Here is a 144,179-nt window from a genome sequence, read left to right on the forward strand (position 1 = left end):
GACATATACTACAAACCGAATTATATTCTAATACACAAAATCATGTTGAACTTTAAACGGTATTATCAAGAATATACTAGAATTTTTCTAACAACTTTTACAGTTTTACTGGATCATTAATTTATAATGACAAGATCAGGAGTATACCATTTGCAGGTAGGTACCAACCCAGTGGCGTACAAATGGGGGGAGGTAGAAAAAAATCCCCCTCCCCAGAACAAAAAATTCCAATTTTGAAATGGTTAAAATGGTTAAAATGAAAAATATACACTTCATGAAGATGTCATCATATGTATAAAATTAAGTATTTGTAAATTATGATGGAATCACAAAAATATTAATTTTTCGTCCGAGGAGGTAAAGATACAAATAAATGTTTACTATATTTACATAAAAACTATTTTTGAATAGATATTAAATATTGTTTATCATTATTAGTGAATTGTCTCTGTCTGTGACCTGTTGTCCACGAGTGTGAGTCTATTTTTGTAATGGCATACCCACATACGGCGTCATCGAAATATTATTTTAATTTATAGGTTTTAGACAGTAAGTGTTACCGCTGGGTGATTATTTAATCATGTCAACCATGCCAATATGTTATATAAATCATCATACATGCTTATTGTAAAATTTATTTATAGATTGTATGTTTTAAAAATAAAAGTTAAAAAAAAAATGTATAGCTATACCCCTTATCTCTTGTTTATTAAATTATTTATAATAATATACAACAATGACAAATGATATGATTGCACCTAGACCACTCTAAATTATAATGCCATAATTTGTATAAATAAATAATATGAATCGAATTTGTAATTAATTCTTTTTTTATTGAATAAATGTTTGAAGAACGTTGTAAAATCTGTACAGTGCATAATAAGTAAATATTATTAATAATAATATTCAAACAAAAGCGGGGTAAGTGGGTAACACTCTGCTGTACAGAGTAGAGAGTCGCTGTAGGTAGTTGCTATGTTAAATTTGAATTTAATGATGTTACATATAATTCAATATTATTGTTTAACATGAAAAACTATTCTGAGCGAAATCAGTCTATATCGGTAAAGCACGATTCTGTACGTTTCATCTCTTTGGGAACAAGATTCCGTACGATTTTGATCAGACAATGGTTTGTCAAAATGACCCCAAAAATAATACGATAGGTACGTACGATTTTCTGTGCAATGTTACCAATTGTTATTTACCATTGTAAATTCGTTTAATTTTCTTGAAAAGAGTTAAAAAGTTAAGATTTACCAATTAAATTGTATAAATTATTTAAAAAAATATTTACCTATAAAATTGTTTAAAAATAATTATAATAGGTTTGATACCTTGGTACTTGTTACAAATACTTGTCAAATAGTTTTATCATATTATTAAGAAACAAATATTCGTTTTATTCGTTTATTGTGTGATCTGCCATGTGAATCGGCCAGTTCACTCTGTACAACAGGTGCCGGCTCCGGCGTTCTGAGCTTGGGGGACCAGCCGGCAAAATCCGATCGTCTCTTTGGACCCTCACTAATAGTTATCGTTACGTATACGCGGAAAACGACCAAAACGTATGTCAAACGTTATAACTAAATCAAATAGTCAAATACCTAGATACCTATAAATCTGGCAACATTGCATTAAAATCTTGGATATAAAACGTTCGGAATCTTGTGCCTTAAAATGTTCACGATTCCGTAAGCTGATAAGGTCATAAGGACCGTAGGGAATCGTGTTTACCCGCCTATATTATTAGGTAGGTAAATTGTATGATATTATTGCGATTAAAGTAATTTATTTTAATATTAGCCATTAGTACTTACTACAATAGGTGAAATTAATTGTTGTTCAAAAAATTGCATTTGAAAATGTTAATGTGTGTATAAAATATAATAACTTACCTACTTTAAAAGTTTCAAGTATACCCATGAATAATATTTTTAAATTACAACCAGATAACCAGAATCGTTATTCTTGGTTTAAAATGTTTTAATATTATGTAATTTCATCAAAATTTGAACATAACTTACTATGACAAAAAATTGTTTATATATTTTTATATTTTTTGGTTACAGAATAGACTACCTATGTGGTGTACTTATTAACTATTACCTTGTTATAAACTATGAATGTTTAGCTACAAATTAATTCATAAATTTTCTATTTTGATAAATGCTATCAAAATTTGAACTCTAAATGCTTATAAAAAAAATGTTGCATACTTATTTTGAATACCTACTATTAAACTGATATTGTAACATTTGTAATAATATGTGAGGCGCCTTGTATTCATTTTTTAAGCTTTTTGACCTAGATATTAAAATTTTTATGATATTTAAAGAAAAAAAAAATTTTTTAAGTGGAAATATTCATAAACAGCTCAAATAACAAGTCAAAATATTTTTAAAAGTATTTTTATCAAGTACAGAAAATAATAAAAATAAATATAAACTGAAAATGTATTTGTTTTTGTTTTATAATGACAACTAAATAAGAAAAATCACTTCATTCTTATAAATAGTTCAACAGGAGTCAATATATGTTATGGTGAATAAAAAATGCAAATATAAACATTCTGTGAAAATGTCATGTATCTATACGGCGATAATTTTTTAGAGTTCACCAAAAACCGAAATCGATTTAGTCAAAAACCAATTTTGAGTAAGAATCTCAGTTTTTCTTTAATTTTTTGTTTGTTTATCCTGACGCTTTTGAAACGATTGGGAATTTTTTTTCTTCTGACTAGTACTAATTAGATTTACATTCCTATCAAAAACAACGCTGTTAAAGAAAATCTTTCTGTCTTTCTTTGTCCTAAAAGGTGATGACAGACACAAAAAAACACACACATTGTTTTAGAATTAATACATTCATCACTTAAACCGTAGGTACTTAAATATATATTATATACAAATGGCTTGAAGGGTGTAAACTGTGTTATCGTTCACAATCAGCGCCTACTGTTATTTTCATAACATTTATTCATATTTATAATTTTAAAATAAATTATATATTTGTTTTTATTGTAATTATTAAATAAGTAAGTCAAACATTATTTAATTATAAGTAAATATGATATAATACAAGATGGGTACCATCTATAGTAGTACCACTAATAACAATAACTTAATGAGTTTAGCTGAGTATACAACAACTAAAATACAATAAGTTATTATCTTTTAATTTCTTTTAATTTATTATTAATAACAATATAATATAATAAAGTATATTATAGCCTGTAGGTAATGCAATATAATTAAAGGTAGGTACTTGGAAACGAAGAGCACTATATTATAGAGTACCCATATACCATAGGTTGTAGCAGAAATACCTACCTATTACCTAAAGTAGGTCAATTAGTAATTACTAATTACTAATGTACATTCTACTCGGTGGGAATATTGATGAAAATTTGAAAATTGAATGAAGTACCTATTATACCTGTGTATGATTGCAGTACCTACCTGACTCGACTCGACGAAGTTTATATTATTTTTATAATTGTATGCACCATTTAATGAAATATAATAGGTACCTACGTCTGAGCAAAGACTGAGTATTTGTCTGTATTTATTATTTATTATGTATTGTTATTTGTTTTTTATATCAATTAGCAATAATATTAACTATTAAGTTATCAACTAGTTATTTATTTAATAAAACTATATTATATCGTTCGGACACTTTTAATACCGAATAATACGTCGAGTTTAATACGTACACATATTTTATCCTCTTTGTAAATATTTAAAAAATGTAAACGCGTAGATAATTTATTGTACATATAAATATTAAGTATGATTATATGAAATTTGACGTGTGTGGGAGTGTCTAAGTGTTATTAATATTATTTAGTAATATTATTACATAAGTAATTATCTACGTAGCTAGATATATTATATAATATATAGCATATATACCTTTATAAATTATAATATTATTTACTATGAGATGTAAACCATTTTTAGGTGTCAGTGATATATTTAATAATCAATTACAAATTACACACCAATCACAAAAGTACATCCATGAATTGCGTATTGTGGCTATTTGTTAGATACTCTTTACAAAAAACATTCGCTTGTGCTGCTCCGAAATCATAATAGCATGTAAGTAATTCTTCTACAAACCTACGAATGTATCTCAAACAGTTACTTTCAACTTACGTAACTATATTAAATCTTCTGAAACGATGTTTGAAATCAGATACTTATTTTGACGTTTGACTTGTTTGAGTGGCCGATATTTTTCCATGATTTTGGGCTTATTAAAGAAATAATAGGTACTTAATATTATTTTATTTTGTTAAAAATTGAAATTTATAAGTTGATGACTGACATCCCAATCGTACCTACCTATAACATTATGCTTAATGAGCTTTGACATTATGCAATTATATAATCGAATAGCTCAAAAATTATGAATACAAACTGCCGTGCTCAAACGGCTGCTACGCCAACAGTCAACAAGCTAGTAAGACAGTAGTTCTCAACCGGGCGACATGGACCTAGCTTAGGGATGACGCAGAATTTTAACAGGAAAATAAAATAAAAATTTTAAAAATTAATCTCGCTCTTTCCACCATCAACCCTAGGATTCCCCAACTTTGTATAAAACACCAGGGTCAAATTTTACATTAAATTTATATAAATCATTATTTTTGTTTTAACTTTTACTTTTTTTATTTGCTAATTTAAAGTTTATGTGTTTAAATTTAAAGTGTCAACGTTTTGAACATGCTTTTTTTGTGTACTGTAATTTTTTTTTTAATAAAAGAATAATTTTAAAATATACAGCTAAGATTGTTTATTATTTTGATGTTAGGGTGACGCAGTGTTTGATTCTAGTGGCTAAAGGTGACATGAATCAAAAAAGGTTGAGAACTACTGCAGTAACACGTTAGTGAGTTAGGTACATCACGTACATCATGTGTAGTCATGCAACAATGAACTTACTGTCTTGTCACACCAATACATCATGTTATGATAACTAAAGAAGGATACCTGACTGACATCGTGTGCATTCATATCAGTAGTACAATGACAGTATTAAACCGCCTTTCTTTGTGTGAGCCTTTAAGACCTAGATGAATGCGACGAGAACCAAGATGTTTGCGACGTGGGATTTTACTTGAACTAAGTCAGCAAATACTATTACGATTATGAAACATTTTGCTACCCAACCATAAGTTAAATTTGGGGGAGGGGCTAAGCACCCTCCAAGACCAACTGTAGCAATTCCAAAATGATGTTTGTATTTAAAAAAGTTTATTTTGACAAAATTCGTAAAAATTATGAAAAAATGGAAATTATTTGAAGTAGCAATTCATAAAAATTGTTCTTTTTATATCTAAGAACTGAAATTTTAGTACAAGATCCCTCATAAATTTGTCTACTTTTATCGAAAAAAATTGTTGTCTGGTCAATGAAATATTTATGACTGTCGAAGTTCAAATTTTTACAACATTATGGATATTCACTTGATTTCTTATGGAGTGATTTTCTTATTTTGTTGTAATTAAAAATGAATAAATGTAGATACTTAAAATTTTCGTCATATGTTTATTTTCTTGTTTTCTATACTTGATAAAATTTTCAAACAATTTTGACTCGTTTTGAGCTATTTATGTACATTTTAGTTTTATAGTTTTTTTTTTCTATATATTTCTATAAAATATTATTCATTATTTCAAAAACCTTTAAAATGTAAAACAATGGTCCTGATAATATATTGTTACAATATAACAGTTGAAAAGCATTAGAAATATACAGGCTTAATTTTTTTTATAAGCATTTAAATTTAAAATTTTGAAAAACTATCAAATTGAAAATGGATAAATTATTTTATAGCTAAAAATGTATAAAATGTTAAATTTTTATAGCTTAAGATTGAAAATTTACAACAAGATCCCACATAAGTAGTTAGTTGTGTAACCATAAAATATAAAAATATACATAAACCCAGCTATTTTATAATTATTTTAAGTTAAAATTTAGACGAAATTACATATAATTACCAAGAATAACGATTTTGGTTAAATTGTTTGACGATGTCTCTAAATTGCCTATCTAACGCGCCGTTATAAATATTATAAAACTATTGCAGAACTTCTTTTAATCTTTAGAAAATATATAATAATATGGTATATTATGTAGCTTATAAAAAAATTATTATTTCTCTTAATTGTTATTTTTCTAATGTCTTAAATATATTTTTTTTTGTTTTTGATTCATTTGTAGTATTAATGTATTTTCTTGGTATAGGTATACCTGTATTGTAACTGTGCCGGCCACTATCAAACAATATTTCAATAAGCAATCTGTGTTTGGGAATACACTGTTGCAGAATAAGAAATTCACATAATTATTTATTTTAAACTCTGATACTATTGTACTTTTGTACAAACCACCTCATTAATAATAATTATAATAAGTTGTACATTTAATAGCATACTTACATTAATTTGTTTGTTATTATAGTCAATATTTGATATTGAATTCCAATAACCATAGTGCAATTAAAACTTAATGATTTTACCCACAAATGCTTGATACACTTGGACTGTTTTGTAATCCAAAAATTTGCTGGCATATTTTTTTCACTCACAACTCTGGTCTCTTGTGTTGGTGTTCAAGTGGAGTATAAGCTACGAAGTGCTTTTATAATATGATGTGCATGGTTGGCCTTACAAATTTATTATACCTATATTAATTGTGATTTGTGAATAAATATATTCTTTCAATCAGTGGTTAACAATATTATGCTCGAACTCTGCACATAGTTTTTATAATGTAAGCAAGTACATTAAGTACGCACAATATTTATGTAGAATTTAAAAATAAAAAAATTGAAAGCCACTTTTAATTTACCGAAAGTCGTTAACACAAAACTAATGAAAACTAATGAAGAAGTGTTAAGTACTCCATATACTCGTAAAAATATAATAAGTTCCTAAGTTGTTAAATGTGTGAACATTTTTTTTTTTAAAGTGACCATAAAATATTAACTGAGTGTACTTAAATTGGACAACATCAAAAAACAGTGAATTTCACATTTTTTTTAATCAAAATATTCATTATCTTAACAAAATTATTATAAACGATCGTTCACTGCGTAGAGTGGAGTCGAAATATTATTAGTGAATACTGACGAGTTATCGACAACCTGTCTTCGTATCCGGTATATAATATACATACTTATATTTAATAACGATAATGTTGCCTAGTAAACTATAAACCAAAATAATTTTATAAAAAAACTTCATTTCAAGCTCATCTAATTTCACTAGAGTTTTTATATTATTATAATCTGTTAGTAACAGTATAATGTCGACTTTTAGTGAACCCGGTACTATTTGGTATTTCACGGGTGATGAACAGGAACCATTTTTGGTATCACCCTTAAGAGGTAAAATAAAAACATAAAAATTATTTAAAGCTGCCAAAAATCACTTAAGACTTTTTGAACAGATTTTATTTATAAAATATAATTTTGTATAACTCACATGGTAAACTTAATTTATAAGACCAAATAAAGTATTATATGATATTTTCTGTATCTATGCTTATTCGAAATTAAATAAACGATAAATATGTAGTTGTAGTATAATAATGATTTATACTTACAAGTTACAACTAAATATCACGCTGAACCACTTCGTTTATATCTATTCAGACCCTTTATTATAGAATAATATCATATTATTATTCCTTAATATGTATCTAAATAAGATTTAAGATGTAATGACTTATAATCTAGCACCGTTATTTGTACAGTTGTAACTAAAATTTATTTTAATACATTTTTCTTAGAGTGTACACCAGATCAAATAAGAGCGAAGTTGGAATTTTTAGAAAAAAATATTTTGTTACTTAGATGCGAATGCGAAGTGTTAGAACTGAATTTGGTAAAAGCACAACCCGACCTTGCAATTACAAGTAAAATACTGATTTCATCAATGTATACAATATTATATTACAGTTATATTAATATATTAATTATAGTAATAATAATATTATACATTTTAATGTTTTGGTACTCAGACACAATTGACGTATCGTGGATGCCCTATGATTTCAAAGCCGAAGAACATAGTTTATCTACAGCTTCTCCTAAAGTTCCAAAATTATCAAGAGAAAAGCTTCGCCAGTCTATGATTTTATCGAAATCGAATAAGTCTGTTCTTGGTAGCATATATAGTGTTGTTAATACTGCGATTAAAATGAATAAGTACGTTAAGTTTAAGAAACTTGGTTCGTATTAAGAAATATTCTATTCACTTAACTTTTTACAATTTTTCATTTATTTGCAAATTATGAACATTTTGTATAATTCAATATTCATGAACAAGATTGAATAAGGTAGAAACTTGAAAAAAAAGTATCTGGATACATATTATAATTATTGTACATGGTAATATACAGAGTTAAAAATGAGCCAAATTCACACGCCAAATAATAATAAATAACTAAGATGATTTAAAAACTATTATTGTCATTCATGAAATATCTACACGAATTAACGTGCTTAAACCTATGAGTCTTAAGTTGTTACGAGCATTTTCTGCCACTTTTTAATCAAATGTTAAGAACATTATTAATTCAGTTGACTGAATATGTTAAATACTCTTAATCATTGTACGTAGTACGTACAAGATAAATAACAAATACAACGTACATGGCACATGCAAATTAAATCTTTTAACTATAATTCGATAATATGACAACTACCTGTAGTTTATTCGTTTGAAGATTTATATATTTCCTATTTGTATGGATTGTACGGTTTCTTAAAAGGATATCAATACACCAAGTGATTGCCGAGGTAGAGAAAGCATTAATAACTCTGGATGAATATTTCGATAAAATAAACAATAAGATGATTAAAAATCTCGATAAAATTGAAAACGAAACTGAAAACATTGAGACCGAAATTAATAGACAACTTCAATACATTGAAACCTATAGGTGTGTATTATTTATAATATTCTTATTTTATTTTAATTCGATTAAACGTATAGGTATTATTATATATCCCTCAAAAAATACCATTCTCATTTTAATTATAATATAATGGTTCATTTTATTCTAAGTTTATTCAAAAATTAAAAAAAAAAGATTTCTTTAATGAACCGAGAACTGTAGACTGAACTATTTTTGCATTACTTCGGCCCCGGGCCAAAAAGATTCTGCGTAAATTTGTATTTTGTCTATGTAGCGCGTGGGTCAGAGTGCGCTTACATATTTTTAAAATTTATCTGAATATTTTAAGAATGTCATTTGGTATGTAATAACATTTATAATATACGTAAAAGCTTAAAATTTAAATTCTCCATGAATTATTTTTTTTTAATTACAACAAAATAACTAACATCGATATATTTTTTGTTCAAATATGTAATTCAGTCAAGATTTGAACTTCAAATGCTTATAAAAAAAATCATACATTTATATCTTTAATCTTTTTAAATGACTATAATAAACTTATAAGAAAGGACGTGGAAATATGATCGAATTGGGTGGTCCATAGGACTGAACTGTAAAATACATACCGAGTTCTGCGTGTGATACATGTATTTATATGTCTACATTATATAACTATATATTTAAATATTATACGTATAGGGAGAACGTCTTGGTGGCTGGCGTCAACAGATTAACCAAACGCATACCAGCCGATAAATATCAGAAATTCATAAAAAAAAAATTGATGTCGTCGACGATATACCTGAACGACCTTCAATTCAAAATAACTGATGCCATCACCGAGGAGCAAACTTTGCACGAAAGATACGTGACTTCAAAACATATTCGGGATACGGTATTCGAAACGGACATGCATAACGTCAGGATGATGAACAAAAAACTACTAAAAGAACAAATCGAAATGACCACAAAGAATAAAGAACTTAAACAGCACCTAAGTATGTATATTATATTGTAGGCCGAGAACAGTGCTAAAATTAGTAACAAAAATAACTAGAAACATTCTCAAAATTTTTTAATTAATCAAAGAATAACATTGGGGGATATTCCATTTAATACATACAAACAAACATAATAATAACATAATACCTATAATATACGAGTATAATATAATAATAGGTATTAGGTAGGTACGTAAATGCGTTTATTTTGTCTAACCTTATAATAACTAATTAATAACCATATAATAATATAATAATAATATTTATTTTTGCAAATATATGTACACATAATAAAATTGACAAATAAACAATATGCAACACTGCCTGTAACTTATAGGCTATAAGCATATAGCTTGTATAGGAAGAAATGAGTTCAGTTTATAAGTTAGGAATAATTTAATCAAATATAAATATTTGTTTAAATATTGCCAAAGTCTGGAGAATCATATAACAGTAGCTAGGTCATAGGTATTCAATTTTCTGATTCCTAAGTTTGACTTAAGTCAAATTCAGCAAATTCCTCGGTAATAATTATTAACGAGGAATTTGCTAATATTATTACAGCGATTTTCCCCTAGCAGTCGATAAACTCGAGTAATACCAATAGATGCCGCTCTCTTTTACACCTGTTGAACTAAGTAAGTTTATATGTACATTTTTCCTGTCGCTTTTGAAAACTATTCGGAATTTCAAATTTTTACCTCCCGAATGCACCAACATCATTCACTTTCCTACCAGAAAATTTGCTGTTGAAGAAAATCGATGCACCTTTACTGCGCAAACCTTTATGATGGACACAAAAATAAAACAAAAATAAAAAAACACACATCATAGTAAAATTCATCTCTCCACTCACAATCTAAAAATACAAACCTTTAACATTTACAATATAACATTTTAATACTGTAAGTCCCCCCCCCCCACACCAATTTACGCCTATGCTGATATTATAACAACGCATGAGGAACCCTTCATTAAATTTCTAAATTTTTTTTACCTAACTCGAAAAGAGTCGAAATATTTTTTAAATTGTATCGTATACAGAAAATGGTAAAATAAATATTATTTGTTGACAATTTCAACAATTACGACAAAATAAAAAAAACATTTAAGTTGAAAAAAATTTGAATTTCAAACGCTCATAAAAAAAAATAATTTGACTTACCGGTAATTTTTCAAACAATCTCCCTCTAAAATTACTTTAGTTTCAAGTTCATCAAAACTTAGAATATTACTCCTTAGACTGGTTTAAAGAAAAAGTAAAAAAAAAACAGTTAAAAAATTAAGTTAAATTAAAAGTAAGTGTTTTTAGTTACATTAAAAAAAAAACAGTTTGTTAGAATTGGTTCAAAATAACTTTATACGATTCATCTCGTTCAAATGTAATGTCATGGACCCATTGTTCATAGAGCAGAGTTTTAAATTTTCTTAATATTATAGTTATTAATTTACTACTGTACTCAAAATATTTGCACAATTTATTACCCAACTGATACTAATGACTGCCTAGGAATGTTATCTCGGATTTTTTTTAGAATAAATACCATTCATAGTAGAACTCCCTAAGAACCATTTTATCTAATTTCTACAAACACAAATTATAATTTGAATCCCCCAGCTCCCAGCTAACCTTTTAATGAGAGCAGGAAACACCTACATTTTTAATTATATTTAATATTGTTACCTAACACATTGTTATATTTAAATTAAGTTAAAACTGTTATTTTTAACGGTTTATTATTGTTAACTTATGTTTTAATTCAATTTAAAAATTCTATAATTTCGTTATCTATATAATACTGTAAACCATATTTCGTAAATTGTAAGTTATAACACAACATAACTTATGTAATAGAAAACTAGTCTATATAGATTAATTAAAATAAAATAAAACAAAAACCACAACATTTAAAAAAATTGTATGTACTAAGATTTATAATACTTTTAATATTGTAATTGCATCATCAAAGTTGAAAATCATATTTTGCATTTTAAACTTAACACATAATAATATCAACCAGAAAAAATTTGTGAATGTGTGAAAGTCCTCCTCAGTCTCTATTTTCTAATTATAATTTATAGTGCCTACTTATAAATCTACCAAAATACTAAAATATCATGGTTAATAATGATTTGTAGTTTTTTTTAAAATTATCTTTAGTAGTTTTTAAATGTTTGAATAGGTGTTGTTCGTCAAGATTATTTGAAGAAAAAATATGATTCGGAAAAATTCGAGCTTAGTTTAGACTTACCATCGTTGGACGCAGAAATCAAACGTTATAGGAATAAATTACTAAAAGTAACACCAAAGGTGGGCAAGTTAATGAAAATAATTAACTCAAATTAAGTTAAGTTAAGAAAACACAAGACCGATAAGTTAGAAGTTAACAGTTAATAAATAATCTCGATAGATTTATAGTAAAAAAAATATAATATTAATATTAATTTAACTCAGTTTAGAAAAGTTAAGCTACTTTTTTATAGTAAATTCTTTTTGATTTTATAAATTATAAAAACATTTATTAAAACAATTTTAATGAACTTTTATCATAATGTACAGTGTATATACCGAAATATTTTATTTAACATGATTATTTAATATTTCAACTGTATACACATATCAATAAATAATTTAACAAATAAAAAAAATTATTTTAAACGATTTGAAACTTGATAGATTATTTTATTTTTCAGAAAAGCTAAGTTATTTCAACCGTCAATTAAACAATATAAGTTAATAAATTAATTAGAATCTCAACTAATTATACTCTGTTCAAAATAAGATCATTACCAGGCTGCCGAGTTGTGGTTTTGTCGCAAAGCACAGGTCTCGCTCCTCAACTTAGTAAGGGAAGCAATGCGTCTAACCGCTGCAGGACAAAAACTGGTCGCCGATGGATAATGATCCTAATTTGAACACAGAAAACTTAAGTTCAAAAATTATCTTTTTAACTATTTAATGCCAACCGTTGACTAACACCTTTACTCACAATCACAAAGTAAAAATTGTTCATCTTTGATATTAATTTCATAATAAAAATATATATTTTCATGTTTCTATATTAGGCATAATTATAGAACTAATGATATTTAGTAGGTTCATCCAGATATGGATATCTAATGTAAACATTTTACGTATGAGTCTAAAAGTGAAAATTAATAGGTATGTAATATTATTAGTGATTTATTCTACAATTTAGTTACTTGCAGTGGCAGAGAGTCATGATAATTATAGGAATGATATAGATAATGACGACGATGGTAATTATAAATATGGACAACACCAAATCGAGATAATACCCAGTGAAACTCTAGTAAGTGTATTTTGTATGGAGTTTTAAAATATGAGTAATTTTAAAATTAAAATATTATTTAGATTGACATTTTAAAATAAAAAGCTGACATTGTTTTGAAATACAAGAACACAAATTTTTAACTATTAAAATGTATAGAGTATTAAATTATATTGCATAGCCGCATAGGTATAGTATTATATGAATATTATACACATAATATAATATAAGTTATAAGTTTATAACTATAATTATTATTTATATAGGTTTATTAACTTAAAAAATAATAATTTACATAGAGATCATGCAATTCGCGCTTTTAAAATCATATAATTCTGATGTGTTCTATAATAGTACTATATTAATTTATAGTAAATGATATTACAATACTATATAATACAAAGAGAAAAATATATTATTTTTTAGGACCAACGAATTAATCACTATCTTGAAGTTAAAAGGTCTATCGAAAAGACAGAGAAAGATATTAAATCAGCGAAATTGAAATTAGATCGACAAAAAAAACTTATACGGATGTATTTTTTTAAGTTGAAAAACAAAAAAATGTTATAACCTAATCCTAAGTTATTAAGTTGAATGTATCTTATTCATTATTATTATAATCGCTAAATAGATAAAAAAAAATATCGCATATAATATTATGATACTTGTTCTCCTTCTGTGTGAAGTATGTGTAGTGTATGTCAACTCAGTCAATACGGTAAACCCTCCGGATTCCCATCAATCACTACTAAACTCTCCACTAGTGATCGCGGAACTAGAAGACCCTATTTATAACTGTAAAAGTAAATCCACTGGCCTCGACGGGATGAATTATTCTTGCATCAGAAACTACCCAAAAATTTGCATAAGCCACATCTTAGCCATTAATAACACGATATGGGATAGCAACATCTTTCCTAACTTCTGGAAACTCAGATATGTTATTCCCATATACTCAAGCCTAACAAAAATAAATTCCAAGCAGAAAGGTACCGTTCTATTTGTCTACTTTCCACCTGTCTACCGTTCTATTTCGTTCTATTTGTCTCCTTAATACTTTGTGTAATATACTAGAAAAAATGATCAATCGCCGATCTACGTATATGGTTTATTGAAAACATCTACATTCTTACCCCTGTACAAATGGACTCCGACATAATAGTAGCACTATGAACAACCTTATTCTAACCATAAAATATGAAGTTCACAATTACTTATTTAACAAACAAAGCCTGCGGATGATAACCTTTGACATTGTTAAAGCGTGAAACGGCGGAGAGACTCAGAATATTAGATAAATTCAACAAAATAATTGCCAAAAGAAACATGCTAGATTTTATCTCGAATTTCTTTACGTACCGCACCATTCAAATAAAAACCCCCAATATGGTTTCAGACACCATTCTCCAATAAAATGGAGTCCCACAAGGGTCTACCATTTTCGTGACTTTTTTCCTGGTCGCTATCAACGATATATCTGAAGAAATAACACTCCCAACCATGGTTCCATGTGATTTGGTCGCAGTAAGTTGGGCGCGATAAATTGAGAGCGGGAATTTAGGCGCAGTAAATTGGTCGCGGTGTAATATTATCGCGCGTCATATAGTCGTTTTGTATTAGATCGCGTCAATTTAATGATATCGTCGGATATCTAAATTATGATGGTTTTAAATTATCGTTGTCTATATTGCGGTACCTATCTAAATTATAGGTAAAATGATAGGCTCGTGACTCGATGATTTGTGATTATAAATCCTATAATGTGTTATATGGGATAGCTGTTAATTTCCAGTTGCAATTATAATTTAGAACTTTATTTGTATACATTTTTGTTTTTATTATTATTAGCTATCTGTGGAACAATTTAATTTATATTTTTAAAATTTAAAACTATTTTGACTTATTTGACTTAAATTATATTTTATACTTGCCAATAAATTATGCATATTGTCTTTAAACTAGGTATTTATAATAAAGTATAAAATATTGTACATAAGGCATGTATCGTAACTCGCCGAAATTACGTGCGACGATATTACACCGGCGCCCAACTTGCCGCGCCTAATTTACCACGACAAATTTACCGCGATGTATTTACGTGACACCCCCAACCATACCTCTGCTGTGCCAAGACGACTTCACTTTTCTCTGTCGCAGTACAAATATTAATTCTATCCAACAAATACCACAAGATTCTTTGAACACACTCATCTCCTGGTCAAAAATTTATGGCTTCCGTTTTTCCTCAGAAAAAAAAACAGACTTATAGTTTTCAACCAAAAGAGGACTAGGAAGAAAATTCATACTAACATCGGAAACCACGTTGTAGAAAAGCAACCCGAAGTTAAAATACTGAGCGTTATTTTTGACTATAAAGCTTCATGGATCCCTTAACACATATCTTAAATTTAAAGAATGCTACCTCTTCAAGACTGAACATTATAAAAACTTTCGCTCACACCTCGTGGAGAGCCCAATCTCAAACCCTTCTTAAAATACACAAACCCTTTAAACTATCAAAACTAGATTACGGTGCTCCAATGATTTCTGAATAACTTTTTAGAAAACTTTTTAAAAACATTATTAAAATATGATACATCACATAAATACATAATTTATAAACCAAGTATCAACAACTTAAATGATATCATACCTATTTGGAACTATTGACTTATATACGTCGCTAATTTCAAGTTTTCCCGAAGAAAAGTACCATTTGTTTAATACGAGGTTTAATATAATAATATTTAAAACTAAAACTAAAACTAAAAAGCATTTTAAAAGTATTCGGAATACTTTTAAAGTGTTTTAAATATTTTATTCGGAGTATTTTAAACATGTTCTTAATATTACTTCTGTCTAGCAAGTTGTGCATGCTCACAACTTGACTAATTTCCGTGTTCATATTTTAATTTTAAATGTTATACTTATTGGTTCAAATTCATTTTCTATGACTACATTTTTGTTGAAGCCGAGAACTAATGTGACACTCCTCACACACACACACGCACATCACCGTTTATTTGTATTATTTTATTTTTATTTAATTGTACCTCCGCTGGGAGGCCTCTACATTCGGGATAATCCGTCATTTATTTTTATTTATTTTTTTATTTTATTTACTTCATCTCTTATTCTTATTGTTCATGTATTGAAACAGATTGAATAAAAAATACTTTAATAACACATAAAGAAAATTTTTTTTATATAATTGTATTTTTGTTTATTTTTGTTATAATTGTGTCGTGTGTGAATTATATAATATGTACATTACGCCGCCGACGAATCAGTTCGTATATGTTTAACACGGCCGCCGTGACTTTTTGTCTTTTTTTTTATTAATAAAAGCCTCGGCATCTAGGGCCATTGGCTACAACAAATTTATGGGATTACATTGGAAGGTAATTGCTTAATATTAATATACAAATTATTTTACAGATGGTTGATTAAATTAGAATTGATAATAAGTGATATCGTGTTTTGAATGTTGGCTGGCTGAAGGGCTTCGGCGAAAATGTGCGGTACTCCTGCTTCCCGTTTCTCTCTCTCAAACTGGCGGCATTCTGTAATGATATGCTTGATGGTGAGCTGTGTGCCACAGCTTATACAAATAGGGGGGTCTTCCCTCTTCGTCAGATGTTGATGTGTTAACGATGAGTGTTTTTGTCTTGTATCGCATGTTGTCACGTCAACACTGGCGTGTGCCGAAATATTATATTATATTATTTTTTCAAAACAGAAGAAATATTGATTTTTATTCTAATCGCAATTAGAACTTTTTGACGCTCAGATCCTTCGGCGGGCATGTGAGTAGGGGTAAGGTGTAGTAATAATAAAAGTAGCTTAGCAATATAATGATACGGCTAAGCAAGTGACTCATTGCGAGGACTTGAACCAAATCTGGATTTTTGAGATCAATGTTGTGTATATCATGTATGCACCAGTTCCAACACCTCCGTACCCGCGAGTGGCGAGTGTAGTGTTTTTCGTGTGTGGCCTTTTTTCGTTTGCGGCCGTCAGAACTTTCAAGGGTCGTTTTATTGGTTTCTACGTAATCTTACGTACGGTCACTTATTGGGCTTTCAAATATCTCTAAAATATTAATAAATATATTATTTTTTAACAATTTAATCATTACAATTATTATTGATAAGCAGCTCTTATGGTGATTAAGTGCTCGGTGATTGCTGATTTGTATTTGATCAAATATACTATATGACAATACGGGACAGTCAATGATAACAAACGTCAAACGTCGACATAGCCTCCTGAAATCGTAGTGGTTGCCTATCCGACTACCGAAATATATTATATAGGTATATTGGGCTATGTGTAAATAAGTTGCCTACATAACTCTTATTTCTACTCAAAAATCCGTCCTTTATTCAAAATACTGTTTTGTTTAAATATTAAATAATCTAAATAATTAACTAAATATTTATACAAAAAATAAAAAAAATATGCATGATTTTGTGTTTTTTCTTTTAATTATGGCAGGGAGGATGGTATTATATAAATCTTTCGATATTTTGTTATTAATATCTCTTTATGATTATTTTTCTCCAAAAATTTTATATTTGAAGGGTTTTCTTTTCTTTTATTTATTTAAGCTTCGACATCTGAGGCCATTAGCTGTAGGTTGTGGTACTGTAGGGTTTGGAACTAGGGTTTTTGGAACTGTAGGGTTACGGAACACGTGTGTGTTTGTTTGGCAGAATATCTAGTGGGCACCCGTAGGTTTCTGCCATGCTCGGTTGGGGGATGGCGGCCTCTCTCTCCGGACCGGACACCGTGACTGCCCGGAGAGAAGTGCCGCCCGTGGGCCGTGACCGAGGTTCGAACCGGCGACGGTGCGCGTTGCAACCGAGGCGTTATCCACTCGGCCCCTCCGTCCCCTTAAAGGGTTTTGTCTTATATACCAACCACTATAAAATAACTTCACACGAGAGTTGTTCTTTTTGGAAATGTAAAAACAACTGCAGGAAAAATCCGGAATTAACATTTCATAAATGTCGTCCTACACTCTACAGGCTACAAATGATAAATCGAGTTAAATTTTTAGGTAGTTAAGTTTTGAATCCATTAAAATATAATTGTGACTTATCATCAATGACATTACCAATGTCACGAAGACGTAGAGTAACTTACCTTAAGTTTAAAAGTTAATACAACAAAATTACTTTATAAGTATTAAGTAGTTTATAGTAATTGAATTAACTTTTATTGAAAGTAACTTATAAATAATGATAGTTGTTAAGGCACTAATTGTTAACCTGAGTATTTTCAAAACTCCCGCCGTTTATAATGGTCATACTGTTTGCTCACCACAGATGACATACCGTTGGTAACTGTTCATGACCACGGTTGTTATCTATCTGAGAATTCGTTACATACGTTTGTATTTTGTATTTCGTTTTTCTTCGTTCTTTTTCGTTCTGCTCTTGGTTGCAGTAACATCGTTGTTTGTCGTCCATCAAGTTCAAGTTATAACTTGTAACCTTATATTTTCAGTTCTGTTGCTGTAATCTGTAATGCTGTTTTAATAATTTGTTTATTTCGTTGAGATCTCAATTATCTATTATTGTCGTCACGCTCCAATCATTTTAGCCTCTGATTTCATATAATTATTGTGGTATGTATCGTTCCTTCATTTATTTAATTGTACATTCATATATGTTTTCAACTTTAGGGTGATTCTTATGGTGTGCGTTCCACGTGTGACTTAATTCTTAACCTCGTGTACTAACTTTGGCATAAGATTACATCTCTATATCATAAGTAGGGTAAGTTGGTGCACCAAATTATTATTGTATTTGTACATTGCAAATTATATTATTATTACCCAAATTATTATTGTATTTGTACATTGCAAATTATATTATTATTACCCAAATTATTATTGTATTTGTACATTGCAAATTATATTATTATTACCCAAATTATTATTGTATTTGTACATTGCAAATTGTATTGTTATTACCCTAGGAATTATTGTATTTGTGCATTGCAAGTCATTGTATTGTTATTACCCTAGGAATTATTGTATCATTGCATTGCAAATCATTATATTATTATTATCACAAGAATTATTATATTATTATATTGTTACCATTGCAAATATTACTGTGTAACTTGTTATAAATTCTGTATCTGGTATATTGTTATTATTATTTACTACTATTATTAAATTGTAATATAAACATACAGTCCACTACCTAGTCTCTTTTTATTACTTTCATTATCCATAATTATATTTGTATGAACCAGGTATGCTTGCTATTGCTGCAAGTCCCCTGAAGTAATAACAATAGTAGTTATCTTACTCTACTTTTTTCCCCAATACATTTAACTATTTAAGAATTAATTGTATTTATCGTGATTTTGGGTATATCATAATTTCTAAAGATCATAGTTTTATTTTAAAAAAAAATACTAATTATTGTAAGAAAGTAACATTTATAAGTTTATAACATAAAAATTGGGTAAGGTTAGGTGTATACAGTAGTAGTGTTGAATGTGTATCTGCATTAGCTAGAGCAGCGGTTCTCAACCTGTGGTACGCATACCACTAGTGGTACGCGGAGAGCTAATAGGTGGTGCGCGAAGAAAATATTAAAAAAAATTGCTACGAATTATTATTAACATTAAATATTATTTGGTTTATTTAATGTTTATTTGATGGTGTGGAGGTCGTTTGTAATAGTATAGTTTGTAAGGTATTTTGGCAAAAGAATTATTTATTGACTTAACCAGTGACTCTACCCTAAAAAGCACTTTTAAAACCAAAAATATCACTAATTTTTGGCTGGACGTGAAACAAGAATACTCGGCATTGTCCACACAAGCTTTACAGTTTCTAATCCCTTTTGTATCAACATATCTGTACAAAAATACATTTTCTCACTTATTGTACACAAAAAATAAATTTAGAAGTAGATTAAACGTAGAAAATAATTTAAGACTTAAAGTTAGCAATTTGGAGCCCGATATTGACGTCATCGTCCGTTCAAAACAACACCAATCGTCTCATTGAAATAAAAAGTAAACCATAATAATTATAATAATTTTACATATTTAATTTTTTTCTTTCTGTGCATTAAATACTTTATTTTTTATTTTTTATTATGTATTTATATATTTTATATTATCTCATTTTGTAATTCCTAATGAAATAAAATTCTATGCATACATATAACATAAACGTATACATTATTAATGAGCAAAAAAAAAAAAATGGTTAGTTGGTACGTAAAAATTTTCAAATTGTGTAAGTAGTACGTGACTATAAAAAGGTTGAGAACCGCTGAGCTAGAGTATTGTAAATATTAATAAACGATGCCACGATGGCAACAGAGGGATAGTATTGTTCACAAAGCCTCCTCTGCTATCGGCTTAAACAGAAAAGGAAAGGTGTATACAGTAGGTGTCAAGTGTACTTCATCATTGAGTAAGTCACTGTAATGGATATGTTAATTATGAATTCAATGATAAACCGTAGAAGATAGTTACAAATAATTTCCCAAACTATGGATTTGAAGATTATTAATACCCTATTGTTAAACAAGTAAGTATTGATACATTTGAAATGCTATTACTGTAATTTGTATAGAGATTTTCATGTGATAAAATCAAATGATCTATTAAATTAGTATTAATTAATAATTTCAGTTGTAAATGATGGGTTGATCTGAGTAGAAATCAAAGGATCACAAACAACTGTATTAATTATGACTTTCAAAAAATAAAATGTTGTACAGTATTTTAATATAATATAGGTACTAAGTATAATAGTATAATATCTATTTACCTGTAAAGTAATACTGATAGGCTAAAAACCTTTGTTGTTGAAGTCTTAATACATTTAAAAAATAATAATTATTATTATTATAATACCTACCCCATAACATAAATAATAAGTACATATTCTGTTATGTTTACTGCCTAGTACCTATAGTATAACAACTGTACAAGTGGTAAGCGTCTGGCAGAATATGTATAGGCAAGCACTACGATTATGTGGGGCATATTTATGTCGTGTTTCTAATCATAGACTGTCCCGTATTGTCATATAGAGTATTTGATTTGATTTTCATAAATTTGGTATTTAATTTTATACTATGCAGGTAGTTAGGTACTATCATTGTACCCAATTAGTTTGATATTTGACGATGTTGAATGTAGGCCAAATGAGATCTATTGTGGTACACCCTGACATTGATGCTATTTAGATGAGAACAGAGAATTTATTACATGACATTATGCAGTAGGTATTCTAATTTCTAATGGCCTTTCTTACAATACCCGGATAAGTGTCCGTTAACTTTAACCAAAGATGGTAAAAACCACCCTAAAGCTGTTAAATAAGTCTCTTTAATATAAGTGTACAAAAATATAAATAAAGAATTGTTGCAAAACTGTATTTTCCGAACAAATTGACAAAAAGAAAAAACATTCTTTCTTCAATTTTACTTTAGTATAGTTTACTTATTTGAGTGAAAAGTGAACAGTTAAAATAATTTTAAATATTATTATTTATTTGATTTGATTTGATTTTCCTGAGTGTATCTATTTAATTTTATAAATATGAATTTGACCAATGTTGTACAGCTATTAATATTATGAAGAGAATAGGTAATAGGTATGTTCTATGAACTTGTTTACAAACAGATTGCTAGAAGACTTCTTGTGACAGATGGGTATTAATGTTTTTAGCACAAACCAAGACAAATACGATTGTAAACAAATCCTCCCCAAACAAAGACCGATATTTATATCAAAAAAGGCTTGACTGTCAGTATTCGTCTAAACATAGACGTACTAATAATAAAACAACTCATGTGAGGGATAAAATGTGTACTGCCTCTCTCTATAAAAATAATCATTAAGACATTAAGATAAACACATTCAATACAAGAATGAAGGATTAATATAAACTTGATAGATTGAATTCTGAAATGAAGGTACCAAATCAATTATTATATTTTATTAAACTATTGTTGAATAATGTTGTAAAATACAAAATAGTTGTGTTCTACATGAATTAGTAAAAATGTGTGTCGTTAAACTTAATTGATCTAGTAAATTTTGAACATAGTAACAAAATTAACACAGCTGAAGCATACAGTTAGTTATCTCAGGCTAATGACCACTGATGTCGAAGCCTTATTCTTAATAAAAAAAAAAAAAAAAAAGTTAGTTACCTATCTTAGAGTATCGAAATCAGTACTAGATGAATTTATTAAATACTTTCCAAAGGGAATGGTTCGTTGAAATGTCCATGAAGTTAGGCTATAGCTACAGTTAAAACTGCCTATAAGGGACACCCACGGGATCATAAAAAATGTCCGTTATAGACAGGTGTACGTTGTAGAAAGGTTTCACTGTCTGTACTAACAATAATGAAGAAAATTTAGATCTAATTAAATTATTAGCTGATGCTCAAATAAACCCTACTTATGGAGCCAGAAGTAATTCAAATATTTGGCAATTGAAGGTAAATAAATTTTACTTAATAAATAATAAAATCTCCAAAAGGTACATATCATTAAACAATTATAAATAAACAATAATAAATAAGAATTTTATATTTATTTATTTAATATACAGTTATCATATATATTATTTCTGATATCAATATCCCTTTTTCTCAACAAATACTGCACCATATTCAATAATCCGTTCACCAAACGATGCATTATTGTTTCCGTTACACAATCACTTTGTATGAAAATGCTATATTTTATTAAAAATTAATTTCAAATGAAACAAAAATTCACCATTAACTAACATCTCTTATGGATATGCAATGCACAAACACATTTTTGCTAACATAACAACTGAAAACGACTGTAAGATGTAGAAAGTTAGACTTTCTTCAAATTAATTTTCATAATATTGTACTCATTACTACTCCTGTGTCAACTGATATATATATGTGTATATGTATATAAATGGAGCCAAAAATGTATAACAATTCATCAATTGAGAACGGTTGGGCCGATTCGTCTCAATTTTTTTTTAATTGTTGGTAATTGCCAGGATAAGGTTTTTACGAAAAAAATGTTATTGATGATTTATTTTTTGAGTTCCGGAATGTTTTTTTCGAATTGAAAAAGCTACAACAATTTTTAGCTTATAAAATTGTCCATAAGATATAATTAATAGTAAAATTTTTAAAGTGGGTTTACTACATGGGCTTAACAACCTTATTTAGCTGCCATAATTCCAACAGCCGTGGTTGCCGAATGGATTAAGGTGTCATTTAAGAGAAATTTAAGCAAATGATCAACAATTTAATTCAACTGCCAAAATCAAATGCCAAGTTAAACACAAAGTGGGCTCATTGAAGGCAACCTAACCAATGCCAAACGAACTACATACATTTTTACAAATTTTTTACAAATTTACTTTATAGCGGAGGACTAGGAAAAAAAAGAAAATTTGGTTATTTTGTTATTTTTATAGGCCGTCGTCGTTCATAGTACTCCATTTTTCTTTCAATCATATGCAAGTATACCACATCCCTACACACTCACAATAATTTTGTATTTGTAAGTTATTTTACAAAAATATTCATTCGAAATAATTTATATGGCAAAACAACGTTTACCGCAGGTAGATTGCCTACCTGATAATATACTGCTCGCATTATCACAATCAAGTCTCTTAAATCTAAGTTGAACAAAAAAAGGCAGTTCAATAAAAAATTCTAATTGAATGAAAAATGATAATTTGAATAAAAAAATGCAAACTAAAAAGGCAAGGTTGAATAATAATTCTAAAATCTAATTTTTAGATTATTTTTTTATTACTTGGGAGTTAGGATATGATTAAACTTTTTTTTATCAAGCTGTAGTTTTGTTATTTAACTAGGAATTTGTTTTTTTTTTAATAATTTGCAACAATTGGATTTTTTTTTATTCAACTCAAATTTGTTTACTTAATTTTGATTTTTTTAGTCAATTTATATTTATTTATTAAATTGATGATAAACATTATTCTTTGTGTTAATATGCAATGTTGTCCAAATTTGAACTTAAAATGTCTGTACAAAATAACTGTATTTATATATTTTTTAGATTTTTAGTTACGGAAAAACCTGCTTAAGTGAAACCTTGTTTTAAATTTTCAATCCTTAGGTATAAAAATTGAACATTTTATACATTTTTAACTACAAAATCATTTTCAATTTTCAATTCGATAAATATTGTCAAAATATGAACTTAAATACTCTTAAAAAAAACCTGTGACTATGTATTTTTAATATTTTTCAATTGCTATTGTAACAAGTTTTTAAAAGTCTTCTACTAATTTTCATGCTTTTTGACCCAACTAATAAAGTTGTATTGACATTTATAAAAAAAAAAACAAAATGAAAATTTAAAATGTCCGTCAACAGCTTAAAACGAGTAAAAATATTTTGAAAAATGTATCAAGTATATGAATTGCAATCCGTAAACCTATGGTGTAAATTTCAAATGTCTACAGTAATTCGTTTCTGAATTTCAACAAAATAAAAAAATCGCCATTTTTTATAAAAACAGACAAACTTATAACTTATAAGAAATCTTGTATTAAATTTTTAAATCTTAGATATTAATAGAAAGTTTTTAATGAATTTCTTACTAAATATAATTTGCTAATTTTCGTGATTTTTACGAATTTTGTCAAAATTCTATGTTTAAAGTTTTAAACGCTCATAAAAAATTATTATGGATTTACGCTCAATTTCTTTTAAATTTCCATCAACAACAACTTACAAAGAACCTTGTATTATATTTTCAAGGTTTTGGCAGAAGCAAAAATTTTTTTATCAACTTGGGTTTAAAAAAAACAAATAATAATCGAACATTTCATATGCCTGTTATAATAATAGGCATGACTTATACCTATAACTGAGTTGAACTATTTATATACAAATAGTTCAACTCAAGTCAAAAGATTTTGAAAACTGTAGGTGTATAGGAAACGCTAACACAAATATTCAGTGAAAATTCTATATACCTTTTGTTAGAGTTACACTAAAACCAAAATCGATTTGTTCAAAAACTGATTTCGCTTAAAAATTCCCGTTTTTCCTTTATTTTTTGTTTGTTTTTCCTGTTGCTTTTGAAAACTATAAGGAATTTTAAATTTTGATCTCCCAAATGCACCAACTAGTTCACTGTCCTACCAGAAAAGTTGATGTCGAAGAAAATAGAAGCACGTTTACTGCAAGAAATCGTGATAACGGACACACAAAACAAAAACAAATAAATAAATAAATATAAAAACACATATCATTGTAAAATCAATACATTCATCACTCTGCTCAAAATTTAAAATAAAAAATTCATTCAAAAAGCTCTATAGACGAAAATATAGATGTGTAGTTGTTAATTTTGTGAGGTGAACGGGTAGTCTAGTTACACGTTCATAATTCCCATACTTTGGGTCGTCTTGTGTTATAGCGTTTCTGTGGTTGCGGATCACGATGTGTCGTTTATTCTGTATTGTGATTGGCTGTGACGGTTGCTTCGTTACAAGTCATACTCTCCATCATGTGCGTTTTGTTTTTATATTTGTTTAATTTATTATTGTATTTAAACCTTTAAGCAAGAGCATCTTAAAATCAATTACTCTGGGCTTAGTGTTTTAAGTTAAATAGGTCTGAACTTCAGGTCACCAGATTTACCATTTCATCGGGGCCTAGAAATCTTCTTTGTGCCACTGATTAAACTATGAAATTTCTTGGATAACTTGCTAATTGAAATTCAAAAATTGATAGTAGATCTCCAACAAATATCGATAAGAGTAAAACAATGTCAATATTATACAATTTTAGAAAAGCATATAGGTACTTATCTAAAGTTAAAAAAAATTCAACCTTTTTAAATCATCAATGTTTTTGATAAAAGTATATACCACACTGTAGAGAATCGTTTATATATTTTTATAAAATGGTATCCTAGTACCTACTAATAAAATGTTTTCTGTTGAGTTTTTTTTTATATATAATATTATGTTTATATTTTTTTCTTACTCAATTATACAACGTAAAATAAACCATGTACTTTGGTATGCTTTTAATGTTATGGAATTTTTCACATACACTAGCAACTCCAATATCGGGTTCGAATAATGAAAATAAATATTATAATCCAAATCACGAATATAATATATCATGGGACTATGATCAACTAGTAAGTCACTTATTTAATATTAAAATCATTTTGTTGATTAAGTTATCATGAAACCATACTATTTATTAATACAATAATATCCAAATTATATTAAATTATACAGGGTAAAAGGAACCCGAATCTATAAAAGAAAATACCCACCAACTTATCAATTAAAATCTACAATTTATTACATTATAGTGGTACCTGATAAATTAAATTGAGTATTCTCGAACATTTTACAATTTTAAAAATGTGTTGGCTGTCTACTTTGAGTGGGTATCATATTTGATAAGCACAGTCTATTCATATGCAACATTTTAGTGGGGCTAGGCAGCATCGGTAACGATGATAAACCTTACGCTGGTTATTGACGAATTCATAAGTTTAAGTTAAGTTACATAGTTTAAGACTTTAAGTTACACAATATTCAATCTGGCAGTATTACACAATAACTATGAACGAAAATAAAAACGTACTTACAATCAAAATGATACCTATGGCGTGGTCTGTAATGACTTCCAGCAATTATTGGTCTTTAATCGATTATTAATATTCGGTGTAAAGTAATGGTGTATTGTGGACATTGGATATAAATAATTATCCTATTAGCAAGATAGCAACTTTCGACGTCTATATCGATTTTGGAAAAATCAAATATTAGTATGAAACAACTATACTTATATTATTTTGTAATATTAATTCCAATTATTTCTAATCTTTATTTCTATAATACACCATTCCTCAAATACTGATCAAATTTTAACTTTAAAAATCATTTCTTATTATTTTTTTTATAAGTTATTAATTAATTGAATCTAGATACACTAAAGTGTTTTCGGAGGAAAACAAATTGCGAGAGTCTTGCAGTGTTGGTCTTTTTTGAATATTTTTAATAAGGAGGTTAATAAACTTATCGGTTAGTTTTATTTAGTTCTTTCCTAGTTTTTTCTTTAGAATGACTGTTGCTATCTTCCAGTTGAGTAAAAAGTGTCCAACTAGTATCAAAAAATTAAATAATGAGGTCATAAAGACGAGTTCTTTAGCAAGAAGTTTTTCTAAACATAAATTGGTTAATGTGGTAGTGACCTGGAGCTTTTTTATTATGTAATGTTTTGACAATAAACTTAATTTAATTTGATGTAATATAAATTATAATTCATACGTTAAAAACATTTTTTTTTTATTTAAGCTTATCAATGGTTTTATTAATTTCCCTGTATTTTAGGTTCTCTCAATTGCAGTGCCCCCCAATGAAGAACTTAGAAATTATGCTTTAGTTTCTTCTATAGTTAAGTTAATGATCATAGTTAATGAAACAAAAATTAAATTGCTTAACTTTAATTCCATTGAAGCATATTTTAATAATTATGTAAACAGAATTTTGTATTTAAATATATGGGTTATTTTATTATTATTGTAAAATGATTGATTTTTAGATCAATTATTGTAGAAGTATTGATTATTTATTTTATTATTATTATGTTTGTTCTTTGTATTGTGTTTTTAAATATTTTAATGTAATGTGAATGTTGAGCTATAATTGTAAACGCAATTGCTAATTAAAAAAAAAAAATTGTTTATTTGAATGTTCAATGTTTAATAATGGATTAAAAATTATTGTACATTTTGTAACTGTATCTAAATATCCTTCAAAATATAAATAAATAAATAGTATAATAGCATAAGACCAAAATCGTAGGTAGTAGGTACCCTACCCTTTTCGGCTGATTCACTTGTCGGTCAAAACAAAATGTTTAATATTAACTTCATTATAAGTGGGAGGTATAGAGAATTTCAAAAAAATAACTTGTATAAGATGTGTGTACCTAATATATAGGTACAAAAATAATAAGTGTATAATTTTTTGTCAATAATTATCAAATGTAATATAAAGGATTATAAAACATAATAATATATATAAACATTATTAATATGTTAATATGTCATAAACCTTCTCTGCTACTCATATACATTAAATTTATAATATAGGTATATTACATAATAAAAAAAAATTATACTAAGTAAATATTGTGTTCGGCAGTTGTCTGATTTTTGTTAGCTCGGTTCATAATATTTTAAAGTAATTATTTGAAACTCACTTAACCAACCATACTTTTCTATATGAATAACATAAAGTGAATAATATAATTTTTGGTTTGGCCGAAAAGGGAAAGGTACAATTTTGGTCAAAAATGGTGTCGCACGTTAGTAAGAAACTATGCGTGATTCAATGACAGCATTATATATTTTTATCTAATTATTATTTGTGGGTATGTATGTTACAGAATAAACCAGTTATGACATTACAAAATTTATATGATTTCAAGATGACGTCCATATGGGCTTTTCTAATAGGCATGTTGACGGCATTTGGATTTTTGTTTATTTTTTGGATTTTACTTAAAGGAATTTCTAAGGATACAACTGAAGAGTCTGAAGACATACAACCACAAGACAAACCCGCAACAATTTGTTCTTGCATCAATCGGTATTGTTGTAAGGAAAAACCAATTAATAAATCATGTCCTGCCGAACGACACAAATATCCATTATTTTCCTATAAACGATCACCAAAACTGATAGCATTGTAAAACTTAATGTAACATTAATATATTGTACTTTAGTGTGTTTAATATTTCACGACCCTTCGCTAAACTATTAGTTTCGTTGCGTTGCGTGTAATCAAAAAAAATATGTTATTGAAAAATATTTGTTTATTTTATACATTATTTAAGTATTAATCAAAAATAAAATGAATAATATGTAACAAGCTGTATAATTTATAATTGATAAATATTTTAATAAACAATCATAAGCTGTTCACTGGTTTATAATTTTCACCCAACCAATCAAATGTCTTAAGTACCTATAGCTGTAAGTAAATAGCTAAGTATTTGATGGTTTTGAAAACAACTGGCGTTTGGGTAAGGTATTATAATATAATACCTCATACATTACCATGTATTATATTATGTTATGTATTTAATGTATGAATTATCAATTAAAACTATAAGCTCAACTTTACTACATAGTCATCGCATTTTTAAAGTTACGATAGACAGTAATGTCTTGTATAAAATGCTTTTTCAACACTTCTTTCTAATTGGCTTAAATGTGGTATCGAAATTATCAACTTGTCTACCAACAATTTACAACAGCTACTAGGCACATATTTATTGTTTTTATTAACTTTTGTAAAATTAATCAAAAAAGTTATAACTCAACTCTAGAATCGAATAGATCATATAATATTATATGTATACTATATAATACATATAGACTTCATGCTATAGAAAACCGTGAAAAACGCATACGTCATGCCATATTATGCTCTATTAATATGCAAAAATTCTCTTATAAATATTTTATTTCGTCATAAAAAATCAAAAAATTATAAAGTTAAAATTAAGATAGGTGTATCAATTTTTCTTTCTTAATACTTTTACTTATTAAGCTTGTCTTTAATCAAAACAAACATTTCAATAAATTATTAATGATAATTGATTTAATAATTAGGTACCTTTTAAACTGTTGCTCAAATCAACAATATATTGTGGCTGAAATGTTTCGAATAGGTATTTTTTATGTAAGTGTAAAATGAATGACGGTTGTAAATACCAATCCATTTTGATTTTGTGATGAACTATCAAATAATATTTTTTTTCCAATTTCTTCAAAATTCATATTAAATCTTGTTTAGGTGGTATGTAAAAATCTACTTAATAAAAAATAAAAATAAATACACATTCTATGGAAAAAAGAGGTAAATATACAAAATAACAATGATTGCCTTAAACTTCTATAGTACTAAGATACAAATTTATCTATAATTTGTCTATGTTTATCGGTTATATTGTATACAATTTTAAGGGGAGGCATTATTTTGGACATTCCCCGGATGGAAAATGTAAATTATAAAAAGTGGAGGGATGCCATCCCAAGGGAACCCTCCTCCCCCCACTACAACCACTGGGTAAACCGTTTACGTATACCATATATCTCACTATAATCGAGGCTATAATTTAAAAGTATAAATGTATAATCGTATAAAGCTGAGGTGGCAAATAATTTTATTATACGTGACAAAAATTACCAATTTTTTTTCGAGCCTGCTATGAAAAGAGGTGGGTCGTGGGTAGGTACTAGGTATACAAAAACTGAGATTCATACTATGAGCACACGGCTATTATCGTTCAATAACGATTTTTCAATTTTATCTGTAAAAAATAATGCATTTGTGATGTTATTTATTTTGAAAATGAAAATAATATTTATATACAATATAAATATTTTAATTTTCAGTGTGACATCAACAATCGTGATAGTATAATACTTTAATAGTAATTAACACGTCAAATAAATAGATTGTTGTGAATGAACATGAATTATTATAATATGTGTTTAGAAAATGTGCCATTATAGTGCCTTTCCCATTTTAAATAGACATTTAGAACTGTCGATACGTGAAATAAAATCGTAATTGAAATTCCTATTTATCGCCCTGCGTCAAAAGCTAAATATAAACAGCGTCAGTGCGAAGAACCAAATTGAAAATATACGGTCGTGTCCCGAACCCAGATTCTTATCGTCGTTTATTATAATATTATCGTGTATGGTCGTGCACTCGTGCGAGTGGTTTTTCGTATTTCGTAAATATCGTAATCGTAGTCACTATATTCATAGATTAAATATACAATATATTATATATATATTTAATCTATGCTATGTTATAGTTCGGCATAATACCAAAATACCATAGTCGTATTTATAAACAATTACACTATATTATTATTCAATAACAAACATTGGGTTGTTGCGTAATAACTTGAACCGGACGCCTGGCGGAGGTAATACAAACTTGTACAAACGCGCAAATGACGACGACGAATCAAACGCGACACGGTTTCCCCTCCGCCTAGCCACCGTCCTGCCGAGCCACGCTAGGCCCGCGTTCGTTGTGAGTTGTGAGTTTGTGACTGTCGTGCCAGTGTCGTCCTTCTTCCCAGCGGTGGGTTGCTGGTTGCAAGTCTCAGCTGCCTTGTCTGCGGTATTGTACTTCCGTTACTAGTTACTTCTTAGTAATTACTACTATTTATTAGTTCTGAGTTTCGCACGTCTTATTACTCACAACTTACTAGTTGCTGCTGCAGTTAGCCCGTCGAGACCGATTACTGATTGACTGACCGGAGATTTCGTAGTTTTTGGTGAGTATACAAGCATATCTACGCTTAAATGGTTTTGATAGCTGGGCGTTGGGGGTTCCTGTGGTTTATACATAAGTTACTAATGATTAGTATGTTACAGTTAATTCAAATTATAAATTAATGTGTCGTCTTAAATAATATTCAAAAATTAAGTTAGTCCTAACTTTATATTTAAATTTTGAATTAAATAACCATATACTTAATGAATAATAATAATAATAATATTTTTATAATAAGTATTTAGTAACATTGTCTTCGTAGTTTTCCAATGACTCAAATATGGCGTCGGCCATGCGGTAAGCATTGTTAAATAATGTGCGATCGATTTCGTTAACACGTTTTCCAATACACTTGTAATAGAAATTATGAAATACAACTCTTCGTGTTTATGTACCGTTTCGAAGTGTTGCTGACTGCGGTCCTACTAGTTGTCCGACATGGCCGTCTTTTAAGGAGATTTTTCTTACTTTTTTAATCTCAAATTTTCAAGTTCTAAACAGTTGTGAGTCACACCTCACACGTCTTCTGGATGTCAAGTTTTGTATGATTATTAACTAATAAATTATAATGTATAGGTTTTGTTTCAAATTGTGAATAATTTCGATTTCGCAATCGTGACTGAGAGGTATAAATGTGTGATTTATTTTCCTATAGATATGTGTGATGTAAACTTAATTTGTACGTACACGTCATGTATGAATTATAACATACTATCTATAAATACACAAACATAAGTATTACGCTGGTTACACACGGAGCGGATCGTCCGCGCGGTCACGGTTTTTGTCCACCGCGGATTTTCCTTTAAAATTAAATACCTATATTTAAATGGGTATATTTAAACGAAGTAAAATAGCTAGCGGACGTCCGCCTGAAATCGCGCTTGTTCAATTTTCGGGCGGTCGACCGCATCCGCTAGCTAAAATTAAACTGGATTTCCAATAGCCATATTCATACGATGCTGATCGTCCGCTGACCGCAGCGGTTTTTTCCAGCTAATTTGTCATTCATAATCCGCTTCGTGTGTAAGCAAGACGTGATAGCGGTCGAAATCCGCGGGCGATCCGCTGCGTAACCAGCTTCAACCAGGAGCGTCATTTCAACTTTTCATTAGGGATGCAAACATTTGAATCAGGCCAATTGTTCCCTCCACCAGGCCATTTATATATCCTGTTTATTTAGCGGAACTAAAAAAATTTCCGATCGCTTCGCTCACTCATATCCCCAAATTTTAATATTCAAATACTCATAAATACTTTTTTTTTCAAACATAGTTAAACAATTTCATATAAATAAAAAAACATATATTTAATAATATTTGTATTAAACAAAAACATAAAAAGAAATACAAAAACTAATTATGTACTTAAACTAAGTAAATAGGTATAACAGTAAAAGTACTAAAAGTTATTAAAAAAGTGGATATCTCATATTCTTCATTTTCCCAAAATCATCCACAGCTTTATTTAAATCTATTTTATTGACCTCGTCCTTTTCAACGTTTATTATCATGAGATCACTGAATCGCTCGTCACCCATAGAAGTACGTATATAAGATTTTACATTTTTCATAGAAGAAAAAAAGCGTTCAATTAGATGCTGTAGATATTGGAAGAGTTTTAATGATATGCATTAGTTTTAAAGTTTCTGAAAATGAGCTAGGAAGTTCAATAAGAACATCTACAATCATTTCTAAGTCCGGTCTTAAAATATGTTTATGTTCAAACAAAGCTTTAGCAGATGAAAATTCTGATTTGACTTTTATTTTATTAATTTCAAAATATTTATAATGATCTATGAAGAACTCTAAAGATGGACACTTTGGATTAAAATAATATAAGCTTGTATAGTCGAAAATCTGAAATATCTTAAATAATTCTTGGTTTTTCTCAGAGAAGCGAGTTTCTAATTGTTGTACAAATCTGAAATTGTTAACAAGCGTACAATTAAAGCCATACATTCAAAGCTTATAGACTAGTTATTACAAAATATATGAATATTAAAAAAATATATGAACTACCTACCTAATTATTAAATAAATAAAAGAAATATATATAATTTAAAGAATTATCAACTTGGAAATTTCAATGAATAATAATACCTAATATGACAATGCATAAATACCTGTCAATAATGGAATATAAAACTTCAGCTTTAAGTGTTGGAACTGCTCTCATACATTTTGAATTAGACTTTCCAATTGTTGAAGTTACAAAATAATCTTTAAAATTTTTGTTGAATGATATATTTCTTTTTAAGCGATTATTTCTTTCCTCATATTCTTCTACACGTACCTTGTTTTGATTGATCGTAAATATTTTTATAAGTTTCATCATTGGCGAAGATTCTGAAGACTTTCTTTAGTTGAATTAACTAGGTTCATTACCGATGGTAATAATATTGACTTTGACTAGAGCTCACATGATGGCCTTTGCAGTTTGGTCTCCTTCTGTTGTTAATATAGTAAGTACCTCTCTTATTTCTGTATACCTTAGTTTAACTTTTTCTAAAAAAGTAAACCAGTATGACCATCTGGTTTCAACCAATCACTCCAAATGTAAGACTTTAAGATTTTTTTTTTTGAATACTTATAAATAGTTCATACCTTGTATGACCATTTATCAAATATTTGTACAATCCTTGAACAGTATCAAAAACATCTGTAATCAATTTGATGTCTTTTATTGAATTCATTAAACATAGGTTGAGGCGGTGAGCTTAGCAATGAATATAAACAGCATGTGGTACTAATTCAGTTATTCGTTTTTGAACCCCAGAAAACGGACCGCTCATGACAGATGCACCGTCATAACATTGTGCTACACAGTTATTTATATCTAGTTTATTTTCTCCAACCATCTGAATAATAGCATCACTTAATGATTTTGCATCACACTTGGTCATATGATAACAACCCAGTGTTTTTTCATGAATATTCAAATATTTATCTGTAAATCTTATTATAAAACTTAACTGTTCTTTCTTGCTAGAGTCTTTGGTTTCATCAACTAATACAGCAAATGCACCAAATGTTGAAATATTTTTTAAAATGATTTCTTTGGTACAAGAGGCAATTACATGTATCAACTGATTTTGTATAACAGGAGAAGTATAATGACCATAAGTTGTTTTGGATAATAATCTAATTTTCATACTTTCATCACAGAACATTTCAATTAATTCTTTTAAATTTCCTTTATTTGATGAATTTTGTTCTTCATTTTTACCTCTAAAAGCAAGTCCTTGCTTTCCTAAAAATAATGTTGTTTTTAAACAAAAATTTAACGTGTTCACGATTTTCAGTAATTGCTTGAGATCTAGAATGAAACAATGCATTGGCCACTGAATTATTTTTATTTTTTACACTTAAGTACATCGTCCATTTTTCAATGTTTGATAAATGTCTTTCACTTAGTTCATGTTTTATAAATGACTGTTTCTGTGTCTTCCAAAGATTAAAGCCTTGTTGCACAATTATAATATTATTTTCAATTTGACCACAAACATTATTATTATTAAGAAAATGCCTGCAGGAAAAGCAAAAAATCTGCATCTCTTGAAATTGAATATTCCAACCAGTTATGTACTTCATAATACCTTCTTTCAGAGTTCATAGGAAATGATTTTAAAATTGGTTGAATTGGACTTTGATCTTTTGAATTGGAAATAAATCTAAAAACAATAAAATATTAAAGTTTATAAATAGATTCTATGAAATTGTATTGTAAATTAATTTTAAAGTACAATATTGGTTTAGGTCGTTTAGGAAATATGTTATGTGTTAAAACTATTGAAAATGAATTAGAAATATTTTAGTGGAAAAAATATGTATTCATAAGAAATAAAAATGTTTTTATTATAATTGTTAAAACATTAATTTTCTACCTTATTGGTGTTAACCTTTTTTAAAAAATAAAAATATAATATTACTTAAATATAATAGGTACATTCTATAAAATAATTAGTATCCATTATTAAATTTATAAAAATATGACTCATTAATTAATTATTACAATACAAAATATTTGAAAATTAAATAAAAAATGGTGATTGTCGGGTATATTATTTATATAACTGATACAAAATTATAAGATTATATAATAAATATTATTATACTATAACAAATATAATATAAAAATGAATAATAATATGTAAATGTTTTTTGGGTAGTATCATAATAGTTATGATTTATGAACTATATTGCCACAGTTTGTAAAGTTTGTGATTGCTAATCTAAATCCTAAATGAGTTTAATATTGGGAAATAAATTGATACAGGTACATACCTCTAGATTAATCAGATTAATGTTGGCATTTTTAACTTCTACACTTGTAGATCTGTTGTTCTCCTTCAATATTGTCTTGAATAGATGCATCAGATGTAAGAGACTTTGCTGTGATCTAAATACCAATGAAAAATATTCTAAAATAAACAGTACCTAATTTTTTGTTATAATAAATTCACAATTTTAACTTACAATAGTGTTCAAGTTTTCAGATATATCTAATTTCAACTTATTATCACCATTTACAATGTCTAGTTCATTTCTAACATCGTCCTAAAAAATAAAAATAGCATAAAAATATAATGTTAATATTTGACACATTGGTATTTGGTCTGAGTATTGTTTATAAATACTATTATTTATAATCAATGGTCTTAGACATTTTAAAATTCAACATGATGTTATTTTATTTTCTAGTCAAAATATTCATTAACTTACTGTAGTTTTAAGCTGAGTTTTTGAAAACATTGTGCCTATAATATTATGGTATGTAGCTGCTGCGGCCAATAACAGTTTTTTCTTTTTATCTCTTTCACGAGCAGCACCGCCTGTTCTCTTATTTTTATTTTCCATAATAAATTACTATATAATATAATATTAATTATTACTGTTCACTACTTGCTCATCGCAAAAAGAACAAAATATAAATAGTCAACTCGTCAAGTTACTACAAAAGTACAAACTTGAAACTACAACTACCATGTACAGCAACGGCCGTTAGGCGTTAATTATATACATAGATTAGTATATTATTATATATCATCAACCATAGAGCTTGTCTACGTTGTCATCATTCAGTACCTAAAAATTGTCACCAACATAAAAATAAAAATAATAGATAATATTATTAACTATTAAGTATGCACCAGATTAAACAATGTTAATAAAACCGATCGTCGACGGTCTATGTAGTGGGAGAAATGAGACCACGAAACAACGGAGAGTTGCAAGCGACTTGCGATCTCTCACACCGGCGCGGCGGAGGCACATTTTTGTCTATAAATAGAATGGTTACGCAACGAGTTTTGATTAGATGTAATACTGTAATAGATGTACTCAATACTTCAATAGGACAATTATAGGTTCTTATGAAAAACTCGCAACATTAAAGCGCGTTTGCATCTTACATTTTATCGACGGCGCAATTATAACATTTTATACGGGCCAACCAAACATTTAAAAAAATAGGGCTGTCAATGTATAGTCTGAATCCCCCAAATGACGCCCCTGGCTTCAACATCGTGAAAATACGCGAATACGATTTAATAACAATAAAAACGATAACAGGGCCACACGGATTCCCCGAAACCAGTAACATGCGTTATCCCACATAGTAACACGTTACTCTATGCGTTATCCAGTCAAGTTCTAAAACGCGCTCACAGCATGATGGAAAAACGCGATAATTGGCATAGTCAGGACGTGTAAGCGTGAATAAGTAGATAGGTGCTGTGCTATTGATAGTATGATAGTGACTATCGTAGAGTTCATTTCGTGCAGTGACGAGTGACGGTAGTAAGTTGCTGCTGTTACGAAAGCAACTACCTATCGTGTTATTCTATCATCGTGTTATAATTAGTAACACAATATAATGATGTACATTTTTGTTCTCTGGCTATTCTCTATTAAATTGTATGCTTGAAGGCTTGAACATTGGTCCACGACATTTTATACGGAGTTGGGTTTTTTCATATTATAAATTTGTATTATAAATATTATAAATATGCGATTCCCTACCTGTGATTCCAACGAATTGGTCGTTTATTGTTAATTACGAACACGACAATACACAATTTGTGCATTATTCGTAATTCGTTATTCTCAGTTTTTTTTATCTTTGTGTGGAGATTAGTAGATATTTGAAAGAGTGTGCAAGGTAAATAATTGTTTACCTAGTTTTTAACTAGAACACTAAGTAAAGTTAAGTTAAAAGTTAATTTTCTGTTTAATGTATTGCTGATGAATTTAGGACTCGGATTGAGTGCACTTCAAAAGTACTAGATATGCATGTAGGTTCTTATGCGCTTAGAAGTACAATATGGCTTAAAAATATAGGTACACTTAAATTCTATGTCAACTGGGGATTAGAAAAACGTGACTCAACAATACCTAGTAAAAAATTTAATTTAAATATGTATTTTAAAGTATTTTTTTTTTGAAATTTTAAAATTTAAAAAAAATTGTATTTTAAAGATATCATCATCATCAAATATTTTCTAAAAAATGATAAAATTTAAAATTATGCTCTTAAAACAGCAAAATCACCAAATATACTCTATACATTTTTAATATTTTTATTTATTTAAGAATAAATTTGTCACTCCTTGGTTTTAATCCCATATTTAGGTACTTTTGTCCCTCTGTACATAAGATCACTTATGTCTATGTGCCCATGGTAAGATCTACTAAAAACTCAGAATGATTTACTGTTTCATGATAATAACATTAATAACCTATTTCCTTGCTGTTGATCTATTTAAATGGTTGTTCCTAATTCTATTTCATTCTATATAATTGGTATTAAAGTTCAAATTAATTGCTCTATCTCTTTTTACTCTTAAAAAAATCATTGTTCTAAAATTACATCACTAGTCTTACAACACATACCAAAAATCCATGGCCCTTGAATGTGAGTTCTGTAATTTTGTTGAGTTGAATGATCATAAATTTTGACTGTATCACGAGATTTAATATCTTAATCTATGCTGGAAATTATATCTCCATTTTTCAATATTATAATTACGTTTGCCCTGTAATAGTGACTTCTACATTTGAATGATTTCACCTGGACCGTCCATTTCTATGTTTATCTAACATTGCAACTACTACATTTCTATAAAGACTATTCAAGTCTACAATCTTGTGACAAGTTTTTGTTTTACATTTGTTTGCGATTGAATTTTATAATTGGTATTTGAATGCATTCAGTACCGAGCTAATTCTACAGTTTAATGTTAGCTACTTTTACTTTACCTGGGGTTTTTCTATTTTTATTGTAGTTTATAAAAAAATGATTTTTTCTCCCCAAAGATAGATAGGTTTGGCAACATTTTTTTACATCTTCAATAAGAGTCACAACTAGAAAATAATGCTGGGAGTGAAGGGTTACATCGTTACAATATATATACATGATAACATGTTTCCATGTACCTTACTTAAGTTTGAAGGGCAGGGGGTTGTTATACCTCCCTATGGTTACGCCACAGGTATCCTTCTAATAAATCACCAGCATTGTCTCATTTACAATTATTTCTTTAATATTCTTTCAACGTGCTCCTGCACACAACACGAGACTAAAAATAATATAGGGTCTAAAAGTAAAATGTTTGGTTAATTATGTACCTATTTTAAATTTTCTCCTACAATATTTTATAAAATATTAAAATTATGTAGGTATACCCAGAGGTATTATGTATACCTATCTAACAAATCCCAGAACAAAAGTCCAATAAGTAAAAAATATTTTGACTCTTTTTGAGCTTTTTATACCATTGAGCAACTTTTCAAATGCTCTAGATTTTTTATATTTAAAAGTTTACCAGAAAGTTACACTGTTTATAGCCGAGAGATGTTTTCGATTTTTGATGATTTATATAAATATGCTAGGATAACACAATGTCTCCTCTTAGAATTGTTTTTTTTTATATCTAATGATTTATCATTTAACTCAAATATAACATTCATTGCAATGGCATGTTTGATATTTATACTGTTTAGCCAAACGGTACTCATTTGTCCACCTTTTTTATTTTTAAATTGATTTTAAATTACATGTTTAGTAAAGTTATTTTTGGTGCATAATTTCATATTTTCAGTAATATTTTTTATATTTATTGTACTTTTTATTCTATTTTTACTGTGCACTTGATGTGTAATATAAGTCTAAATTTTTACCAGACTTTTAGGTAGAATACCATACCAACATTTATTAAGAATAGTATCTGTATATAGAGTACTATATTAATAGGATGCAATGAATTAATGTTATTTTATAAATGAACTTGAATTCTTAGTACAAATGTTGTAGGTATCTGAGTTAATTTCATTATCTAACGAAAACATAATATAATTTATTTTTTAATCTGTGTATAAGGCAATATATAGTTGCTATGTATGTGACTCATGAACTGTAATTGTAAAAAAATATAAAAATTATAAAAATATATAAAGTATTATGAATGGATTGTTAATAACTAGGTGTACATTTTTTTAGTTGAAAAAATTTATTAAAATTGGTACATGGAAAATTCAAACATATTTAAATAACTAATTTTTGTGTTTAGAATAAAAAAATTGGCATTATATAGTGTAAAATAAATAAAACAATCATCATATGTTATAGGCAAGGAAGAAATCCCAGAAAAAATGGATGAAACAAGTGGAATGGATTCTTCTGGTGAGAATTTTTATTTCTATTTAAAAAAAATAATTTCTAGTTGACCATTTTAACATGCATAATATTATAATTGTGATCTTTCTATACATTTGAAAAAATAATATTTAATTTTTTTATCAAATGTATATTTTTTATCAAATGTATTCAATATTCTTGTTTTTATTTACAATTCCATATTTCATTTAGTTTGAGAATAAAAAATTATTACATCTAAATATTCAATTGAGTACATGATGAATCTAGTCAAGAGTTCATATTCATCATTAATGAGCATACAATATTTCGTTCTTTTTCGGCCATTCTGCAGTTTGGCACTAAAATTTAAGATCTTGTATTTACTTTGTTAATTACATTTTTTCAGATGAAATAGATATTCTAATGGAGGAATCACCTACAGACACAGAAGACTCTATACAAAAAAACAATAACTCTTCGGTAAATTTTTCATTCTTGATTTACATGTCTATAAGTAACCATAGGTTAATTTAGTGATAGTTTTTTTAAACATTAAGTATTTTTTTTTTTTTAACTGCCTACAAATATTATGTTTTATATAAGTACCTAATACATGGTGCATAGTATGAATTTTATGTTTGAATTGTTTGTTCGGTATGAAGTGTAATTGTACACCATAAGAATTTTCTCCAATTTCTGTGTTCTTAATAATATTTAGTAAAAGCCTATGCTCAATATTATAAAGTATAATGTATAAGTTAGACTTGCAAATAGCTAGTGCTGACAACTGTTATTAGGTAGTGATTAACTACCTCAATTGTCACTTTTTTAAATGTTTGAATGTATGTCATTTAAAATTATAAGCTTTCTATAATTAGTATACTTAATATTTGCAGAATGAATCAAAGATAGATGGTTGTAACCTAAACTAACTTTACATTTCTATTTATAAAAAAAATTTGATTTTTAATAAAATATTGAATGTTGCTTATATTTTATTTTAAAAATTTACTAGTTACACAATATGGATAATGAAGAAAGGGAGAAAAGATACAACAATTTACTTAGACTTTTAGAAAATAGTACTAAATTATCTAATGCATTTGAAACCAGATTAAAAAATTGTAAACTTCAAATTATTAAGTAAGTTATTTGTTTCAGCCAACTAACTATTTTTATTATATTTTGACTATTCTGTATTCCAAATGAGATCATAACCGGGTGCTTAAGTCGTGCACATGGCATGACTTCTTTCCAACGTAACCTTGCATGTTGAATCGATGGGGGGTATGTCTGACTGTTGCGGACAAAAATTGGTTGCCACTTGGTACTTGTCTCATTTGGAATAGAGTAAAGAAATTAAAATTAAATCGGAAAACAATATTTCTTACAACAATTATTAACAATCACATAAAAACTTTGTATATACAGTTAAATGTTTAGATTATATACTTTGGACGTGACTAACATACCCCCCCTCACTTGCTGTCATTATTTCAGGTTACACTCTTTAAAGCATATGCTACAGTAGTCGGTACATCATTTTGTTGACCTATGTACATGTGCTGTAGTGAGTGTAACCCAAAATGATGAGAGTAAGTTGTGTACTTGTGTGTTATTTTTGGCACAGTTGAGTATATAGAATGTAACACATGTTGCCACATACAATTCCAAGAAAAGTATATTTTAATTTACTGGCTGATTCATTGACTAGTGTCTAGAACACTAATTATACCTTGTCTAATAGGTCTAACGGTTAAATTTATAATAAAACGAGACATTTATTATCACTTAATTAATTGATACCTTTAGTAAAATGTAAGTAACATATTCATTGTATTGAAATATTAATATATATTATTGTATAAAAAATAATTCATTATTATAAATACGATTACAACATATAGAAATGAACTAGAAAAAGCTAATCAAGTTCATGAAAATGTACCGAGTAATGTTGAAGTTGATCCAAGTACAGTTTCAAATAATAAACCAATTGAAGTAAGTGTTTGTTTAAATTTGAATGCATTTTGATTTATGGTTGTTTTATAGTAATGAAATATGTTGGAAATTGGCAATATCGACATGTCTAAGAACCATAACTAAAAATTTTAGCATTTATGATCATTAATTTATTTGACCATCTATACCTAGTAGGTAGGCCTGTCTGAAATTAATTAATTTTTTTTTGGTTTATTCTAATTTAAAAATTGATTCCAGCAATTTATTTCAAAATTAATAAGCTGACATTACTTATATGCTCTAAAAATCTACGAATAGTTCTCATATTTAGTTCAAATTTTTCTTTGAAATATTATTGTGTAGTTGATTGAGTAATATATGTAGTCAGTGGTATTAGCAATCATCAAATATTTTACCTATATGTTAATTTGTTTACCTATATGTTATTTGTTTTTACTACCTTCAGAAAGCTGGTAATTTATTTTATGATCTTTACTTTATAATACATATGTAACTGAATAGTTCAGGATTTTAAACTAGATTTTTATTAGCTATAATTTCTATTATGATTTTCTTGTTCACCGCACTCGCAAATAGTAAAATTAGTATAGCACACATTGTAGGGGTGTATTAATGAATACCGAATAATCACTTTCCCTTGTTTCTGTTTTTATAAAGTTATAAATCTTTGCCCTGTCTTCTATTTTTGTTATTATAATTGTATCTAATTAGCTATACATTGGAAGATTGTAAGTCCTCAATTAATAATTTTTACTGTTATCTAGAATGAAGAATATGAAGACTATTATTTAAAGTTATTTCAACAACCAAAACTATTTAATGGAACACTTACAAAATACCAGAAAGAAGGTCTTTTGTGGATAAGAGTATGTATTTTAATTTATTTACTAGTTTAGTTTTTGATAGGAATAAAATAAGTAATGAATTTTATTGTCGAAACTAGAATTCAAAACATTCTGTTGAATTTTTAAAATTTAAAATATTTTATTTATTTTAAAAATTCTAGTATTAAAATTTCAAATAAGGAATAAGCTTTCTAAAAATAATTAAATTTATAATTTTGATATTCTTTATTAGACGTTGTTTGAAAATGGTTTAAATGGTATCTTAGCCGATGATATGGGGCTTGGTAAAACTATTCAAGCCATAGCTTTCTATTGTTTCCTTTTGGAAATGGGAATAAAAGGACCATTACTTGTAATTGCTCCACTGTCTACAATTCCAAATTGGTTATCTGAATTCTCTAAATTTTCTCCTCAAGTAAATATTTTAATAAAATTTGAAATAATGAATTTTATGATAGATGCTTATCTGATTATTATTGTCTTAGCTAAAGACTTTGTTATACCATGGTTCAGATACTGAACGCAATGCAATTCGATCAAAATTCAATGTAATTCATAAAGTGGGAAATTTAAAATGTAATTCTATTGTGATTACAACTTATGAAATTTTGCGTATGGACACAAAATTCTTAAAAAATTATGATTGGAAATATATTACGATTGATGAAGGGCATAAGCTGAAGAACTCCCTTACCTTAACAACCAGGTATGTACAATATATTTTGGTATGATAAATAATGAATAAAACAACATTTCATACCCAGATGTCTGCGTGAATTTGCTTGTGCAAATAAACTTATACTTACTGGGACACCCATTCAGAATAACATGGATGAACTATGGACTCTATTAAATTTATTGATGCCAAAATTATTTAATGATATAAAAGATTTTAGCTCATGGTTTGTGATAAATGACTTTTATGGTACAAATGACCGGATTATTAATATAGCTACAAAAGATGAAATATTGGATATCATAGTAAAAGTAAATCATATTAATTTAATTTATTTTTTAAACTTTATATCATGCAATATTAATATATGAAGTATAATGCATATAATACACACTTAATATACCTTTTAAATTTACATTCCATATTCCTACTCCTCCTAATACAGTTTTTGCTATTTTTAAAGATTAAGAAAAAATAATAACGTCATCAAACTTAACTACAAATTAAGTTTAAATTGTCCAATGTCCATGTTCTCTTGATTTTTTTTTTAGATAGCTTAATTTTATAGAGAGTCTTAACTAGCAAGAGAAGGTAAAATATATTAATTCATAATTACTTATTACTTGTTAAAAAAAAGTAAATTTTAACCCACGAGAAAATAACTATATTAACATCTTAGTTTGGTAATAGGTTAATTCGTAAATTAACTCTAATATTCAAAACTACAAAGTTTTTTTGGAAGTTTATTTAGTATGTTATCTGTGTATCCAAGAAACACACAGTATAGCAAATAAAAACTAACTATAGAGATTGTATGTTATACTTATGTTTATAGATACTAAAACCTTTTATTTTGAGAAGGCAAAAATCGGAAACTGATCTAAACTTACCACCAAAGAAGGAAATTGTTATTTATGCTCCAGTTACAGAACTTCAACACAAATTGTACATGGCTACATTGTCCAAGGAAATGGATACATTGTTAAATAAACAACCGGTAATTTTATTTTAGCTATGTTCCAAAAAAATATTACACATTAATTTATGAATTAATTTATATTCCAAGTTTATCTAAGAATAAAAATGTTTGCTAGTCGGTAACAATATTTGTATTTTAAAATTAACCTTATTATCTTGACAAAAAATAAATTTATGTGGTATTTGTGAATTAAATGTAAATATAGTTGTGTCTAATAATACAATACAATTTTTACATTACATGCTACATTGTTAAAGCTAACAAAATATTTTAAATGTTGTATACCTAATCAATTAAGTAGATTTTTTCCTTAAATACCTGAAATTTAGTTCTGTGAATCAATTTTAATTTTTTTCTGCTTATAAAAGCACCTCATTCAATCCTATTAAGCCAATTACTTTTTTGCCTTAAATATTAATAAAACAGTTGTTTTATTGATTACAATTTGAGGTTATAGAGTTTATTTTCAGGTAATTCAGAGCGAACTTGGTGTAAGGGCCAAAAGGAAATGTGTGGAATCTATTCAAATGTATAGTGAATGTAACCCTGCAAAAAAAATTAAACCAAAACCAATGTAAGTACTCAGTATATTTAAATTTGAAACAAAGTATAAACTATTGAAATATGGTTCTATTACATTTTAGTCAAAATAGTTAATCTTAAAAAAATGTATTAAAATAGTTTTATTTTATATTATAAAAATTGCACTAACCAAATTTTAATCGAACCTAATTATACAATATAAAAGTGAATAATTTTTTTTATGAATTTTAGAGTTGAGTCAAAAGATGATAAGGCTGTCTCATTAGTTTTACTAAATCCATTTATTCAATTAAAGAAAATATCTAATCATCCATATCTTGTTCATATGCCTTTAATTCCGGGGCAAAAAAGAATACTTGTTGATGAAAACATTGTTAAAGCTAGTGGAAAATTTCTGATATTGGATGCTATGTTATCAAAATTAAAATTGCTTGGTCATAAGGTAATGCACAAAGAATAGATAGTGTCAGTTCATCAATTTTAAATTTCAATTAATGATTTTAATTTATATTCATTTTTAATTCATGATTTTTACTTAACATTTAATTTAAGATATATTTAATGTTCTGTTATAGTCTTACTGTGCAATAAGACATTTATAAATATTATGTATGTATATCATTCATACTATAATTATCAATCTTAATTAATAGATTTTAACTGATGCTACTCACTACCGCCCTCCCTTCTTTGCCATGAATATAAATAGTTATGCCTGCACCAAAATAGTATACTATGGGGAAAGGGCAGATAGGAAGAGAGTTATTTTAGTTTGGAGCAATGCTTTAATTGACAATTTGCTCAAGACTGAAATTGTCTTCTCATACGAGCAACACAATTTATTTTTTTTTTGTCACATCTGCCGCTTCCAAAAATATTTATCGAAGATGTTATGGTAATCCATAATAAACCGTTTTTAGTATCTAAATTCACCAAGCAGGTTTCATGTGGAATAGCTCAGAAATCAGAACAAAAACTACTACTGTAGGCTAGAATAAAATTAATTTTGCATTATTGCAGCCAGAATCAAACAGAACTTGGTGCAGGAATGACAAAAAAAATTAATTTTTATAATATAGATATTGGTGAACTATTTTTATGTCTGAAATGCATGTATCTGAATTCAGATTAAATTTACATTGAATATTTGACATACCAACAATTATGAACTTATAGTATAATGTATCATGATTTACAGGTTTTGCTGTTTTCTACAATGACACAGTTATTAGATCTAATTGAAGAATTTTTGATTTTTCGTTCCTATGAATATACTAGATTAGATGGTTCAATGAAAATTGCAACTAGAGTGGAAGCAATTAATACATTTACCAACGATCCCGATTGTTTTTTAATGTTGATATCAACGCGTGCTGGTGGACTTGGTTTGAATTTGACTGCAGCAGATACTGTTATCATATTTGACAGTGACTGGGTATAGTTAATTTCTAAAAATATATGAATTCATAAATAGTTATGTAAAATTTATTCTTATGTTTTAAAACTACCTTATGATAAAAATTTCCCTTTAACTTTTATTCATTAGTGAATTCGCTGTTAACAAAATATTCTATCCTTTTTTAATTTTATCAAACCTTAGTCCCAAAATTGTGTGTGTATTAGTTATTAAAATCTTTCATATTATCCAACTTAAGTGCAATTTTCTTTGGTGGATGATCATTAATATCTTTTTATTATGTAGACTACCATATATTATTATGCGTTTGAAAAATATTTTATTATTATATTATATTTGTGTTGTTTCAGAACCCACAATGTGATTTGCAAGCCCAAGATCGATGTCATAGAATTGGCCAAGTAAAACCAGTTGTTGTGTACCGTTTATGTACTAAAAGCACTGTTGATGAAAAAATATTAGCACACGCTGCGGCTAAGAGAAAACTGGAAAAAATTGTCATTGGGAATGGTAAATTTATGATAACTAATATAACTAATATAATATAACTCAATTAACAATTTTTTTCTGTGTGTGCACATCTTAAATTATACTAATTAGTTCTACAGCTCAACTGCATTTGTTAACAAATTGATTTAATTCATGTTTAATGTAATTTAAAATTGTTCAAATCGTAGGTACTTTTAATAGAAGCACAAAAATTAACTTATCGAATATAAAGGATCTGAAGAATTTGTTAGAATCGTCTGATTATGACAAACAAATACAGTCAAATGGATTTAGTAAGTAGTTTATTTATTAGTTTGCCAATTTTTTTCTAATCATGTTTAATATGTTTGTAGTATTATCAGATGAAGAATTAAACTCACTTTTAGACCGATCTGATATGGTTAAGTCAACACCTAAGACGAAGCCTACTCAGTCTGCCAAACATTTTGAAGTATTGACCTAAATGTTTATTATTTTGTTTTTCTCAAAGTAGTACATAGTTGTTTATTTTAATTCATGCATAGAAAAAGGATTTAAGTTTGCATATGTTATAGGGTGAATTTTTTGTTTTAATTTTTTTATTGTCAAATTATATTATGTATTTTTTAAAATTTTTACTAAAATATTTCAAGTTTACCTACTATTATACATTTCAATTTTTTTCGTTAATATTTAATTTTATTGAGTTATTACTTATAGGCTTTAGCTAAGAGTTTTTTTATGACAATACACAACAAATTTTATACAATTCAACAAAAATGTTAATAATAAAAAATGTCTTTTTTTTATAAGAATTCCACATTTCTTTATTTACTGTTAATTGTATTATGTGAATGTTATATTAAAAATTGATAAAATATTGATATATTATTCATATAGGACAGATTAAAATGCTTTAAAGATATCAATTTTTAATATATCCCAGGGTAGCGAAGATAAAAATATCATGTGCAAAAATGTATTATTTTTTATTGTAATTTGTCTTATCAACATAATTATCAGGAGATAAAATATCTCTGAAGCCTTAACCAACCCCTTCTTGCCGTTTCCATAGCGTTGCGTTATGATTTTACAGTAAATTTCATTTTAAAAATAAAGTAGCTTATTATATTAGACGATTGATGTCAACTCAGTGATAAAAGCTGTATAATAGTTATATTTATTGAAATATAATTTATTATAAGTACAAAAAAAAAACAGTTATTTGATTTAATTCAGACTAGACAATTTAGAGTTAGTAGTATTTTTCATTAAGAGGAAGTCGCATCTTTATGTTTTGTCTCCATCTTACAAACATAATAGTACATACCAAATTTTCATTTACCAGTTTTAATAGTGTGCTGTTAGTTTTATATAATAGTGTATTGACCTATTATAGAATTAAAGGTGAGATTATTATCTAGGGCACCATGTATTCTTTTATTGGTATTATTTAAAAAATAATAAGTTAAGACCTTTCTGAAACTACATTTTAAAATGATCATAACTTCATTAAAAGTTATTACATCAATAAAAGGCTATGCAAGGCCTTATTTAATAATCCTACCTTTAAATTTTGTAATAGGCCAATTCACTATATTATTAAAACTAACAGCACACCATTGAAACTGGTGAATGAAAATTTGCTGTAACATGTGTGTGTAAGATAGAGATAACACATGCGGGTACGAGCATTCTCTTAAGAGATATAGAAACATACGTAATACCTATTATAATATCACTTTAAATCATTAAATGTTAGTTTGTAAACACAGTCTTATTAGAAATATTACTGCAAGTTTGGTTTTTCCATGCATTTTTAAAATTGGCTTGATTATATTTTTGATATTTTATTAACTTCATTGGGTACTCAGCTATTTCAATTGAATTTGACCAGACAAAAGTGGAAAAAATTACTCAAGTTGTATGGTTGAACAAAATATTGTAAATATAACTTTTTATAGGTAAGCAACTGAAATGATTTAATTGTTATGACTTAAGAGTGGTTTAAACATTTAGTCAATAAGTTTGAAGGTGAGTATTTTGACTTTTTAATTAAAAGTCAAATAATAAATACAGTTATACATACAATACAATTTTAAATAAACACATTTTTTGTTTATTAACCCTATGATGTAATTGATTTAATGATTCAATACTGTAATAAAGTATTAATATTATTTGTTATAATTAAATAGCCATAAGAGAAAAATCAATTCAACTTTGATATGGATAAAATATTTGAATAGGTGCACTTTTTCAAAAGAGTTTCATTAACATACTCGTGGTCTGGCCTCAAGTTGAGGACGTTGATGCATTTTCTCTGTCTTATATACAGTACTTTAATCTATGTATCATATTCTTACTGCAGTTTATTCATAGTTATTATTGTATCGATTTATATTTATTGTATCTGTAGTCATAAACTACTCGAGCAAAGAGTTGTTTTTATATGATTATATTTTAAAACAAGTTATATGTATTTGAAATTTGAAATAATTCAAGTTCTTATATAATAGGTACATTAAAAAATAAAAATATGGAAAGAAAACTATTAGCTCAAACACATTATTTTTCTCTAGAAATTCGGTAATAGGCACCTATAACTACGTCAATTTCTTCTGTTATTAACCATTAACAAACCGGAGTTACAATGCGGTACGTAGATTCGTTGTGTTACGACTGACGAATGTGTAAGACACGCGAATGATAAGTATTTCATATAGTAATACTTAATAGTTATTTCCAGGGTTCTGGACTTCTAGCACTTATACTCATCACATAACCTCTGAAAAAAGCCCTTAAATTATATTCATTATAAGCACTCAAAAAACACGACAAAAACTAATAATAAACTAATACACAATTTTTTAAAAATTTTTTTGTTTAATTTTTATACTTATTAACATAAAAAAATCGGCTTTAAAAACATCAAAATTGTTTAGCTTTTGGAAACATATTAAGTTAAAATTTTCAAATAATTGAAAAAAAATGATTAATTTGGCCCATTTGAGAGAGCGTTTACGAGTTCTGGTGTTTATTTCTAGGAAATATGATTTAAAGGAGAAAAAACAGCATGGAAAACAAAAAAAAAGAAATTGAAATAAACTAAAATGTCTTGGTTTTTGTCAGTGGCATGTGTCATCATAAATCATAATTAAGCAGATGCAAAACATTATTAATATAATACAACTATAATTATATTTCAGATCATAATTGACTACCTATTGAGTATATCATACCTTTAACATTTACTAGGGGACCCACCAGCTACCACTCACCCCTCTATTTCAGAAGCAATTACCTCTGAAATTACCGTTCACCACGCCACTGTGTGTTATTAAAGATTGCATTCTCTATAGTCTATACCCATAAGTTCTACTTAGTGAGAATAATCGTTTTTACGAGTATGTATGAGAAGAATAAACCTACATTAGATCGACTACGACTCAAAATAGATTTAGAGATCTGGCTATAAAAAATATAGAAGGAGAACTATCTATCATGATAAATGAAAATTATATTTTAAAAATGTTTGCATCAAAATGTAGACATATTCTTCTTCTTTTGTGTTAATCGGCCGCTAGGACCATCCCGTCTCAACCAATTCTCCAGCCATCTATTCATAGCCAAATCCTTCCAGTTTGCTCCACCTCTTAAGTCTACTACATCCCTCTCAACTTTATCTTCCCAGCTCAATTTTGGTCTTCCTACTAGATTCTGTTCCAGCACCATTCTTAGTAGAGAATTTTGGCTCCGCATTGCATGTCCTGTCCATCGCAACCTTCATTTCTTGATCGTCTATACTATGTTATTTTCTCTAAACATTTCTTGTGGCTCTATTTTTCCTTCTTCTCCACTCTCCTGAGATGTCAACTTTTATTGGACCGAAGATCTTCCGTAATATTTTCCTCTCTAGTATTATTGTATTAAGAACTTATTTTTCATCTGATTTCCTTAGTGGCCAGGTTTCCGATCCATACAATATCACTGGCCTTATTAGGCTGGTATACAAACATATTTTCATCTCTTTTGATAATAATCTAGGACTTAATAGTTTCACCAAACCATAATACCTTCTATTTTTATAACTGTAATATATTTGGTGCCTCAGCTCCCAGCTAGAATAAAGTAGTCATTAGCTATAGTAGGTAGAGGCGTTTGAAAATGTGTGTTAACTCTAATAAATAAGGTAAACAATATATGCCCTTCCACGTATCCTATACGCTATATCCCTACCCCTACGTATATAACCATTTACAGAATTTGTTTAGTAGTTTGGTGTGCAGCTCTAATTTTTATCATGATATGTTTCTTTGCAAACTGCTTGTTTTTGTCCTGGATGTATGATATCTTCTAATCTCAATGGATGACTTCATTCCTGTTGAACTGGTATACAGCATACTGGTTCAACAGGAACAATGGTTCGCAGCGACAATGGTATGAAGGAAAGTATCTTGAAAACGTTAAATGACTGATGTTAGATTTGCTGACACAATCCCCCGTGATTGTAAATCAATTATATGCTCAAATTGGTTTAATAATAGCTTGAAATAAAATCCGGCTGTTTAACAGTCTTAGTGAGGAATATCGAACGTTTTCCAGCTGGCCAGTACAACTTACACATTTTTCTTTGATTTGCGAATTTCCTGCCGAACACGATGTTTCAAATTCTGGCGAAATTTAAGATTCATACCTAAGTATTTAGCTGAATTTTTGTAGGATTGTCATGTGAAGCAGCAACACACAGGAATTTTTTGTTTTAGCTTAAGAATAATTCATGGTGCACTGACTTATCAGTTATCACAATAAATTTTAATTTCAAAACACCTAGTACAATTAATAAGTTCATCAATATTATTTTTTATTTAACCGTCCAAGGAAGAGAGGACTGAGACTTCTCAATCAAACCAAGATTAGAAAACTTAAATATACGCAAGTAAATTCATTTTTCATACATTTTTAAGTGTAGCAAAATCATTATGATATTCTCAATTACATGTATAACATTATATTCAGTCATAACTGAAAACAATAATAATCATTAGGATTCAGCAATTGTAGGAATTGCATATTTTTCTATAATATCCTTTAGATTCTTAAGTATCAATAATTTTTTTAATCTTGGAATAACATCTATATAACTATCCAAATTATAACAACATTAGTATATTATTTTAACTAGGTGCTTTTATAGTTACAGGTTTACAGCAATTTAATATTAAATAGTAGGTATTCTCTATTAGATATTAGTAATATATTATACATAGCCTGTTGGTTAGATCGTTTATTCAGGTTCAAAGTTCGTAAATAATATTTCATGTATCGTAGGATTGATGGTGTGTCTGTTTATATATTTGCTGTGGGACTTAATAACAACTAATATCTTCCTACCAACGAGAGAAGAAAATAAATAAAAAAATTGTTATGTATTTTATTATTATTTGAGTACTTATTTTTTCTGATTGATTTCAAATGTCAAGTGACAATGAGTTTAGCGAGATCGGTGACGAACCACTGGATGAACATTGGTTTGAGAGAGAACAGGAAGAACTGCAGTTGGTAGTAGAATCTGACGAGCCCCGGGTTCCTCCTGAATCTGAGTCGTATGAAACTATTGCCGAAGAGCAAATTGATTATGCTAATGATGAAAAACAAATCAAGTTAGCAATCGAACGACTAAAAAACCTGAGGTTGGAATTGCAAGACCTTAGACACCGCAAAACTAGAGTGTTTAACATTCTGACCGAACACATCGAAAAGGGATTGGTGAGTTTTTATCAGGTTTGGGTTTGCCGAGTGACAGTAATTGTACATTTTATTAAGAAGACACAACACGTTTATAATTTGTTTATTAAAAACTGTTTCATGAGATTACGTGAATATAAGAGAACTCATTTTACACCAAGAAAAAAAAGAAATTAGACTGTGTGGAACCTATAAGCAGTTGTTGTTTTCTTGATAAAATTTTAATACCAATAAAAGTTACCATTTTCCTAAATTTTCAAGAAAATTACTGGAAAGAATTTCCCATATTTAAATTATATACTAATTATTTGTGAAATTAAAGATTTTATTATATTAAAATAATGAGAAATAAACGTCACCCATTTACAAAGTTATATTTCTATTCGCGCTATGGACATTCGACTTCCGTAAAAAAAAACAGTTCACATATAAGTTATAACTGAAGTTATTATTGTAAATTTATTTAGTATAGATAATATTAGATACTTCTTGTAATAATAATTATAGCACTTATGTTGTTAATAGTGCGAGTCTGATGTACCGATAAAAAATGGAACAAAAGAGGAAGTTGAACATCACTATGAAAAGCTATTGGTGAAATTCAAAAATAAAAAAGAAGCGGCACTTAAACAAAAACATGATTTAAACGAAAAGTTAATTATAAATACTGAATACTTGAAATCGAAACGCAAAGAATGTGCAGAACTCACCGAAAACCAGTATAACTTAGAATTAAAAACCGCCGTTGGCATGATATATGACAAGACACAGGAAAAACTCACTCACTACGTAACTCCAATGATTTTAATTTTTTTTCAATTTACAGCATATAATTAAATCACAGCATCTTAGTATCTTACCTTTCTTGTATGGAGATCTGTGTCAAAACTGGAAAGTTAAAATAAATGAAAGTAAATCTTGCTACATCATTTTTACTCATAAACATCAAAATTGTCCCCAAATTACATTTAACAATATCATAGTTATTATTCCTACTTCAATAACCACAAAATACATTGGAAGGCATTTCGACAAAAAACTGACATGCAACCTCTATTATACTTAATACTCATGTATCCAAAAACAAGTTAGACTCTCGATTTTGTATTCTTGATTTTTTTCTTAATGTGAAATCAAAACATTCACTCCATACTAAACTAAATCTTTACAAAATCCATCTGAAACCAATTTAGATTTACGGCTCACAAAATCCAAATATGGCTTTTCCCCCAAAAAAATCAAACCTAAACCAAATACGAAAAAACCAAAACAAAATATTTCGTTTAATAACAAAGGCCCCCTTCAAAGTTTTTAATCAAATACTACAATCAGAACAATTTTTTGTATTTATATATGAAATATTCAATCTATAAAATTATGTACAGTAGGTAAGTATATACGAGGTAGAGAATAAAAACATTATCAGGGTTTAAGAGATTAAGGAGTCCCCATTATATTTAGGTTGAGATAGGCGTTAAAGGATTACGTTACATATCTTTACACCATTTTTTAAGCTTTGACCTGGATTTCCTTAGAGTGATGAGATATGAATACTTACTTTTTATTAGTGGATTTTAGTGGTTTTTTAATTGGGTTAAGAAACGTTTATAGAAATGTTAAACTTCTTCATCTATTGTTCTAATTCCAAGGTCTGTATGTAAGGTCAGGTTAGAAATAAATCGTGGAGCATTCGTAATTTTGTGGAGAGTAATATTTTGAAATACTTAGATTTTGTTTAAATTTGATTTTAGCTGATTCCCATATTTGAATTCTATACATCCATATGGGCTTTAAAAACGATTTATGTATTAATAATTTAATTTTTAATTTAGTATATTTATTTTTGAGAGTAATATTTCTAGAGATTGAAAACGTGCATTAAGAATGTACTCGTCTTTTCCTATTATGACTTTGCGAACTCTTTTATCGAGGTTTAGAGCTAAAAAATTGTATTATCTAAAACGACAGAAGTGTAATAAAGCTTATTTTCAAGTGATTTCTGTTTTTTCTGTTTTTATTGTGCTTGGATATAAAACCAAATTAGGAAGCTTTTTTTTTTTTTTTTTTTCCATGGTATCGAGAAATTAGGAAGCTGTGAGTGAATCGTTTGATATTATGAATGGATAAATGCGTTAGATGGTTATTCTTTTGAACATTTTTGTAATGTACGAGTATTTTTTTAAAGTATGGTAAAAGGCTTGAAGGTATATACGATATAGTGATACACCTAGTGGCTTATTTGGCTTGCCAAACATCGTTATTTGTGAGAATTTCTAGAAAATTGTAAAAAAAAGAATGATAATAATAGACAATAGCTTTGAAAATTTACTTAAGGAGTATTATCGCCTTGTTTGGTAAGCAAATAGAAACATTAACCGTTATCAGATATCGGGGATATTATACGAGAATATTGTATGATCATATTTTGTATTTCATTAGGAGCGAAATGTTTTTTCGGGATGAACATTTGGTAAGTCAGAATCTAAGTTATTTTCGACAGTATTAATATGTGACGAGTTATACATATCCTTATGGTGTTGGAATGTTTTGAAGGGATATACTATAAATACTTCTGTCTTTTTAGCATTTGAAATGGCTAACGTAATGTAAACATTTAACAATGGAGGCGGAATAGGTGACATTTCAGCAATCACTTAGTTTTGCTTCTTAGACTACTGTCGATAGCTAAATTAGAGTGTAATTTCTGTGTGACGCTGAATGGTTTAAATGTTGAGTATCTTTTTCAGTGAATTAGCGAAGTTATTATAATTTGATTTTTAAGACGGAAATATAGAAGATTGGTATTTAACTCTAGCTTTACATTTTTTGATTATTCAAAACAGCGTATTTATTGTTTTGTTTGAAAATTTGAATTATAAGATCTAGCCAAGGTTGGTAGCTGACCAAGCATGTTTCTTGCATGATTATAGTCAGATAATTTAACACTTTATCGATGTAAAGGTTTAATTTAATCTTTACTATCCGATTAACTTGTTAATTCTGTGTATTCAAAAATTCAAGACAGTCAGTAAAAGTTAAAAAAAAGTCTAGATGGTTTAATATGGGTAATAGTGGAAGCGGAAAAATTGAGTATAACATATTAATAATGAAAATATAAATCTAAAATAATATAAGTTGAGTCGGATATATTTCTTTTTATTTTGGTGATAAATATATCTTAACTATGTATATTTTGCAGAGGTCTGTAGGTTGGGGAGGTGGTGCTAGTACATTAAAATTATTTGTGTTAGCAAAATTGTATAAAACGATACCATGGAAGTTATTCGAACGACAGCCCCAAGAATTCTGCTTCGCGTTAGTCACCAACAATAATCAAATAATTTTTTATTGTATTGAAGTAATCAATAAAGTAGCGTTTGAAATATTATGTCCATGGAGAAAAATAAAAAGCACCTATAGTTATTGGTAGGTATATTATTGAGCTTAATTATAATTATAGTACAGGATTGTAAAAATACTTGAAAATGTACAATTTGTATGTGGTTTTAAGTAGATTGAATTTTTAATAAGGATTTTAACTCCATCATGCGCTGTATTAGTGTATTATCCGGGAGATTAACTTTTAATAGGCAACTTATAACTGGGTATGAATATGTGAATATTTGGTGGTGTGTTTCTGTGATAAAGGCAATGTTGATACGTCTATTATATAATACTTCTTGAAATTCAGTTATACTATTCTTCAGACCATTAGTATTAAATTGTAAAACTAGAAGAGACTAATTTTTAGTAGAATTATTCATTTTTTTTAATAAGCATGAAATTTCTCGGGGGAGTAATGAGATAAGTGAATTGATAGAGACTTTAGTTAGCTTATAAAATATAACAATGATAAATGAAGATCTTGAGTTCAATAAGAAGTAGCGGACTGTGGAGATTGGGTTAAAGTTGCCTGACCAAATGTTTGAAATTGAGAAGCTGGAAGATTGAAGTAAGTGGTATTTTGTAGGTAACTCTCTTGTACATTGTTGGACATCAAACTAGAGATAACAGGTACTTAAGGTTTACCCATCTTGTTGATCTTTGTAGTTTGCAAGATAAATACCAGAGTATACTACGTTTAAATTTAATCTTGGTTTGAGTTTGGGAAAGTAGATCGAGTACTATATCCGCAATAGGCTTTAATATGATCTTACACTTGGCAATTTTGATATTGACTTATTATCTTGGGTTGGTCATTTACTGTATTTATTCGGTGATATAATCATCGGTAGGATCGGTTTAAGTCCGTAATTCAAATAGATTTTTGGATGAGAACAATTTATTTTTATTTTTATGTTGAATCATTCTAGGAGATGAAGGTTCAGGGATAAACGTCCCTAAGTGGTTACCTATGATTGCGCGAACCAAATAAATTAGTGTGTGGTAGACCTTATATTGATGGATGAAACATCCAGGTGGGATGTGGGTGGGTGTTATGGTCTTTCCTAGCTGCAGTTGTTTGTTATTCGCGGTTAGTATACTCACAATACAACAATATTTGTATTGCATAGATCTATTAACTTTTAAAATAATGTATAATATTATTATATTGTGAAAATGATTGATGGATTTAGTGGAAACAGTAGGAGACCTAACAACTAAATAGGAAAATAACGCTCACTTTAAAATTTAAAATTATTGTAGAATCCCATAGTTGTTCTTCGCATTTGTGGTGTACTATATACTACCTTGATCAGCACAGAACCTGAAATAAATACTTTGTTCCGTATATAAGTAAAAGTTTATATTGTAGTGGCGTGATTTAATCACGTGGCAAAATGTCAAGATCACTGCGGTGTCTTGTAATGAGATATTATAATATAATCATGCTCTATGAAACTTAAATTTTCTTTTCCAAAAAAAGGTTGGAAGACAGCTAGTAGACACTGTGATCTAGAACGGCTTTAGAAATTGTGTCAATTGATATGAGATATTTATTATGTATTCAAAATTAGTGCAGTTCAGCTACCCTCGCTCGACAACACACAGACCTTAAAAATAAATACAGTGCTATAAATTGTCATTCTGCTTGTGTTACCATAATTCAACCTTCGATCTATCTAGTAATAAATCCAACGAAACCTATGCCCTGTAATTCACCTAAAAGATTAAAAAGATATTGATGTCATGGCCTACTTCTTTAACTTTAACTTTAAGTCGTCAGTTGTTGCTTCTCCTATATAGCCTTTCTATTAACCATTTGCTTTTTCATTTTCATTTAAGCTTATTGTACAAAATGTGTATACACGATGTATTCACAGATGTTGTCACATCTAATGATGTAACTTTTATGAAAATATGCAATAAGATGTTTAAATACATTTTAACAGTATTCATAATAAAAAAATACATTTTATTTACAATAATAATATATTAATTTAATTGTGTAATACTACCAAAATAATTATATTTACTTGAACATTAAATATAACTATGTGATATAAGTATATTATAATTTAACTCTTTATTCACTTAATTCGTGTTTTATAATTACAGGATGTAGAAGAAATGATTGAAACCTGTAAAAGACAGGATATCAAACTAAACAAAACTCGCTTAGAATTTATTGTACAGAAACAAAAATGTAAAAAGATAAAAAAAGGTATTGAATATTTAGCACCAAGCACATTTAGCATAATTGAATACCAGGAATTATCAAAGAAAAATAAAAAGCTTGAAAATAGTATAGAATCTATGTGAGTAATTTTCTTATGTATTGCTTTATTCTCAGTAACGGACTTACTGGAGCAAATATAAACATTCGCTGTCTGATCCTCCACTCACGAGTGCCCCTGAACTTAACCCTTCCCTTTTCTTATTTTGGTATTTCAAAAACTGAATGGAAAATGATTCTATCTAGTAATTTAAGAAATTATGATCAGTGGCATTTTTACAATAAAGAAGATTGGGGGAAGATCTCTTTTTTGTATTTAAGTTTTCTTAATTTCTTAATATAAACATAATATATCACTTTAAGTACCTTAATCTATTTTTCAAAAAGTCCAACTGCAATACTAAGTTACCTAATCATTTCGCTAGGAAAATATCTGGCTCTTCCTATTTTAATCGTTGTTCAAGTACTCTACTAAATAGTATACGACTACCTATATGTGTAATTTGTGTTCTCTGTAGAATTATTATTATTAATTATTTTTCATGCTGAAATGGTTATAACTAATAAAAAACACAACAATAAGCAGCCAACATGATTTAAGGTATATTTATGTATTATCTTCAACTGTGGTTGACAATAGAAAAAAAATCACGAAAATTAAATCCATATTTTTATTTTTGGAAAATTTGTCATTAGTACCTGTACAATAAGTTTATTTTAAATTGAACCTAGGGGTTGATTATTATTTAAAGCTATTGTTGAAATCATTTGGCGTTTAACAGTATCAGCCGCCAACATAAAGAACTAAAATTTATAGCAGTGAGCTATCTATAATATTTAAAACCAATATTTATATTTTATCCAAAAATGTTAGGCTTTCACAGTTCTAATATTCGCCAGCATTTTTCCGTGTTCAACATTGTTAATTGGTTAATTGACATTGTTAGTATTTTAGGTTTATAAGTTTTAAGTTTTTTTTCGTTTATTTTTTTTCAAGGACAAATATCAAAACCGAAACTCTAAAAGTTCTTAAATCTGAGTTATCTAAAATTCCTGATATTCACAGAAAACTAATCAATTTAAAAGACGAAAAGGATAAAAACGAGTCTGAGTTAAAACAAATTAAGGATGTAAGTTTTTAAAAAAATATTTAGTATATTAGTTAAATATTTAATAAAATAAACTTGAAGAGAATAAACAAGTGGGTGCCCTGGAATTTGGCCACTATTCACCTTTAAAAAAAAGATAATTGGGCCACTATCATTTTACATTTATAATAGGTAGACCGGAAGATTGGGCTACCATTAAATTAAAAATTGTATAGTAATGATTTTGTAATATTCCATAATATTATTTTTTCTGTTATAATGTATTCTTAATAAAATGAAAAAAAAGCGGTCAAGTGGATATCGCTGTACATTAGGTGTCTAAGAGATCACTGTAATGGATGGTATTAAAGTGGAATTCAATGATTTCAAATCATTGCAAACAAAAGACGATTCTGAACTGAGATGGTAATAATGGTATATCAATTTAGGATATTTTGTAATGTTCTTACTTATTATTAATATAGTAGCTGGAAAGTTGAATGAATATTATTCTTAAATTATCAGTGATGCTGGAAAAATATTAAATATACCTATGTAAAATTGGGATGTTTTAGAACCGAATTAAATGATAAACGTTATTCTTTGTGTTAATACGCAAATTTGTCCAAATCTGAACTTAAAATGTTTGTAAAAAAAACTGTACTCATAATTTTTTAGATTTATTAGTTACGGAGGGAACTGCTTAAGTGGAACCTTGTTTTAAATATTCAATCCTTAACTATAAAAATTGAAAATTTTATACAATTTTAATTACAAAATTATCTTCTAGTTTCAATTTGAAAAATGTTGTCAACATTTGAACTTTAAACACTAAAAGTCAAATCTTTCTGGTAGACATTTGACAAACTTGTTACTAATCTTGTATCAAATTTTTAAATGTTAGATATAAATAAAAACATTTTTATGAATTCCTAACTAAATATAATTTGTTAATTTCATGATTTTTAAGAATTTTGTCAAAATTCTTTGTTAAAATGGTCATAAAAAATTATTGTGGATTCACGCTCAACTTTTTTTTTAATTTCCATTAACAAAAACAACAAATAAATAAATATAAAAACACACATCAATCTAAAATCAATACATTCATCAGTCATCACTCTGTTCAGAATCTAAAATATGAAAGAGGAGAAAAAACGGATTTGAATATGTACAATCTATGTATGATCCTATTTAAAAAAATAATTATATTTTTATGTACTAGAAAATTTTTTTTTCATATTATTTATTATTTGACTAATTTTATGGACTTTGTTTTATATGAAATTTGTTGAATCTGTATATAAGTATTTGAAAAAAAAATATATTATTTGATGAATTGTATTTATATTTGTATTAAATAAATGGAAAGAAATGTAAACTAAGTAATACAAACAGTTGCTTCTTTTTATTCATTAATCATTTTGCTTTTTAATTGAACACATATCATTAACATCATTAGGTTATGCGTCACACTCATGAACGACTAGACTAGTAACTAGACTAAAGACTAGGACATTCCCGCTCAGCGCTTGTCCAGCTAGAGCAGTCTGGCCAACTCATATTTAACATTTGTAAGAGACAAAATAATAATTAGTTAATAAACGTTATTTATATGTATTAATAGTATATTCGTGAGTTATACTTTTATGACTTAATCTTCGCGTACAATTTAAAAATACAGATTTAATTTGTGGCCCAATCTTCGGGTAGTAAAATTTAAACAAATATTTTATACGAAGCAGGTAGTTAAAATGTGGCCCAATTCCCGGGCGCCCAAACAAGTATAGGTAGTGTTAAATTTAAAAACCCTTGTCCAAATTAAATTTTTTTTAATAAAGAAATAAAGGATGAAAATGTAATATAATATTATTTATATTATGTTGTGTAATTTGGATTTGAAATTAAAATATAAAAATTCCATATTTTGAAACATAATGATTGATACAATTTTTGATGTATGGTGTATTTAATCGTATTTTTAAAATTATGTAATTTAAATATTTTATATTATACTATTTTATAATTATTTGTAACAAATCGATGGGGCAACGTGGCACGAAGTTGGCAGGTAAAAAGTTCGAAATCGTGTTTTTCAAAAAGGTGTGGCAGATAAGGATCGTCCGAATCGTGTTCTACCTTCCTATATACTTTTTACCAGATCTTAAAAATCTTAAAAAATTTAGCACTATAAAATGACTACTAACCTAACCTACCTTCAACTATTAAGAAAAACATTTTTCTATTTTGACTATATAATTCAATCTAGTTACCGTAGATTTGAATGACATTGATAATGACTTACCTAAATGTTTGCCTATGACCTTTGTTGATCTTAAGTGCAAAAGAAACGATAACAGGAAATTGAAGCCGTTGGAAAGATAACGGAAAGTTAGTGGGAATCATGGGAATTCTTAGAATAAAAGTAATTTCTCCTTTTGCTGGCCTAGTAAGAATTGCGACTTCTATAATATTATTTTATTTGTAGTATTGTACAGTTACATAAGTTCAGTGGTTGGAGGTAAGTAATAATGTAATTGGAGCACCAACTTTAAATTTTAGCTTATGAGGAGGAAATCCCTGAGGAGAAAGAGAATTGAGAAATTCTTGTGGATAATGAATAGCATCATCTGTTGATGTAACTGTATCAATAGTTAGATATTCGTAAAAGTCTCCATCGAATTTTAGAAGGATGATTTTTTTGATTTCTTCTGATGTTCCATTTCTCAGAGACATAATAGCTCTTTCACATAACCACTGATAAGATTTATTGGATGGATTAAAAATGTCACTATAAACTGCAGAAATCAACTCTTCCACATTATTTACTACCCATTCAATCTCGTGATTGAAAAAAAAATGTAACTATTTTCATTTTCTAAAGTTAAATTTCCAATTTTCAACTTCTCTGTGGGAACAGTTCAGAAATGATTTTTATGAAGATATTCTTCATGCAGAGTGCACTCGATCAAATGACTCGCAATTAACTTTTTCTGATGATTTGAAGAGTCTTTATTATTACAAAGCTAAGATTGGTGTTTTCCATACAACTCTTATGATATTAAAACGATTATATTAATTTGTAGTTAATAATTTCCGCAATTGTTTATTTACGAAAGAGAGTGTAAACGATTGTCACTATAGTAACTGATTGTTACTGTAACTGTATAAAATTCAATTGTGAATAATAGATCACTTGTCTGAGTATTTGGTATAACTTTATACTTATTTATGTTTTTACAAAAGAGGTACTATAACCTTCAGCAGTCTGTCAGGTATAACAGTAAACAATTTCAGCCAAATTGGTTCAGTAGTTTTATCGGTTAGCGTTGTCATAAAAAACCCATTACAATTTTATTCAGCAATAGAGATGGAAATAGAGATAGAGTTTGTAAGTAATGTAGTTTTTAGAGAGTGGTTTATTTTTAAATTTTATTATGAGCTTTTCAAAACTGTTGCCCATCTCTCAAAATCTGAAATTACGTCACTGATTAGCTGCGGAAGGTAAATATAAAAGTTATTTAATAGGCTGTACCATATTATATACATATCATTATGATTCAGATCGTACTGTATTATGTGATTTTCGTTCAATATGTTGTTAGCAATAAAAAGTTTTTAATCACTGTGGATTTCTAATATTTACCAAGCATTATTTTTCAAAAATTAAATTTCATCATTTTATAGAAAAAAGTTACTGACTGACCTATCTCTGTGAAAGTTATGTTATATTATGTAATATTTACATATTATATAATTTTTTATTTTTATTTATTTTCAAGAATTGAATATATACTCTGCAACGATAATGTAACATGTTACTATGTCAGTATGGGGCTATGGGAACCCATAATTATAATTAGGGTTCGGGACTTCTTGTATTTGAATGTTTTTTTGTAGTGGTCGTAGTATATTCTTAGTGAGTTATAAATGTGTTTTATGAAATGACGAAATTAAATACTAAGTTTGAATTTGCATATTTTTGCATATTTCGTCATATTTTAAGAAAAGCACATATTTGAGAAATTTTTAACATATTTGGGCATATTTCACATTTTTATATTTTTATAAACGTAAAATTTTCGGGAAAAATCATAATTGGATGGTGTAGTTTTTCGTATCTAACACGTACGTCTCTTTGCGATGATAGTCTCTTTATCGCATAATAATCAACCTTTTTATCGACAATATCGACAATTGTATAGTTGTGGTAAAACCTAATGAATCCTAGGTTGACAACCCGAGTAACCCGTGTAAAAAACCTTTTTATTATATTAAGTACCTCCCTAATTTTTATTTTATTTTTTATAATAATAATTTACAATATACCTTATTGTGCGTTTTTTAAAAACAAAATAAAAAATCAGCTACATATTTTAAAGTATATTTTGACGATTTTGACTGCATATTTGGATGCACATTTCGATAATTTTAAGTGCAAGAAGTCCCGAACCCTAATTATAATATATTATAGAAGTATATAATACTTTATAGGATATAGATATAGAGACATTCATATTAAATACACTTTAAGTGACACTTAATATTATTCTATAAATATCAAAAAACAGGAATGGAGACAGCATGTCAAAGCAAAGGCTCGTGACCAGAAATATGAACAACGACTAAAAAAGGGACGTATATCAGATTGTTTTACTGAAAATCCTTTACTTTTTAATGATTATCTCGAAAGTATAAAAAAAGATAAAATAATCCAAAAGACTGTCACCGACTTACGTCAGGAGTTGTCCGAAGTTGAGTCAATAAAATATCAATTAACTACATGTATTCAATAATGTAGGAAGACCAAGTTGAATATCTAAAACAAATAAATATTTATATTCATATAGAAATATTGTTATTATATGTATAAGTGAATTTATCTTAATGTATTAATAATTTAATTAAAAAGGTAGTACAAACAATTTTAAATTAATACAACTGATATTGAATATTTTTTAATATTATAAACAGCGAAGTTTCTTAGTCAAGCAAGTTGCTAGCCTTGTACTCATTTATAATTTAAATTTAAGTATTTTTCTTCTGCGTTTTGTGTACTTACCTAAACATTGAGTTTGAAAACCACGATAGAGGTAGGAACTTAGTTTGATTACCACCCATATGGATATGGTGATGTATGGTGACATATTTAAATTAATTTTTAGAGTATTCTAGAGAGCAAGGGGGGGGGGAACCTTTTACGGGTCAAATACCAAAACTTAAATACAATTTTTTTTTAAACATAACAGAGTACCCTCCACTCCCAAAAGTTTTTTTTACTGATAATAAAAAAAAGTAGGCAATAATTACTATACACATTTTATTACTCATTTATTTGTTAACTTATATTTTATATACCTAATACAGACAAAACATTATGAAACATGTTTTGAAAAATATTTTAATTAGTTTTGACGTGCCATTGAATTTTTGTTTTGTCTGTAATTTTATCTTGTTTACGCATAGTGGTTAATAAACACTACCACTTCAATTGGTTAGTAAACACATCAACCTTTTGATTTATAAATAGTTGTATTTACCCAACTGTTTATATTTTGTATCACAGCATACAATACAAGGTATTGCAAATGTTTATCTTTATCGTCCCCGTTATATAAATTAAAAACGCAATTTTTGTTTGTAACATCTTTGGTATATGTATTGATAAGTATATTTTTCATTCATATCAGTTTCTATCACATAGCAACAATCACTGACATAAAAATTAATACTTCGTAGTGGTTAACAGCCGTAACCACCAATCAAAATATGCACATTATTCTTAACCGATAAGCATTTATAAATGTTTAAAAATTATTTTTTTCACTTTGAAAATTTGAAATTTGAATTATATTCTAAAAGTTTCAAAGATGTCACGTCGTACAAGATTGTAGCAAAAAGGTGTGGTTCAATACCTTGAAGAAGATTTTCCTTCAGGTTCTGAACTGGAATTAGATGACGATGACACTGACGGGGATCCGGATTATGAAAAAGAGTTTGTTTTGGATTGTTCGGACAGCGAATCTGACGAATCAAATAATTTGAATGATATTGTTTTACCAACAAACTCATTAGAAACTTGTATATTTTCATCTTCAACGTAAGTTTGCGAAATATAATATTATAAATGGTACTGAAATCTTATTTCTTTAGGACACCATCTATACCAAATACTCGTAACTCAGTTACACCTGTCCATTATCAACAGCTTCAAGAAAGTTTGGAATTTGTGTCTCTAACTCATTCGTAAGTTTATATAATATATATACAATATTACAAATTTATAGTGTTATTTCATATTAAAATTATTTGTATTATTATTTTGTTAATATTTTTATTTATTTTCACAGAAATGTATCAAGCCAAGTAACAATTGCTTCACCATTAAATTTAAATATAATCCCACCATCACCATCAACTTCAACGGTTCAGAACAATATACAGAATATAGTAATTCCTAACCAACCTCTACAAGTGCCTACTTGGTCTAAAACTGTTTCTATGTTTGAAGAAGATGCATTTAATGAAAATAATATTGGAGTTACAGAATATATAATAAGTATGTCAGATGTTACTCCAATAAATATATTTTTAAAACTTTTTCCTGATACTCTTATTGAACATATTTCATTTCATACAAATTTGTATGCAACTCAAGCTGGAAAACCATACACACCTACTACACCAAATGAAATAAAAAATTTTTTTGCTATCAATATGCTTATGTCGTTGAAAAAACTATCAAGCTACAGAGACTATTGACCAAGTGCCACTGATTTCCATGATATCTTTATTTCTAAAATAATGTCGGTGAATAGATTTGGATGGATTCTTTCAAATTTACATTTTAATGACAACTCTTTAATACCAAAAAGAGGAGAAATAGACTATGAAAAATTATATAAAATTAGGCCACTTTTAAATTGTTTGAGTGAAACATTAAACAAATCATATTCTCTAAACAACTCATTGACATTGGTAATGGCAAATTTCCTATAGACATGTTGACTAGCTTCATTAACTTTCCTCAAAGTTTTTGTCAGTTAACTCGACCAAAAGATGAACTTATTCAGAAGGTGTTTCCAGATTTTGCTCGAAATTACAGAAACCATGATTGGTTGAGCAAACGAGCTATATTGGCTGCAAAAAACATATATGTAAATGAATTTAATTTCAAAATTCAAAAACAAATTATAGGTGAATCGAGGATATATAAATCAGTTGATTCGGCAACTAACCAAGATGATGTAGTCAACTATCCACCTTAATTTTTAAACTCACTGGATTTACCAGGATTGCCATCTCACAATCTTCAATTAAAGGTTGGATTGGTAGTTATAATGTTGCAAAATATCAACCAACCTAACCTAACCTTTGCAACGGCACACGGTTAGCGATAAAAGAAATTACTAAACAACGTGATAGAAGCAACTATACTGAAAGGAAAGTATAAAGGAGAAGATGTTCTCATATCGTGCATCCCAATGATTCCGACTGATGTGCCATTTGAGTTTAAACGACTACAGTTTCCAGTGTGGCTTGCTTTTGCTATGACCATAAACAAGTCCCAGGGGCAATCATTAAGTGTTTGTGGTATAAATCTGAAAAACCCATGTTTCTCACATGGTCAACTGTATGTTGCCAGTTCCCGTGTTGGCAAACCATCAGATTTGTTTGTCTATGCGCCAGGTAATCAAACAAAAAACATCGTATATCACAAAACACTACAATGAAAATAAAACTGATTTTTGTTAATAATTATGATTGAAATGATTAACAATAAAGCGATTTCTTACTTTTAAATGCTTATATATGTTTTATTTAATTATTTTTTAATTCACACCGCCCTATCAACAGGGTGACGGTTTTGTTCAGGAGAATTTTTGCCCTGACAGGACAAGTACGGTGGCGGGAAGGTGATACACAAATATGTTTCACTCGGGCGAAGCCGGGTAATTCAGCTAATATAGTGCTACGAATCAGAATTTTTATTCTGGGCAACGGAAAAGTTTAGATAAGTTCTGAATACCATACACCGAATATTAAAGAACAAATTGAACAAAGTTTGAGGTCATATAGAGTTGGTACATTTAACGGGCAACGAAGTGCACGGGATCAGCTAGTAATAATATAATAACATAATCCGAGTCTGGCATTTAGTATACTTGGATAAACCAATTTCTTCAACAGTCGGCTTAGAAAAATTCAAGTTTGTTGATTCCACAATAATATTGTTCGAATAATTGAAAACAATATTCGAACATTTAAATTTTCTAACATATAAAATTTTAACACTTTTAATTCAGACAATCATATTATTCGAACATATTTTTAATTTTCTAGAGTTTCTAACATTTAAAATTCAAATACTTTTTATTCGTATGCATTATTTTCGAACAAACGACCCCTCTTTGAAACAATCACATTTTACGTTTGGAGTAAAACTGAGATTGGCTAGATAATTTTGTCGTCAGTTGGTCGGGACTTAAGATCAGATATTGTGCTTTTTTTACATGCAGCTTGTGTAGTACCCAAAAAGAGTAGTATACTACGGACTATTATTTCATAATGCTTATTAGAATATATTACTTATAATTATAAATTATACACAAATTATCATAGATAAAGGTATTTATAAATATGGAATAGGCATAAAAGTTTAAATAGAGATTATAGGTGAAAACAACAGGTTGTTTTTACCTATTGTACATAATAATGCAAATCAGCAATATTGGGGTGTAGAATAAGAATATTAGAATATCACGCCATTGTGAGAACCCGCATAAATACGGGTAGAGCACCTACCATTATATAAAAGATAGTCAGCATGGATCGATAGTGTATTACGCGCTTACGACAGTGTGCTAAGGATTTTTATGTTAAAATTATAATTAATAAACGGTTTTACTTTATTCAAGTTTATTGTTACAAAACAAGTGTAAGTAGTAAGTGTTTAATTAATTTCAATACCTATGTACCTTTCTCAACACACATCTCAAGACTGACGACTACTTGCTAAGTCGTTAAATAAGTGAAGTGGTATAGATTGTAGTGTCCTGCACAGCGCTCACCACACTTGGTAGTAATTGAGTTGAATGTTGAAGAAGCTTTTGAAGAGTTTGAAGAAGAATTCAAAATGAAGGGGTGGTAGCTTCAGAGGTAGTATGTCGAATAAATGAAGCAGATAAAGGTTGATGAATAGCAAGGTTAAATTATTTAATAGCAAGTTGCCCAAAATATGGATTTATATCGAAGAACATCCCTCAAAGTATGTGATTGTAACCAAACGTATAATGAGCGAACAAACAAGTAAATAGCAATGATACCTTTTAATTTCCTGGGAGATAGCTCACGGCGATTCACTAGACTTAGTCGAGGTGATACAAACTTAGCGAAAACTACGTGTTGAAAAATAGACAAAAACTGGAGCTTTCAATTTGTATTCAAATACAACGAATAGTTATAGGTAAGTTATAGAGCAGGGGTGGCCACTAACCTTAACTTTGGGAGCCGCAAATGTATTAAGTTAATTCTAAGAAAAAGAAAAAGCTTAAAGAACGAGAGCGTTCATTGGTATCTATCACAATCACTTAATATCAGTTAACTATAAATTCATATTGATTGGTAAATTTTTATAAATGGTTTATTGAAGATAAATACCTAAGAATTTACAATAGTTGTAACTATTGGTAATGTGGTAAACTTTTTGATAATATGTATTGAAATTTATTTTTTAACATAAAAAGTTGTTACCTAAGTTAAAAATTAGGTAGGTGATAAAATGTATGCACTAATATTTTAACATCCAAATGATCAGACTTCCACATTTTCTGGATTACTCAACAAATTTTTGCTTTCCAAAAAACGTTTAGCTCCATCAATTGCCTCTTGCGTAAACATGTCTTTGTGTTCATTCATATAATTGTACGACCACAAGTCTATCTCGGTAATTATAAATACCAAACCTTTTACATATAATTCAGCACCTAAAACAGATATAATTATAATTCATAATAGTATATAATTGGCAGAATTTGATAGGTTTGATAGAATTTTATATTCAAGTATTAGACAAAAATTAGGCTATATCAATTTTATGATTATTTAAAAGGTTCGTAATTTTATTCTGAAACGTAATCAATTTTATGATTATATTAAGGATATTATGTATATATTACCAATAGCAAAGTCTTTGGGTCCATAGAACTGATTTTCATCTACACTAGTCCCAGGTTTCCGTAATCGTGTAGATGACATGAACCGCCCTTTAGTGAATCCGCTATTCCTACTAGCTAATTCAACTATACACATTTGATCGTTGCCGATGCAAAATTCCATGATGAAATCACGAAAGTTATCTATTTCATTCACAGGAACCATCTTTAATTTATATCTGAGTTTTTTGGTTGCGTTAAGCACAAAATTTACAAAATCTAAAGTTTTCGGTGGTTTAGGTACAAGTGATAAACAATTCTGACGCGTGTCGTCTGGATCACCAATACCGGTGTGAGGTGGTATCGCCTAGTAATTTATAACCATCATTAAAAGAACAAAAATACTAAAAATACTTTAGACGATTATTTTTCTATATAATAATTAGTTAGGTACCAGTTGAGTCACAGCTAAATAATTGTTTTCTAGTTTTATTGGTTGGATGGGTTCAGGTTGATTGATTTTCAAAACGTCTTTGAAGTAATCTCTAGTGAACGGATCACAGTCATATAGTATAAATCTGTAAATGGAATAAAAGTTTAAATATTCAAGACCTTTGACTGAGTAGCTTAGCTTACGCACCTACGACCCAACACACTTATTGTTTTTCCTATTATGAAATCTTTCAGTTCATAATATTCTTGATATTCATTAACTCCTGCTTCTAAATAAATAGATGGAAAATTTGCTGGAAATTGAAAAAAATTGAGAAAATAAAATTATCCATCAATGTCAGCTAATATATTAATACCTATTGTATTTTATTTAAATACTAAATACATTAAAAATTAATAATATTTGGAATATAGTATAATAAATATATATATATAAATATAAAGTATTCCAGGTAGGTACTAAGGTAATGGAAAAGTGTCTTTACTTACATGGTAAATTTGACCAGCTTTTGGGTAGTTTAATTTTGCTTAAAAACACATTAGATTGATTCAGCTTACATTTATTACCCATAGTTGTTGATTCGTTGATTTCTATCCGATCGTCAGTTAAGTAATAAACAATAACGAAATACTTACCCTCTGTAGGATCCGAGACGTCACTATTCCAGGTCGCGTAAAACCTGTAAAATGTTTTAAAAAGCGAATTATTATAGGAACATATTATGATATCAAAATAAACTCCATAAATGTAGTAAGTTATTGTTGGAAACATCCAACGCTTCAGAACACCAAAAACACGAGTGTTTAATGGTGTGAATAATATCGAGTAATCGGTAATGGTGAAAGTACAAATGTACATAATATCATTGAGTTGTCTTCATAATAATTCCAAACACAAGCTAGGCCGTAAGCATACCTAAGTACCATCGGGTCGTATTCCAAAAACTTTCTGAGCTTCTCCTCGGCAAATCTACCGTCGGACGCCAAACTTGGAATTTTCGATTTTTCGATTTCCCGCTGCAGATTCATCTGCCTAATTGCGATATAAGGGTCCTCCATCACTGGTTCATTGTCAGCCACCACCACGCCCATGCTCGTCAAATATTTTCTGGTGAACTGATCGCAGCCGCACAACTTGTACGTAGTTCCGTAGAAACTAATTTCATCGCCGATGTTGAAGTCGGACCAATGCCAATACCTGCCTTCACGGTGTGGATTGGGTATATGGCCGCGTTTAAGTACACATCCTTGGACATAACCCGCGTTCTGCAGGATGAAAAAAAAATGTTTTATTTACTACACTATACAGTGGTGATTATAATAGAGTATCATATTACTATACAATTGCTAATAATCGTTTTCTTCTATATTATTACCTTTCGAGAACATACTTAGATTCTGAAAATAATATCTTGTGACATGCATCTTAATTGAATTAAAAGATTATAGGTGCCTGATAAATTTCATATCTATACATTATATATCGATAACAACTTAATTTTCTTGTTACACTTATTAAAAGTATTAGCTTAATACCATAGTATATTATTTTTATCAACTAATCGATATCGTAAAATTATTTATACACCAGACATACGTTTGGTGCGTAACTGGTAAGTAGGTAATGCAATAGTCATAAACATTTTTATTTTTGGGATAGTGTTCAAACAGTTTCAAATCAACTACTTCCATTTTTTTAAATGAGAATACCAATACCTCCTTGTGAAACAGGATATGGATTTAGGGGTAAGGTATGGGTAAATCTTCATTTTTTTCCTCTTGAAAAAATTAGCTCCTATCCACCTTTTAGAATATTGAACTTAACAAACTTTTCTAAGCCAAACGACTTTAACTTATACGACCCCTAAACATCTATGTTTTTAATTTAAGTATTCCTAAATAACTTTTTCTTTTTACTTTCTTTAAAAATCTTGTTTTTCCACATTTCAGCTGCATGGTTAGTTAAAATATTGTAATCAGTTGGGTGAAATGAATGGCATTTTCTTTTATTAAATTTTAATAAACATAACATCAAGCCCTGCCAACTTTCTAATGACCGCGGTTTAATAATTTGTATTTGACTATGATTATTAGTGCGAAACTGCAACCACGTGAGTTAAAACAAGAAGTTAATTATGTTTATGATGTACTAGATATAGGCTTTGTTTTAAAATCAAAAACTATTATTACAGATTTAGTAAAAAAAGAATAAATAGAAAATCATTGGAAACCACCAAGTAGTTATAACTATCCTTTTTCTACACATAAAAAAATGGTTAAATTGAAAACAAATATGTGAAAAAAGAGCATTTAGATAAATATGAATGGCTTGTTTTATCAAAATCAGAAGGAGGTTTATTTTGTATTTACTGTGCAATTTTTAATCACACGAAAACTGGCACTGGGTCAAATAACGTAATGCCCTTAAAATGTCTTGTATCTAATCCTTTAATCAAATTTACAAAATTACTAGGGAAAGATGAGTACCTCGAAACACATAATAAAAATATTTATCAAAAGAACTCCATTCAAGATGGAAAAGCATTTTTAAATAATTATTACAATCCTAAAAATGAAGTAATTAATAAACTTAATAGTGCACGTCATCAACAAGTTCTAGAAAATAGGGCTAGATTAAAACCTATTATTGAAACCATAGCATTTCTTGGTCGACAGAATATTGCTATTAGGGGGCATCGTGATGATGGTAGTTTATTTGACGATTCTGATACTCCGTCGGAAAATAAAGGAAATTTCAGAGAGTTGTTAAATTTCAGAATATCAGCTGGAGACGAAACTTTAAAAAATCATCTTTTAACTACTCAATCTAGAGCTACATATATAAGTAAAACTACACAAAATGAACTAATATTTATCATGGGAAATTTGATTTTGAAAAAAGTTTTAGACAGATTGAAACAATCTAAGTGTTAAGCGTTATTTTCGATGAAACAACCGATTTGTCAAAAATTTCTCAACTTGTTACAGTTATTCGGTATGTTTATGAAAATGAAGTATTTGAGGATTTTATTGGATTTTTAGATTGCCACCAGGATAATTAAAGAAATACTGGAAGAGAAGTTGAACCAAAAATCACCGGTGAATTAATTAGTAAATCAGTTATAAACATTTTAGATAAATTTGGTTTACCTCTTGATAAATCTGTTGGGATAGCAACAGATGGCTGTTTTGTCATACTATCAGAAAAATGTGGAGCTGTAAAATATGTTAAGAGTAAAAATGAAAAACGCAATAAAATGTTCATGTTATAGCCATGCGCTAAATTTATCGATTATGAAATTATGTAAAATCAAATTCATAAGAAACACTTTTGGTTTGATAAAAGAAGTTACACATTTTTTAAGTTCTTCAGCTAAAAAACATTTTGTTTTGGAAAAAACTTTGAATACCTCGTTGCACTCTTTATATGAAACTAGGTGGGCAGAAAAACACGATTGTATAGTACAGTTCTTTTCTCTTCAAGACTAGGTTCAATAATTGATGTTTTAGATGAAATATTAGACTGGGATGATATTAGCACCGCATCTAAGGCATCTTGTTTATCTATGTCAGTAACTACTCCCGAGATTCTTTTAACGCTAAATATTGTTTCTGAAATGTTTATAATAACATCACCAATAACTAAATTGTTACAATCTAAACGTCAAGATAAATTATCAGCTACGACATTAATTAAATCTGTAATTTCAGTTTTGAAAAAGAAGCGTTTGAACAGTGATGAATGTTTCAATAAAATATTTGAAAACACAAAACATAAGCTAGTCAATTTAGGACTATCAGACATAAATATTATGCCAAGATTAACAAGCTCGATGAAAAATAGAGAAAATCCTCAAGTTGAAACACCTGAAAAATACTATAAAATTGTCTTTTTTATTCCTTTTTTGGATGAATTATTAGCTGATTTAGAATCAAGATTTGACGAAGCTTCAAAATCGGTATACGATTTTGATGTAGTCCTTCCTAATATAATTGAGAAAAAAGATATTTTTAACGATAAGACTAAAATAGAAAATAAGATTTTAAACGTGGTTAATCAATTTATTGATGTAGTATCAAATTATTTAAATGTATCTCATGATATATTTGAAAAACGCATAACTGGAGAATTAACCCTCTGGCACGAATATTGGCTCAACGAAAAGCAACTACCTGTGACTCATATTGATGCTTTAAAACGTTGTGACTACGACTGTTTTCTTGAAATCAATATTCTATTAAATATACTTGTGACCAGCGACCACTGCATCAGCAGAACGCAATTTTTCATCTCTGAGGCGGATAAAGATATGGATGAGAACAAGAATTTCGGGAGATTGATTGAATGGACTGGCTTCACTACATGCTCATCGTGATATAACAATAAACTCTGAGGATGTCATCGATGTATTTGCAAAATCTAATAGAAGACTAGATTTTATAATTTAAATTTAATGACTATGTACGTTTTTTATCATTTTAATATTTCTATTCATGACTCATGTTTTAGTTTTAAGTTTACTATTTGGAATTTATCAATTGATTACAAAGTTGTATTTAACATAACTGTTTCGTGTAACTTATTTTTGAACACTAATATGTGCATTTGCCCACATATCATATTTTATTTTGTATAAAGTGATTAAAATTGTTGCGGCTTGTATTGCATTTGTCTGAAGGTTTGGTAAAGATTGGCATTTAATTTTGGTTGAGATTACGATAGCAGATCCACCGTGAGCAGTTCCATCGGGATGGTCAGATCTGTTCATACTATAGCCAGGAAAAAAATGTTTAGAATTTGTATTGCTGTGGGTTTCAAAGATTAAAGCGATGTCTATCTGTTTTTCAATAAATAAGTTTAATAGCACGGGTTCGTGTTGTTTTAGTCCGTTTGTATTCCAGAAAATGTATTGAGAAAGTTAGTGTTTGTTTGTCTATTTATCATCTATTAATATTAATTTATTTATGACTGTCGTAAGGAGTTGAATTAGTGGATTAATTATTAGTTTTAATTCTGATAAGAAGGCACATTGAATTGTTAATACGTTTTCTGGAGGGATATTGGTTGTATTTGAGTTTGTGTTTGGGTTTGATCTAAGGTTTTGAGAGTAATTGCGAGAATTGTTTTTAGAAAGATTTGGGAACGCTTTAGTGTCGTTAATATTAAAATTTGGTAGGTCTGAAGAATGTTTATCGTCACATACTTCTCACTTATTTACAGAATTATTTGGGTATACATTTTTTTTATTGTAGTTTTTAAACTACTGTGAAATTTTTGTAAGTCTTTGTGGACCATACATCCATAATAGTTGGCCAGATGATTTCTCCACAAAAAGTACATGTTGGTGGTTGATCAACACGGATTTGGTACAAGATGAAGACGTGTGGAATTCAGCACAGCAGACGCAGCGAGGTGGGTGAGAACAGTAGGATTTTGAGTTACCATATTTCTGGCAGTTTTGGCACTGGATTATTTCCCGACGTTTATACGGTTCTTCAATTCAAATTTTGGTAACATGAAATATATCTTTGTTGATTTTGGCAGGTTTAAGATCAATAAAAAAAGCTACAAATTTTTTTTGTTATTTTGTGACGGACATTAGCAACGAGACGCACAGTGAAGCCAATTCTGAATGACGATTCCAATCTCATTTAATTTGTGGAAGTATGAATATTACGTACAACAACGCGAAAAGCGTTGTTCTTAAGTTGATGATATGGGTGATATTCAGCTTTTTTTTGTTTAGATATCTTATCACAGCTCTGTAAGAGTCGGAATTCTTAGTGAAGATTTTTAAATCATTTGTTGATGATTTAAATAAGAAATTATCTGCACCAAGCAGTTTGAGAAAATCGTTGCGAAGTGCAACGAAATCAAGTACCCCTTGAACTGTGATTGGTGGTGGATATGGTGGGGGTTTAGCAGGTTCACTAATATCGTCTGATGCTTCGTTTGATGGATTCTGAGGTGGGTGCGCTGTATCGAGTTTGTCCTCAGCAGCAAGGCAGGAGTATCTATTTGTTGTTAAAAATATAATTTTTGCATCGTTTTAGCTATTTTATTTGTGAAAGGTTCGCCGGATGATGAAAGATCCCTACCGGGTTTTCTCGAATTGTTAACGGTATCGTATATATCCATGTCAGAACTTTCGAACACATCATTTTATACACTCTGTATACGACTGGACGAAGCGAAATTCGCTTTATTTTTATTTGAGATTTTATTTTTCTCGTTGGTACTATTTATATTATTGTTGCGGTTCATTGTGTGTATTGTCGTTATCGCGACTTGGGTTGGATTAGATAAATAGATGCAACGCCGGGGAGCGCGGACGACAATAATTACGTAAACGTAGATGCCGTATAGACGTATAATAATTATAATTACCGATTTTTGGATGATTTGTTCTTGAGAGGTTGGAATCCCTTGGTGATGGCGGTAGGAGGATAAACAGGCCGGTACCCGGATTTTTTTGACACCATTCACGGTTAGACTTGAGAAACAAAAGAAACTGCGTGCATGGTAACAGATACGTGTGTTGCGGACAACAGTCACGGAGAGAGTGAAATTTGGAATTTTACATTGTAAATATTGAAAAGACCTCATAGTATAAAATTAAAAGTACCTGTGTAATGTTATATAACAACTAGTAACTAGTAAGAGCAACTAATAATAGAAAAATCGAAAACATCTATCCTACTATCCCTGCCAACCGTTGGACGATGGTCGTTTTCATTACTTGATGGCTGTTTTCATAGAATTGTGTATAAAATGTAATTTGGGTGAGATCATTTCAAAACCAACATTAACAACCAAATTGTGGTGACCATTTTATAAAAAAAATTAAATCTATATGTAACACCGAATTATTCATACCTAAATAATATAATAAATTTAAATAGTGTTAGCTACTCGTTATTGAAAAATAGAAATTGAGGAAATATTAATATTTTAGGATTAGTAAAGAAAAAATAACCTTAATAACGGATTCCTCGACGGTAATAGTGTCATCAACCAAGAAGTATGTAATTTTAACTTTGCGCACTCGAAACGTCACTATTGGTGAATTATCTACAGTATCTTTGGTGTATCCAATGAAGGACAGACATTTTCTATCGAACTTTACAAAATTTGGTAGAGCAATTGGTTTCGGATCGTCTTTGGCTTTTCCATACGTCAATGTTGGATCGTAACTATAAAGTGTAAATTCAACATACAAATGTTTGCATAAAACTGGTACTGTTACAAACTATTCAGTCTTTAAATCAAATCAAATACTAACAGTTAGTCTTAGATCAGTTGAAAAACCGAACCAACCAAATCAAAATCCAACACAATAAAATAAACAAAATAAACAAAAACACCAAATAATAAATTAAAAAATATTGTTGTTATGATGAAAGTTTGACTTAATATTTTTTTCATATTTGTTATCATTGTTGTATTGACATGAAATTTTTTTAAATTTTTATAAGTTCAGTTGAAGTTGATATAATTTAGATAAGTTTGAATAGTTAAGTTTAATCCAGCTCGAGTCGTTTAGAAACCACTTATGCATTTATTCAATTATTGGGAAGACAGATTACCACCGTGAGCACTGTCTTGCTGATGGTTCGTCGGTTTCTCCCCTACCTGTAGTTGGGATACTACTATCAGATTGTATGTATTCCCCCGACATTTCGTATTTGTTTGACTTTAAGTAAAGTTCATTTGAATGTATTTAATAATATCAGTAGAAATTGTACTAAACCGAGCATACTGTCGGCTAAACTAACTATAAAGTTTCAATAACAAAATGAATTTATTAGAAAAAGTAAAATAACCAATATAAAATCTTCTGTATTTACCATCCCAAATCGGTAGAAACTGTTTCCACCAGGATTTATTTTGGTAATCTGTTTTCCCAGACTCTATTCCTCAAATGTAAAAAATATGAAACTGACAAAATGGCCGGAATTCTCTTATCTAAGAGGTGAATGCTTACAAAATATGTATTATGATGAAAATATGAAATGATAAGTCATGATAACTTACGCCGGGAATCCAACATTATTTAAGACATTTAAATGCATAATACCTACCTATAGTTGGTACACTATACACATTTACATTAAAGTTAAAAGTATAATATTACAATCACAAATTATATTATTCTTTTAGTTAATTTAATAATAATTACATAATTTATTGCAACAAACGAGAAATACAATATAATGAAACATAGGTACTTAATAAACAAGTTTCAAACAATTCAAACTCCTGCAATACGCGCATGCTTAAATTTGGATGAGCTGAGTTAATATTAATACCTATTATATTTAAGTAATAAAAACACTCCTCTAATCATTGGTCTTTGAGCTAACAAGTAAGTACTATTAAATGTTACAATTAAATCACTGTTATATTAAATTCTTGTATGTATTATTACAATGTGGGGGCAGGAATTACAAGACAAAACATTTTTACGAACCAACCAATGCTCAATAGTAGGTAACCTATTTACCAAATGCCTATTGTTGTTACCTATGTAATATAACAGTTCTATTTTATTTGTTTTAAATATTTTTATTTTTATTGTTATTAAACCAAAATAGCTATAATAACGGTATAACGGTTTTATTTTAAATATTTTTATTACCTACTAGACTAGGATCCCTAGCCACATTTATGATTATCATTTTATCAATATCGTTTTATTTGTTCAAAATTATTTTGTGTTATTTATATACTTATTATTTACAAATATTAGTATTTAATCAATATATTATACTTAATTGATTGCTTGAATATTTGTTTTTGTTTATCTATACTTAAATATTAAAAAATATTTTATTTTAATGTTTAAATGTTTGAATATTTAAATTAATTGATTTATTTAAACACAATTTCATAAATGTAATATTATTCACCTGACAAATCTGTACTTGATTAAGTAGGTACTTATTGCATAATTTATATCACTGTTGATAAGTTTAAAGTTAATAATATACATTTAAGATTTCAGTAAGTTAAGTTATAAAATTATAAAATCAGGAACTTATACTAATTATTTTATATGATAACAATAATATCTTTATCAATGTTATGAAAATGTAAATATTCATCTCTTGAATAAGAACATTTGGCCAATTTTGTCAGCTATTTAATATTTTTATTTTTTTGATTAATATCTGTGATTTAGGTTCTTAAACCTAACCTAACCTACCCAACCTAGAATAGATTAGGGTTATCAGTGTTTTGCTTACACGATTTTTATTTGGAATTTATTATTTATTGATTATATTTGATTAATATAATGTTCGTACCAAGTACCTACCAATAATAAGATTCTATTAACTCAAATACTTTTATTTAAATACTTCACAACACTCGCTTAAGGCATACTAATAAACTGTTCATTTTTATGTTCACGTAGACTAACATATATGCAATTATTATACGTACAAATGCAAGGCTGGGCATTTCAAGTTAATTTAACTTTTTAACTTAATTATTCAATTTTTTTATGATTATTAACTTAATTATTAACTTTAGGAGCTTTTGAAATAACTTTTTATCAACTTGTGTTAATGTTATGTTTAAGAAAGTTAAGTTAATTTCAATTTTAATTATTATGTAATATGCTTTCAAATTCGTATAAAATATAAATACTTACTTATATTATGAAATTACGAATATTAACAATGCCCGTTATTTTTCGGCTTCATCACCGTTATTTGATTTATCATTTTTTTTTTTTTTTATTTAATTACCTACCTATATTGTGTCTACAAGGGAGTTTCAGACTTTTAGCTATATAAAATATATTTATTATATTTATTATATTTATACAATTAAATTGTATAACTTAAAGTAAAGTTTATAATGTTATTTTATTATTATAAAATTGAAAATAATGAACAATTAGTACTTAGATTAGGAATCTTTGCGGAAACACAATAAATACAATTTCAAATGTGTATACATATGAATTTTTTTTATTTATTAAAAGTATACATTTTTTTTTTTGAAATGATGTAAACTATTGTAGGAATACAAATTGCTGGTATACACATTTTTTAAGTTATAAGTAAAGACCGGATTTTGTATAAAATGCATGTTGCTATTTTCAACATCGTAGACATGCAGTCAATAAGTCTGCATAAATCAATACTTGATAAATAATTATTACTGCAAAATTAAAATCAATTATAGCATTTAATAAAAACTGAAATTTAATTTTGTATATTTTGCATCTTTTTCTTGCATATTTTGCCTTTTTTAGTGCATGTTTGCATGCATATTTAAATTTTAAATGCATATAAATCCGGTCTTTAGTTATAATACTAAAAAAATGTGTACTGTTACCTTTTAAAACACATGAAATAATAATAAATCTTTGGTCTAATAACATGAACAATTTTCGGTACCGATCGTTTTTATTTTACCTATATGAAAACAAGAAACTTTTTTTTTAACTAGTTAACTTAACTTGAGTTAAAAAGTTAATATTAAATGTTGGTTAACTTTTAACTTAGTTCAATTGATAGACAATATTGGATTAACTTTTAACTATTAAATTGATTTAGATTTTAATTTAACTTAACTAAGTTAAAAATATCATTAACTTGCCCAGCCTTGTACAAATGTAGGTATCTAGTGTATTTATGTATATGTACCGATTATAATTACCCAGTTATGTCAAATTTTTCACCGTACAAAACTGTGTCAACATCTAGCGCACTCTTTCCAATACCTGTTGCCTTAACTTTGGGAACGGCATATCCGTTTTTCCATCGGAATTGAGCACTCAAATTGAAATCTTGTTTCTACATCAAACATTATCAAATATGAAAAAATGATAACTCACGTAAATATTATTTTCATATTAAATATTATGGGTTGGTCAATTAAATGTACCTACCTATAATGAACTCAATATTATATGATATGGTTACTTACTGTTATGTCATTAAAACGAAATCCCGGTATAAAAGGCAAACCGTCCATATTTGTTAGATATTTTATCAATGTTATGTTACATTTAAAACAATGTTACATTGTTATCAATCGTATTAATGTTTGTTTAATAAATTCAATTTGGTTACTTGGCAAGCAAAATAGCCATATATCGAAACCACAGTTGTAAATAGTATTGTAAATCCAATCGACACTAGGTGTTTACACAGAATAAATGTATAATATATGAATTAATATGATATATAAATTATTTGCATGAAGTCGCTTTTTTATCCGCTTATATAAAAACTATTAAGACAATAAAATTAAGATCGAAAATTGTGACAGTCAAATATACGATAAAAACACATAAATCTGCATATCTACCCACCAACGGAAGTTTTCACAAAAAAATTTATCTCTTGAATTTATCTAAATAAGGCAAAAATGAAATAGGTACTATAAATCATTTTATTATTCCGAAATTGTCCATGTAATTTGGATTAAATTATATAAAATAGTTAATTCTTAAAGTTAAGGAATTAACACCTCAAACAATATGTTTGCACAAAAAAATATGTGTATGATATAATGGTAATACGTTCTAATAATAACTTTTGAGCTTACATAAATTAGTTAAATCCAAGGGATGGATTATTACATTTGATCGACAGCTGTCTGTATTTCATATAGCACTACATTGTCTACATTTTATGATGTACAGTTATCATTAATTTTGCGTGCATATTATAATTGTTTACCATCGAACATTTCGTTATCGCTTTTCCTTACAAGTACTTAAAGTACTGACTAGGTTCCTTGACCTTTAAAATTAATTAATATTTTAAAACTGTAAAATCAACAAAGTATTAAGTACGAATATGAAGTAAATTATATGATATATTATACATCGTAATCCGTTGGTAGTTGGTACCATAGGTACCATAGGATATAAGTAGTTTATATAGGTAAGTGTAGACGTATATTTACATAATATTAAAATATTACTATATCTCATACATAATATATTAATTGTATACTTGTAAATTTATTTAAATTGTATGTTAAGCATTTTATTTATTTTAAATAAAAGTATATTAGTGGATAAGTAGCTATATGGACTAGACGTCTAGACAGTAGACACACTAATTATGGGTTTACATAGAAATTAATTTTAAATTGTTGCTTATTTTTGTAAAAATATGCTCAAGTAATCATTGATTATGTGTGTGGCATATTCAGCATGTACATTGTTTACTAATACGTATACTTTATACGTTATGTTTATATCAACAACAATAATAAGTATCATAATATTATGATCCGTACGGACTGTCCATAGGTTATTAACGAGTAGACAATTTGAATGTACATTATGATTTACTGCACAGTTGATAATAAATGACTATAAGCTACATTTGTGTTATTATTATTCAGTTTAAGGTTTCAACTACTAAGACCATTAGCTTGGTACTGGGAGAGGGGGAGATTAGTTGGATCACGTTTTTGTATGTGTGGCAAGGATTTGTTGCTAAAAACCCAGGTGATCACCCATCCGAGAACTAACAACGCCGACCGATACGTACAACTCGGAGCTTTTATCCAGATTGAGCGTACGGCTGCGCCTTACCAAGCCACATTTCAGATGATTAATCTAATAATATAAAAAAAAACTCTTTAAGATTCACTTGATAATGTTCTTACTTATAAATTTTTTAATAGATCAATTCGCTCCAATATTAATCATAACAAAGTTTAATAGATTATTCAGAACGTATACAATTTGCTATGTTATGCGTTTCCAAAACAGACATAGGCAACGCATAGGGTGTAGCGCTCTCTTAAAGATATTTGGTTTGATCCTTAATTTATTGAAACTGGAACAATATAACGAGATAAGTTGTACCTGTGACGATCGCCTGGTAAATGAAAAAAACAGAATAAATTAGAACTTATATTAAAATTGAGATAGAAAAGACAGACACAATTCAATAAAATTAGTTTAGGACTTCTTATTATACTATTATATATTACCTACGTCGGTTTTTAAAGGCGTATTAGGTATTTGTATTAACGTATAAATCCCAATTTAGGAATACCTTTGTCTAGTTGTACGCAGTTACTCATTTCCGTAATTCCTATATTAAAGTCTTGAAAATTCAAATTAAGATACTGAATTGACATTGAAAACAAAGAAAGTCGATTACATGTCGTCATTGTTATAACAAACGTAAGCATACTAATAAATCGGACACGAGTTCAATGTTAATCACGCGAGATTTGCATTTATCTACTGACGTTTTCTAACATGGTGAAAACGGCATTAGGTAACAATTTAATCTACGAGTACCTATATCACCGTGTAGCCGTGTTGGGTACTTATTGACATTTAAGGCTTTTTCAGTCATTTTAGTTCTGTGATAGAAGAGTAGATAATAGGTACACAGGAATTTTCAACATGTTTGTAGTAATTAATAGGGTGTAATTAATCATAGTTATTTATTATTGTAATTTTTAGCAGTTATTTTTTTTTGTCTGAAAGTTTCAAAAATGTATAAAAGTACCTATGAATAAAAATATATTGTACCGAAAGTAAATTGATGATTGCGTCCGATAAACATTAAAAAAATACATACCATATATTTTATAATAATTAAAATAGTATCACAATGCAATCAATTGATCTGTTACCTACTATTGTAGTTCCAAATTACAGAATGATAAATTCATAATTGGCCAGTGATTTTGTGCAAAGATTTTAAGTAAATTTGATTTTGGATATTTTAGTGATAATAGTAACCATCTATTTATTCAAATTTAGATTTTTAGAACTTTTAAGTTTATCGTAAGATCATATTTTCAACTACAAATGTAATACAAACTTCTATTTTTCAAATAAAAACCACCCTTTTTTATTGCAAATTATTTAATGGATTATTTTCTTGAAAATTTGTATGTTCCTATCTAAATCAAAGTTCTGATGAGTAGTATCTGAGTTATTAAAATGTTTATAGACTTATTAGTCTAAAGTACTTAGTACACAAAGTTATATATCTCAAAAACTACTCCTTTGAATTTTGATTAAGATACAATAAAATCCTCAAAAAGTATCTACTTAATAATTAAAAACGAAAAAGAAGAGTTCCTATTTGGAAAATAGAAGTTTATTGTCATAGGATTATGCTTAAGTGGTACAAAAAATCTTAAGAAATCAAAAATATCTTCTTCAAGTACCTATGTATAAAAATTCCAAAAATCATAATAAATGCATCGATGAGGTGAGCATGCTTAAAAAATCACCCTCTATACCTATTATTATTAAGTCTTTAAAAATTGTTATTGGTTTCCTTAAGGTTTAGATATATTATTATTAAGTCTTTAAAAATTGTTATTGGTTTCCTTAAGGTTAAGATAGGCTGATACCGAGTTGAGGTCATGATTAAATTAGGTAAAAAAAATCCTAGTTGCGGTCGGAATCAAACCAGGTAAAAAACAAATTTCTAGTTGATGTCGGGAAAAATGATAAATAATTATTATTAATAGAACTTGTTATTATGGTAAGGTAATAGCATAATACCTTCAATATTATTACGACCGAAATTAGTCTATTGCGTCCGCCACTCAGACTTTACCCTTAGATAATTATAATATAATCACCTCTTATTTTAAGCAGGTTTTGTTTATCGTAATTTTGTTCTCAACGCGTCTATTGCATCAAAAAATAAGAGATTGTTCTCTTTTGAGACAGAGTACAGGTAGGTACCTAATATTATACTGCATATCACTACGATACTCGCGTAAACATATATGAATTATTATTTTTATCAAGGCCAATGCCAGTTACATGATTATATTTAAAATAACACTAACTTAAATAAATTAAGAGGGAGCTGAATCTACACATTTAATATTAGTCAACTAAACTAATTACTTAGAACAATAACTAAAATGTATTATACATTTTTGAAAAATAAAAATAAAAATAAAGATATTTTTTAAATTTCATGTTGTGTAAGGAAAATCCCCCCCCCACCCCGACAACAAGCACACGTTCGACGCAAGTGTTAAAAACTTCAAACAAATACACTGTAATTATAGCATGCATGTCGTGTATCATTTTATTGGTGATAACTAATCACTGGTGAATATGTGAAATTAAATTATGATAATTCTGACAAGGCTTAACTTACAGAAGTTATTAGACGTGTATTAATAATAAACATATCTAAGGTTGTGAACTCCACCGAACGGCTGGATAATTCATCCAAAAACAGCAGTAGCTAAAATCAACAGGAAAGTTTATATAATTATTATTTTAACACTGATATACTAAATTTATAAATATGCAGCATAACGTTACCTCTTCTTTTGTGTTGCTATTCGTAAGACGGGTATTGATATCAGTTAAGCATATTTTCGATTTGAGTGCCTAAAAAATATTTTTGATTACTTTTTGACGGAGAATCAAGTACCTTACTAAACTCAAGTCTCAAAGATGAAATATTTTGTAATTCCAAAGTTTATATTATTAAGCGTATATTTTAGTTCATTAAAAAGGATCATGATGCTGTACTCAGTAGTTACTTTCATGAATATTTTATAATTAAATAATTTGCATTATTTGCATTGTAAAATCATTAATAATTCACAACGAAAATATTAAATTTTCATCGATATTATACAGGGGCGATTCACCAAGTATTACAAGTCCTGTGGCTATATGAACTTATTTATTCAAATGATAACTACTCTTTTTTACTATAAATTGTTAAAGAGATAATAACTTTGATGTGGGTATAAGAATTGGGATAAATTTGAAAAATTAGTTTCTAAGTTAGTATGGGTACCTAAGGATAATTATTAAAAATCCATGATAATAAGCTTGGACATAATATAATTAATTTGTATTAATTAATTTAAACATAATATAATTTGTAAAAATTGAGGTTAGTTTAGGTTAATTTCAGTTGCTAAAATGTAGTCTTTATGAAAGTAAATGGAACGTAGTTACTTTTCTGGTTGAAAAGAAAAGTAATTACAATTTTATCTCAAAGTAATTTTACTTAGACTACTCCGAGTTGTTTAACTTACAAAACACTGATTGAAAGATAAAACTATAAAAGTGTGAGTAAAATATTGATGCACCACCAGTGGCGTACTCGTATATAGGGAGGGGGCCCTCTTGGACCGGGCCCATAATCAAATTTCAAATGCAATTAAAGCATTTTATGTATATTGCTTTATAATCATGTATATATAAATGACCGTCAACCATGGCACCCGTATCTACGTTGTTTAACTGTTTTGTGTACGATTTGACGTTACTGACTGATATCATGATTGCAATGGCCAATCAAAATATGATAAAATCTGTGATAAAATTATAAAAGGCACAGGACACAACAGATGTGAACAAGTATTTTAGTTTACATTGTACTGGTACATTTTATTTTTAGAAATGGATATCCGTTTACTGTTGTACCTATTTACATTGTTATAAAATGTTAACAATTTATCTTGACTTACTAGACATTGTTTTGGTAATCGTTGTACATTCGTACCATCGTTGTTTTTTTCACGTTAGCAGTATTGACACGTTTAACTGATGATCCAAATTATTTCAACATGAATTAAAACGAAAGAAACACAAAGAAAAATTGAAAACATTTTTGTTTGTTCCTCATCAATCAAGTACCTATTTACTATCTATTGGCTATTATATTATTATATATTTATATTACAATTATTAGCTTATAGCTACCTACCTATTTGATGCAAATATTGAGTGTTATTTATTAGGTACTTAATAAGTATTCAAATTTAAAATAGCAGGTACCTACATATTATGCTTACAATAATGATGTACTGTTATTTAATGTATTTTATAGTTCATAAATATTATTTTTAGTCATTTTAAGGTTAAACAATATACAGGACTAGCCACTAGGATTTTGAGAACATAATTTTACAATTCAACTGGTTTTCAGACTTGAGTATCTTCCATGTACAGTCGTGAAGATACTTAAGTCTTAAATAAGGTGACAGACACATGGGATGTTATATTAGAAGTATAGCCTTTATTTTTGTGTAAACTTCAACACTAATGCCGAGTTGCATGCAAAATTGTTAGTTTAATGATTCATTAAAATTTAATGGATTAATCATGAGTCACTAAACCATGTTTAACTGACCATTAGCTCACCGTTGATTCACTAAATGTTTACTGATTCCTCATGCAACCCAGTATAAGTCTACATATAATACGAAGTTGAATCTGTGTATTAATACTTTAAATTTAAAAAAATTAGTTATTAATATGGTGATTTTGAGCTGAAACCTACTAAATACTAGACTATTGTATACATTTACAAATTAATGTTTAGAAAAACATTTTAAAAGAAGATGCTGGTGTAATCATTTCTTTTTGATAGGAGTATTGTTATTTTTATTTAATTTACCTAATTTATTTGTTTATTTTTAGAGGTTTCCTTCAACCACATTTTCTAATAGTGAATTGGCGAATATAGACGATAAAATAGAGAGGTCTTTAGGTCAGTTCGGTATCACAAATAATATAGTTAATGACAATATGAATCAATACATAAATATATATTTTTTAGCTATGAGTAAAATAGTTAGTTTGTTGTAATACATTTTTATTGTATTGATAATCAACTTGTGGAAATACTTTGTGAACAGATGGACTTTTACTAGACTATATGGTATTGACATTAGTGTATATGTGAAAAAAAGGAATTGGACTTTTACCATAGGTGGTGTACCTAAAGAAAACCTTTAGAGGAAAACTTGGAATTCAAATTTTTTACTGAATTATATAAGTAGGTTACAAAAAATAAGATGCTGCGTTTAGGAATATCTTGTTTGGATGATTTTAAATGGTTAGTATACTCAAAATGTTTCAATAAAGCTTTTTGTAAAAACTATATTTTATTTGGTCTAGTAAGTACTGTTGGTAAAAGGATCAAATCAACAAGCAGGACAACTTGTATTGAAACGATTTCAAAAATTTATTTTAACATTTGATGGTAAAAATTACGCTATTGGTTTTCAAGTACATAAGCAAATGAAAACATTGAAAATAAACAAAATTTGTATTCAATTGCTGAAACATTAATATTTAGCGGCAGACAAGAACTTTCACATTGAGATCATAAAGATTATGGAGGTTTAAATATAAACTAACCCGAAAATAATGATGGAAATTGTAAAGCAGTATAACGTTTTAGAGCACGATGTGGAGATGATATTCTCAAGTCTCATATCTTAAGTTCGGGTACTAAAGAAATGTATACTCGTCCATTGATTCAAAATGAAATTTTAAAACTTATTGAATCAACTATTCAAAATAATATAATTGGTAAATCTATTATTTTTTTTACTGTTCCGGCTAACGAAACCTCAGATGTACAAGGTATGAACCAGTTTTGTTTATGTCTCCAGTATGTGGACTAAGGGAAGATAGGGAAAAAATGTTTTAATGTGTGATTATAAAGGATCTATCTGGAAAAGGTTTAGCTGATACAGTAGAAAGTAAGTCTAGTCTTTTGTACTCAATTTAAAGTACTGATTTAAGAATTTAAATCTGCGTTTTATGTAGCCATTAACCTCGGTGTTACAACATTAATGCCAAGAATTGTCGGTACACAAAAGCATAGACAAAACCACTCTACTGATTCTCCAGAAGTATATTTTGGAATGAGTTTATTTATTCCATATCTTGATGAGCTATCTATGTTATTATCAAACAGATTTACCATACATACAAGATTCCTTTAAGTTTTCGACATTTTGTACCATTTTATCCAATTAATTCCAATTATACTAATGTATCAAATACCTTTATCTGAATTTAAGATAGATAATCCATCAATTGTTGAAAGTGAATGGAGACTATGGAGAAGTAAATGGAAACTATTTTGTTTAAACCAGGGCTTGCAAACGTTATAATAACGTTATGATTATAACGTTATATTTGATAAAAAACGATTGAAATTTGTAAACGTAATTATAACGGAAAACGATAAACGTAAATAAATAAATAACACAAAACAAAACGTAACGTTTAACAAAATATATGATGTATCATTAAACAAAACATAACGCAAAACGGTATATATTGTATTCCATTAAACGAAATAATTAATTCCCAATTATTTAATAATACTTAGTAGTATTCAATTATTTATTCAATCCAAGAATTAATTTTATTCCGTATCCGGCCTATCCGGGAGATCCCGTATTAGATATTATTTTAAAACTTAATAAGAAGTTATTAATAGAATAATTTAATTACCAATAGCTAATAATAGTGATGCTCTGATAATATTGTACTGTACTATCTGTACTACCACATATTAAATGAATTTTCATTTAATCTGTGGTACTACGGTCGAAATTTATACCACTCAAGTTATTCAACTATTGTGTTCGGTGTTCAGTTTACTCAGATTTATTCACTCGTCAGTGTTTGTCTAATTGTTGTCAAATGTTTAATATTTATATTTTATACTAATATACTTATAGTTTTAACGTGCATACGTTTTCTTTATATTAGTTTTACCCATATAATTAAATAAATAAAATTAAACAATACCTACTTAAAACTCAGAATAGGGAAATTATGTCCCCAAAAAAAGGTCATAGTCGTATACTTTTAAATTTTAAATAACGATAAACGCAAAAATTGTATAACGTTTTAATTATGAATAACGATAAACACAAAAATTGTATAACGTTTTAATTCTGAATAACGATAAACACAAAAGTTGAATAACGTTTAAATTTTGAATAACGATAAACTCAAAATTTGTATAACGTTTTGATTGTAAATAACGTAAAACAAAATTTATTTTTCAAATGCAAGCCCTGGTTTAAACTCATTTGGCAGCTTTCCAAAAATGTTATTGAAGCTTTAAAAATATGTAACAAAGATGAATTTCCAAAAATATATATTATATGTTCTATTAAAAATATTATGTACCATACCTGTTACTACTGCATCAGTTGAAAGGAGTTTTTCAACAATAGGTTGACTTCAAACTTTTTTAGGAATCAGTAAGGAAACGTTAGATTATCGGGACTCGGACTTGCATTTATGACGATTCATAGTAATATATCTCTAAATATCGTAGAAATGGTTGATAATTTTATCAAAAAAAATTAGAAAAATGAATTTTACACAATTTTCCAATTATGAATAATTAATATTATTAATATTATTTTAATTACGTTTCGATGTGGATTCCTTAAAAACGTTATAAGTCTACCCTTTTGTTGAAAAATGATTAATCAATTATATAATGTAAAAATAAATATGTATTTTTATAAATTACAATTTATTCTGCTACCTCTATTTGTATTGTGAATGTCATGCTTAAAACCCACCCACTAAACAATTTTTGTTGTATCTATGCTGGTGGTAAATTGGCCCATAGCGAAAATAATTGATATATACGTCACGGTGCACCACTCTGTGTCATTGTACAAAATCATTCTATATTTACTTGTTTCGTAGTGAAGTGCGTCGTGAGCACTATCATGCTGAACCTAAATGCGTACTGCAACACCCATCCATAGAAGAACAGGTGGAACTTGGCCGTCTCGATGACGCTGGATACGACGCCGTATGTGTCGAACAGCGCCATGGCAAACAGAACGGTCAGGGAAGCTCCCAGCTGGAAGTTGTACAGTGCGTTCAGGTCCCTGACAGCGTCGCTGATGAACTGGTGTCTGAGCTTTAGCCGCTCGACGCTGTCGGCGAGCAGCGGACAGTCAAGTTGGGCGGTGGCGTTGGGAGGACGGCACGTCATCAACACCAGTGGATACTGGTTAGCGACTATCGTCTCAGACCTGAGAGCTGACAAGTCACCGTTGATCTGGCAAAACATGTGGTATAGCACGAAACAGTAGACGACGAACTGCAGCTCAGTGATGCACATGCTCGCGTTCTGCACGTACATGAGCGCGTGGAACACGATGATCTCGCTGCTCCGGAACTGGTGGTACAGCAGGTGGATCCGGTACGCGTTCACGGGTATGATGATTGTGGCGCACGTGACCACGACAAATGTAATAAACGCCCGGCGACAGCGCGCGCCGCTCGCGTCTTCAGGATAGTGCGCCTCGTATTCTGCAATCTTGCTCTCGTACACTGCCACCGAGCCTGCCACGTTCTTGTACATCACTGCTGCCCGGGACATCATGCATCCGACGGCCACGGCCCGCGGGAACATCGACATGATAATCGTGGTCGTCGTGCTACCGCAGTCTCCCATCGAGCATATCACGTGCGGTGACCTTGCGTAGTTGTACAGGCATGACAGCAGCAACGCCGCTGACATTACCGTCCCTGGATTGTCACGCAGAACCATCCCTGCGATCATCCTCGATGTGCACCGGGGAGGGGACGTTGCAATCCTTTATAACGATGTTACAACCGGGTTCATTTGGGGATATGAAAAATGCTATCTCTTTACACTAGCTGATTGACCTTGACAGCATATAGATTAAGTTACCAATGTACGCCTTATACCACAGTATCCATGTTTAACTGTTTCTCTGTGCAGTTGAAAAAAATCCTTAGAAAAAGTCCCGAAGTATTATCTGCTCTATTGTGCAGCGTAGCAGAGCGTAGCGTCAATGACAACCATCGCCTTTTGTTTTTCGGTCGAAACTCCGCCCCGACGGCTACTTATACCAGTATAATATTACAGTACGCCGATTTCCACTATTCCTATAATTGTGTGGCAAGAAAACAACTGGACGTGACGCAAGTGATACGGTAAATTATTCCGAAACGTGATTTATATCGTCAGCTAGGTATATTATGCTAAAGTTTATATTCGCAACGGGTATACGTCAATTAATATACCACGCATATGCCAAAGGACAACAGTGAAGGCCAGCTACGACTACCTACTCATCACCTAACCTATACTCGTTTGTTTATCCACCCCTAATCGACTTTTGACACTTTTCATTTTTTCCACGAAGTCGTCATCATTATGTTATGATACGTATAATGCGTGCTTATTACTTAGATATATATATACTGTTGACTGTTCTATATATAACCAAACTTGTAAATAATTTATAAATTCACAAATGGGCAAAATATATACGACTTCGTGTGTTTTAAATAAGTAATGACACATACGTAACGTGTGAGTAGGGACTTATAATAACTAATATAAATTAATAAACAATAGTTCTAAGAAAATTACAGTATACTATAAGAATTATTTTAAAAAATATATATATATTTTTAATCTTAAATTTGATTGAAAGTATTTGTGGTACTGGAATAAAATTGGCAATCGGTGGTAAATATAAATAATATTAATTATTAGATGGTGTTATTTAAAAGATAAATAAAAATAATATGTGGACATTGTAGACTGTAGACGCATTTAGTAATTCGATAGTATTTTGTAATATTACACCTATATTAATCATAATTATCTTGCAATTATCAAGTATTATTTGTTTTTGAGACAAAAAATATTTTTGTTTTTATCATTTGTGCAATAATTGTTTCAAGGACTGGTACCTATAGGTACATAGTACATTTTGGTAATTAGCAATATATATGCTATTTAGTACCTACATAATAATATCCATTTTTTCTTTTGCTTTAAAAAATGTAATGCACGATGCAGTCGATGCACCGTACCACGGTTGAAGTTAGAACTAATTATCTAAATATTTTAATTAATCTAGATCTGTGGTAAAAGATTTTTTTTTAAACAAATATATAAAAAAACATGGTGAATTTATTTTTATTTTCAAAACATCACAGCTGGACAACAACAAACTTGAATTTTGAAAGGGACTGAAAAATACCTAGTCCTTACGCTAGAACTGCCTATAGTGAATAGCATGTAAGTAGTTTGTATTTGTAATTATTTTCTTTTAATAAAAACATAAAATAATTTAGTTAATTACAAAAAAAAACGTATTAATCCAAAATACAAAATGGACTCCAAACACATTTAATTGAAATACTGCCCATCTCTGCTTATAATAAACATACCTATCTCAACTGGTGCTCATATTTTTTTCTTTCGACGTTTTACATTTATTTTTTCTTGAAAAACATTACGAAAAATACTGCTTTACCAATATAGCAATATAGCGCATAAGGACAAAAATCAATTGTAATATTATTGTGTTTGCAAAGTAAAAATGAAATATTGAATTTCACAATAATGACTAATGAGTAATTCATTTTCCAAATACTTACCACAGAAAAAAAATCCATCTGCCTATTACAAATATTTCTTATACACCCATAAAATGTTTTAAAATAACAAATAACTGTGAGTGCATTACATTTTAATATTTATTATATCATTTTCCATGCATGATAACATTTTAAAATATTTGTTCATGTTTTGAGCTGTTTATATGGTTGTTTTTTTTTTCTATAAATATCAATAAAACTTTTTTGTTGGGTCGAAACCTGAAAATTTAATACCAGATTCCTCATAAAAATCATTATGGCACTTTTTTTATTAAGTAAAAATAATAATTAAACATTAAATGTTAAAGGCTTTTATAACCAGTTAAAGTTCCAAATTTAGACAAAATTCATCAAAATCTGAAAAAATTTCAAAAATGTATAAAATGTTCAATTTTAAAAACTAAGGATTGAAAATTTAAAACAAGATTCCTCGTGAGTAATTAACACTGTAATTAAAAATACATCAGAAGCGTATATATCTAAGTTGAAATATGGATGAAATTAGATATTTAAATGAAGAATAAGTAACGTTTTTAGTTATTTTATTGTAAATTAAAAATATTATGCGTGGGTACTTGAAAAAAAATTTACATACACAAATACATTATCATTTTCAAATGCAATATTTCGACAAAAATGTATTCAACCTATTATATTCTAATGTCTAATAAATAATAGTAACATATTATGACTGTAACAGCAATAAATTTATAACCTAATATACTTAGTAATAAAGGCTGGTAGATTGTCGAAAAAGTTGTATCCAGCCCATAAACATATCAATGTTCATAATGAGTACTAATAATACTCCACGCGTGCAAAATAAATAGCAACCTCATCAATTTCAAAAAAAAAATACTTTCTAACAGACCGGACATTTAGTGTTAAAATCTATGACCATATCATTAACCATTCGACATATTATTCAAGAATGCCGAGAATTTCAAAACATTCAAGATCTCTTATTAATACCAGACGACCTAGAGGAAGCCTTAAATACAGAAAACCTAGCTCTTCTAAGTTATAACCAAAACAAATATTGTGAAAACATTTTGTGAAAAAATTTTGACAGTAAATATTTTTAACCTGTATAGGTATATGGGTTAATGTAAGAACAATTTTACTTTATATTTTACATAATGTACACGAGGCTAATAGACATTATGTAACCCTAGTTGCTGAAGCCTAATAATAAATATAATAATAATAAAAAATATATTTTGGTAAATTTCAAAAACATTCAAAAGTCGGAAAGTGAATAACAAAAATTGTCAAATAAATTTTTTTTGTTTAGTGTTTATAAATTATGTCATACTGTTATAATGTTGTTTAGGAGACAAAAAAAGTGTTCATTTTTATTGAAGTGGGGTCACGTTAAACATTAGTATCTGGATTTATATCCTGTAAAAGTGTAAAATTAATCATAATATAAAATCAAAACTCACGTCAGTTATGTAATTGTGTAATGTGTTATTCGTATAATATATATTTAATAATGTAACTGATGCTTAAACTCATGCAGCTATACAAATATACAATGGAATTGTTACAAAACATTATTATATTAAATATTACCTATATAAAATCAATAGATAATCGTTTTTTTCAATTTTGTCCAAATGTATCACATATTTTAATCATTAACATTAAATCAAACTAAATGTATCATTTATTTATTACACATAAACAATATTTTATTTATATAGTTATACATTATTATAAAGTATAAACAAGAGTACTAAAACAATTCTAGAATCAACGATCTATGACTTTGAATTAAATTATAATGTTAAAAAATTAAGCAGAACATCATTACACAGTAAATGCATAGTTTTATTAATTTAATCTTTGTTTGAATCAAACTGTAATAATATTACGAGGTATGTTGTTCCAGCTACAATCGCCTATTAAATACAATAAAAAATTTAAATATTAATCAAAAGATTTCATTCAGAATTAAAATATTAATATTCTTCATAAAAATAATTCTAATTGAGGTTTTAGATGTTTCTTTTCGTACAATGCATGGACAACTTACAGAAGTTATCAGATGAATGTTTAAAGTAATGAAATCGTAAGCAGTAATTTCAATCGAACAATTGGAAAGTTGATTAAGGAAGATCTGTAACTGTAAGTATAATACATTAAATTTGTAATTTATATTATCATAATTTTTACATTTACATTTATTCTTAATAAAATTATAATTTTAAGAAACGGCTTTACCTCTTCTTTTGTATTGTAATCTAAGTAACGATTATTTATATCCGTTATAAATATTTTTGATTTGAGTGCCTATAACAGATATGTATATTATAATAATATTATAAATTTTTTTTATCTTAACCTAAAATTATTTTTCCTTTGTATACTATACCTAGATAATATATTATATTATCTTTATCTACTTTCCAAATTTGATTAGTGAGAGGTTTATAAGCAAACGAAAACAATATTAATATTTAAACTGACAAGGGATTTATATACCAGAACAGTATAGTAAAGTAAATATATAAGAACAGACAGTAAACAAATGTTTCGAATGCTTCAATACAAAAATGTACATATTATATTGTGAATTGTGATACACTGATTTTTACTATTTATCGATATTTTAACACCGACGTCATCATTATAATACACCCATATAATTAATGCAGTATTGTAAAATATTTGAATAACTATAGTTATAAGTACCTAATTGAATACTTTTTCTATAATTTTTATAATTTTTATATAGCTGGATATCTAACGACGAACGACGCCAACAGTGGTTAGCGTGAGCCATTTTTTTAGGGGGGGCGGGGGGAAAGGGAGGTGGTACAATATTAAAAAACATGTATTCTGCAAAAGATAAAATGGGTTTTTTGGAGGGGTTAAATGCCCTTGTTGCACCTCATAAATACGCCACTAGAAGTCAACATTTTCAGTAATTAAAATATCACACTTTCCACATTAACATTTTGAGCGGCAAAATACTGTTTGTTTGGATTTTCAAGTCCTCGAGACTATTCAGCAAGCCGCAAGGTTCACTGGTTCACAGCTACATCATCTCTTGTGTCACCTACAAAGGTTGAGCTCTGTAAATTTCATGGTGGAACATGGTTAGTGAATATACATGATTACAGCGGCAATCAGAATAAAACCTCATTAAACGACAGATGACGTAGCTGTGAGCCCGGGATTTACTGCATTTAATAGTGGTAACGTTAAAATGGTTTTAAATCCACGGATACTCACTAACCTACTGACGATAGTATTAGAGAGTTTTTATATAACATATTAAGATTTAAGAGTTATAGCAAATTAATAATTATAACGATTCTAGTTTGAATTATTTAATTTACCATGTAAAAATAAAAATATGCTTGGTTTTAATATCATCACCCTGTAATTTGTAAACATGGTATCATATAGTATATGGATGCCTACTAGATAGTAGCTACTATTAAATATTATATACCTACTTAATGATAGTTTAACCTAATACATATTGGATTAATTTATCTTGGTTTATAAAATAAAATTATCAACAGGTTTTAACTAGGTAGCGAAAAAGACTAGTGGTTAGGTTATCAAGCTTACCTGTTTGGTTGTGTTGTGCGCCGTCACAACGATTGTGGAAAACCTGATGGTGTACTGCAACAGCCACATGTAAATGAATATCATCAGCCTCGAATCAGCTCCCATGACGTCGGACACCTGATAATAGATATCGAACAGTGTCATCACGCCCAACGTGAGCAGCGACAGACCCATCGGGAGGCCAAACAGGTCGACGAGCACGGACAAAGCATCCCGGATTAGCTGATGCCGGATCCGTATCACCTCCACGGCGTTGGCCATTGACTGCTCACCAGAACCGCCGTAGAAATCCTTGCCGTAGGTAACCCTTCGCCCGGCGGCGGTTGTGACCGTCGTCGCTATCAAGGCGGTGGTTATGGATTTACCCGTCGTCGTATCGTTGATGGCGGCCATCTCCTCGCCAAGTCGCAGCAGGTCCCGGTTGATCTCGAGAAACTTGTTGTACAGAGTGTGGCACAACGTCACGAAGCACGTCTCACCCAGACACATGGCCACGTTCTCCAGGTACATAAATACGAAAAACACCAACACCACCGGGTCCGACCGGTTGAGGAACAGCAGCCACAGTCTCAGCCCGTTGATGGGCAGCGTGACGGACATGCACAGCGTGACGTACAGGGCGCAGATCAGCGCACGGTCTCGGCGCTCTGCCTCCGTCGTTGGCGAGTACACGTCGTGTGCCTCAATCGTCTGCTCGTAGATTGGTACCGTCGTACTGCACTTACACAGCAACGCGGAAGCGGACGCGAAACACGCTCCGGCTATTGTCCGGGCGTACATGCCCCGCAACGAGGTGACCGACACCTCCTCGCACCCTCCGTCCATTAGGCACAATACCAGTGGCGCCGTGACGAAGTTGAACACGCAAGTCGTCATCAGAGCGGTGACCGCCACCACTGCGATGAGCCGTTTCCAGAACAACCTCCTCGAGTTGTTATTCTTGATGCCGGAGCCGCCGGCGTAATTAGCACGGGGCAAAGCCTTACAGTCCATCGTACCTAACACCCAAAACTGTCAACACATTAATATATTGAAGTAAAAATAATTGTATGCCATCGGTGCGGCTGAATGGCCGTAAAAGCTGTTCCAAATAGAAAACTGCTCGCACTGTTCCGGTACTTACTAGTTAGTAGTAACCTGACGGCTGTAGGTACTACCTATATAGTCCCATCTACTTATTATGAATATGGACCCTAATATGGAACACTAAGGGAGACTGGCCAATGAACCATACTTTAAATTCGTCTTTTGTGAATTACTATTTCAAGCTAAGAAACTACGAAACTTGGTCTAGGAACATATCTTATATATATTTACATATAATATAGGTATAAGAGAAAAAAGGAAAGCAGTACTTAAAAATATTAAAGATGACAATAAATTACAGTAGATACATTTATAGTGCTGTGTACAATGAATGTCTGACATGAAATCGTTTTTATAATTTTCGGTATTTCGGTGTATAGTATTTAATGATTTTATAAAAGATAGCTGATAGGTAAGCCGAACCTAATAACTCATAAAACTATAACATGAGATAGAACTGATTTACTAGTGCAAAATATACATTTTTTATGGTGGGTAGATCTTGAATACGTTCTAATTATTTGAATACTTAAAATAGTTTTCTCATTTTTCTAGTACTTAAACTAGTTTATATATACTTAAACATTGTTTTTAATTCATTCTCACAAATAATAAGGAAGTTTATTGTAGGGTTAAATCATTGCTTACATATTTTTCTCCGACTTAGCTCATAAAGTCTTAAAGAAAATAACTGTATTATTAATTGTTATAAAAATATATAATTAAGTGATAAAAATAAATGGACATCACAAAAACCACGTTTTTTAATGATATCTAGGTACCTTAGAAATTCTGATGAAGCATTAGTGAACACTGATATAGAAAATCGTATACATATATTTATATTTTAATTTTAGAGCAATCCATTAAATATTATATATTTTTAAAATATTACAAAATATATAGACAAATTATATAATATTTAATGGATTGCTTTAAAATTTAAATATTAACCTTCAAACTAGCATATTTGTAATATTATCACATTTCAATTTGTTAACAGGTCGGTTCGAACGTACTAGATACAAACAAACGTATAGTTACCATTGTGTATAACACAAAATGTTCTTTGAAATATTATAATTATTATATTTTACTGTATAACTAGTATCTATTTATAATTAACCGCAGTTAATTTACTAGATTTTATGTACACCTCTTATATTAGTTGTAATTGTCAAACTATAATAGTTGTACGATGAAAGTTCGAAATAAAAAAAATAAAAAAGACACAAATTGGATTTTACTAAACACAAATGTAAATATTTGGTAATAAGTACTAGTATATGAGGTACTAGGTAAGTATTTATAACCAATTCACCAATGGTTGTATGTTTAAATTTGCGAGACAACGACAATATTTATTATTTTTTGTCCAACTGTCTCCTTAATAGAAATTAGTAGGTTATTAATTAATAATTACTATACTTAATACAAATTATTATTCACCTGTGTAGACGAGAATAATAAATCCTCGATATTCGTCCTGCAATTCCTATTGGTTAATCAGGCCATTCAGACGATAATAATCTATTAGATAGTATTTAGATATAATAGAAATATTATATATTAATATTCTATCGTCAGGAATGTGGTGTATCATCATCGGATTTTTTGACGTTGAGTACCTATCGACAACCTACTGCTTTTGAACTAAGCATAATATATCGTTTTTATGTCAGTGGGCGTTTGTTTAAAACGTCAAATATAACAATGTTATTTCTGAGTAGACAATAATAATTGGTAATAACTTATATATTAATAACAAAATAATAAACACAAACAATTAGGTACCTACGTTGCATGTAGACTTTGCTATTACAGTCAAAAAGCATGCGTGCTAACTACTAGCTAGGTAGTAGGTACTATAATAAAAATGTATTCAGAAATTATATTGAATGGATAGTAGGTATAGTTGGCCGAAATCACTATACCTGTGCCAGCTGTGTTCAAGCAAGTGGTGACATCGGACGCACCTACCGTCATTGATCGGTTTGAATATTATCGTGGTATATCGTATATGGAATAGATGAAAAGCTTAAAATTATTCTAAGTTTTTTAAAAAAGTAATTGCGTATAGCAAATGATTTAATGATTATATTATACTGTCGTATATTGTAAACAGTCGGCGATATTATTTTGTAAAATATATTTTGTAGGAAACTTGGGAATATATTTTTAATAATTAAGCTATGCAATTAGATAAGATACTAAAACCAGCGAAGCATAAATGTGCTGAGGCAGTGTGGCGGCACTAAAATATATTAATATTTAGTACCCCCACACGTACGATGCAGTCTCGCTGATGTGAAACTCGAAAAAATCGTAGGTGCAACGGCCAGCGGTTGTACGTGAGTATGCGATGATTATTTGTAGCAAGGGCCCAGTGTATTATACGTTTGATTTCAAAACCAATAAAAGTGTTTCCAAGCAAAACTGTGTTTCAGTTTTTTGGAATGGTATGACAGAACCGTGCCGGATAAACGTAATTTCAGTCAACGAGTCAAGGAAGTTATAACTTAAGCTGAATTGTGCAATGTTTATACGAAATCTAGAGTGATTCTTCTTTAAACGGGTCGAGCGTAACGGTAACAAATACAATCATATTGATAGACATCGTACCGTATTAAATTTAACAGCACTAATCGAATTAATTTTGTAGAGACTCATTAGGTTAACTCGGCATGCGTACGAAGGTAAAACAATCGTATAGGGTTAGAGCGTGTCACTTCGAAACGGGCGATACAAAGGCAGTGATGGTGTAAAGTTTCGAGTTCTAAAAATATTATTTTTTAATTACAACATAATAACTGAAAACGTTATTTTTTTTTAAGTATCCAATATCGTGGATTTAAACTTAAAAAGTCTATAAGAAATGAAAGTAAGCATAATATTTATTTTGTGATATTTTTTGGGTTGCTGTAAGAAAAACTTACTAGGGATCTTACACACATTTGTATAGACTAGTTTTTTAAAATTTAAAATTAAATGAATTTTTAACTTACAAACAAATTAATTGATTAAATGTTTTTGATTTTGACGAATTTTGTTAAAATTTGAACTTAAACACTCATCATCATCGTATACAAAAAGTTCGAAGGCATATATTTCCAAGAATATATTTTTATTTTTATTACCTATGAAAATTGCTATAAACAGCCTATTAATAGCTCAAGATGAGTCAAAATTTGAAAAATTGAAAATTGAGCATATAAATAGTTTAAAAAGAGTTCAATATTTTGAAAATGGTTTCATGTGTACTCATTAAATGATAAAATAAAATATTAGGGAAAATATTTAAGACCAATTGTAAGCTATTTTGAAAAAACAGTAATTTTTTAATTGCTCCAGTATTTTATTTTTAGGAATGTTCACAGAAATTTTATTATCAGCTTGAAAATTTAAAATGAGATTCCTGATTCCATTGCTGTTTTATTGATGACTAGTACAGATGAATAGGTACATAAATCTGATTGTTTACGCTGTACATTTTAAAAAAATATCTAGAGTAGAGTATGTTATAAGTGGATGAATTAAAAATATATATGCCTATATATTGTACTATTCTAAATTGTATAAATATTATACTGTTATTTACCAATTATAATTTTCAGTAACACAAACAAAATATTTTATACCTAATTATTAGTCATTTTCAATACTCAGATGGTAGGTACTCATTATGCTTAGATATCAGATGATTAGGTAGTGATTATCCAAATATATTTTTTTCATCCAAAGACACCAAACCGCCAACAAAAATAACCTATATTTTATTTCTTAATATTTTTAATTCGTTATTCTTGTAATCTGTGCCTGCCTATAAATTATTAAAAAATGAAAATGTGTGTGTGGGTAAGAATATCAGAATATACATAAAATATTGTATCATACTAATTAAATTACTCTAAATCAAAATTAAATATGTATTTTCGTTCTAACATGAATCAGAATTTTAGTTTGAAATATAAATGAAATTGTGAATGTTTGGCTTTTCAGTAGAAACTCTTTAAAAAGGCTTAGTCACTATTATGACTTATAGAATATCATAATCGACTTATTATTTGTTCAAAGTTTTGACACTATGTTTCGTTCATTCGAGTTACACTGCAAACTTGTAACAAACCATGTGACTTCCAAATATCCACGGCTTTTGAATTTCAGTCCCTTGTGTATAACACTATAACACCAAATAAGCCTTTCATTTACTATTGACTTACTCTCGGGGCTCGGGCACATACACTCCGTCCTAAATATTAAAAAGTTCTCTTTGATTTGTATATGGAGTAAATAATTCAAATCGTAAATAAAATTGTATATGTATATTACACTTAAGGGGATTCGATACCGTAATTTTCTGTTTTTGTCTAACACACGCGTCACATAGTAATTTAGACGTGTTTTTCGCCAAACATACTAATTGATCTAATGAAGCGATAATAAATCTGAAAACAGATTCGAATTTGTCGTTAAGGCTACTTAAAATCGAATTTCCCACATTTTTGATATTATCCCCCAAATTCCTAAAAATGTCATATTAAAAAAGAGCATTTAAAAATTTTTGTATTTCAATTTTCGGGAAGTTAAAATCAAAAAATCATAAATGTGGGAAAGTCGATTTCAAATAAACTTGACGAAAAATTTAAATCTGTTTTTAGAATTCTTATCGCTTCATTAGATCAAATGGTATATTTGGCAAAAAAAACACGTCTAAATTACTATGTCACGGACAAAAACAGAAAATGACGGTATCGAATCCCCTTAATTTAATAGTGGAGACTGATATAGCAATTTTTTGAAGCTTTTATTTATGAAGTTTAAGATTTGTCAGTTATTCCTTATTCACATTTCTAAAATGGATTATACCTATTTTTGACGCTTGTTTAGACAGATGTTATTACATAGGTAGTTTATATCGAGGTTTATTAACGAGCTCCACAAAGTTAACTCAGCAAGAAAATGCAGGTATTCACTGACAAAAAGTGCTTATAACTAATTTTTAACTCACGATCTACTATCAAGTAGGTATATTGTATTACGCTTGTTTGCAATCCAATTTCAGAGGGATGGGTTTCAGGTTTGTAGCATCCGAGAGCTCTGACTATAAAAGCAATTCTGAAATTAACTGATAAGTACATTTCCGGTTTCGGCTAACTACTATGTATTCGATTTCGATATTTATTAGAACCCTAACTCTTTAGCATCCTTTCAGTTTGCAGCTTATTAGGTGTAGAACAAGCGTAGGTATAATACCAGCATATAAGCCATAGACTCATACAGCTTTTCTTATATAGCTCAAGTTGTACCCCATTAAATTATATAACGTATACCGTAAATTATCTCACTACGTCCCTACCACAAAAATTATAATAACATGTCTATAGAATTGCTTACATAGGTACTAACAAATCTCTGATGAACATTCAAAAATCTACAGTCATATTTATTATTTGATTAAAAATAAAAAAACAAAATCGATGTTTTAAAACACCTAGGTACTATGTATTGCGTAAGAAACACAATTTTTTCCCGATTTTTTTTTGAAAATTTGTAGTTATTTTTTACTTTTGATCATCAAAGTACCAACTGGCAACTATATACGTACCTACTTCCTACATTGCTATTTTTTACTAGAATCCCCTCTAAACTTGAAAAAGGAAGCATTATAATAATAAAAAAACACATACAATTCGGGCTTATTGTATAAACTAATATCATCGCTCTACTCAAGATTTAAAACTAATATATTATAGTCTCGGGAGGGGGAGGCAAAGGACGACTGTACCATGGCAAAATAAATTTAATATACGTGTATGGTATATAAAACCATTCTTATCAGAGTGTACTGGAAACGGATTTGGGAGTTCTGCAGGTTAACGTTGCGGTTGTGATTGCGACATCTCACACAGTTTCCGGGTTCGGTGGGTATCAAAGGCCTACCGCTCACTGGTGACAGCACCGAAGGCTGGGGTGAATACTCGAAATTGTGTATTTTGTTTTTAATTAAATGTTTAAGTAAGCTGATCATACTAAAATAATTATTACAATCTACAATTATACAGTGTAGAAATATTGATCAAACTTTTCTGTGTCATTTAATCACTGTGGGAATGAGTTAAAACACATATTAAATACATATCTACTCTCTTTTCATTTCTTTGAATCTATTTTCTTACCTATTATAATAGACTGGACCGATAACCGATTTTAAATGATTTAGAACACCTAAATATGCATGTGGTTGGAGCTGTTTCTTCCAGCTCCTTTATGTAATCGAAGATCATTGTGGAGGGGGAGAGTTATCCCCCCGGATAGTACACCACAATGGTACTGACTGATAAAAATGTCCGTGTAAGTATAATTAATTTTTAATACACGCGTTATGAATACCTATATTTAAGTTAGCAGTCTTATATATTTTATTTTATACCTAAATGTTATTGTTTTTATGAGCTAAAAGTAAAACAGTTACACTAATGACATAAATATTAAAATATAACTAAATCAGTAACATCACAAACAATAATTAAAGGTACCTATTGTAAAATAAATATACCTATATGTATAAAAATTGTTCTAATCTTGTAATATTACTGTAAATAATGTAGGTATATTGTACATCAAGTGCGAACTAAAAGGTAGTACATACTGAAACCTAAGCCTAAGGCCGCCACTTTTCTATTTTACAGGAGAAAGAAGACCAAAAAAAAATTCGATTTTACAAGGTTTTTTTTTACTTTATGTTTTAGTACAATTTATTCAATAGAATAAAAACTTATATTATTTTACTATTCATTAATCATTATGAATTACATGTAATAATATATGATTTTGAAAATATACAAAATTGTAATTTCAAACCTCCAAGACCCAAGAAGATTTTATCACCCTCAAAAGATGCAAAGCACGTACCAGATTCCTCGTAAAAAGCAGCAAGGCCTCAAGTTGGAAAAACTTCGTGTCCAGCATACATAACCAAACGGACTCTTCCATTGTTTGGAAAAAAATCAAATCCATAAAAGGGACCAATAGATCTAACGTCATAAATCTACTGATTGACTCAAAACTCTCCACATCACCTTATGACGTAGCCAATTCTCTGGGACGTATATTCCATGAAAACTCTAGCAATGCTAATTATGACCAAGATTTCTTAAACTACTCGCAATGCTATGTAGACCCAGTCAACTCAGTAGATCCTCTCGACTCCCAGCAATCCCTACTCAATTCCCCACTGAAGATCGAGGAACTTGAAGATGCCCTCCACAACTGTAAAAGTAAATCTCCTGGCCCCGATGGGATTCCCTACTCCTTCATCAAAAACTTTCCAAAAAACACCTTAAACCACCTCTTAGCCATCTACAACTTAATTTGGAATAGTAACGTCTTTCCTGAATCTTGGAAACATGGTTATGTTATCCCCATACTCAAGCCTAACAAAAATAAATTCATAGCAGAAAGCTACCGCCCCATTTGTCTACTTAACACCTTATGTAAGTTACTCGAAAAAATAGTCAATCGTCGACTTATATGGTTTATTGAAAACCTCAACTTTCTCACCCCCGAACAAAATGGATTCCGATGTAACAGAAGCACGATGAACAACCTTCTGACCATTAAAAATGAACTTCACTCTTCTTTAAACAACAAACAAAACCTGGGAATGATCAGCTTTGATATAGTCAAAGCATATGACACGGCGTGGAGACCCAGAATATTAAATAAACTCAACAAAATTATTGCCAAAGGATACATGCTAGATTTCATTTCGAATTTCCTCAACCACCGCACCTTTCAAGTAAAAACCTCTAACACGCTTTCAGACATCTTTCTCCAAGAAAGTGGGGTGCCACAGGGGTCCACTATCTCTGTAACTCTCTTCCTGATCGCTATCAATGATATAACTGAAGGAATTTCACGCCCAAACATACCTCTACTATTCGCAGACGACTTCACTATTCTTTGCCGCAGTACAAACGTTAATTCTATTCAATCGATACTTCAAGATTCCACTAACAAACTCACGTCCTGGTCGAAAACTTCCGGCTTCCGATTTTCTCCAGAAAAAACTAACCTTATAGTTTTCAGCCATAAGAGGAATAAGAAGAAAATACACATTAACATCGGAAACCAAGTCGTAGAAAACCAACCTAATGTTAAAATACTGGGCATCACTTTTGATCATAAAGCTTCATGGATCCCTCATATTCTCAACCTAAAGAACACTACTGTACCAAGACTCAACATCATAAAAACTCTAGGTCATACTTCATGGGGAGCCAAATCTCAAACCCTTCTTAAGATACACAAAGCATTCATACTATCGAAACTTGATTACGGCGCTCCAATATTCTCATCAGCGAAACACACTAAACTTAAAATACTGGAGACTATCCATAACTCGGGAATCCGACTCTCCATTGGCGCCTTCCGCTCTAGCCCCATCAAAAGCATATTAAATATTGCTGGAATTCCTTCCCTAGAAGTACGGTGGAGAGAACAAACCCACAAATTAGCAGCAAGAATATCAAGATCCCCCCAAATCAAATTCATCACCCTAAACATACATTCAATCACACATACATAAAATACAACCTCGAAAATATAATCCCATATGAAAAACCCCTATGTCCCCCATGGCAGTTCAACATGAATATTAACATTGACCTACATCAATTCCCCAAAAACTCAACCTGCCCTCACATTTTCAAGAATTCATTCAGAGACTTTTGCTCACGCATCCGCCCACAAACTCATATATATACAGATGCCTCCATCATCGAAGAGCGAGTCGGGATGGCTATCATATGCGATGAAACTACAATACAATGGAAACTCTCAAACAAATGTTCGATATATACAGCAGAAACCCTGGCGATCCTTAAAGCTATCGAGTTCACCATCTCTGAAATAAATGACAGCAATATTACAATATTTAGTGACTCCCTCTCCGCTCTTACCAGCCTCCAAAATCTTTATTCTCCGTCTGATATCGTCAGAAAAATTCAAAACACCCACTTCATAGCAAAACAACAGGACAAAAACATCACCTACTCTTGGATCCCTGGCCACTGTAACATAGACGGCAACGAACTAGCAGACACAGCCGCCAAACTCGCTCACTCTTCCCCAAATTCTCTCTCCTTACCCATTTTCTCCCTCGTCGACATAAAGAGGGTCGTCGAAAATGATACATTACTTCAGTGTCAAAAGGAATGGAATGAAATGTCAACCAAACTTAACGAAATCAAGAGTTCCGCCCTACCGTATCCCTCTCCAGATAACATCTCAAGAAAACATGAGACCTCGATAAACCGTCTCAGAATTGGCCACACCCACCTTACACATTCCCACTTAATGAAGAAGGAAGACCCCCCAGTTTGCACATGCTGCGGAACACTCCTTACTGTGAAACACATCTTAACCGAATGCAAAGTATATGACAAAGAAAGAAGGCTGTATCAAATATCCAACCACCTCGCCGAAGCTCTCGACCCGGACCCCAGCAATATACACAAGATCATGCAATTTCTCAAACAAACGAATCTCATAAACAAACTGTAAATTGTAAATAATTAACCTCTTTCCTAATTATTACTACTTTGTCTTGTTTTAAATATTAAATTACTTTATATACCTTTTAAATATTAATGTAATATGTAAATATACTTAAAGATAATATTGTACTGTTACATCCAATGGCCATAGACGCCACGGATAGTTATTTAATAAAAAAAAAAAAAAATTGTAATTTAAGTAAAAAGAGTACCGATGTATGGAATCCTAGTTAGGTGTTAAAAAATGTGTTAACTATTGAATAAAGTTTACTGTAATAAAATATTTTTCAAATTCAATATATTATGGTTTATAAGTAGTTCTTCCTATTGATCATCATAATATTATCAAACGAAATTATTAAAAAACACTTTAAGCTATCAACGTATAGGTACCTATAAATACATCTGAAATAATATTAAAATTAAAAAAATGTGTAGTATGTTTTTTACTAATTTCAGTTTTTTTTTACTCATTATAAATAAGTACCTATCTAAATAATTTATTCCTGTGGAGATCCTAAGTACATACAGACATTTCAGTATTTAAATGTACAAAAATCAATACTTGACGAGTAAACCATAGAAATGTAAATGTAGGTATATTACTGCCTGTTGCAGCACAAGTTGATAACATATTACATTAAACATATAATACTTCACTAATATTTTAGGCTTATAGCTGTAAAAAATGTCAACACTTTAAGCTAAAGTTAATTTGTCGGGTGCAGTTGTTAATCTAACTTTAGATACTTATTCCATAAACCAAATTTCTAAAATAAATCCATTAGGTATATTTTGAAATAAATTTACTGTTAAAATAACCACCATAGTTATATATAAGTGCATACAGTTTTAAACTATTTGCTGATGAAAACTGAACGCACAAGCCACAAACAATAACAAATTAATTACTATAACTATGATACACTATGTAAAATGTACTTGTATAGGATTCATGGTTATAATCTAGAATTTGAGCATGCTCATACCACATTGTGATTTGAGCTTATAATATTACAACGGTGTTTAAGCACTCGACCAGTCAATTATTATTAGTATTAGTGTTACAAAAATAATTGTATAGTTACATAATGTCAACTACACACCACAAATATAGCCACGTTTATTGTTTAGACCAATGGCAGTTCTATAATTTTATTTTTTTTTTTTTTTTTTGGGGGGGGGGGGGGGGGGGAGAGTGTGAAAATTTTTTTTAACAATAATATATACGTATTTACAAAATCACTCTTATTAGTGATTACTGATTAGTACAAGGGAATTTTATGTTATTAATGATGTAGTGTCATGTCGGTGTCAGATACTCTCGGTTTACTTATACATACAAAGTATAAAGTAAACATTTATTGAGTTCAAAACTATTATAATTCAGAAACCTATAAATTCGTGTATGAAAAATATATAATATATGTTTTAAATATTATTAATCAAAAGTTTTACGTTACAACTATATGCTAAGACAGCTAATCATACCATGGGGGCAGGCCCATATTCTCCCCCTTAAATGCCCTACTGACAGAACTGTAGTTACAATAATGGTATCTACATTTTTTGATAAAATGCATTCTCATCCCCTTGTACAGAATAACTACTAGAAAATAGAAATTTCAATATAGAAGATGCAAAATGATCCTAAATAATATTATTATTTACTATAGTTATTTACGTGTTCAAGTTCTAAAACATTTTTCACCAAAATAAATTATATTATTTATAGCACTATAGTGAGATCAGACTCATTTATATCTACTCAACCACTTGCAGTTTATACAGCGAAGCAGCCGTCACACAATTATAGTATATTTTATTTATATACAAACGCGGGGTAGCAACAGGCGAGACCAGCCAACGTCAAACCACCCACGTGCACCCGGCCAACACCACCCCTCATCACTCCGCAAAATATGGGGTCGTCGATCAACGATTGCGTGCAGATTGCCACGTGCCAATCTCCTTACCCTCTGCGCTTTAATATACATTGGGGCGTATTGCATTGCATTTTATTAAATGGGCTAAATTTTTTTATGTTCAAGAGTTCTTGAACAGTAAATTTAATTTCAATCTTTCTTCTAGAAATTTGACGCACAAAGTTTTTTATTTACACCATTTAAAAAGTGTAATTTACCTTATTAGGTTAAAACCTTATTAAACCTTATTATTTTGTATATTGATTTTTAAGGACTTAAATTTTTTTTTTAATGTAGTGTTGTGTAGACGGGTATTGGGGCTTGAACACTTTAGCTTAACTATATAGAGCAATAATTTGAGTTTAGCCCTTCGGATCAATCGACATAGATAGGTTTTAAATTTTAAATGTCATAAAATAATAATTTAAATAAAACTGAATATGTTTGAATAAATATATCAGTTACACAATATAGGTACAGTTGTACAAATACCTATTATTTATATTTAGGTAACCTTCTTAAAACATTTATACTTCTCGATTTTTAGAATCCATAGACTTTCACTCTCATCTCCAATTTTAAAATAAAATTGGGTATTTTGGTTATTTACAGTTGTACTATTTTTTTATAATTATGGTGTGCTGTATTATTTTATAGAATACTTCAATTTAAAAATGCAAGACTCTAAATTTACTACAATAATAAATGTAGATAATTATAATTTAACACGATTTACAAATCGTTAAAAGAAGTTTCGTATACATTTTCACCAATAAATAATTAATTACACCTAGTTGGATAATCATAAATATTTTATGTTTTTCATTAAAATGTGTAAAATTGAAAAATCAAAAAAACACACGTTTCGAGCTATGAGATTTTGTATAGATACCAATAATAATTTATACTCTTATAACTATTAACTAATTTAAAACAGTAATTAATAATAAAAATACTAAATAAACCGATTCATGATGAAAATAAATAAATTTAACCAATTTATCAATAATGATTTTGTTATCACTTAGGTACCACGGCAGCGAATTGTATGAACGGGTAAATACCTATGACAAACAGACACGACGCAACTATATATATTATATATTGGGGATATTCATTTATTAATAGGTACTCCTCTTATTTTGCACTGAAGTTAGAAGCCACTAATAACTGTATTGTTGATTATATTATGTAAAAATTATTTTTTTTCTTAACCTGGAAACGTAGTCTGTAAAAATATAAGAACAAAAAAAATTTTTGGAGATACTCAACTCATATTGTATTATCACTAATACGGATCTTAGAACTCAACTGTTCAACAACTCCCAAGTTTCAATTACCACAAAAAGTGCTAGTAGGTTATTTATGACTATGAGCAACGTGTTGCGCTTTTGAAAAATCTTCAACTTTTTGTTCACGGTTATTGAATCACGTTTTTATGTGTACCTAACACTTGTAACCCATGTGGTACTTACTACACCTAATGAAAAATAAAATTTATGTACAAAATTACGAACTATTATTCTCTACCTACGGTTTAAAATGTATTATCAATCAGATTAGCATACGTAGAAGGTGGACCGTGGGGCATACAATTAAATTAGTTTTGCATTGGTGCAACTCATTTATATTATTTATTACAAACCCCGAAAAAAAGCTTTAATTGTTAAATTTAAAATATGATCATTTTATGTTTTTTCGGTTCCATTTTTGTCAACTCAAAATTAAGTACTACATTTCTCGATCTTATATAGAGCACAATATGCATAGGAATACAGGTGTAAGTGTGTAATACAACTAATAAAGTACCTAGTTGTACATTTATAATAGCAAATTAATTTTAAAAATTTCTCTTTGGTTTAAAACAACTGTTTTGTAGCAATTAAAGTTTGTATAAACTATATTAGAGTATAGTAAGATGTCCCAAAATATCTACTACACCCCCGCGTGCCAATTTCACCATCATTGAAATTCCGGGTGAAATGTCAGATTTATCGATCTCATCCCACAGGACCCTTCAACCCTCACCCTTCCATTCGTCTCACCATTCAGTACAAAAACCGTTCACATAATATATTTCGGTTACAACCTGCAGTCGCTATCGGCTGCTTGCTGCGTTCGACAGTCGATTGCTGCGCGGCTTCACCTACTGAAACAATTGTATCCACTTTCACTTGTTGGACACTTCATAATTAATTTATTTAAAGATTGACAATTTATGTTAATTTACATTACGGCTTTAATATAGTATCCAACAATAACGACCAAAGTATCCAATATCTGTAGTGTAGTAACTAGTAAGTAGTTAGTCATTAACCATTAGTATAAGGTTATGTTTTATTTTAATTATTATAAGAAACGATTTTATTCATTTTTAGTACGTATTAGATATCACTGCATAAACTAGATATCGCAGACTGGTAAAAATCGATTTTAAGAGCTTTTATAACAGTTGTCTCCGTTTCCAAAACTGACATAAAAAGAGATTCAAGAATTAATGGTATGCGTTTGACTTATCACTTAAATTAGTGCTAATGTACAATGCACAACTAGCATGCAGTTATTTTTTAAGAATATTTAAATTTAGTTAATTTTAAATAAATATAAAAATCAGGGTTAGGATTTATATAGGTACATTATAAAATAGTAAAATTATTTTAATTTTAATTCGTTTTTTTTTTTTTTTTAGAAAACTCATAAATATACAATAAAAATATAATTAATCATTCAATGAATTTACCAATAATTTCCAAACTATAATAAAATGAAACAGTTAAGCACATTATAATTTTAAAATAGATTGAGTAAAGTTACTTTTTACGTTAGCTAAATTATTTTTATTAGTCTTCGTTTGTCTTAAAACCTAAATAAATCCATAGAGTTTTTAATTTTTTTCCATTTTTTTCGTCAAAGACAAAATCACCAATTTTATGAAATCAGAATTAAGAGCATAATGATATGGCATGGCGATAGTTTATAGATATAAGTAAATCAATAATCAAATTTGATAATAAATTAATAGAGTCAAAAATTTAAATATGAAATAATTTGCATCATACAATAAATATTTCAGATAAAGAAAACCAAATTTGTAAGTTAGTCTGCCCTTATAGCAAAATTTGAAACAGCGATTATGAAAACGCAGAAAACGAAATACTATTTTATATTTAAAGAAATAATAGAAAAAAGTTTTAAAAAAATGGATTTGTAAAATGACTGCTATATAAACAATTTCGATATTCAGGCTTTGATAATAATTACATTTTTTTATTGCCTATATTACTGTTTGAAAATCCAACACATATTTATGGTGAAAAGGAAAAGAATTTCGAATTAAATTGTTCCAATATATATATATATATTTAATTTTAAAATATTTCGGTAAATTAAAAAAATATATTTAGTTTAGAATGTTTTCTAAATATTTTGGATAGAATAACCTAATTGGTAGATATCTACCTAGTATCTAGATGGAACTTATTGTACAATATTCAAACAGAGAATAACTTGTAATGAAATGAGAATAAATTTGTTGTGACTTATACTATTCTTATCATAGGTACTGACCATTAACATAAGCCTTGGTATCTAAGCCAATGACTGACAATTATTTACGAAGGTATATTATTTACAATTTTTACATTTTTACATTTTAAAGTACATTTCAAACTAGTCCGTATAGAATTATTATTGACATTTTTTTATTTTAGTTAAACCTAACTATAACAAAAACCAATTGAAGCATCAACCGAATCTAAGATAGTAAGAATTAATGATTTAAATTAATATTGTATTATATTGGGCTGTGAAATTGTAGAACAATTTCTTTATTTTTTAGTTTATTGTACAACATAAATATCTTAACAAAAAGTTTGAATTAGATACAAGGTTCGTACGAAGTTCTAGTGGTGCTAAACACACCTAAAACTCCTGTGATTTGAGTAGAAAACCCGGTTTTTATAGTCCCACTGCTCTTTTTCTTTATGGACAGAGTATGGATTTATAAAAACATAGATAGATAGGCAGGATAAAAATAGCATAAGAAATATAATAAAATTATATTTATACTAAAAATATATTAATGACAGTAATGTTGGTTTTCAACGATAGGCAAGGTCGCCTTAAAGGGGGCGAAAAGCGCAGTCACCCCTATACCTTGTAAAATTTCCAGACTTTCTTAGTTTTGTATACTTACCTAATTTTTTTATTACTGAACTGTTTCTATAACTAATTTTAGTACTAATCAAATTGGATTTGATTTATTAATGTATATTGCATTACACACTAATTGACAATTGCTAATAATAAATTAAATGATTATCAATATAATAAGTTTATATGTTAATTTGAAAGTTTTAGTAATTTAAATTAATATTTTATTTAATTCATCAACATTTTTAATTTATAAAAATTGCCCGTCGTAATAAATAAAGGTACCTACTGGATCCGATATTACCTACGTTTTTTTTTTAATTTTTGTAAACATTTTTTTAAGAGTAGCTATCGAATAGTAAGCCTCTAACATTGTGTTCTATTGTATAGCTATTCGCAAGTATAAAAACAACATTGAGATATAAAAACTAGTATTGGCCAAACTGCTGGATCACTGGTCTCAGAAAAGGGACCACGTATTAGTGAGTCCGAAGAACAGCGCATTATTATTATTCAAATGTACCACAGCTTCATGCCCCGATTACACTGCCGTACCGTTCTATTGTATTGCCTACACTATTACAAATAAACTTGTGTTTCTTATGCAACATAGTATGTACTTGTATTCAATATTGTGGAAATTGTCTTTTTTTAAATGACTATTAATTAAATACTCAACCCTGAACCACTGGTTGAATGGCACACAACAATATATGTGTTCTAATTATAAATGTCGTAATTAATACTATCAAATTTTCTTTTATTTAAGATACTTAGGTACAGTCTACAGATTATAATTACCTATTAATATTTACCTATTTCTGTTGATCAGACAGATTAAGTGGTTTGTGTTCTTTCACTTGATGGAATCACAACATTAAATAATATATAAAATGTTTTTGGCAAATATAATACAATTTAAATTGTTTGGTTTTTAATTTAGGTAAGTACGATTCATCATTGTTTCAATCAATTCAACATAAAGTTCAAACAATAATTTTGACAATTCATCAAAGCATTTTATACACGGTTATAACTATCCAAATTAACAATGACTGGAAACAAAGCAAGAAAGCAACAAAGAAAAACTAAATTCAACCGAAGTGATATTATAAAATCCAAGTTGTTAATGATTATTCAAATACTGATTGTTTGCTATATATTGTTTTATTTATACATACCTATCGATCATTTATTTTACAATTTCCAAAAACATGAAGTGCCAGCTAAGACATTTATTTGTGTACGCATAAAATAAATTTGAAACTATAATTAGTATCATCACAATTTGTTATTATAATTTATATTCAGTGCTTGATTTGAAAAAATAAAAGAATAGGACACCCTTGAAAGTAATTAGCGTCCCTCGAAATAATTAAACTCGCAACCATAAACCTTCAATCCTCAAACAAATAATTACAATATACCTACTACTTACTAACGTATAAATAAGAGTAACGACTGTACTTATGGGTGATTAAAATTAATATTTTTGTATACATAGTCAGTAAACAATTTTAATTCATAAAAATATGTAAGTATATTGTCTACTTTATATTAATAAACTATATTCAACAGATGTTAATTGTTACGTAGCATCATGGTAATATTAAGTCGTATAATATATTCATCAAATTGAATTTAAATATTTTATTTAATACAATTTCGCCAAATTAAAACTACAAGAATAATGTACAAATACATATTTTTAAAAAAACCATACTGTCCGATTTATGAAAATAACTAGCAGAATTTCTCACCCCCCCCCCCCTAAATCGCACAAATTCAAGCACTGACTTAATACCTACAATTTATTATTTATTCAATACAAGTTTGTTTTCTGGAAATCACAGATTATCAATAATACCACTATTAGTATGCACTATTGTTCAATTTTTATTTGAATAGGTACCACAATCTTTAATTGTCTAGTTGAATATATTATATATGTTTTCAAAATATTAAATGTTATTTTAATAATTTTATGTAGGTACCTATAGGTACCTATTATGCAGATTACAATGTAAGGGTTGGGTGTCAGGATGAGCTACCGATACTAAATATTGGTCGATATCACAATGTATCAAAATTACAGATAAATATTTAAACTTCAGCCATCTTTCTAAACAGATCTCGATCTAAACCGTACAAAAAGTGTTGTTATTAAGATAAAGTATCCACTTAAAAAGTAATATTAAGTTGACTTATACTGTTATACCTGTTAAGTGCTCACTAAAAACTTTCAATAATTATTTATAAAATGTGTACTCATTTTATAATGTTGTTCCTACATCAGACTTTATATACAGGGTGGGCTACGGAAATATGGCCCAAAAATATACTTAGGTATATCTATATATTTTGAGGCCTATTTTCGTGGCCCACCCAGTAAATGTAATATTATAATATTATATTCAGTTATAAGTACATGCATTGTACTAATAAACCGGCCTTGTGTACACCAAGATCAATCAGAAATAGAGGATGATTTTTGCTCATGACTTTAATCGCGCTACATAATATTGTATCTCTGTACTAAGTACCTACTATAATCTATTAATTATTATCAATACCTACCAATTACCGGTCATCACTACTTGTTGAGTGTGGTGTGTATATTGTTTATTGTACCTATATTATCCGATTATCGAATACCTAAACATGTTATATATTCATATTGGATTTGGACACATATCAATATCACTATATTCACAACAGACAATAGTAAGTTTTACCGGTCAGTAGATATACTACATCCATCCTACAGACATGACAGGGGTTTATTAGTAGAAAGTATATATAATTATATTACATTTATTATACTCAACCCTAAATGAATGTACATCCATTGTAGGTATAATTTTATCTTTTATTAATGAAAATAATAAACTGTTGTTAATACAATTATACGATATTATTATAATCATTATCATTTTAATTTTAGAGTTATATCCTATGTGTGTCAAATACCTAAGCCTGCAGGCTGCAGGGTGGATTTTTGGGCTTTTAATTTTATATTTTGTGCGTTACGCAAAAGTAAGTTAGGTTAAAATGTGTTCTACAATATGACTGAAGAATACGTAGGCATATAACTTTATGTGCTTATATAATGTTTATTTAGTTTACAAATAATTACGATTTGAGGCGATAAATATATTATATTATTAAAGCAAACAATGGTACCTATGAGCAGTGAGCGGGCTAACGAGCTAAAAACCCCACCACCATTTACAGTGTTTAAAAAAAAACATTTATTAAGTTTCAACGTAGATACATTTTAACGTATTTGCTAATAAAGCCTATATAGATAAAAATAAATGGAATAGTGGGAACCGTTCTGTTGTACAGTATAGATATCGACATTATCGAGTATCTATGTTATTGTAATGGGTGTGTTAGATTTGAATTCAATGATAAATCATTGCATACGAAAAACGATTCTGGGCGGACACGGTTGTGTTATTCTAGCATACTTCAATACTTGTATAAATTATAAAATTTAATAGTTAAAGAATCGCTGAATTTTAAATACCGTACAATTTTTAAATTCCAACACGCATAAAAACGTAGTACATTCCATTAAACTTTTTTTCTTTGTTTAAGATAGAAAAATTTGTTGAGAATCTTCAACTAAAATTTCTAATGTTAGCTATAAACAAAATACATTTTATGAATTTCTAACTGAAAAATGATTTTGCAAATATTCGGGATTATTTTGATGAATTTTGTAAACATTTAAATGCATATAAAAATTAATCTTGGTATGTATCTTTGATATTTACCATTAATACAACTGATATCAAAACAATTAACGAGAAACCATGGATAAAATGTTCAAGCTTTTCTACAAAGTAAACTATTCTTTATCGACAAACATTTTAAAAAAAAAAAAGCGGGTAAGTGGATGTTGCTAGGCTACATATTAAGTGTCTAAGGGGTCGCTGTAATGAATTAAATGTATTAAATTGGAATTCAATAATATCATATCATTGTATACGAAAAACGATTCTGAACGGAGACGGTAAATCAATCTAGGATATTTTATATTGTCATTACTAATTATTAATATGGTAGCCGGTAAGTTCAATTAATATTATTCCTAAATTATCAGTGATACTGGGAAAATATTAAATGTACCTATGTAAAAATGAGCTGTTTTGGAACCGAATTACAACAAAATGATAAAGTTTTTCTAAGTGTTAATATTATGCAATCTTATCCAAATTTGAACTTAAATGTCAGTAAAAAATAACTGTATTCATATATTGTTTAGATTTTTTAGTTATGGAAAAAACTGCTTAAGTGAAACCGTGTTTTAAATTTTCAATCCTTAACTATAAAAATTGAAAATTTTATACATTTTTAACTACAAAATCATTTTCAATTTCCTTTAAATTTGATAAATATTGTGAAAATTTTAACTTTAAATGCTTATAAAAAAAATCGTGCCCATGTATTTTTAACGTTTTTTTTATCTTATATTAAATTTTCATGATTTTTTACCCAACCAAAAATGTTTTATTAAAAAAAATTTTAAAAAAATGAAAATTGAAAATGTCCGTCAACAGCTTAAAACGAGTCAGAATATTTTGAAAAGTGTATCAAGTATATGAATTGATAGAATAAACATATGGTGTAAAATTCAAATGTCTACAGTAATCCGTTTTTGAATTACAACAAAGTAAGAAGTTCGCTACAAGAAAAATCGAGTGAATATCCAATGTTGTAAAAATTTCAACTTCTAAAGCTCATAAAAATTGAATTTGTCCTTCCAGTAGAAATTTTTTTTTTTGATAAATTCAGACAAACTTGTAAGGAAACTTGTATAAAATTTTTAAATCTTAGATATAAATAAAAACAATTTTATGAATTTCTAACTAAATATAATTTGCTAAATTTCATGATTTCTACAATTTTGTCAAAATTCTAAGTTAATAAAAAATTATTGTGGATTTATGCTCAACTGTTTTTTTTAATTTCCACTAAAAACAACTTACAAGGAACCTTGTATTAGATTTTAAAGTTTTTTAACCAAACAAAAATTTTTTTATCGACTTGAGTTTTAAAAAAACAAATAATAATCAAACATTTAAAATGCCTATTAATAGTTAACACAAATCAAAATATTTTGAACATTTTATGGTGGATGGAAAATGCTCACACAAATATTCAGAGAACATTTCAGGTATTTTAGATCATTTTTGTTAGTTACCTACTCTAAAAAACCAAAATCGATAATTTTTTGTTTGTTTTTCCTGTTGCTTTGGAAAACTATTGGGAATTTTAAATTTTGACCACTCGACAACATTCACTTCAAAAATGTTACCATACATGGAAAATGTTAATATAAATATTTGGTGAAAATATCATGTGTCTACGGTTATGTTTTCGAGTTCAACCAAATAAAAAATAATCGATTTTGTCGAGAAGTGAATTTGTTTAATAATTCCCATTTCTCCTTCAATTATTTTTGTTTTCTCCAACGTGTTCATAAACTACTGGAAATCTTAAATTTGTCCTCCCAAAACCGAATGCACCAACCTGATTCTCATTTCTATCAGAAAAGATGCTGATGTCAGAAATTGTAGCATTTTTACTATTCCAAGTACAATTGGCAGATAGAAAAAAAACACATCATTGTAAAAACTGTTCATTCATCGGATGACATCTATACATAAAAATGAAATATGTCAAGTCCTTCTAGGTAGGTAATAGATATGTAATCAAATATAACTTTAATATTGTTTATTGATATAAGTAATAATATCCAAGACATTTAAATAAATTGTCAGTTACGTAATGTTTCAACTTTTTCTGGCCCAAAACAATTGTTTTGTTGAGTCAAAATCAAAATTGGGGGAGAACAAAATTGTTGCAGTGGTGCACATTATCTTCAAGAATAATAAATTTAAAAATTTATATTTATTTATGATATATAACAAAATCAATAGTAGGTACCTAGGTCCAGTGGCGTATATACAAATTATTTTCAGTATGGGCCAATTTATCAATTATAACTAGTCAAGCAGCATAGCCATAATTATACATTTTTAAGGGAGCAGCTGCGTGGTTATATAGTTAATAATTATGACATATTATACAGTTCAAATAAAAATTGCTCAATTCAATTTTATAATTATTATGTAAAATTAATTTTTTGTTTCTTTTTTTAAAAATATTGACAGTGTCGTTTGTATATTTTAATGTTATCTTACTATGAATTTAACATCAAAGTCAATAAGTCATTAAAGCAAGTCCCGTCAATATAACATTTCCTTGTTGATTCCTCAAAAATGACTTTAATCAACCGGCTAACTTAATCATGGTGAAAAACTGTTAACAGTGTAATTATACATGCAATGCTTTAATTGAACCTGCAATTTCACTATGGGCTCTGGCCTAGGGGGCCTCCCCCCTATATACGCCACTGCCTAGGTCATTATTTTATAATGAAAATCTTAGTGTAATCTTAAATAATATTATGATATTTACAAACAAATTGAGGTGACGTATCTAACTAGAGAAATAATTTACTTATCAGCTGACAATGTGACTTTGTGAGTACCTACTAATAAACATTATAATTGTTTTCCTTAAAATATTTACAATTTGAAAACTTAAAAAAATAATAAGAATAAGAATCGATTAGGAATCTGTGCTAAGTACTTCAAATATTTAATTTATTGTGAGACCGCTATCAGAAGTGATATAGTTAACACTTATAAATTTATAATGATAAAATATGTATGATTGCTTGTCATTCGTTATCATCTTCTTCATAATTCATTATCAATTAACATCATCGGCGTTCACGTCATTATTTACTTTCGCACGTGATTTTACATTTATTTAATTTATTGTTTGCGACGGTATTCAACATTAATAAAATAATTATGGATGCTATACTTGACACGATTCCTCAGTTAATCAAAGATATTGAACAACTGGAGGACTTTAAAGCGGATAAGGAAAATGAACGACTATTGTTGGAATCTCAAAACCAAAAACTCAGATACAGGTTGAAGTTGCTAAAAGAGGTTAGTATCATTGATGTCATAAACTTCATTAGAGTAAATAAATATTTTAAAGCAACAACAGTACAAAACAGTAGTTCTCTACTATCCCTACAATTTCTGATAACATCGATCACTTGTGACAGGTCGGTCGTAAAATATATAATGAAATAGTTAACAACTATTGAACTAATTAACCGAAAATCTAAATATATTAGCACTGCATTTTGTACTAAAGATCAAAAATAGTTTGTGAGTTGTAAAGATAATTACAGGTATATGATTTTTCATGTCAGTTAATAACACAAAATCCTTAGAACCTTGAAGATTTATTGTATTACACATATTTTCTGCTCTGCCATTAGTTACAAAATTAAATATGCCTTGAAATTGTTAAATGTGTTGCCGGCTGCTGTTATTTTCTTAAATCAAAAATAATTATAATGTTGTATAATTCAAACTACAATATTTTGTATACCTATAGCAATATACATAGCGATTTTTAAAATGTACATTAATAATAGTAAGCATTTTTGATGTATTATAATTTAACTGGACTAAAAAGCCAGCTTAGAAGAAATGTCTAATAACATCATTGTAATTTAATTACTAAATTACTAATCAAACACATTTCCTTGTTTCAGTTTCTTGTAATTGTTAAGATCGTTCCTAAATATCTGTCAATAAATATTAGTCCTCAGTTGGGTCTATGTTAATTTTAAGTGAAATATTTAAATAACACTTGGCATATTTATTTAAATTAATTTATGTCACTGAGAGAACGACACCGTCATGTGTTATCTCTGTCTTACATATGTGCAATGTAGTAAAATATTATTTTCAAAAGTTCCAATTTTATGTAGTCAGCTCAATATTATAATGAATTGATCTAAAATCAAATTTAAAAGTAAGAACATTGTCTGTGTTTTTTATTACATTTTAATTTTAAGTTATTAATATGTAATATTCTACAATTTAAAAATTTTCTTAACTTACTAATAAATAAAAATATCGTAATAAACCCATACAAAATTACAGACAATGTTCTTACTTCTAAGTTTGATGATGGGTCAATTCATTTTAATATTCAAGCTTACTTACATAAGCTTAGAACTTCTGAACACAATTTTTCTATATTACAAATGCATAAAACAGAGGTAACACATACAAATGTGGCTGTAGCGTCATTTAATCAACACATACGTTTAATAACATCAAATAATAAGTATTTTTCACATTCTTAACAATTTACTGGATGCAAAAAAAAGGTGAGCATAAGTACTTAATTAAAACAAAAAATTATTAATTTTATCAAAAGGTGAGTGTAATATAATATAACTACCCACTAGTAGGTACTATTACATCAATGTCTCATTGAGACCATATTAAATTCTTATAAACCAGCCAAATAATAATTTAAATATTTTTATTTTATATTGCATTTATTTAGGAGCGGAACATACTATATTCTTTTTAAAATTTTAACAGAAGAGTTTAAAATCATAGTCATATAAGTATATATGTTATGTATTTATAAATAATTAATTGCAAAGTACCTACTCAAAAACTACATTTTTAATTTTTATACATACAAACAGTGTATCTATTTACTTTTGAATCAAACTATTTATATTTAAAAACTAGCCAATATTTTAAAGCTTGTTAACTTAAATAAATAAAATGTCTCATAATATCTTCTTTTTATAGGCTGGGGTTAATGAATCAAGTGAGAAATCAAATATGGACTCGATAAATATTGAAGAACATGCTATGATTAATTTACATTCTGTATTAATAAGTTTGTTTTCAAACGCTATTAAAACGGCATATCCGACATTAGAAGACATTGGCCAACCTGCAGTATCTGCTGGTAGTAAATTTGCTGACTATCAGTGCAATGCTGCAATGCAAATATGTAAACTTTTGAAAGCAAAAGGTAGTATTAATCTGTTATTTTATGTTTCATTAGTCTCGTTTATATTTAATTTTTCTAACATATAATTTTATATATTTATTATTGAATATAATAGTTCAAAATGTACAATAAAATATGTAATTGATATTTTATACATTTTACACTCGATTTTGTGTAGATAATTATGAAAATTGTTTATATATTATTATCTAGTTCAGTTGTATAATCTTAAATGGTTGAAATACCATAATATATTTATTAAAAATGATAAAAAAATATTTCAGGTGAAAATGTGTCACCTAGTGTAGTTGCTAAAAAACTAGTGGAATGTTTGGGCCAATGCGATATTATTGAAAAAGTAGATGTTTCTGGACAAGGCTTTATCAACGTATGGTTAAGTCGTGATAAGCTTAGAAACATTTTACAGTATGTACTGGAAAATAAATTGAAACCGAACCCTTTAACCAATCGACAGAAGATTATAATAGACTTTTCATCACCCAATGTCGCTAAAGAAATGCATGTTGGTCATTTAAGGTTGGTGGAATTAACTATTAAAACATTATAACACCATTCACTTTTGTTCGTAAATTTAGGTCAACAATTATTGGTGAAAGTCTATGCCGTGTATTTGAATTTATTGGCCATGATGTATTGAGATTAAATCATATTGGTGATTGGGGTACCCAATTTGGTATGTTAATTGCTCTACTACAAGACAAGTTCCCTGATTACAAGATCGTGTCTCCTCCCATAAACGATTTGCAACAGTTCTATAAACAATCCAAAGTACTTTTTGATAGTGATCCAGAGTTCAAAAAACGAGCCTATGACTGTGTTGTGAAATTACAAAGTATGTCACCTGATCATGTTCAAGCTTGGAAATTGATTTGTGATGTATCAAGAAAAGGTAGTGTTTATATCACATGATACTTAAACGTAATACAGGTCCTAGTAGTGTATGTGATCTACCATAAACTTTACTTGTGTTATATGGGATCTACTATTGTTATGCGATCTTTATCTCCAAACATAAGAATTAATATTTTTTTTAAGTATTCAACACCATAACTTGTCAATTTTAAAACTATTATTATATTTATAATTATTTCACATAAGTTTAAAAAAGTTACGTTACATCAATTTTGTTTTTAAATTATAAAATAATATCTTATAAAAATGTTGTCTTAATGTTGTTTCGGAATTAATCAAAAATATTTATAATGAATTAAACATAAGACATTAAATGACTAACTAGCAGCAGTAGATCAGATACAAGTCTACAACACTAGTACCAATGTATATATTATATATAGTTATATTATACAATTTGCAAACTTGTTTTTAGAATTTCAAAAAATATATGAAAGATTAAACGTCAGTATCATTGAAAGAGGTGAATCATTTTACCAAAACCGTATGGAAAATGTAGTTAAAGAACTGGAAAACAAAGGTATTGTTAAAGTATACATCTATATATCATTTTTACTTACATTCAACTCAATTTTATAAATCTGGGCTTATTTCTGCAAATAGCCTGAATTCTATTCAGCTATAAAAAAGATTAAATTAAATCATACAATTTTTAAAATTTTATAATTAGGATTTTTGGAGAATGACGATGGTAGAAAAATTATGTGGAGTCCAGATTCCTCAATACCATTAACCATAGTCAAGTCTGATGGTGGATTTACCTATGATACATCAGATATTGCAGCACTAAAACAGAGAATTGAAGAAGAAAAGGCTGATCGGATTATTTATGTCGTTGATGCTGGACAGGTATGAACAATTCAAACATATAAATAATTTTTTATGACCAAATGATTTTTTTTTTTTAGAGTGTACATTTTGAAGTTTTAAAAAAATGTGCAATTCACTCAGGTCTTCTAGATCCATCTAAAGTTCGCATGGACTTTGTTGGTTTTGGTGTAGTGTTAGGCGAAGATAAGAAGAAGTTTAAAACCCGTTCTGGTGATACGGTTCGTCTAGTTAGTCTTTTAGACGAAGGTAACATAGTTATTAACTAGTTTGTTTCTTACATTAAATTGTTTGATAAAATTAATTTTTTGTAATAGGCATAAAAAGAGCAAGAGATAAACTAGTAGAAAAGGGCCGAGATAAAGTATTGACCGAAGAAGAATTGAAATTAGCAGAAACGGCTGTTGCTTATGGTTGCATTAAGTATGCTGATTTATGTCATAATAGAAGTCATGACTATGTATTTTCTTTCGATAAAATGTTGGATGACAAAGGAAATACAGCTGTTTATTTATTATATGCACTTACAAGAATAAGGTCCATCATTAATAATTTGGGTACTCATACTCAGGACTTAAATGAACCTATTTCACTTGACCATGATAAAGAATGGAAACTAGCCAAGGTATTGTTTTTATTACGTTTTTTTATTTTTACTAATTAATATATTTTACTATTAATTTGATCTTTTAGACTTTGTTACGGTTCTCAGAGGTACTATCTAAAATCACTGAAGATTTTTGTCTCCATCATTTATGCGAATATCTTTATGATGTGGCTACAACATTTAATGAGTTTTATGACAATTGTTATTGCATTGAAAAAAATCCTCAAACTGGTAATTTTTAATTTTTACTATACTTCCAGTAATTAATTTTGTTAATGATAAATTAATTTAAATTCAATACATCACATTTAATTTCGATAAAAACTACAACATTTAGAGTTATGGGTTCAAATCCTACTTCATGTATATTTTCATTCTCTAATTTTTGATACTTTTCCATGACCAATGAACAATCAAAATATTTTAATAATGTATTATACATTACTATTGTGATATTAAGGTATATCAAGTTATTTAAAAACATATTTTAATAAAAAATCAGAATAATTCTAGCACCACAACTACACATTACTATTGTTTATATTTTTTAATTTTATAAATAGTCTTACAGTTCCAAATAATTTAATTATATTATATTTTTCTTTGAACTCTTGTAATGCTTCTGAAACTGTATTTAAATGAGTTGATATTGTGTAAGAATTTATTTATTCCTCTCATTATTGAAAAATGTCGAGTATCTTTTATACACAGCTTACATTAAAGCATCATGTTATTTCAAAAATTAGTTGAAACTTGATTTTTAACAAAACAATTTCAATATAAAAGTCTGGTGTTTATTTTGATAAAGATTTTTTTTAAATTAAATCATAAAATTCATAAAATAAACATATAATTTGTTTCATAACATATTTTAATATTTAATAATATTAAAAATTAATTTTAATTGTTAAAATTTCAATAACAAACAATATTTTTACCTCATACAAATTTAATATTTCCAACTGAAGCTAACTAACAGTATAATCATTGTGTTAGTTACATTTATACTTAAAAAGTACATGTCTATGTACTTTAAAATTATTTTTGTCTATGAATCATTATAAACATAAATAATTTATATAGTAGTAATAATGATTTTAAGTACATGTAAGCTATTATTGTTAGTAAACTTTATTGCCACTTTATTCCCACTGTATTTCCAAATATATAATTACGCCAAATTTATATAACAACTAAATTATTGACACAATATTTTCAGGTGAAATTGCCAAAGTGTATACTGGAAGAATATTGCTGTGTAAAGTCACAGCAGAGTACATGAATACTGGATTAAATTTATTGGGCATCAACACGGTATCTCGAATGTAGTGTACTTAACTGTACACCTACAAAATCCTACTTTTTTTTTTAACATTATTTTGATTTATACTTAGTTTTATCTTTTGAATAATACAATTAAAGTAAATTCTATATGAATATTTCTTATATTTATCTAAATATTATTAAAAATAATTCCTTATAGGCTCTTACATAACACATCATTATATTGTATAAATCCAAATTAAGTACTAAAGACATAAAAATGTTTATAAATTTTAATTTATTCTTCAAAAAGTTTAAAGAAAACTAATGTTAATTTAATTGGTATTAAATAATTAAAAAAACTAATATTGCATTTTAAAAAAAAATTGTTGTTTCATTATAGACAAGTGTTACCTTGATCAGTATTGAATTACTTATATTCATTCCTTTAGTATTCAATTAATTGACCCGTCTTTAATTACATGTAAGTTATTAATTATGTTTAATTTTTTTATTCTTATAATAACTATTTTTAGCCATTTATACTTTAAGCAAGAGATTACAATTTTTAATTGATAAATATAGTTATGTTGTTTATTTAAGACTAGAAGAAAAACAATTTAACATGCATATTCTATTAAACTAAACAGAAATGTCCTCTTTATTTTTATAAGATAATTCAATTTTTGTAATATACAGTTTAACTGTTTTACCTATAATAATTATTTTAGTTTGGATGTTATGGAAACTAAAAAAAGAAAAGTATTCACGAATAAATTGTAAAATATGAATGAAAAAAATGTTAATTATACAAAAAAAATAATAAAACTAACAAAATTCAAAATTCCAAAAAAAATCCATTTTATGTTGTTATTAATTTATGTTAAAAGAAATGTAAAATATGGAAAAATAAATATATAGTACTTCAAATATGGTAGGAAAACTGTTTGCCATTTTAACATTTTATTTGAGTGAAAAAAATAGTTAATAAAATATTAATTTGAAAAGACAGTATATCAAAATATTGTGAGATAGAGATTAAATGCACATAGCTGTTGTTAAATATTACAGTCTGCTGTAATGATAACAATAAATTTATTCATTAAATAATATTCAATATTATTATTAAAATACACAGCTTAAGAAGGAAAAAGTTCATTAAAAAGAAAAAATATTAAATAGGCATAATATGAGTGTAACAAATCTTTTCCCCAAAAATTGACGTGCTATGAATTTTAAATTTTTGATATTTAAACTCGCCATTGTATACCCCAGATTTCTATCCTGTTCTGCTATGAATTGAGAGCATTTAGAAAAATATGCAACTCTTACTACTTGTGAGCCCTAGTAATTTTCATTGATTAGATGTAATATTATACCTCTTTTTTTTTTTTTTATTTATTTAAGCTTCGACAACTCCTCAGTTGCCCTCAGATGGCCTCCCATTAGCTGTAGGTTGTGGTACTGTAGGGTTTTTTTTTTTGGAACTGTAGGGTTATGGAACATGTGTGTTTGTTTGGCAGAATTTCTAGTGGGCACCTGTAGGTTTCTGCCATGCCCGGTTGGGGAATGGCGGCCTCTCTCTCCGGACATTGTGACTGCCCGGGGAGAGGTTCCGCCCGTGACCGAGGTTCGAACCAGCGACGGTGCACGTTGCAACCGACCCGTTATCCTCTCGGCCACTCCGTCCCCTTTATTATACCTCTATATTGTTGTTTGGTAACAATTGTTTTTATTAATTTCCGATATTGAATTGTATTGGTTTATTATACTAGTCATTAAGTTATGGTGTAGAGGTTGTCCCTTTAAAGGTACATACTTTCAGATGAAGGCCGATCGAGCATAGAAGACTACCACACCTTGCTCTTATTTAGTTCTGTAGTAGTACACCATTAAATTATTATAAATAACTAACCTAAAAATTCTGGCTTTAAAAAACACCTTTAAACTAACCTTGAGTATATTATATTTTTATGTTATTGGTTTATACCTATAAAAGCCAAATTATTATTGTTTATATGTAGTATCAAATAGTTTAATAAATTAAAAACAAATAACATTTATTTTCATAAATACAAATAGGTGCATTATAAATTGTGTTAATATATAATTAAAAATTATACATTTCATATTAAATTAATTAATAGGATTCATATAATACTGAATTAATAGGATACAATAATAGTGTAATTATAACAATTAAAAAATAAAATATATTTATAATTTATACATTTTAAATGTATGCTGTTAACATTTAACATAACTCATTTAGTAAGTATTAAAGGGAATGTAATTTACAATCAATCTGTTTTTGTAAGAGTTAGGCATTATTGTAATTTGATCACTGATCAGTCTATTGCTATATTTTACAGTTGTATTTTAATATTTTTAATCAAATTTAAATAGATAAGGACTTATTTAGTATTTATTTTAAGAAGTTACAGAATACAAAATTTAAATAAAAAATAAATAGAATACATTTTGCATAGCCAAATTAATCTGAATTACTTATTTTGTCAGAATGAATAATAGGCAAATATAACTTAATATAGTCTAAAATTCTAAATTGTTTATAAATTGTATCTCCAGCACATTAAAATTAATTAAATGTTTAACTTCATCTCTGAAAAAAGTGCAACAGAGCATTATAATCTATATTAACGTACAATATTTTATAAGAACAGGCACACTAAAATATTATACATAGGTATGCATAATCCATCTAACATAATAAAGTTTATTGTAAGAAATTTATTATTTATGTATTTAAAGTACTTGGGTACAAATGGCTGGTTAATGCCTGGTTCACACAGCAAAATTGAAAACAAAACACACACAGACGGGACAATCTAATTTTTTTTTAAATCAAACCCTATTTTATTATCTTTGTGTGGACGTGGCTTTAAAAAACATTTTTGTAAACCAAATTCTCGCTGCTGGGTTAATTCCATAAACAATTTTTTACAACTTTTCTCGACTAAATTAATCTAACAATTTATAAGACAACAATGTCTGGATACATAATTTTTAATAATACCATTAATTTTATAATATTATAAATCCAAATTTCAAAAAAATATTCTGCTTCAGATTTTAGATTAAATTTAAAAAAAATGTTGCAATAAGAAACTTAAAAATTACAAAAACAGTAGGACACAAACTTAATATTTAATTTTATAGGGTTATAGCATATAAATACAAAAATTATTTTTCCTCTAAACCATATATTATGGAAATATGTAAAATGAGAAATAATGTTAATTGCATGATTTTGTAAAATCTAATTAGGTACATAGAAATATAATATTGGATGGCACTTGTAGACACAGGCATTTATTTACTTTGAACATAACCTCGGGCCTTGACCAATTTATTATTCTAGTCATACGTTAATTTTGTGTTTAAAAGAAATTAAAAATTAAAAATATACCGAAAATAGTTTGAACAACATTGCTTTCAGACAATTTATATTATTTTTATATATTGTTCTTTACCTGAAGAAATATTTCTGTGATTCAAAATGATAGATTGTATATAGTAGTTGAGTGTATGGAAAATTAGCCATAACAATACTGAACAACTAGACGCATTTGCAAAAACTATTCAAACAAGACTTTTTTTTATCTTTTTGGATTGAATTTGTGTTGTTGATAGCTTGTGCATTTTCTGTTTGATGATCATCCGAGTTAAGCGATCCATGTTCATTTTTATATCTTTGAATAAATTCAATAAGCTCAATGTTAGTTAATATTTTTGAGTGAATATTTCCTGAAAGTAAGTTAATGACATACTGGTAAGCAGCTTCCTTTGATAATTGAACTTCCGGTAAATACTGTAGATCCTTAATGTTGTCCGCCAACAATGATAGGGAACTCAAAGAATCGGAAGATAATAATAGTATATCTCGTATCTGCGGTGGTAACTTTTGTAACCACAAACGTTGTAAGTTCTGTTCTAATAACTTATCATCCGTTAATTGTTTCATTTCATTTAAAAGAAAAGACGGACATTTATCTTCCAATTTTAAATCGCTTAAGAGTTCCATATGTCTTTCTTGTTCAGATATTTTTTTTAGCAAATGGCTTCTAAAATACATATATTTATTAACCATACTCATGTTTTGAAATACGTCCAAAATGCAACACAAAATATCATGACTGTTCAATTCTTTTAAGAGGTCGTAATACACTGATAAGTCTTCGACCAAGTCAGCAGCCAATATTTTTGATTCAAATTGATTAAACCACCCTTTCGGATTTTTTACATAAAACAGTGGTTGATTAGGCCGAATAATATGATCCTTTATAACTAACGATTCCTCGGTTGATGTTGTTATTGGCTCAGTCAATATTATTCTTGGTCTAGTCGATGTAATTCGTAATTCAGCCGGAGTAATTCTTGATCTAGCCGTTGTAGTCGGCCCAATCAGTGTAATTATTGGTTCAATCGGTGTAATCTCTGGCTTAGTCGATATAATTATTTGTTTGTTCGATGTAGTCTTTGGTTTGCAGATCAGTGTACGTGATGGCTGGGCTGACGTTATATTTTGCTCGTTTGGTGTTATCGCTGGCCCAGTCATTGTAGTTGTTGTTGCAGTCGGTGGTGTAATCGATGGATCGATAGGTGTAATAATTTTTGGCTCTGTAAACGTAATGTGTAAATCATTATTACTGTTCATTACTGAATTAATTTATTAAATGTTTAGTTAAGAAATGAATTACCAACTTCAAAGTTGTGAAAATGTAATAAAATTAAACTTCGGTTTGACTAGAGTTGTGTAACAAATCCAACAACAAACATTGTGTGAAAGTGAATAGAACGCACAAATTCACGGTGGCCGATAGACTGCGCTTGTGCAAATAGCTTATTCAACCCCACGGCACACGTACCCCACAATCATTCCACTCCGCCATCGTGCCCTTACAATCAATATTTACGAGTATCGAGCGAAAACGCTTCCTATATAGTATATAATATAAGTAATGCTCAGAAACTATCAAATGGTGAGTAAACGTCAGCGGTGAACATCTGGTGAGGGGATTTATCTCCCCTCCCAGTTAGTACATCACTGAAATGAGGTGGTTTTCAACACGGGAGTTCCGACCCCAAAAGGCGTTACCTAAAATAATGAACAAAATGTATCATATTATAAGCTGTTTAAATATACAATTTTAAAATTATGTTGGAGTCTGAAATTTTTATTTGTTTGATAAACCATTATAAATTATACATTATTCAACTTAGGAATATACTCAAGTATTATGTATCTATAATCAGTGTAACTATACTATAGACTTAACATTTTCAACACATACAAAAATATTTAGAATTTTTTTGAAGTTTTGATCGACATTCAATGTTATCTAATTAATTTAGTTTTTATTAGAATGTTACGAGGTTGAGGAACCTGTGGTATGCATTGTGTTCAACGATTAACTTTAAGTGACCCCCAAATGTTTCTAACTTATGACCCTGAATTTCATTTTTCATTGCATAAAGAAGTTATTATTACACCTGTTCGAAAATGCGCGATTAAACACATTTTTATAATTGTATCTTTGCTCTTGGGTTAATTTAATTTTCTTATCAACTTTAAGTTATTACCAACATTGTTTTCATCTTAAAAATTGACTCATTGAGAATGATTTTACCTATCGTATAACATATTATCGTATATTTTTAACTGACTATCTACAAATTACAATTCGTGTAGTTTTTATTAACAACCGTGTGATTTCATATGGTTTTTTTTTGTGGAAACTTAGGTGTGGTTTTCGTACAGTATTTTGTACTACTTTGGAGTGTCCTGTGGCAGTACAAACTTCTATTTTTCAAATGAAAACAGCTCCTTCCCTTTTGATGTACCTATATTTGTATAACGTTTTTCATTTTTCTCTTTTTTTTTTTGTCCTGAGAATATGAAAAAATAATTTTTTTATAGACTCATTTAAGAATAATTATTAGTACAATATGCATAACAACTTTATTATATATTCACACTTAATCTTGAAAAAACTAAATCGTCTTGTTGGCCATAACCAACCAATAACCATTATAATATAGTGGTGTATTCCAATAGATTTATGTCTCACAGGTTAATAAATGTATCTCGACATCATTCTTCAGCACTCATTTATCCCATCACAGTATACATTAAACTATACTTATTAGTTATTACTGAGTATATTAGAGCATGGTAATATTTTTATAAATGTCTCAAAATGCAATTATAATGACATCGGGTATTCTCGCGTTTATAATGTCATCATAATAATAATACGGTGACTTCTCGGTCTACCATATTCTGCACTATGGATATGAAGTGTATAAGTATTTGATCATAAAATGATATAGAGTTTATTATACTATTCGTTACTAGAGGCAATGAGGCATAATATAAAATGTGTATAAATATACATGAAAAAAAAATTCAATATTGAATAAGTGCGCTTTATTTATGCAGGAAACTGTACGTATTTAAATGTTTTTTTTTTGCAATCGATGTTCTTACAGCAAACGAGTCATTAAAAAAAAAAAAATAGAAGAAACGCTTCGGCACAATACTTTTTTAATGTCATCGTCATAAACACATCGAGGACTATAATTAACTACTGCATATTATAATATTATGTTTGTTATTGTTGAATTTTTTTTACAGTTTTATTTCGAGTACCAAGAGAAACTTTTCCGGTCGGTGACAGGATAAATACTACTACCTACTATAAAAATGGCTCAAGCATAGTAATTTAAATTTTCCAATAATGTTCCATTCATATGAATACATTATCGAGCAAATTTTTTATCCCCATACCGTTTAATTATTTATTGACAATATTGCATTGTTAGGAGTTTATGATAAATGTGTACCTATACATGCATTGATGATATTATATATGAATGTGACTACTAAAAAATGTCTTTCATCCCAGTAAAACTTTTCATATCAATCACTGTGATGTTTGAAAATTTCTATTTTACTAAATACGTGAAAGAAAAAACAAGTCCAACAAGTTCATAATAGATGAATAAATACGTTGGCACATGTGAACAGATTTTTATAGAATCGCATCTCAAACACTTATTGATTTGTTTTTGGTGTACTTTACTGTTAATTCGTCGATGTTCGATAATATTTTAATACGTTTAATAACATTATATTGTATTTATATTAACATTTTAATAAAAAATGTATTTAATACATCGAGTTGTATAAATTTATATTACTCAGTTGATTTATATTTAAATCAATTATTAAATGTTTAGCTTCTCATACGTCATACCCCCTTAAGATACTTGTGATTGGAATAGAAAAAAATGTAAGATTATATAATTGCAAAAGCACATCGTAGCAGTAATAAATGAATATAGGCAATATACAAATAATTGTAGTAGGTATATCACCGAAAAACCTACATAAAACGTTGTCGTTTGAGGTTAAAATTTAGGACACATCATTTTTGTATTATAAAACATTTTTAGTAACCAGAGTAAGACCTATATAAACAAAAACTGAAACATTTATTCTCGATAAAATCAAAGATATACCAAGGATGTGTGATGAAACTCCCCATAAACAATTCAATTATTGTTGTATATACCTAAGTTAAATATAATATATTATTGCATTTTTAGGTTATCATTTTTCACTTTTCGTTTATTTTTTATGCTTTATATGAAATATACTTAAATGTTAGTTAATTTATTAATTATTTCATATTGAGAAATTTTAACCTATTTAGATTAATAATTTTGTATATAGGAACATTATAGATACATTTTTCAATATAATATTGATCATTAACAGTATTTAATAATAGTTGTTTTATACATAGGTGATCCTTATTAGACACCATAAAATAGTTTTTTAGTTGTTGTACAGTTTTTAGGTTTAGTAAAACACAAATGTGAAATTATTTTACCATAATACTATAGGCAATAAGATACCAATACACCTTCATACTCCGATCAAAGTATGTAAGTTATATTAAGTGTATTATTTATAATAAGTGGCAGTAGTGACACCGTCTACCTAAAGACTTCAACAACCTATACCTATTTGCGATTTGTGTATTTCATGCTAAACCATCCCTCTACTATTTATACCAACTGTACTATTCTGGGTAAAAACACTACATATTTAGAAATCTATAGTTTATAATGTGTCGATAATCTTGTAGTATGCAATTAAAATTAAAATCATATGATAAATAATATAATACAGTCTCAATAATATTATATTATGTGACTATTTTACTTAATTTTTCGAACCTATATACAATATAATATTCTACACCTGTAGATTCAGGAAATATAGTTGACTGATACATTATGATAGTGATGTATCTACACCGTACACCACACCATTACGAACAGCCTGGCAATAATTCTCAGGAGATTGGTGGCGTGTGGTGTCGTCAGATATACTAAGGCTGGATGTGATATGGAGTTGTTGGAGGCTCATCCAAGACACGTTTCACCGATGACGACACGAAAGTGGTTCAATCGAAAATCGTTGTGTATCGTCGTGAAATCCATTGAAAATATTGGGGGGCTAGAATTTTTCAAAAAAAACTAAATCTATGGGGGCTTAGCCCCCTTAAGCTTCCCCCTGATGGACGGTGACCAGACGTAATCACGGAGAAATCGGTCAGCCAAGACCGCTGTCGTAAGACTGATATAGTAGTAGAGGATAGTAATATAGTAGACTGCTACGGATAAGAACTATCCTGACCACTGACGGAAAATAGAACTGTGGTTGCCCGCTGTTAGTATACCATAAATAATGATGAGGACGGCCGTCGCCTCGGCCTTGCTTATATCGCGGTTTCCAACGTACGCGTAGGACGGATAGCTTGGATGGTTTTACTGAAGTGGAATTCGCAAAATTACTATCTGGAGAAATCTCGTGAGGTTACCGTCCTGCAGGAGCCAGGAAGCTGCGTGGTCCGACAGCTGACCATATTGTTCACAGCACTCGTGAGAAGCGTTTAACCACGATATTTTCCGTAGGTCATTTCATTCTTTTAAAGTGGTTGTCGTTGCATTTGCTTATACTCTTCGTCATCCTGCTTTGGCGCTTTGCTGTTTATCTTTTCCATACATTATTTTTCGTGCTTTGCTATTTTTGCATAATATGCGACCGCGTACGTAGGTACTCCACACAGTGCAACGTGATGAAACACAGACTCGACCAGTGCTTCTCGACCTCCGACCGTCTAAATTACAATTATATTTTATTATTGCATAATAATTATAATTAGATGGCTGCAGGCTGCAGTACTTATTAGTTATCACAATCGCTAAAATATTCAGGCGGACATGAAAATGTCCCAAATGGCATTTGAGTATATGTGTAGAATTTTCCCTGACCAAGCAATAATAAACTGTAAAACTAAAATTAAAATCATAAACGTATCGTTGATCACGTTAAGGCGTCCGATTTAACGACGATCCGGGCAGGCTGAATGGAATACTTTTGCGCGGCATTGGGTCGGGCATGCCTGGTATAAGGTGCGGGAGGAATACGATAAGGTGCAGCGAATGGTATACCTACTCTACGACATAATATATTATATAGGCACGTGGACAGGTACACCGTACAACACAATTTTAATTTTAAACCATTATTTTTTATCTATTAAACAGATGATTTTAGTTAAGTTTATTTTTATCTTCAACTAAATAGATTTTATTTATATTATCTTTATCTTTATATAGATGAAAAACTATTTATCTGGATTCAACACTGCTTCCTAAGCCATGTGCTCTAAAATTTGATCAAATACTTCATACAACACAATTGAGTACGTGCATCACTGCATATAATGTAATATATTGTATTATATATTATATAGTAAATACTTTACCTAATTCGCAGCTGCCTATATGCACTATGCTGTAGCTATTTTTTTTTAAGAACTGACTAAGGAAATTTATTTACTAAAAAACTTAAAAATGTAATACAGTTAATCTTAAGTTGTAATTATTGTAATTATAATAAAGTCTGAAATTAGAATTTTGACAAAATTCGTCAATATTACAAAAATTTAAAAATTATTTTGAGTTAGAAATCCATAAAAAATGTTCTTTTCATATCTAAGATTTGAAAATCGAATACAAGATTTCTCAAAAGTTTTTCTAAGGTTCTACTTTTAACAAAAAACAAAGTTTACTGAAATGTTAGGTTAGTGTTTTATGAGCGTTATCGAAGTTCAGATTATTTCGAAATTGGATATCCGTATGCAAACAATTTCTCATGGAACGATTTTCTTGTTTTCTTGTAAGTAATTCTGGGACGCATAACAGCAGATAATTTCAATTGTCACTACATATTTATATTAGAATTACCTATCTTCTTCTTCTTCTTGGACTTAACGACTCTTCGATAACTTCTGTGACTATAATACAAAATCTCTTGACGCTTTTCTATCTTGTATGTGTACTTAACAGTTTGTTTCACCCAATTGATCCATGCCCCTTTTAATCATGTCCTTCCAGCTATTTTTAGGTCCACCTCTTGGCCTCTTGCCAATCGGATTCCAAATTATTGATTGTAGCCCTTATCTTTTTAGTGTTTTCCCTTGGCATTGCATGTCCATATCAATTAATCCTTTTTATTTTTATAAAGTTTGTGATCCATGTCACTCCATATTCTTATCTTAGTTGTTTTTTAAACCTTATTCTCTGTTTACCTCTTTCTGGATCAACAATAGGACCACGTCATATTTTCCTCAACATCTTATGCTTGAATGTAAACAAACCTTATTCTATTTAAGAGTAATTGGACATAGTTTTATATTTATTTGCTTTGAGAATAATTTGGATATAAAATATTTTAGAAGGGGTATAGCATATTTTAGTATGTGTTTTCCATGTTTTGTATTTTGCTACAAATGTTCATGTTCCAGTCTTCTCTTTAGTTTAAAGTTACTCCTAAGTGTTTGAAATATTTTCAAATGTGTATTTGTTGACTTCAAGTGACCTTGTATCACAGCCTTTAACTAGGAGTGGGGGGCGTATAGGGCTAAGATCCCCAACTTTTACTTTAACCCCCTGCAATAATTCATATTTACATTTATCACTTTCCGTTCCAACAAGTTCTACATCTAGTGATAAAACATTTACAGTAATGTGCCGAATAAATAATTATATTAGGTCAACTATGTTACCTAATAAATTAATTCTCTAAGAAATATATTTATTGAAAGAGATTTATAAAATGTTCTAATTAAAGAAGACTTAATAAAGATATGCTAATACTGAGCTGAGGCTTAGACTGTAACAATTACTATTGTATTATTATAATATTACCCATATAAAATATTTAACTTAAATTTTAAAGAAATTAAACTAAAACCTTTTAATTTGTAACTAAAGTAATGTATTTTAGTAATTTAATAACCATAATAATAATACTGCCAAGAGTTCTAATTCGGCAATCGAGTAGTTTAGTTCCACGGAGTTCAGGGTCCGACGAGTTGGAACAGCTCGGCTCTCCACCCGAGTTTACTAACGTCGGTTTGCAAATAAAACACCTGGTCGAACAGTGGGTATGAGAGATATTGTTCGGTGAACGATTGCTTCACGCAGTGGAATATTTTAACTCCTCTTCTACAAAATTTCAAGGCGCACCCTGCTTAATTAGGCTGATCAAAGGAGAGATTAAGGTTAGCGAATTTTCGATTGAAATTGCAGAACCCAATGAACAATTGCAGTTCTTTTCTGTTACATACCCTAGAAAAACTGCAGATGGCCCGGAGCTTTTCAGGGTCCATGGACATTTCGGACAAATTAATAAAATGGCCAAGAAACTTGATCTGCTGTTTGACGAGTTTGCACTTAGCAAGCTTCAGCGCCATGCCTGATACGGTGATTATTCGGAATAGAATACGGAGACGTTGGAGGTGCTCATCAAAACTAGACGATGATACTACAGAAGATCACCGACGTATATGTGTAGATCATTCATCTTATATTATGTTCGTAGTCTGGAAATGATACATTAAGAGCGGCTCCGAGGGCGTGACTGAACGCGGTATTGGAGATGTTTAAACCAAACGGGACGACAACAAATTGATACGTCCACCCGTCCTCGAAAAATTCGGTACGTATGCGAACTTCCTGATGTAAAGGCACTTGCCAGTATCCAGAAGTTTAGTCCACCACTGATTGAATATAATAAATAGCCGCAATGTAACGCGCCAGAATGGTGTGTAGCTTGTTGATGGTGTAACTGTATAAGCATGTTAACTATGACACTAATACTAAACTATAACGTTAAGTGCGATGAAGTCGCCACATAGGAACACAATAATAAGTTGGCAAATGTACCTACTTGAAAAATTACCGTGATGCAGTACTTATTGTGAATGAAAGAACATGGAACAATAGTAGAAAAAACTGTTAACTAATTTATCATTCATAACGATGAACGAAAACACATATTTACATCAATAGATATGATGAAAATACACAGCAAGAAACAAATGTGTTAATGAAAAATAAATTTGCACAGCGACACTGCGGTCGACAGGACTGAAGGCTGAACCCACTAACTTAATAACCAATAACCATAACGCGTAATTAAATGTAAGTGGTGTTATGCACCACATCAAATACACTCCCATTACGCGTGTCCACCACTCTCCATAACGAGATACGTAATAATACGTATACGGGACTTATAAACAGATATTATGTACGTAACAACCTATAATTCATGTTACGAGCGCGAACTCCTATCACCGCGGGTTGCAGCTTAGGCTGGGGCTATACACGGCGAATATCGCTATCGTTGAAAACCCATATGTTTAAATCATGCCGGCTATACGATATCGCCGCGAATTAAATCACCGCGATATTCGTTGCCGGGTGACGATTTTTTTCAAAATCGCACAATCCATAAAACCGCGTGACGGTCAATTTCCATTGCTTTTAATGGTAGCGGCTATACAGGTATTTTGGTAAAGCGAATTTCGCGTCGATTTTTATTACCATACGGTATTTTGATACAATATTATAGTACTTATATAATATGATATTATTGTAAAATTGTAAATATCGTATTGTACTATTAAACATATTATTATATTATTATTAGTTTTCATCGGGTACGGAAAAGGTATAATATACCTACTTATTTAAAACTGAATTATTATTGTCTCGAGTGTCTTACCGTCACATGGCTAATTTTGACAACGAGAGACTCATTATGGAAATTCATATGAAGCCGTCTATTCGGGACATTTCAAGTAAATAGTACAAAGAAAGGGATAGAAAAATTCAAGACTGACAAGCTGTAGTGTTGCTTTGAATGATAATTGGGATATAATAAGTGAAACTGAAAAAGATAACTTTGGTGAGTACCTAAATATAAACCTTATAATGATATCAATAATCGGAACATTTTTACTAGGTATCCCAAATGTTGACGAAGGACAAAAAAAACCACATAATTTTAAAATCGTTAATCAATACATTCATTCTCTTCAATCAGAATCTAAAGATATAAAATTAATGCTTATAAAAAATGAATAATATAAAACATTCCTAGAGTTACCATCGGTAACGAGGTATCTGCATGCTGATGATACTTTTTTCTTACGCTATTTGTACGCATAGGGCATAGGCGCATAGCACTGCACTTATTATTTTTTACCGATAATACTATAGAAGAATTTTTTCAAATAGGTACTAAGATTTGAAACAGGTAAATATACAGTAAAATTACCACTATATATATTATATACACATTAATTACTAACTAAATCTACAAAAACTAATAGTCAGGACTTCTATTATTATATATAGGTATACAAATTATAATAAATAGTGTATTAACTACTAAATTCTGAGCGAAGCTAAGTTAAAAGTTATAAATTCAAGTAACTGAGTTCTTAATAATTGATAAAAAAAAATTTGAAAATGTGGTGAAATCATGGAGGGAGCATTTGGGTGTAATAACCCGTTACTGGGTCCCGTGATTTATTTTTATTACAACTGGCAAACTTCATTCATGTACTTATTTTATATTTAGCCATACATATTAATATTTAATATTTATAGATAGATAGGTGTAGGTGCTAACAAACATAGAAATATTGTATAGAATTAATAAAGAAAAAACTCGAATACACAGGTAGACCGCAATCTACTGTAGAGCGCATACGACATGATAGCCTCGTAAAAGTATCAAGTTCCAAGAATATTTTTGAATTCAAACAAAATAACTAAAATAATTATTCATTATATATTTTTTTAATGTGTCTTATTATTTTAAACATTTAGATTTTCAATAAGAATTTCTTATAGTTTGTATTTTCACAAATCCTGTATGGCTGTATAGCTATTTGATAATTTTAGGTTCAAATTGAAACGCTTGTAAAAATATAGTAAATCGCTATAATAACAATTTATATGGATCTTGCATTAAACAAAATGTTCAAGATAAATGACCTAGCTTAAAAATGACTCTTCTTAAAATTTTTTTCAAAATATTATGTATAACATTATTTTTTTTCGAGTAAAAAACTTGAAAATGTATCACAAGGTTTTTCATAACTTATAAGTCATAAGTGTTTCTTACAAAAATTTAAAAAAAAATTCATTATTAATCCAGATTAAATTGTATACGACTGTTAAAAATCAAATTTCGATCCATTTGGAATGTATAAGAAAAATCACAAGAGAATTTGATACCAGTGGTTTTTAAGGAGTTATAAAATATAGGCAATTTTCAAAGTGATACCTGTGAGGAGTATCAATTTTCGGAGCTCTCCCTGTACATGCACACACACGTCAACTCTATAATGCACTACAAAAGTTTTATTATTTTTTTTTTTTAAATATTAAAATTTTAACAATCGTATTACCTAACTTATTCATCATATAATATGTCTGAAAATATGTTTGAATCTTTCATACAAATTACATAATAATGACTTTTTACATTTATATACAAATTTTTTTACTTCCATTTTATTAATATTTTAAAATTCTTAAAATTTAAAAATCTATTCTTTAAGGATTAGATCATCGTTTAACTTTATGCCCTTAGGCGTTTATAGTTTAAAAAAAATAATAAAAATAAATATTGTGTATTTTTTTATTGCACTATTTATTAAACAATTAGTAAATAAATAATTTTTTTATTTCCATTTGTACGTTCTTAAATATTAAACAATGTTCGTTTAAAATAAATATTATTTTCATAATTAATAATCAATAATTTTCTAGTAATACTCAGCTACGAATTACAAATTCATTTTTGAGGTATATTATGACTTATGAATGTTATGACATGAAGACTAATCTGAAATCTTACTGATTAGCTTAGTATAACATATTAATATTTTATATAAGCTAGTCTAAGTTTCTTCCTTTATAACTTTAGGTTAATGACTATAGCGATAATAAAACCAGAAACATTCAAATTTAGTGTTTTAGATAAAACTCTAGTCTATTATATGGTAGGTATGACAGCTTACGAGGTACGTTTTGTCTATATTAAAGAATAATAATATACCATATGTATACCTATTAAAGCTGGTTATCACTTATCATTAATAATTAAAACTGTACATATTATATAATACACTTTTTGTCAAATGTCAATAGTGTACTCACTTATGTAAATTTTAAAAAGATAGATGAAATTACTATTTTTAATTTTTGTTCGGAAAATGTATTTATGTTCCCCATACTTATTTTTCCTGTTTCCGATAAACTTACAATTTAAAATTGGAGGGATCGATTGGTTGTTTTACAATTACAGCTGTACTGGTAGAATCGACGAACTGGACAGCTGACAAAAAACGTCATCGATGGTTTACTATAACATTCTAATATCCAAAGCTATGTACCTATAAAATAAACCAGATGGCATTCGCTGATAGACAAAAAATGGTTGATAAGGCTGTACAACGATTATAAAGAAAGTGTTCTTGTGTTCATTATAATTGTGTCTCTTTGGCGTTGACAACAACAGAAATCGATTTTAATCATCTACTGGTTAATTTTCTTTAAAACTAACAATTAAAAGAGATTTGTTTCATATAGATGAATTTGTGTATTAAGGTTATTGATTAAAGAAAGATTAGACTTGACTGCAATGTAGCCTGTATAGGTATCACTATTTTGATAGGCAGACTATTTTTGAAGGGGGTATAGGGTTTAGCCATTTTTTTCACGATTAGGTTTTTGTTGGATATTTTTCCTATTTCCTGGCTTTTGCATAAGGGGAGTTGCCTTAAGTTTTTATAAGGTTCACTATACAATTCTGGATTTGTAAATTTTATAAAATACGCTCACACATACATCTAATTACCCCTTAAATGCCACTAATTTTGAGAAGATTGAAATGTATAGATTTTTCCTTTAACTTTTACTTTAAAATCTATCTCTTATCTTTGTGCCAATTTTCACGTTTCTTATAAAGAACCTCATAATTTTAAAGATCAGTCAGTCAGTAAGTAACAAAAATTCAAACTTTGAAGTGCTCTAATTTTGAAAATGCTTAATATTATGGGCTCAAATTTGTACAATATCTTAGGCTCTTTAAGCTTAATCTCTGTTTCAAGTTTCAAAGGTTAATCTTAAGAGGAATTAGAGATATAATGGTTCGAAAATTGGGCAAAAGTGGCAAAACCTTTCGTGTAAGAATACACTAGTATGGAACTAGTGGCTGGCCGATTACCGCGAGCATAGTTAAAAATTTATTTTTATTTATAAAATATTTATTATCATACCTATAATATAGTGTATTGCTATTTCTACTGTTCATTTATTATCTTTGTCCTTTTAAACAATCCTCGACCTACCTAGTTCTTACCAACGTTTTTCAGGGGGGTTCTTGAAAAATCTCAAAATTGACAAAAATATTTAAAAAAACAGAATATTCAGGATACAATACGTTCGTGTGTTAAAAATAGGAATAACAATGACAAACTTGTCTGAGCACAAAATTATTGGTAGCTATTAAATGTTGATATAAATTTTGTTAGGGGTGCATTTCGGCAAAATTATTTCGGCCTAGTGGTATGTAAAAAATCTTTATTTCAGGTATTACTGGGACTCCGAATGTTGTCGTTCCAGTAAACGAGGGGCAACGTCGCTTCGATGTTACCTTCGTCCTTCAAGCTTTAACCTATGCACAAATAAAACGACAGCTAGAAATAATATGACTTTCAGATACTGACTTAAATTTAAATGGATCATTAATGATCCTTTAATCATGAGAAGAATGCGCAACATTAAGGCTGTAAAACTTAAGATTCTGTAATGATATGCTCACACATCATTGTAACAATTATTTAAAATATAACAAATAAATAAATAACGGCCAGACTGTCACACGTAGAAATCGGAAATCCCCAGACCCCAATAAATCATTGTCACAGACAAAATAGTCAAATTAAGAAATCGACACGTACCTATGTTTGCAACTGTAGAGCGTAGGGCATGTGGCTTTCTTACATGCCGCCGGAGAAAAGGTATGGTAAAAAAGGTCCTTGTCGCGGAAGAGAAATCGGATGTACAAAACAACCTTTCGATGAAGCCGCCTATCACTCTCTGGTCGGCACAACCGGATCGTCCCTTCGGCAGTGCATGAGCACCTCTCTCCAATTCAACAACCTCTCACGAGTGCAGGCACACCACCAAACAGATTAACAACCTCTCTATACCGAATTCTACGAGCGACAACTGGAGTCCTTTTGACGAGCAATAATCAGTGTTTCTTTATTTTTATTCGAGTATTTTAAATAACTAATTTGTGTCACCTAAAACTCCTACTGCATAACCCAGAGACAGCTGCGACTCAGTTAAGACATATTATAATAATAAAGTATAGTATTATTGACTGCATTATATTAAATTATATGCGTATACCATTTACATTTATATTGGACAGTGTATTTGATC

The 144,179-nt window shown here is 28.8% G+C and overlaps 7 protein-coding genes and 1 long non-coding RNA gene across 9 annotated transcripts; 4 read left to right on the top strand and 4 right to left on the bottom strand.

Annotated features, from left to right (window-relative positions):
- The first annotated feature begins 7,325 nt into the window (after positions 1-7,325).
- Positions 7,326-13,791, top strand: LOC111037325. Its single transcript, XM_022319845.1, has 8 exons — positions 7,326-7,407; positions 7,812-7,937; positions 8,043-8,229; positions 8,796-8,970; positions 9,628-9,922; positions 12,109-12,236; positions 13,126-13,239; positions 13,645-13,791. The coding sequence occupies exons 1-8, from the start codon at positions 7,326-7,328 to the stop codon at positions 13,789-13,791; spliced, it is 1,254 nt and encodes a 417-aa protein (XP_022175537.1).
- Positions 13,792-31,338: 17,547 nt separating this feature from the next.
- On the top strand, positions 31,339-47,805 carry LOC111037333 (lymphocyte-specific helicase-like). The gene is made up of 16 exons (XM_022319859.1): positions 31,339-31,588; positions 40,216-40,269; positions 40,631-40,704; positions 41,240-41,367; positions 42,132-42,225; positions 42,972-43,073; positions 43,285-43,467; positions 43,538-43,758; positions 43,817-44,039; positions 44,564-44,725; positions 45,178-45,281; positions 45,482-45,692; positions 46,449-46,685; positions 47,018-47,177; positions 47,345-47,449; positions 47,510-47,805. Exons 2-16 carry the CDS (start codon positions 40,239-40,241, stop codon positions 47,617-47,619), a joined length of 2,145 nt encoding a protein of 714 aa, XP_022175551.1. The 5' UTR covers positions 31,339-31,588; positions 40,216-40,238; the 3' UTR covers positions 47,620-47,805.
- On the bottom strand, positions 34,307-34,759 carry LOC111037326. Its single transcript, XM_022319847.1, has one exon. It carries the CDS (start codon positions 34,757-34,759, stop codon positions 34,307-34,309), a length of 453 nt encoding a protein of 150 aa, XP_022175539.1.
- Positions 34,825-36,146, bottom strand: LOC111037334. Its single transcript, XR_002604868.1, has 3 exons — positions 36,066-36,146; positions 35,874-35,988; positions 34,825-35,260 (listed from the first exon to the last, which is right to left on the bottom strand). It is a non-coding gene; the product is annotated as an uncharacterized LOC111037334 (long non-coding RNA).
- Positions 47,806-52,610: 4,805 nt separating the features above from the next.
- Positions 52,611-64,384, top strand: LOC111037324. Its single transcript, XM_022319844.1, has 5 exons — positions 52,611-52,904; positions 53,409-53,672; positions 58,383-58,582; positions 59,498-59,630; positions 64,160-64,384. The coding sequence occupies exons 1-5, from the start codon at positions 52,611-52,613 to the stop codon at positions 64,382-64,384; spliced, it is 1,116 nt and encodes a 371-aa protein (XP_022175536.1).
- Positions 64,385-69,401: 5,017 nt separating this feature from the next.
- On the bottom strand, positions 69,402-81,185 carry LOC111037327 (EF-hand domain-containing protein 1-like). The gene is made up of 9 exons (XM_022319848.1): positions 81,138-81,185; positions 80,868-81,004; positions 77,173-77,389; positions 71,112-71,461; positions 70,685-70,875; positions 70,383-70,488; positions 70,197-70,320; positions 69,767-70,109; positions 69,402-69,574 (listed from the first exon to the last, which is right to left on the bottom strand). Exons 1-9 carry the CDS (start codon positions 81,183-81,185, stop codon positions 69,402-69,404), a joined length of 1,689 nt encoding a protein of 562 aa, XP_022175540.1.
- Positions 81,186-120,478: 39,293 nt separating this feature from the next.
- Positions 120,479-126,410, top strand: LOC111037329 (arginine--tRNA ligase, cytoplasmic). Its single transcript, XM_022319850.1, has 10 exons — positions 120,479-120,738; positions 122,422-122,650; positions 122,914-123,166; positions 123,226-123,539; positions 123,978-124,082; positions 124,233-124,411; positions 124,471-124,639; positions 124,708-125,015; positions 125,084-125,228; positions 126,217-126,410. Exons 1-10 carry the CDS (start codon positions 120,595-120,597, stop codon positions 126,324-126,326), a joined length of 1,956 nt encoding a protein of 651 aa, XP_022175542.1. The 5' UTR covers positions 120,479-120,594; the 3' UTR covers positions 126,327-126,410.
- Positions 126,411-128,474: 2,064 nt separating this feature from the next.
- On the bottom strand, positions 128,475-131,302 carry LOC111037322. 2 transcript variants are annotated; one of them, XM_022319843.1, is made up of 3 exons: positions 130,052-131,302; positions 129,755-129,973; positions 128,475-128,883 (listed from the first exon to the last, which is right to left on the bottom strand). In XM_022319843.1, the coding sequence occupies exons 1-2, from the start codon at positions 130,936-130,938 to the stop codon at positions 129,841-129,843; spliced, it is 1,020 nt and encodes a 339-aa protein (XP_022175535.1). In that variant the 5' UTR covers positions 130,939-131,302; the 3' UTR covers positions 128,475-128,883; positions 129,755-129,840. The 2 variants fall into 2 exon arrangements, with proteins under 2 accessions (XP_022175535.1, XP_022175534.1); XM_022319842.1 differs by having other exon boundaries at positions 129,755-131,302.
- Positions 131,303-144,179: the final 12,877 nt, after the last annotated feature.

Source organism: Myzus persicae, unplaced genomic scaffold (genome assembly GCF_001856785.1).
Source record: "Myzus persicae strain clone G006 unplaced genomic scaffold, MPER_G0061.0, whole genome shotgun sequence".
NCBI classification, from domain to species: Eukaryota; Metazoa; Arthropoda; class Insecta; order Hemiptera; family Aphididae; genus Myzus; species Myzus persicae.

Coding starts and splice junctions, on each gene's coding strand:
- LOC111037325 (XM_022319845.1), top strand. CDS start 7,326: ATGTCGACTTTTAGTGAACCCGGTACTATTTGGTATTTCACGGGTGAT. Junction 7,938..8,042: donor ACCCGACCTTGCAATTACAA/GTAAAATACTGA, acceptor TTTGGTACTCAG/ACACAATTGACGTATCGTGG. Junction 8,971..9,627: donor ACATTGAAACCTATAGGTGT/GTATTATTTATA, acceptor ACGTATAGGGAG/AACGTCTTGGTGGCTGGCGT.
- LOC111037326 (XM_022319847.1), bottom strand. CDS start 34,759: ATGTTCTGTGATGAAAGTATGAAAATTAGATTATTATCCAAAACAACT.
- LOC111037333 (XM_022319859.1), top strand. CDS start 40,239: ATGGATGAAACAAGTGGAATGGATTCTTCTG. Junction 41,368..42,131: donor TGTAAACTTCAAATTATTAA/GTAAGTTATTTG, acceptor TACAACATATAG/AAATGAACTAGAAAAAGCTA. Junction 42,226..42,971: donor CAAATAATAAACCAATTGAA/GTAAGTGTTTGT, acceptor ACTGTTATCTAG/AATGAAGAATATGAAGACTA.
- LOC111037324 (XM_022319844.1), top strand. CDS start 52,611: ATGTCAAGTGACAATGAGTTTAGCGAGATCGGTGACGAACCACTGGAT. Junction 58,583..59,497: donor GAAAATAGTATAGAATCTAT/GTGAGTAATTTT, acceptor TTTTTTTTCAAG/GACAAATATCAAAACCGAAA. Junction 59,631..64,159: donor AGTTAAAACAAATTAAGGAT/GTAAGTTTTTAA, acceptor ATCAAAAAACAG/GAATGGAGACAGCATGTCAA.
- LOC111037327 (XM_022319848.1), bottom strand. CDS start 81,185: ATGGACGGTTTGCCTTTTATACCGGGATTTCGTTTTAATGACATAACA. Junction 70,489..70,684: donor AAGCTGGTCAAATTTACCAT/GTAAGTAAAGAC, acceptor TTCAATTTCCAG/CAAATTTTCCATCTATTTAT. Junction 69,575..69,766: donor ACCCAAAGACTTTGCTATTG/GTAATATATACA, acceptor TATCTGTTTTAG/GTGCTGAATTATATGTAAAA.
- LOC111037329 (XM_022319850.1), top strand. CDS start 120,595: ATGGATGCTATACTTGACACGATTCCTCAGTTAATCAAAGATATTGAA. Junction 123,167..123,225: donor ATGCATGTTGGTCATTTAAG/GTTGGTGGAATT, acceptor TCGTAAATTTAG/GTCAACAATTATTGGTGAAA. Junction 124,412..124,470: donor ATGTCGTTGATGCTGGACAG/GTATGAACAATT, acceptor TTTTTTTTTTAG/AGTGTACATTTTGAAGTTTT.
- LOC111037322 (XM_022319842.1), bottom strand. CDS start 130,938: ATGAACAGTAATAATGATTTACACATTACGTTTACAGAGCCAAAAATT.